This window comes from Pseudophryne corroboree, chromosome 4 (assembly GCF_028390025.1).
Source record: "Pseudophryne corroboree isolate aPseCor3 chromosome 4, aPseCor3.hap2, whole genome shotgun sequence".
NCBI lineage: Eukaryota > Metazoa > Chordata > Amphibia > Anura > Myobatrachidae > Pseudophryne > Pseudophryne corroboree.
Genome location: NC_086447.1, coordinates 723,936,165 through 724,080,343, shown reverse-complemented (window position 1 = coordinate 724,080,343; position 144,179 = coordinate 723,936,165). Strand labels below are relative to the sequence as shown.

At 45.9% G+C, this 144,179-nt stretch overlaps 1 long non-coding RNA gene across 1 annotated transcript; it reads left to right on the top strand.

Moving 5' to 3' along the window:
• The first annotated feature begins 45,626 nt into the window (after nt 1–45,626).
• Nucleotides 45,627–136,701, top strand: LOC134911719 (uncharacterized). The gene is made up of 4 exons (XR_010176792.1): nt 45,627–46,201; nt 46,597–46,658; nt 62,468–62,524; nt 135,047–136,701. It is a non-coding gene; the product is annotated as an uncharacterized LOC134911719 (long non-coding RNA).
• The last annotated feature ends 7,478 nt before the right edge of the window (nt 136,702–144,179 follow it).

The window sequence follows — 144,179 nt, the reverse complement described above, 5'->3', positions numbered from 1 at the left end:
TTTTCTTTCGCTTTTTTAAGAAGTTTCAAATTATACCCCCTCGCACGAAACTTACGTATCATGGTATCCATCTGGGAGCTTGCATCCATACTGTCACTGCAGATGCGGTAAATCCTAAGAAATTGAGAGTACGGTAGACCCCACTTCATTGCTGGGGGGTGATGACTGTTAGCGTGTAAGGTAGTATTCCTATCTGTATCTTTGACGTAGAGTGTCGTATGTAAACAGTGATTCCGGTCCTGTATAACTGTTACATCAAGGTAATGGATAGTGTCGTAACTTGAGGAAAAAGTGAATTTAATAGAAGTATCAAGCAAATTCACTTGGTGCATGGCACTACTGAATTCCTCTGCTGTACCAGACCACAGGATGAAAATATCATCGATGTAGCGATGTGTGTATATGTATATATATAATGGTGCTGGGGCGTTGGGTATGGAATCCCGGCTGCCAGAATGCCCGGCAGCGGGGCGAGCGCTAGAAAGCTGCGCTCGCCACGTGCGGGTTCGGTGGCTCGCTGTGCTCATCACAGATTCTTTTCCCACTTTATGGGTGTTGTAGACACCCATGATTGGGAATAGCCCTTGCGCAGCTGATGGCATTCTCGGCGGTCTGGATCCCGGTGTCAGTATTCTGACCGCTGGTATCCCAACTGCCAGGATATTAACTACATCTCATGCTGGGAGGGGCACCAAGATTGTTCTTGCCTTCGGGCTATTGGGATGAAGTTGCGCCACTGCGCACCAGGTATCTGTATAACATGTTCTACCTGGTGCAATGTGTATAACGTGCTCTGCCTGGTGCAATGTGTATAACGTGCTCTACCTGGTGCAATGTGTATAACGTGCTCTGCCTGGTGCAATGTGTATAACGTGCTCTGCTGCCTGGTGCAATGTGTATAACGTGCTCTACCTGGTGCAATGCGTATAACATGCTCTGCCTGGTGCAATGTGTATAACGTGCTCTGCATGGTGCAATGTGTATAACGTGCTCTGCCTGGTGCAATGTGTATAATGTGCTCTGCCTGGTGCAATGTGTATAGGGTGTTCCAACTGGCACAATGTGTGTGTGTAACATGCTCTACCTGGTGCAATGTGTATAGGGTGTTCTAACTGGCGCAATGTGTGTAACGTGCTCTACCTGGTGCAATGTGTGTCACGTGCTCTACCTGGCGCAATGTGTGTAACGTGCTCTGCCTGGTGCAATGTGTGTAACGTGCTCTACCTGGCGCTATGTGTGTAACGTGCTCTACCTGATGCAATGTGTGTAACGTGCTCTACCTGGTGCAATGTGTGTAACGTGCTCTACCTGTGTGGTGTAATGTGAATTGGTACTATTCTGTGGCCATGCTTGTTCCCCATGAAGCCAGGCCCCTAAATTTTTGGTGCGCGCCTACGGCGCGCACTGTCCTTGTACTCATATATGGGAGGGGGAGCACCAATATACTCTCTGCCAAAGGGCACCGAAATGTCTAGTTACAACTCTGGTGCAGTGTCCTGTATGCTACACAGCCCAGCACTGGCAGGTGAGTATAATTTTTTTCACAGGTACCCTCGGATCGTCGGAGACTGTGGCAGTCGGCGTGTCAACATAGGTAAGTATGTGTGTGTCGGCAGTGTGTAATAAAGTTGTACTTGTCACGGTGTGTGTCTCCTGTTTTTATTTGGGTATTTTTTTTCCAGTAGTACTACAGGTACCAGCGGGCCCGTTTTTCTCCCGCATGCTGGTACTTGTGGTTCTCCAAGTACCAGCTTGCGGGAGAAGCTTGCTTGGACTTGTAGTACTACTGGAAAAAACAATATTCTTTCAATTTTGACAAGGCTATCAGCCTCCCATCCGCAGCCAATGGATGGGGGGGACAGCCTCGGGCTTCACCCCTGGCCCTTGGGTGGCTGGGGGGGGGGACCCCTTGATTGAAGGGGTCCCCACTCCCCCAGGGTACCCCGGCCAGGGGTGACTAGTTGGATATTTAATGCCACGGCCGCAAGGCACTGTATAAAAGTGACCCCCGGCTGTGGCATTATCTGTCCAGCTAGTGGAGCCGATGCTGGTGTATAAAATACGGGGGACTCTTTTTGTCCCCCGTATTTTTTGCACCAGACGCAGAGCCCGGTGCTGGTTTAAAAAATACGGGGGATCCCCTGTCAATTCCCCCCCCCCCCCGCATTTTTAGAACCAGGACCAGCTCGAAGAGCCCGAGGCTGGTTATGCTTTGGAGGAGGGACCCCACGCCATTTTTTCCCATTTTTCCCCGTTTTTTTAAATCGCGGCAAAATCCGGCAAATCGGCCGTTTTTCGCCCGCAGGACTGTCGAATCCGTTTTTCATTGAATATGGTGAATTCCGGAAGCCACCTGCCGGAATTCACCTGTCGAATTGTGTCGAATTAAAAAACGGCGATAATTTGCCGCGATTCGCCGCTAATTGCATATACCCCATAACATTTGCAGAGAGAGTTAGATTAGGGTAGGTTATATTGTTTCTGTGCAGGGTAAATACTGGCTGCTTTATTTTTACACTACAATTTAGATTTCAGTTTGAACACACCCCACCTAAATCTAACTCTCTCTGCATATGTTATATCTGCCCCACCTGCAATGCACATGGTTTTGCCCAACTGCTAACAAATTTGCTGCTGCGATCAACTCTGAATTAAGGTGTGTACACACTATTAGATATATCTGCAGATCAATTGATCTGCAGATATATCTATGTACGGATCGGGCAGTGTGCTGTGCATACACACAGCCCGATCCGTCGGGGGACTGACGTCATGAACTGGGCGCGCCCGCCCAGTTCACCTGTCAATCACCGCCGGCCGCCGCAGCATGTGTACGGGCGGTCGGACGACCGCCCCGTACACACACAGCGACGCGCCAATATATCGTTAGATATATTGGCTGTCGGCTGTGCTGCGCGGCCGACGCGATACGTCTGTGAATGACGGAGTTCACAGACGTATCGCCCGTACACACTGGCCGACGGTCCCGCGATGTATCGGCCGTTCAAGAGAACGGCCAATACATCGACCAGTGTGTACGGGCCTTTAGGCCCATTGTTTCTATTTCCTTTGGAAGTTCTTAGTGTACTCCACACCAGAGTTCTCCCCAGAATTCGAGATGGACACAGTCATGACAGTTTGGATCAGGTGTTCGGTCAAACACCAACTGTCTGCCAGTCTGTGATCACATGACACTCCTAGCCAATCCGCAGTCACCCAGGGGTATAAAGATCCTGCAAAAACACTTCTTGATGTCAGTGCTTTGTTGTCATCTACAGATCTGCAGGGATTCTGTCTGTTAGCTACCGACCTATGGACTAGGGTCTTAACTAGGTATGTGTGGAGGGGGCACCGCGAATAGCGCTGCAGGGTAAATGCGCTGTTGGTGGCACTTGTCACTTATCTGTTTTAATTACTTTCACCTGCAGCTTCCCCCCTTTTTGAAGCCCAGCATCTCCTGACTGCCCCTGTCTCCTACCTGGATCGGACCCCACTTGTCGCTAATACCTATACAACATTTTATTAACTTAACTTGAGATTTATTTGTTATTCAGTCACACTGCCCTTTATTACATTTCAAGATGCTGACATACCTAGGATTCAAACCCATAGCCTGTGGCAATGCAGTCAGACAATCTACTCATTGAGCTATCTGCCCCTGCATAGAAAGGTATATAATTCTAAGCTAGAGAGTTCTATTTCAAGCTTGCCTTGTACTTTGTGAAAAAAATGATCAGGATTGAGGCTGAGCAGATCTATGTAGTGTGTGGCTGCAAGAGATTGGATGTGTGGCTGCACACTACTAGATCTGCTCAGTTGCAATGCTGATAATTTTTTTTTACAAAGTACCAGTAGCATCATATACAGATGGAGCCTCCGTTATCTTTGCTGGCTGAGGTGCAGGCGTGCACTCGTGGCGTGACTAAGCGATCCGTCCACCTAGTCACACCGGGAGTGCACAGAGCCGCTTCCCACTGTAAGCGTCTCTGGGCGCGCCCACCCGGACGGAGACGCTCTCCATTCCAGTGAATGGGGTGCGTCTCCGTCCGGGCACGCATTCACGCGTTCCTGTCCAGACAGAGACGCTCAGAGTGACTAGGTGCGCCTAGTGACAGACAGAGCAAAGATAATTAAGGCTCCATCTGTGGTGTTCATAGTTTTTATGCAGGATCAAAAAGCTCCCTGAGTAGGTGTTTGACTGGAATACAGCAAGTTATAGGTTTGAATTCTGGGTATGGCAGTATATTGAAATGTGTTATATAGGGTATTATATATATATATATACACACACACACACACACACACACACACACACACACACACACACACACACACACACGTGCATATACAAAACAATAGAGAAAATGGTGCCCTAGGGAACTGTTATAGGCTCCCTATTTTAGCTGCATTTGATAATATCATTTGACATAACCATCATAAAATGAACAATAAGTTCCAAGACATATATATTTTATTTAAAAAATTATGATAAAACAAATAGGCTATCAGCAGTGTTCATATGAATACAGGAAATTTTCAATATATCAGCCCTCTAATACAAATAATGGATGTCTGATTAGGACATAATATGCATCTATCGTAATGTCCTAGTTCCAATATTGCAGATTGGAGGTCACCTCAGAACAAAATAAAGTATCTGACGCGTTTTTTCTCATAGAGACTTCATCAGGGGTGTATCTCAATCAGTGTGTACATGCGGGATTTATACCCGTATATGAAATTCTTGAACACTTTTATCTGAACAGATCTCGCATTGTCAAAAAAATTAACTTTTGTGCTTGATAGTATCAAAAGAAAAGCATATGATACTAGGAAGTTCGAATTCACAGGTAAGTTTTTTTTTCTCCACAGAATAAATCAACCATCCAGTGAAGTGAGTGGTGTTTCCAAGTATCATCCATCTTTGCTGGCTGAGGTGCAGGCGTGCACTTGCGGCGTGAGTAGGTGATCCATCCGCCTAGTCATACCGGGAGTGCACAGAGCAGTTTCCCATTGCAAGCGCCTCTGGGCGCGCGTGCCCGCCCGGATGGAGATGCTCTCCATTCAAGTGAATGGGGAGCGTCTCCGTCCGGGCGTGCGTGCCTGTCCAGACAGAGAGGCTCAGAGTGACTAGGTGCGCCCAGGCAGGCACGCCTAGTGACAGACAGAGCAAAGATAACTAAGGCTCCATCTGTAGTGTTCATAGTTTTTATGCAGGATCAAATAGCTCCCTCAGTAGGTGTTTGACTGGAATACAGCAGGTTATAGGTTTGAGTCCTGGGTATGGCAGTATGTTGAAATGTGTTACTTAATAAAGGGTATTGTAACTAAATCACCTGCAGTGGTTTATAAATGTGTGTTATATATATATTGTGTGGCAGGAGCATCATAGTATCACCTTACTCTGGGATCAATCTTCTCATGCGCCTTATGTTCCGTTGGAAAAATGGGCGGGGGGCAATTATCTAGTTACGGCTAGTTACTAGTCTAGTTACGGCTCTGCTATGGACTCCTGTGCTGTGTCATCTTAGCACCCACTGACTCTATCCGGTAATCCTCAGCCACTGGCTGTACTCCAGCAATACTGCTCCACAGTTCAGTTCTCGAGTACAGCAGCCAGTGGCGTAACTAGAAATTTTTCTCCTCCAAGCCAAAAAATTCTTCGGCGCCCCCATCCCCCATAATTGGCACTAGTAAAGGGATAAACATGCGATCGCCGCAAAAAGGGGCATGGCTTCGTTGAAATGGGCGTGACTTTGCATAAAGGGGGGAAGGGTGGCATTGCAGGAAAAGACTACCTCATACCCCAGTTTTGCAACCTGCACGCCCAGACGTTAGCCACCACAGGAAAGAAAAATAATCCTGATTCATGCCCCTTACATTATTTGTCATTTCTCTGACGTCCTAGTGGATGCTGGGTACTCCGTAAGGACCATGGGGAATAGACGGGCTCCGCAGGAGACTGGGCACTCTTTAAAGAAAGATTAGGTACTATATCTGGTGTGCACTGGCTCCTCCCTCTATGCCCCTCCCCCAGACCTCAGTTAGAATCTGTGCCCGGCCAGAGCTGGATGCACTTAGTGGGCTCTCCTGAGCTCACTAAAAAAGAAAGTATTTGTTAGGTTTTTTATTTTCAGTGAGATCTGCTGGCAACAGACTCACTGCTACGAGGGACTTAGGGGAGAGAAGCAAACCTACCTGCTTGCAGCTAGCTTGTGCTTCTAAGGCTAATGGACACCATTAGCTCCAGAGGGATCGAACACAGGGCCCGACCTCGATCGTCCGTTCCCGGAGCCGCGCCGCCGTCCCCCTTGCAGAGCCAGAAGACGGAAGATTCCAGAGAAAATCGGCGGCTGAAGACTCCGGTCTTCAATAAGGTAGCGCACAGCACTGCAGCTGTGCGCCATTGCTCCCACAGCACACCACACGCTCCGGTCACTGGTGGGTGCAGGGCGCTGGGGGGGGCGCCCTGGGCTGCAATAAGTATACCTTACTTGGCAAAATGCACATAATACAGTTCTAAACTGTATATGTGCCTAATCCCCCGCCATAAATATTATTAAAAAAGTGGGAGAAGCCCGCCGCTGAAGGGGCGTGGCTATCTTCCTCAGCACAGCCAGCACCATTTTCTCTTCACAGCTCCGCTGGAAGGAAGCTCCCCAGGCTCTCCCCTGCAGTATACACTACGGAAAGGGTAAAAAAGAGAGGAGGGGCACATAAATTTAGGCGCAATTGTGATAAAAGCAGCTATTGGGGGGAAAATTCACTTTGTACTAGTGTAAATCCCTCTGTTATATAGCGCTCTGGTGTGTGCTGGCATACTCTCTCTCTGTCTCCCCAAAGGACTTTGTGGGGTCCTGTCCTCAGTCAGAGCATTCCCTGTGTGTGTGTGTGCGGTGTGTCGGTACGGCTGTGTCGACATGTTTGATGAGGACGCTTACGTGGAGGCGGAGCAGGTGCCGATAAGTGTGATGTCGCCCCCTGCGGGGCCGACACCAGAGTGGATGGATAGGTGGAAGGTATTAACCGACAGTGTCAACTCCTTGCATAAAAGGTTCGATGACGCAGCTTTGGGACAGCCGGCATCTCAGCCCGCGCCTGCCCAGGCATCTCAGAGGCCATCAGGGGCTCAAAAACGCCCGCTACCTCAGATGGCAGACACAGATGTCGACACGGAGTCTGACTCCAGTGTCGACGAGGATGAGACTAATGTACAATCCACAAGGGCCATCCGATGCATGATTACGGCAATGAAAAATGTGTTGCACATTTCTGACATTAACCCGGTTACCACAAAAAAGGGTATTATGTTTGGGGAGAAAAAGCAGCCAGTGACTTTTCCCCCATCTGATGAGTTAAATGAATTGTGTGAAGAAGCGTGGGGTTCCCCTGATAAGAAACTAGTGATTTCTAAGTGGTTACTAATGGCGTACCCTTTCCCGCCAACGGATAGGTTACGCTGGGAGACATCCCCTAGGGTGGACAAGGCACTCACACGCTTATCAAAAAAGGTGGCACTGCCGTCTCAGGATACGGCCGCCTTAAAGGAGCCTGCAGATAGAAAGCAGGAGGCTATCCTGAAGTCTGTGTATACACACTCAGGTACTATACTGAGACCTGCTATTGCTTCAGCATGGATGTGTAGTGCTGCAGCAGCATGGTCTGATTCCCTGTCAGATAACATTGATTCCCTTGACAAGGACACTATTTTGCTAACCATAGAGCATATCAAAGACGTAGTCTTGGATGCACAGAGGGACATTTGCCGGCTGGCATCTAGAATTAATGCAATGTCCATTTCTGCCAGGAGAGTATTATGGACTCGGCAGTGGACAGGTGATGCTGATTCTAAAAGGCACATGGAGGTTTTGCCTTATAAGGGTGAGGAATTGTTTGGGGACGGTCTCTCGGACCTCGTATCCACAGCAACAGCTAGGAAGTCGACTTTTTTACCTCAGGTTCCCTCACAGCCTAAGAAAGCACCGTATTATCAAGTACAGTCCTTTCGGCCTCAGAAAGGCAAGCGGGTCAGAGACGCGTCCTTTCTGCCCAGAGGCAGGGGTAGAGGGAAAAAGCTGCACCAGACAGCCAGTTCCCAGGAACAAAAATCCTCCCCTGCTTCCACTAAGTCCACCGCATGACGCTGGGGCTCCACAGGTGGAGCCAGGTGCGGCGGGGGCCCGTCTCTGGAACTTCAGCGACCAGTGGGTTCGCTCACAGGTGGATCTCTGGGTTCTACAAGTGGTATCTCAGGGATACAAGCTGGAGTTCGAGGCGTCTCCCCCTCGCCGTTACCTCAAATCAGCCTTGCCAGCTACTCCCCTGGAAAGGGAGGTAGTACTGGCGGCAATTCACAAGCTGTACCTCCAGCAGGTGATAATCAAAGTTCCCCTCCTTCAACAGGGACGGGGTTACTATTCCACAATGTTTGTGGTACCGAAACCAGACGGTTCGGTGAGACCCATTCTAAATTTGAAATCCTTGAACACTTATATAAGGAAGTTTAAGTTCAAAATGGAATCGCTCAGGGCGGTTATTGCAAGCCTGGAAGAGGGGGATTATATGGTATCACTGGACATCAAGGATGCTTACCTACATGTCCCCATTTACCCACCTCACCAGGAGTACCTCCGATTTGTGGTACAGGACTGCCATTACCAATTCCAGACGTTGCCGTTTGGTCTGTCCACGGCACCGAGGGTATTTACCAAGGTAATGGCCGAAATGATGATACTCCTTCGGAAGAAGGGAGTTATAATTATCCCGTACTTGGATGATCTCCTTATAAAGGCGAGGTCCATGGAGCAGTTGTTGGTCGGAGTAGCACTATCTCAGGAAGTGCTACAACCGCACGGCTGGATTCTGAATATCACAAAGTCGCAGCTGGTTCCTACGACGCGTCTGCTGTTCTTGGGTATGATTCTGGACACAGAACAGAAGAAGGTGTTTCTCCCGGAGGATAAGGCCAAGGAGTTGTCATCTCTGGTCAGAGACCTCCTGAAACCAAAAGAGGTGTCGGTGCATCACTGCACGCGAGTCCTGGGAAAGATGGTAGCTTCTTACGAAGCAATTCCCTTCGGCAGGTTCCATGCAAGGATCTTTCAGTGGGATCTGTTAGACAAGTGGTCCGGATCGCATCTTCAGATGCATCGGTTGATCACCCTGTCCCCGAGGGCCAGGGTGTCTCTGCTGTGGTGGCTGCAGAGTGCTCATCTTCTCGAGGGCCGCAGATTCGGCATTCAGGACTGGGTCCTGGTGACCACGGATGCAAGCCTCCGAGGTTGGGGGGCAGTCACTCAGGGAAGAAACTTCCAAGGACAGTGGTCGAGTCAGGAGACTTCCCTGCACATAAATATTCTGGAACTAAGGGTCATTTACAATGCCCTAAGCTAAGCAAAACCCCTGCTTCAAAACCAGCCGGTGCTGATACAGTCAGACAACATCACGGCGGTTGCCCATGTAAACCGACAGGGCGGCACAAGAAGCAGGATGGCAATGGCAGAAGCCACAAGGATTCTCCGATGGGCGGAGAATCACGTGATAGCACTGTCAGCAGTGTTCATTCCGGGAGTGGACAACTGGGAAGCAGACTTCCTCAGCAGGCACGACCTCCACCCGGGAGAGTGGGGACTTCATCCAGAAGTCTTCCAGCTGATTGTAAATCGTTGGGAAAGGCCACAGGTGGACATGATGGCGTCCCGCCTCAACAAAAAGCTAAAAATATATTGCGCCAGGTCAAGGGACCCTCAGGCGATAGCTGTGGACGCTCTAGTGACACCGTGGGTGTACCAATCGGTTTATGTGTTCCCTCCTCTGCCTCTCATACCAAAGGTACTGAGGATAATAAGAAAGAGAGGAGTAAGAACTATACTCATCGTTCCGGATTGGCCAAGAAGAACTTGGTACCCGGAACTACAAAAAATGATCTCAGAGGACCCTTGGCCTCTGCCGCTCCGACAGGACCTGCTGCAGCAGGGGCCCTGTCTGTTCCAAGACTTACCGAGGCTGCGTTTGACGGCATGGCGGTTGAACGCCGGATCCTGATGGAAAAGGGCATTCCGGTTGAAGTCATTCCTACGCTGATAAAAGCTAGGAAGGATGTGACAGCAAAACATTATCACCGCATATGGCGAAAATATGTTGCTTGGTGTGAGGCTATGAAGGCCCCAACAGAGGAATTTCAGCTGGGTCGATTTCTGCACTTCCTACAGTCAGGAGTGACTATGGGCCTAAAATTGGGGTCCATAAAAGTCCAGATTTCGGCCCTGTCTATTTTCTTTGAAAAAGAACTGGCTTCACTGCCTGAAGTTCAGACGTTTGTTAAGGGAGTGCTGCATATTCAGCCCCCTTTTATGCCTCCAGTGGCACCTTGGGATCTCAACGTTGTGTTGGATTTCCTAAAATCACATTGGTTTGAGCCACTTCAGACCGTGGAATTGAAGTATCTCACGTGGAAAGTGGTCATGCTTTTGGCCTTGGCTTCGGCTAGGCGTGTGTCAGAATTGGCGGCTTTGTCATGTAAAAGCCCCTATCTGATCTTCCATATGGACAGGGCAGAATTGAGGACTCGTCCCCAATTTCTCCCTAAGGTGGTATCAGCGTTTCAGTTGAACCAACCTATTGTGGTGCCTGCGGCTACTCGGGACTTGGAGGCTTCCAAGTTGCTGGACGTAGTCCGGGCCCTGAAAATCTATGTTTCCAGGACGGCTAGAGTCAGAAAAACTGACTCGCTGTTTATCCTGCATGCACCCAACAAGCTGGGTGCTCCTGCTTCTAAGCAGACTATTGCTCGCTGGATCTGTAGCACGATTCAACTTGCACATTCTGCGGCTGGACTGCCGCATCCTAAATCAGTAAAAGCCCATTCCACGAAGAATGTGGGCTCTTCTTGGGCGGCTGCCCGAGGGATCTCGGCCTTACAACTTTGCCGAGCTGCTACCTGGTCGGGATCAAACACGTTTGCAAAATTCTACAAGTTTGATACCCTGGCTGAGGAGGACCTTGAGTTTGCTCATTCGGTGCTGCAGAGTCATCCGCACTCTCCCGCCCGTTTGGGAGCTTTGGACGTCAGAGAAAATAAGAATTTACTCACCGGTAATTCTATTTCTCGTAGTCCGTAGTGGATGCTGGGAGCCCGTCCCAAGTGCGGACTTCTGCAATACTTGTATATAGTTATTGCTTAACTATAGGGTTATTGTTCTGAGCCATCTGTTGAATGAGGCTCAGCTGTTGTTCATACTGTTAACTGGGTATAGTTATCACAAGTTGTACGGTGTGATTGGTGTGGCTGGTATGAGTCTTACCCTGGATTCCAAATCCTTTCCTAGTAATGTCAGCTCTTCCGGGCACAGTTCTCTAACTGAGGTCTGGAGGAGGGGCATATAGGGAGGAGCCAGTGCACACCAGATATAGTACCTAATCTTTCTTTAAAGAGTGCCCAGTCTCCTGCGGAGCCCGTCTATTCCCCATGGTCCTTACGGAGTACCCAGCATCCACTACGGACTACGAGAAATAGAATTACCGGTGAGTAAATTCTTATTTTTTCCTCCTTATAGTAATGCCCAGTATACATTATGACACATACCGCAATGGCCCTTAGACATTATGCCACACACAATAATGCACACACCGTATTGCCCCCGACACATTATGACAGGAATCGCAATGCCCGTTATACATAAACCCCACACGTCAGATGCATCCACTCGCCACTCAAGCACACTTATTCTATAAAATAAAGACACCACAACTGTAATTGGCGTGAAAGGGGTCAGCTTTTATTTTCTGACTGAGAGGAAGGCCTATTAAATACTAAAACTAAAATGTAGACTTCCCTCTCTAACTAAGGTGGCGGGGAGAAGAACGGTTAGCATAATAAACATAACATGGGTGAAAAAACATTGTAATACAGAAAAAAGCAAGCAATAAAAAACATATGTGTGAGGGAGCCTTCTGCCCCCGATGTTCCGGGATCGGCCTCCTGCCTCCATCCCGGACATTGAAAAATCAAGAATCCAAGGACAGGGGTCGACCTTCTGCCACTACCCCTGCCCACCAACAGTTGTAGGGACGGAGGTACGCTCCGCCCCTACGAGGTAAAAAATCGGGCCACCGGCCCCGCCATCCACATATGTTTATACCAATTAATGGACTCCACTTGGTAAAGTGATGCCCGTAAACTAATTCAAACGACTAAGAAAAATGTTTCTAAAAGCACACCCAAACTTCTAACCTTGAACTCATAGTTAAAATTAAGTAACCGTTCGGAAACCGGCCACCCAAAGCCGACACAATGAACACAACTGCTGAACAGAAACCAAGTCCCCAGGGAGGGAGGGCGGGTCACGAAAAGAGCTGTAAGAGAGGCAGGAAGTATCCTGCCAGCTGCATATATGCATGACAGGCCAGCCCCCTCTCCATGATCCAGCCAATAGGCCCCCTGCCCTCTCTCTATGTTCCTCCCAGCAAAAAACATTAACCCCTCACAGGCCAAGGTGATGCCTCGAGCGGCGCTGCGGAGGCCCAGACGGTGCGTTTACGCCGCTGTGGTCACATTATGTTCCCTACGCGGTCTTAAACCCTACACGTCAGATGCATCCACTCGCCACTCAAGCACACTTATTCTATAAAATAAAGACACCACAACTGTAATTGGCGTGAAAGGAGTCAGCTTTTATTTTCTGACTGAGAGGAAGGCCTATTAAATACTAAAACTAAAATGTAGACTTCCCTCTCTAACTAAGGTGGCGGGGAGAAGAACGGTTAGCATAATAAACATAACATGGGTGAAAAAACATTGTAATACAGAAAAAAGCAAGCAATAAAAAACATATGTGTGAGGGAGCCTTCTGCCCCCGATGTTCCGGGATCAGCCTCCTGCCTCCATCCCGGACATTGAAAAATCAAGAATCCAAGGACAGGGGTCGACCTTCTGCCACTACCCCTGCCCACCAACAGTTGTAGGGACGGAGGTACGCTCCGCCCCTACGAGGTAAAAAATCAGGCCACCGGCCCCGCCATCCATTAATGGACTCCACTTGGTAAAGTGATGCCCGTAAACTAATTCAAACGACTAAGAAAAATGTTTCTAAAAGCACACCCAAACTTCTAACCTTGAACTCATAGTTAAAATTAAGTAACCGTTCGGAAACCGGCCAACTGCCAGGTTACCAACCTGCCACCGAACTAACAACTAACTAGAGGAGGGGCTAAAAGCCGACAAAACTAACTAAACACTTAACTAACAACTAACTAAAAACTACTAATGCAACGAAAATCCGAAACGACTACCTAAGGGGACCGAAGAACGTGAATAATGTCATCCAAGAAGATCACCATGCCAGCTGGCGACAAATGCACCCCGTCAGACCGGTATAGAGTCGGATACCGGAAGGAGATACCACTGTGCGGCACGACCGAGATGAAGGTGAATAAATGACATAAAAGATAACATTGTTAAATGGGCAACCTAACTGCGTCCCTAACGGGGATTGGAAGGGGGGGGGGGAGGGGTGTTGGGCCACCCAATTTGACTTGAGGCAAAAACAAAACTTCGTTAGCCGGCAAAAGCCGTAGTAAAACCAACGATAAAACAAAAATTCCTCAAGGCCCCCGCAATCGCAAAATGCAACTGCGACGAGCGGCTAGTCCTCAAATGGGCGCACTGGGAGGAAAAGGCCTGATATAGCGTCTGACTGCACCAGACCTCCACCTACCCAGTGCCCGGACTTCGACTTCGGACCAACCCGCCGCAGCGGCTGCTGAAGCAGCACCGATGCGGAAAGAGTGAGTCCCATAGTCCGCCGGAGAGAGACCCAGGTACAAAAGACAATGTCCCAAAACCGACCGGAATTGATATCTGGTAATATCTGGTGATATCTGGTAAACGGCAGGTGGGGGAACCGTCGCGCTAGAGGACAGAAGCGGGGCAAGAGCATGCGCAATGCTATCTGACAAAGAAGCAGCGGGCCGCCCAAGTCCCCCGGGTACGGAGGATAACAAGGGCGCCACTGCCGAAACAACAGCTGCACAAATGGCGGACAGAACGGTGGTGTCCACCAGGGGTGCCGCCGACGTGGCGGGCGTAGGAAAATGAGAGCCGCCACGCGAGTCGTGCTCTCCACGGGATGATCGGAAACCCCCCGTTGGGAGCAAGGAGCCGGACGATCCCTCACTGTCGGGCGTCACGGTATCGCCGTCCCGCTGCGAGAAATCCGGCGCCAATCGCCCACGCCGCAACCTCCTCCGATCCCGAGCATTGGCCACGGGATGAGAAACCGAAGAGTCGTCGCCACTGGAAGGAGGAGGCGCAACGTCGGAATGTGACCCGTCCGCAGCAACATCGGCGGGAGATGACCGGCCACGGGGAGGGGCGGAACGGACACCCCCTGACGGCGCACGCCGCCCCCTGATGGGGTGAGTAACCCCGGTCGGAGCCGCATGGCCACGGGCGGCGGCAGCAGCGCTATGCGCCAGGCGCGGTATCCTGGAAGGGGGGGGGTGCTCCCGGGCCAACCCCGGCAGGAGAGGCCCGGTGGGCCGCCCCACCGTGGGCGGACGCAGAACGCCCTCCCCCTGTCGGGGGAGGGCGCAGGCCGGACCAGACTGGGTGAAGCGGAGGGGCGAACAGAGGGGCCGGGCCTCATCTGGGCCCCCCGAGTGGCAGGAGTAACTGTGCCACGCGCGCGCTGCCTGGGCTGTGTAGGCCCGGCAGCCGCACGACCCCCCTCCCGCCCACCAACATCGGCCGGGTCCTGCAGGAGATGATCAGGCTGCTGATCCGCGGGCCGGGAGCTCCGTCCCGGCCCCACGTGATCAGAGCGGCCGCGGGTTGCGAGCGGCGGGCTCAGGGACGGCAGGACACCATCCCTGGCCGCGCGCCGCGTACGTCCCCGGCCGCCCAGCGCTCCGTTCCCCGCCGCGGCTAGCAGCGGGGACGGAGAGCGCAAACGCGGGGGAGCCCGGGCGGGTGGCCGAGCCCGGCCGCGCGCGCCCTGGGTCTCTCGTACGGCAGCCGCAGCAGTCCTTCCCCGTGCCGGCCGGACATCAGACGCGTCCAGGAGCCGGGCGGGGAGGCCAGCGGCGCGGCTGGGAAGAATTCTGGTGGCCATAAGGGCAGGACTAAATGGGCAAGAATCAGTTGAAGAGCAAGAGAAGCGAGGATAGAAAAAGGGGATATAAGAAAGGAGTAGAGGAGGATACAAAGGGTGAAGAACAGAGGAAAGGGAGATTAAAAAAAAAAAGTTATAAATGGATGTGAGCAGGATGAATAATTAGAAATGTAATGAAGTGAGATCAATACTTGCAGACTGCAGTCCTCACGAAAAGAGCTGTAAGAGAGGCAGGAAGTATCCTGCCAGCTGCATATATGCATGACAGGCCAGCCCCCTCTCCATGATCCAGACAATAGGCCCCCTGCCCTCTCTCTATGTTCCTCCCAGCAAAAAACATTAACCCCTCACAGGCCAAGGTGATGCCTCGAGCGGCGCTGCGGAGGCCCAGACGGTGCGTTTACGCCGCTGTGGTCACATTATGTTCCCTACGCGGTCTTTATGCTACACACTGCAATGCCCCTGATACATTATAGCACATACAATGTCTGTGACACATTATGACTAGAGATGTGCACCGGAAATTTTTCGGGTTTTGTGTTTTGGTTTTGGGTTCGGTTCCGTGGCCGTGTTTTGGGTTCGAACGCGTTTTGGCAAAACCTCACCGAATTTTTTTTGTCGGATTCGGGTGTGTTTTGGATTCGGGTGTTTTTTTTTCAAAAAAACCCTAAAAAACAGCTTAAATCATAGAATTTGGGGGTCATTTTATTCCCAAAGTATTATTAACCTCAATAACCATAATTTCCACTCATTTTCAGTCTATTCTGAACACCTCACACCTCACAATATGATTTTTAGTCCTAAAATTTGCACCGAGGTCGCTGGATGACTAAGCTCAGCGACCCAAGTGGCCGACACTAACACCTGGCCCATCTAGGAGTGGCACTGCAGTGTCACGCAGGATGGCCCTTCCGAAAAACACTCCCCAAACAGCACATGACGCAAAGAAAAATGAAAGAAAAAAGAGGTGCAAGATGGAATTGTCCTTGGGCCCTCCCACCCACCCTTATGTTGTATAAACAGGACATGCACACTTTAACCAACCCATCATTTCAGTGACAGGGTCTGCCACACGACTGTGACTGAAATGACGGGTTGGTTTGGACCCCCACCAAAAAAGAAGCAATTAATCTCTCCTTGCACAAACTGGCTCTACAGAGGCAAGATGTCCACCTCATCATCATCCTCCGATTCATCACCGTGTACATCCCCCTCCTCACAGATTATCAATTCGTCCCCACTGGAATCCACCATCACAGCTCCCTGTGTACTTTGTGGAGGCAATTGCTGCTGGTGAATGTCTCCATGGAGGAATTGATTATAATTCATTTTAATGAACATCATCTTCTCCACATTTTCTGGAAGTAACCTCGTACGCCGATTGCTGACAAGGTGAGCGGCGGCACTAAACACTCTTTCGGAGTACACACTTGTGGGAGGGCAACTTAGGTAGAATAAAGCCAGTTTGTGCAAGGGCCTCCAAATTGCCTCTTTTTCCTGCCAGTATACGTACGGACTGTCTGACGTGCCTACTTGGATGCGGTCACTCATATAATCCTCCACCATTCTTTCAATGGAGAGAGAATCATATGCAGTGCCAGTAGACGACATGTCCGTAATCGTTGGCAGGTCCTTCAGTCCGGACCAGATGTCAGCATCAGCAGTCGCTCCAGACTGCCCTGCATCACCGCCAGCGGGTGGGCTCGGAATTCTGAGCCTTTTCCTCGCAGCCCCAGTTGCGGGAGAATGTGAAGGAGGAGATGTTGACAGGTCGCGTTCCGCTTGACTTGACAATTTTCTCACCAGCAGTTCTTTGAACCCCTGCAGACTTGTGTCTGCCGGAAAGAGAGATCCAAGGTAGGTTTTAAATCTAGGATCGAGCACGGTGGCCAAAATATAGTGCTCTGATTTCAACAGATTGACCACCCGTGAATCCTTGTTAAGCGAATTAAGGGCTCCATCCACAAGTCCCACATGCCTAGCGGAATCGCTCAGTGTTAGCTCCTCCTTCAATGTCTCCAGCTTCTTCTGCAAAAGCCTGATGAGGGGAATGACCTGACTCAGGCTGGCAGTGTCTGAATTGACTTCACGTGTGGCAAGTTCAAAAGGTTGCAGAACCTTGCACAACGTTGAAATCATTCTCCACTGCGCTTGAGACAGGTGCATTCCACCTCCTATATCGTGGTCAGTTGTATAGGCTTGAATGGCCTTTTGCTGCTCCTCCAACCTCTGAAGCATATAGAGGGTTGAATTCCACCTCGTTACCACTTCTTGCTTCAGATGATGGCAGGGCAGGTTCAGGCGTTTTTGGTGTTGCTCCAGTCTTCTGTACGTGGTGCCTGTACGCCGAAAGTGTCCCGCAATTCTTCTGGCCACCGACAGCATCTCTTGCACGCCCCTGTCGTTTTTTAAATAATTCTGCACCACCAAATTCAAGGTATGTGCAAAACATGGGACGTGCTGGAATTTGCCCAGATTTAATGCACACACAATATTGCTGGCGTTGTCCGATGCCACAAATCCACAGGAGAGTCCAATTGGGGTAAGCCATTCTGCGATGATCTTCCTCAGTTGCCGTAAGAGGTTTTCAGCTGTGTGCGTATTCTGGAAAGCGGTGATACAAAGCGTAGCCTGCCTAGGAAAGAGTTGGCGTTTGCGAGATGCTGCTACTGGTGCCGCCGCTGCTGTTCTTGCGGCGGGAGTCAATACATCTACCCAGTGGGCTGTCACAGTCATATAGTCCTGAGTCTGCCCTGCTCCACTTGTCCACATGTCCGTGGTTAAGTGGACATTGGGTACAACTGCATTTTTTAGGACACTGGTGAGTCTTTTTCTGAGGTCTGTGTACATTTTCGGTATCGCCTACCTAGAGAAATGGAACCTAGATGGTATTTGGTACCGGGGACACAGTACCTCAAACAAGTCTATAGTTGGCTCTGCAGTAATGATGGATACCGGAACCACGTTTCTCACCGCCCAGGATGCCAAGGCCTCAGTTATCCGCTTTGCAGCAGGATGACTGCTGTGATATTTCATCTTCCTCGCAAAGGACTGTTGGACAGTCAATTGCTTGGTGGAAGTAGTAAAAGTCGTCTTACGACTTCCCCTCTGGGATGACCATCGATTCCCAGCAGCAACAACAGCAGCGCCAGCAGCAGTAGGCGTTACACGCAAGGATGCATCGGAGGAATCCCAGGCAGGAGAGGACTCATCAGAATTGCCAGTGACATGGCCTGCAGGACTATTGGCATTCCTGGGGAAGGAGGAAATTGACACTGAGGGAGTTGGTGGGGTGGTTTGCGTGAGCTTGGTTACAAGAGGAAGGGATTTACTGGTCAGTGGACTGCTTCCGCTGTCGCCCAAAGTTTTTGAACTTGTCACTGACTTATGATGAATGCGCTGCAGGTGACGTATAAGGGAGGATGTTCCGAGGTGGTTAACGTCCTTACCCCTACTTATTACAGCTTGACAAAGGCAACACACGGCTTGACACCTGTTGTCCGCATTTCTGTTGAAATACTTCCACACCGAAGAGCTGATTTTTTTGGTATTTTCACCAGGCATGTCAATGGCCATATTCCTCCCACGGACAACAGGTGTCTCCCCGGGTGCCTGACTTAAACAAACCACCTCACCATCAGAATCCTCCTTGTCAATTTCCTCCCCAGCGCCAGCAACACCCATATCCTCCTCATCCTGGTGTACTTCAACACTGACATCTTCAATCTGACTATCAGGAACTGGACTGCGGGTGCTCCTTCCAGCACTTGCAGGGGGCGTGCAAATGGTGGAAGGCGCATGCTCTTCCCGTCCAGTGTTGGGAAGGTCAGGCATCGCAACCGACACAATTGGACTCTCCTTGTGGATTTGTGATTTAGAAGAACGCACAGTTCTTTGCTGTGCTTTTGCCAGCTTAAGTCTTTTCATTTTTCTAGCGAGAGGCTGAGTGCTTCCATCCTCATGTGAAGCTGAACCACTAGCCATGAACATAGGCCAGGGCCTCAGCCGTTCCTTGCCACTCCGTGTGGTAAATGGCATATTGGCAAGTTTACGCTTCTCCTCCGACAATTTTATTTTAGATTTTTGAGTCCTTTTTTTACTGATATTTGGTGTTTTGGATTTTACATGCTCTGTACTATGACATTGGGCATCGGCCTTGGCAGACGACGTTGATGGAATTTCATCGTCTCGGCCATGACTAGTGGCAGCAGCTTCAGCACGAGGTGGAAGTGGATCTTGATCTTTCCCTATTTTTGGAACCTCAACATTTTTGTTCTCCATATTTTAATAGGCACAACTAAAAGGCACCTCAGGTAAACAATGGAGATGGATGGATACTAGTATACTTATGGATGACGAGTGACTGACGACACAGAGGTAGCTACAGCCGTGGACTACCGTACTGCGTCTGCTAGTATAGAGATGATAATGATATAAAAAATATATATATATCACTACTGCAGGTATATATAATATAATGACGGACCTGCTGGACACTGTCAGCAGACTCCTAAACTACTAGTATGAAGAAGATAGAAAAATAAACCCCACCACAGGTAGGTATACAATTATGGACGAGCACTGACGACACAGAGGTAGCTACAGCCGTGGACTACCGTACTGCGTCTGCTAGTATAGAGATGATAATGATATAAAAAATATATATATATCACTACTGCAGGTATATATAATATAATGACGGACCTGCTGGACACTGTCAGCAGACTCCTAAACTACTAGTATGAAGAAGATAGAAAAATAAACCCCACCACAGGTAGGTATACAATTATGGACGAGCACTGACGACACAGAGGTAGCTACAGCCGTGGACTACCGTACTGCGTCTGCTAGTATAGAGATGATAATGATATAAAAAATATATATATATCACTGCTGCAGGTATATATAATATAATGACGGACCTGCTGGACACTGTCAGCAGACTCCTAAACTACTAGTATGAAGAAGATAGAAAAATAAACCCCACCACAGGTAGGTATACAATTATGGACGAGCACTGACGACACAGAGGTAGCTACAGCCGTGGACTACCGTACTGCGTCTGCTAGTATAGAGATGATAATGATATAAAATATATATATATATCACTACTGCAGGTATATATAATATAATGACGGACCTGCTGGACACTGTCAGCAGACTCCTAAACTACTAGTATGAAGAAGATAGAAAAATAAACCCCACCACAGGTAGGTATACAATTATGGACGAGCACTGACGACACAGAGGTAGCCACAGCCGTGGACTACCGTACTGCGTCTGCTAATATAGAGATGATAAAGATGATAGAGATGAACAAAAAAAATATAACACTACTGCAGGTAAATATTTATATAATATAATGAATGACGGACCTGCTGGGCACTGTCAGCAGAATGCGTTTATAGAATAAAAAAAAAACACCACAGGAGTGTTTAACTTTTTCAGGCAGACAATATACTGGTGGTCACTGGTCAGTCACACTGGCAGCAAAAGTGTGCACTGTACTCCTGCTATAACTGCACCCCAGTCTCCCCCACAATTCAGCTGTGTGAGCAGTGAGCACTCAGCACAGTCAGATATACATAGATGATATTATCATGCAGCACACTGAGGCTGAGCACAGATATGTTATGTGACTGTGTATCGTTTTTTTTCAGGCAGAGAACGGATTATATTAAATAATAAATAAAACTGGTGGTGGTCACTAGTAACTATCAGCAAAACTCTGCACTCTGAGTACTCCTAATGCTCCCCAAAATTACTAAGTTAGTAGTAAATCAACTCAAGTGTTTCTATCTATTCTAACGGAGAGGACGCCAGCCACGTCCTCTCCCTATCAATCTCAATGCACGTGTGAAAATGGCGGCGACGCGCGGCTCCTTATATAGAATCCGAGTCTCGCGATAGAATACGAGCCTCGCGAGAATCCGACAGCGGGATGATGACGTTCGGGCGCGCTCGGGTTAACCGAGCAAGGCGGGAAGATCCGAGTCTGCCTCGGACCCGTGTAAAAAGGCTGAAGTTCGGGGGGGTTCGGATTCCGAGGAACCGAACCCGCTCATCTCTAATTATGACACACGCCGCAATGACCCTGAGACATTATACCACATACCACAATGCTCGTGATATAGTATACAACACACCGTAATGCCTGACACATTATGACACACACCGCAATGTCCGTCATACATTATGCCACACTGCAATGACCCTGAGACATTATACCACATATCACAATGCCCGTATACCATACACCGTAATGCCTGTGACACATACTGCAATGCCCGTTATACCCTATGCCACACTGCAATGCCCCTGAGACATTATACCACATACCACAATGCCCGTGATATAGTATGCCACACACCATAATGCCTGTGACACATGACACACACCGCAATGTCCGTGATACATTATGCCACACACCGTAATGCCCATTACACATTAAGTCCTACAGTAAGGCTTCTAATTACTTTTAAATTACCTGCTCGTTGCCAGGGGTTTCATGCTCTTGGTTCCATGCACGGTGCCAGGGGTTTTCATGCTCAGGGTGTCATACCCGTTGCCAGGGGTTTCATGCACTGGGTGTCATGCTCGTTGCCAGTGATTTCATGCACTGGGTGTCATGCTCATTGCCAGGGGGTAGTGCTTGTTGCTAGGGCTGTGCTCTCCCAGTGACACATATGCCCCCAGTGCCAGATATTCCCCCACACATGTGTCAGGTACACATTTACCCCCCCAGTGCCACATATGCCCCCAGTGCCAGATATTCCCTCACAGTGCCAGGTACTCACATACCCCCAGTGCCAAATACAGCCCCCTTCCCCCCCATGTGCCAGGTACACATATACCCCCCCAATGCCACATATGCCCCCAGTGCCACATAAGCCCCCCCCAGTGCCACATATGCCCCCAGTGCCACATAAGCCCCCCTCCCCCTGTGCCGCATATGCTCCCCCAGTGCCCCCCATGCTCCCCCGCGCTCCCCCGCTGTTTTGTGTTGGAGGGACACAGAGGGCACAGCGCGCACCTCTCCTGTGTCCCTCCTGGGTCTCCGGCGGGTCTGTTAAAGGAAGTGCCGGTTCGTGAGCCAATCAGAGCTCACGAACGACACTTCCTTTATTAGACCCAGCGGAGACCCAGGAGGGACACAGGAGAGGCGCGCGCTGTGCCCTCTGTGTCCCTCCTTACAGCAGCGGGGGGAAGGAGGAGACCGCAGATTGACATGCGGACGCTCGTCCGCATGTCAATCTGCGCTAAATCAGTGGCGCCCCCGCAGCCCCTCGCCCCCAAGCCACCGCAAGGGCTGCGGGGGCAGTAGTTACGCCACTGACAGCAGCCATGTCCCGGCTATATTGCACACCGGTCCTGCTCCACAGTCCGGTTCTCGAGTACTGCACCCTTGTCCCGGCAATCCTGCATACCAGTCCTGCTCACAGTTCGGTTCTCAAGTATTGTAGTTGGTGTTTCCAAGCCACATTATGCAGTATTCAGGCTTTCAGCAGTCTGTATTTTCAAGCCACAATTAATCATTATCCAGCCTACCTGCAGTCTATGTTTCCTAGTCACAGTTATTCAGTTCCTCGTCTACCGCAGTTTCTGTTTTCAAGCCTCAGCAATCCAGTCGCTACAAACATCACACTGTGTCCAGGCTATCCACACTCCTCGGAAAGTGTAGTGCCCATGAGAAGGAACTACAGTCGTCCTTCTCGCTACCTCCTTCCTGTGGTCTCTACTTCTCCTGCTCTGATCCGCTCGTCTGATCCCTCTCCTCAGCCTGACCTGACACCTCCCAGTGTCCCCTTCGGGGCGTACGTCATACGATGCATACGCAGAGGAACTCTAATACCATGAAGTCCCCACACCACAAAGGATAGCTCTCATCGGGAGAGCTGTCCTTGGCTTAAATCTTCATGCATATGGCGTTAATAACGCAGAAGTGCATGCGATCTTTGGCAGAATGCATCACATTCAAAATGCGAAAACTTGAAGCATCCCACCCGAAGAGTAAAACATATAACACATAAGAGTATTACAAGGAACCTCAGCTTTCCTTATACAGAATAAGGACACTTTCCCTTTGTTCGCATGCTAATTTGTTTTTACATACTGTACCACCTAAGTGGTAGAGTACAGTGGGGCAGATGTATTAAGCCTGGAGAAGGCATAAAGAAGTGATAAAGCGGTGATAAGTGCAAGGTGATAACGCACCAGCCAATCGGCTCATAACTGTCAATTTACATATTGGAGCTGATTGGCTAGTGAATTATCACCTTGCATTTATCACCGCTTTATCACTTCTTTATGCCTTCTCCAGGCTTAATACATCTGCCCCAATGTTCTTTTAGTGTACAATTCTCATAACAGTATTTGTACAGTATAATCAGGGGCGGATTGGGATCGAACACCAGCCCGGGAAATTTATGGAAGCAGTCCTAATGGGAGCAGAGTCTGTTGAGGGGGAAGGGTCTGTCAAGAGGGCGGGATCACTCCTTAGAGGTCCTGATTCTGAGATAGACACAGTTGGAGCCTCCTTTGCTTTATGTTATGTTAATGTTTACCTGCGACGTTATGCACATGCTACTAGAATGCCCTTCCCTGATGTACATCCGTACGTCTGAATATACAAGGACTGATATGCCCACTTTCAGTGTCTACTGACACTGCAGTCATGCCTTTAATCTACTTCTGATTTTATTGATCTTTCATTCTGCAAATCCGTTTTTTTTTTAACCTTATATGTTTCAAAGTACAAGGAGAGGGAGCACACACTACATACAGCACAGTACAGGGAGGGAGCACACACTACATACAGCACGGTACAGGAAGGGAGCACACACAAGTAGTGAAATATAGACATAGAGGACCAGCGCAGCAGAAATCTGTCCCAGTGGCCAATCCGCCCCCGATTACATACATAGCCACACATTACATACATAGCCACCACATTATTACAGGAATAGCACCACATCACACGTATATCACTGCATTGCATGTATAGCACCGCATTACACATCTAGCACCACATTACACAAATAGCACCACATTACATGTATAGCACCACACTACACGTATAGCACCGCATTATACAAATAGTACCACATTACACGTATAGCACCGCATTATACAAATAGTACCACATTACACGTATAGCACCGCATTATACAAATAGTACCACATTACACGTATAGCACCTCATTATACAAACAGCACCACATTACATACATAGCCATCACATTACATACGTAGTCACTGCATCACATACGTAGCCACCGCATTACATACGTAGCCACCGCATTACATACGTAGCCACCGCATTACATATGTAGCCACCGCATTACATATGTAGCCACCGCATTACATACGTACTGTAGCCACCGCATTATATAAATAGGCCCATCATCATGGACATTGGGCAGCTATAGAGCTGAAGGACTTTGAATAAGAGATTGTCCCAGGGCTGGCTGTGAGTGCTGCCTGATCAGCTGGCAGCCTGAGAACAAGGTACATCCTGCACCTGTCCAGTCCCCAAACCATACACTGTGACCGGGGACGCCCTAACCCTTACACCAACATGATAATGCAAATAATGTCATTAAAAATAACTTGTCTGCAGGTCCCTCGTTGGTAGAACAGCTTCACCACTTTTCACGGTTAGCGGCACCCGGAAGTCCTTTCTAGCCTAACTTCTGGATTGTATTCCAATGAACCGCACTGGAAGCAGTGTGAGCCAGCCCAGCCTGAGTGGGAATCGGCCTGGCTGAGGGGGATATGGGACCGGCCTATCGGAATCTGTCATGGTGTCCTGGTGGGCCAATCCGCCCCTGTATATAATGCATGAATTCTTCCATTGGTTAGACATACACAGTTACTCACGGCAGAAAACTGTATCTTGAAAATATTCTTGCTACATTTCAATCCTCATATTGTTTTACTAGGATTACTTTTGGAGGCAATTTGTTCCCGTTTCATCAACGTGGTTGGTGTTTAGATATTTATTCTCCATCTTAAGCCATCTTTCTTTAACCGCAATTTAAAAATAAACAGAAAATCATATTTTTGTTTCTAATCATTGAAAACACAGCTTTGCAATTTTATGCTTTTTCACTCATACATGAAAAGAATTTGTGGTGTAGCGATGTTCCTTGAATGGGGAGTTAACCCCTAAGAAACTGTTTTCTTTTTCTTTAGGATAGTGTTGTTGGCAGGTAAGAGTGTTTTGACTGGTAGATATGGCTTAGGTAAACGCCTTTTGTCTGAAACATCTGGGCTTCTGAAGGGGGCAGGTATGCCCTTAGGAGCAGCGAAAGCAGCTGCAAAATAGTTTTTTTATGGCACAACTTACTGAACTGAATCAGTCTGGCCTACATGTATAGTGTGCTGTTTACATGATCAGATATACTAGTCTGAGCTCTGCTTGAAAAATATTTGTGGCATGTGCTATAATCTATCCACTCATTCCTTTTTCTCTTGACCTGCTTCTTGTGGGAAACCAGGAATGTCAAACATTTTGACTGCATGCTTCTGCTCAGTATATTCTTTCCTCTAATTTGCACTTGCTCAATATTCACCAATCCAGTGACCAGCGGTTGCTAAATATTTCCAAAATAATCATCCTTTTCATCAAAACAATTGAGGTTACTCAAGGTGCAGCCTTCAAAACTCACATGCTTAGAAATGAGAGTTCATCCAAGGTGGAATGAAACTCTAGTATGGACAACCTAATGTCTTCTATAAATCATACTTTCTTCTAACACTCTGTCTCCTCATCTGATGCTACTCTTATTAATGAATGTCAAAATTGAGAACGAAACATAAGAAGCATTTAAAATACATGCTTAGAACCTAACAATCTTGAAGGTTTATTTAACCAACACAGGACACACTCTGTGCTCCATATCAGGCTAATATGACACGGATTTAATGGCAAGGATGGCCCTGGGCATAGATGGCCCAGAGTGGGGTACCCACTTTCCAAGACAACTGCATGCACGGTGGCGGCATAGCATGCATGTGTCCCATTGAGTGTGGCGCCCTGTGTGTCAGTGATGAGGGAAGGAAGATGCGGCCCAAATGGAGGGGAGACTCTCCTCTGTCCTCCAGTTACTCCTCTGCGCTGGTGAACATTCAGCCACACGGTTCGTGTTGCATCTGACGTCATGCGCAGAGCATCCATACTGCGCAACCGATGTGAAAAGCAGAAGAAAGTCACTCAGAGCCGCCGAGACAAGACAGCCCAGGTGGCTATTTTCGGCACTGCAGTGTAACCACTGGGGGAAGGGGTGAGGTGTGGAAGGGGAGCTCAATGTGGGATTAGGGAGAGGGAGCTGAATTTGGATGGGGATGGAGGAGCTCAATGTTGGATGGAGGTGGGGTAGCTCAATGTAGGAAGTGTAGTGGGAAGAGGTCCACAATGTGTGATATGAATGGAGGATGGGAACACAATGGGGAAAAGATAAAGTGGGGAGATATAGAGTACCAGCCAATCAGCTCCTTGCATTTTTCAAATGCAGCCTGTAATATGGTAGATAGGAGCTGATTGGTTGGTACTTTATCTCTCTCCAAGGCTTGATACATTTTGCCCAATGTGATACTGTACGTGGAAAGTAAAGGGGAGCACAATGTTGGATGTGGAGGGGAAAGTGGAGCACAGCGTGGGATGAGGATGGGAAGGGAAGCACAGCGTGGGATGAGGAGGGGAAGGGGAGCACAATGTTTGATGAGGAGGGGAAGGGGGCACAATGTGGGATGAGGAGGGGAAGGGGAGCACAGCGTGGGATGAGGAGGGGAGGGGGAGCACAGCGTGGGATGAGGAGGGGAAGAGGAGCACAGCGTGGGATGAGGAGGGGAAGAGGAGCACAATGTCGGATGAGGCGGGGAAGGGGAGCACAGCGTGGGATGAGGAGGGGAAGGGGGCACAATGTGGGATGAGGAGGGGAAGGGGGCACAATGTGGGATGAGGAGGGGAAGGGGAGCACAGCGTGGGATGAGGAGGGGAAGGGGTCACAATGTGGGATGAGGAGGGGAAGGGGGCACAATGTGGGATGAGGGGGGAAGGGGAGCACAGCGTGGGATGAGTGGGGGAAGGGGAGCACAATGTGGGATGAGAAGGGGAAGGGGAGCACATCGTGGGATGAGGAGGGGAAGGGGAGCACAGCGTGGGATGAGGAGGGGAAGGGGAGCACAGTGTGGGATGAGGAGGGGAAGGGGGCACAATGTGGGATGAGGAGGGGAAGGGGGCACAATGTGGGATGAGGGGGAAGGGGAGCACAGCGTGGGATGAGTGGGGGAAGGGGAGCACAATGTGGGATGAGGAGGGGAAGGGGGCACAATGTAGGATGAGGAGGGAAAGGGGATCACAGCGTGGGATGAGGAGGGGAAGGGGAGCACAGCGTGGGATGAGGAGGGGAAGGGGAGCACAATGTGGGATGAGGTGGGGAAGGGGAGCACAGCGTGGGATGAGGAGAGGAAGGGGGCACAATGTGGGATGAGGGGGGAAGGGGAGCACAGCGTGGGATGAGTGGGGGAAGGGGAGCACAATGTGGGATGAGGAGGGGAAGGGGAGCACAATGTGGGATGAGGTGGGGAAGGGGAGCACAGCGTGGGATGAGGAGGGGAAGGGGGCACAATGTGGGATGAGGGGGAAGGGGAGCACAGCGTGGGATGAGTGGGGGAAGGGGAGCACAATGTGGGATGAGGAGGGGAAGGGGGCACAATGTAGGATGAGGAGGGGAAGGGGAGCACAGCGTGGGATGAAGAGGGGAAGGGGAGCACAATGTGGGATGAGGAGGGGAAGGGGAGCACAATGTGGAATGTGGAGTTGGAAAGAGAAAAAAATGACATATAACAAATATACATGCGGGACACATTATAATAATTAAATAAGTGGGCACAGGGCAAATTAATATAAGTAATATAAAATAAGGGTGGTGGCACACAAAAAAAAAACAGGGTGGAAGATGTGTGGAGCATACATAGGGGGTATCTAATGAGAAAGAAGCACAGTAAAGTGTGTGTCTAGGCTGCGGGGAGAGGGTTAGGGTTAGGCTCTGGTGGTGGTGGTGGGGAGATTGGGGGTGATGTGTCCTCATTCACCAAGGCAGGACTGGTGAAATGTTTCTTGGCAAAAAAAATTGTCTACTGACCCCCATTCCCACCAATACCCACTTTCCAGCTCCTCAGGTGTGGAGGTGGCGTCTTACAAATTACACAGCTGCCACTGTCAAATATAGAAATATAATGAAATACTGTAGGCAGAATAAGAACAGATGCCCTAGATATATAATAATTCATTGTAAAGATTGGTGAGAGGTAGGGTGACGATGGAGGACAAAGGAATGGAGGAGAGAGGTGAGCCATGGTGTGTGAGGGAGTATATAAGGCAGCAGCAGTGCGCGGTGCAGGACACCAATAGTGACAGCAGTACTCGTACTAGGCACACACAGACACAGCATCCCAGGGTGACAGCACACACAGCCTCAGCAGTGCCCCCACCAGGCCAAGTTACCGCAGCCTGGGAGGAAGCACTCTGTGCAGCCAGCAATGTCACTCTCACCTGAGTCCATATGGCACTGCTCAGGGGTTCAGGATGATTTCCCGATGGACGGGATGCTGGCGGTCTGAATACCAACAGTGGCATCCCAATCAGCAGAATCCCAACAGCCCCCTGTAAAGTACCCTAACCCTCCCCTGCTCCCTATCCTAACCCTAACTCTCCCTTGTGGGTGCCTAAACCTATCCCTCCCAGGTCGTGCCTAACCCTAACCCTCCCTTCCATGCTGCCTAAACCTAACCCTCCCCGCTTGGTGCCTGACCCTAACCTCCTCTTCTAAGTGCCTAAACCAAACCCTCCGGTCCCTAACCTTCCCGTCCCTGCACCCTAAGCCCCCTTCTCATGCCTAAACGTAACCTACCGCCACCCCTGCTGGAAGGACGTTAGAGATTCCAGGCTGTCGGTATTTTGATGTCGGTATCCCAAGTGGCATCGGTATCTAGATGCTGGGCTTGTGGTGTCCTTTAGGATCCCTGCATAGGTTTTTCGACCGCCGGGATCCCTTCCGTCGGGAACTTAACTGCATCCCCTGCTCAGATGCTCGCTGCTGTTTGCGGGTCATCTGCTGGTGCAGCACTGTCTAGAGAGCTGCAGGGAGAAAGGAACCTGGTGACCACCTTGGAGTACTAGGTGAAGTTGAGCAGGAATGAGTTTATCCACATGGTCATCGTGCAGGGGGTCCCAGTGGAAGTGGTGGTCCCAGGAGTAGGATTGTAGGATCCCTGGATGTAGAGGGATATAGCAGGTCAAGGTGTGAAGCACATGACCTACGCATGCTGTCCCACGGAGGTCCTCTCCGGCCAATTGTAGGACAGAGGGGCAGGCACACTGATCATCTCAGAATGAGTGTATGTTGTAGTTAATGTAATGGATCTCAGAGATTCATTCCTGCCATATTGGGGTCACCCTGTGACACGCCTGCAATAAGTTGCTGACTCCTAGTCTAAAAGGAGGATGTCAGAGATCCTTCATTTTTCTCCCAAGCAGCCTCAGGTCCTAGCACCCTTAGGCAGCTGCCTAAAGCTACCTAATGGAAGCGCCAACGTGGAATCTAGCGTTTTTGCAGCATATGAAGTGAGATGGCACCACTTACGTGTCTCTTTTGCACCATAGCCATACACCAACAGACTTGTAGTATACTATTGAATATTTGCTCTTTTCTCACATTCATGGCAGTGTAAATTCGCAAAATGCCGCATGGCAGGATGCATGTAGCAACTCAGTCATATCGATCCTGGGGGCTAATTCAGACCTGATCGTAGATTGTGCTAAATTTACCACATCTACGATCAGCTTCCCTTACATGCGGGGGGACGCCCAGCGCGGGGCTAGTCCGCCCCGCATGTCAGGTCCTGCCCCGCCGCACAAGTACAAAAGCATTGCACATCACAAGAGTAACTCCCTGCCAGCGCAGCTCCTGCGTGCTGGCAGGAGCTACTCGTCACTGCCCTGGTCACAGCGGCTGCGTGTGACGTCACACAGCCGCCGCGGCCCACCTCCCCATACGGTCCATACGTTGCCCGGACTGCGTCCCCTAAATGGTGGCCAAACGCCGCCGGCCCGCCCCCTCCCGCCCAGGACCGCCTCTGCTTGTCACCATGTTTGGAAACAGGAAGAAGTCGCAGGGGGCCAAATCTGGAGAATATGGCGGATGCGGCAGCAATTCATAGCCCAAATCCACCAATTTCGCTGTGGCGACGTGGGACGAGTGTGCCGGCGCATTGTCATGGTGGAACAGCACTTTTTTCTTTGCCAAGTAGGGCTGTTTTCCCTTCAATGCGTCGAATCTGCCCAATAATTGAGCATAATACTGCCCTGTGATCGTTCTTCCCTTTTCCAAATAGTCGATGAAGATTATGCCTTTCGCATCCCAGAAAACGGTGGCCATGACCTTTCTGACCGATGGAACCGTCTTCGTCTTCTTTGGTGCACGTTTGCCTGGTGAAGTCCACTGTTTTGACTGTTCCTTCATTTTTGGCGTGTAGTAACGGATCCATGTTTCATCAAGTCACGAAACAGCGAAGAAACTCCTTCGGATTGCGCTTAAACAGGTCCAAGCACTGCTTTGAAGTGGTCATTCGATTCCGCTTGTTGTCCACAGTGAGCAAACGCAGCACCCATCTTCCTGATAGCTTTGTCATGCCCAAATGTTCATGTAGGATATTCTGCACACGTTCAAATGAGATGCCTATGATCTGAACAATCTCTTTGATCTTCACTCGTCATGGATTTTGTTGACCATTTCATATGTAGTCACCTCAATTGGGCGACCTGGACGCTCTTCATCAAGGATGGATGTACGCAGGGCCTGAGCTAGGGTGTTCGGCGCCCGTCTGCAAACTATACATTTGCGCTCTCCCATACTTTACAAAGGGACAGCGCACATAATGCCCCCTGTAGCAGTGACATGTATACACATAATGCTTCCTGTACCAGTGACGCTTACACACGTAACGCCCCCTGTACCAGTGATGCTTACACACGTAACACCCCCTGTAGCAGGGATGCTTACACATGTAACACCCCCTGTACCAGTGATGCGCACCCACGTAACGCCACTGTACCAGTGACGCGCACACACGTAACGCCACTGTACCAGTGACGCGCGCACACGTAACGCCCCTGTACCAGTGACGCAAACACACGTAATGCCCCTGTACCAGTGACGCATACACACGTAACGCCCCCCATCCCTGTACCAGTGACACTTACACATGTAACGCCCACCCTGTACCAGTGACGCTTACACACGTAACGCCCCCCTGTAGCAGTAATGCTTATACACGCAACGCCCCCTTTACACATATATTACACACACACTCACTCACTCTCTTTCCGTCCTCTTACTTTAGGAAGTCTGGCAGGCCGGAGATGGAGCAGATCATCCTCCTGTTCAACCTGGTCCCGTGTAGCTTCGCCACCTTTTAGGTCCGCGCACTGCACTGACACAGGGGAGGAAAGAGGAGGCTTCATGCTGCCGGCGCCGCTGCCTGTCATAAAGTGTGACAGGCGCAGCAGCAGCAAGGGGACATCAGCTCAGTACAGGGATGCAGTGCAGGAAGAGCGCCTCTCCAGCCCCTGGAGCCTCCTGCACTGCATCACTTTGCTGAGCAGCTTGTGCCAGCTCTGGATGTACGACCACGCTTGAATTCATTGAACCAATATCTGATGGTTGTCATCTAAGGTGAAATGTCCCTATAAACAGCTTCCAACATTTATTTGATTTCCTCACACATCTTCCCATCCAAAAACAAGAATCTAATCACTGATCGGTACTGCACTTTCTCCATAGTTAGAAAAAACTCAAACTTGTTCACTTCCAACAGCTACAAAAAAACAAAAGTACACGATTAATTTATCTGAAATTCTGACAGTAGTTTGACAGATGACACTAAATGATGATATACAGGTTTGATGGCAGTGGCGCCATCTGTCTTCAAACACGGGTACTTATCAATCACCCTCGTACACCTTCTCAAATTATCCATATAGAGGTTTGCAAAGTTCTGAGCAGCAAAACTGGTGCCCATGGCAATCCCCAGTGTCTGTATATAACCTGTAATTTAGTGTTAAATCAAAATAATAAGAGTTAAAATAAAAGTGATGGAATCAAGAAGGAAAATGTCTTTCTTACATCATCATGTCTCTACATAGCTACTCTTTTACTGCCTCTAATCCAGCAGTGTGCAGAGTGTATGGTTGTCTCACATGTAATGATAAGAAACTATGCATCTCCTTGCAACATATTTTTAATCACTCAAAAGTACATAATATACAGTAACTGACATACAGGACCTCAGAGAGAGATCTTGGCTCTGCATAAAGTCACCCACAGAAAAAGAGACTCAAATTTAGATACCCTATTCCTGAAATAATTGGATGAGCAAGAGATGAGTCAAAAATTAGAAGAATAAAAACCCCAATGAAATTCTACCCTGGAGTTCACAGCCTTGGAATACACCAGGGCCAATATTTACTAAAAAATCGAGTTTGTCCGATTTGTGGTTTTTTTTTCAAAGTCCCAAATCGGGAATTCACTAAGCACAAATCTCGGCAGTGTCTGGTCTATTCGTAATGGATTTAACGGCAAAGTTCTGAAATACGAATGAATAGACCATTGGTCAAACGCCGCTGTTATTTCATACAATACGGGTATTCACTATTCATTCGTATTTGGGTGTTAGTCTCTGAGTGCTCATGTGCGGGTCTATTTTTTTGCAAATCGTTAAAAAAAGCAGCAAAAAAACAAGAACTGCTTTTTCCAGTCGAGTTTGGATAACCATGCACGGATCAGTGAGATCTGTGCATGGTTATCTATGGGAAAGGGTGTGTTTAGTGTAAAAACAGAAAAAAAAAATGCGTGGGGTCCCCCCTCCTAAGCATAACCAGCCTCGGGCTCTTTGAGCCAGTCCTGGTTGAAAAAATATGGGGAAAAAAAATGACAGGGGTTCCCCCATATTTCATCAACCAACACCGGGCTCTGCGCCTGGTCCTGGTTCAAAAAATACGGGGGACAAAAAGCGTAGGGGTCCCCCATATTTCTTAAACCAGCACCGGGCTCCACTAGCCAGGTACATAATGCCACAGTCGGGGGACACTTTTATTGTGGTCCCAGCGGCCCTGGCATTACATACCCAACTAGTCACCCCTGGCTGGGGTACCCTGGAGGAGTGGGAACCCCTTAAATCAAGGGATCCCCCCCTCCAGCCTCCCAAGGGCCAGGGGTGAAGCCTGAGGCTGTCCCCCCCCATCCAAGGGCGGCGGATGGGGGGCTGATAGCCAAGTGTAAAAAATCAGAATATTGTTTTTAATAGCAGTACTACAAGTCCCAGCAAGCCTCCCCCGCAATCTGGTACTTGGAGAACCACAAGTACCAGCATGCGGTGGAAAACCGGGCCCGCTGGTACCTGTAGTACTACTACTAATAAATACCCAACAAAAAAAAGGACACACACCGTGACAGTATAAGTTTATTACATGCATGCACACCTCCAAACATACATACTTACCTATGTTCACACGAGGCTCGGTCCTCTTCTCCATGTAGAATCCTCGGGGTACCTGTGAAAAAAATGATACTCACATAATCCAGTGTTGCTTGTCTTCTTTGTATAATCCACGTACTTGGCAAAACAAAAAAACGGAAACCCGACCACGCACTGAAAGGGGTCCCATGTTTACACATGGGACCCCTTTCCCCGACTGCCAGGACCCCCCCCCTGACTCCTGTCAAAGAGGGTCCCTTCAGCCAATCAGGGAGCGCCACGTCGTGGCACTCTCCTGATTGGATGTGTGCTCCTGTAGTGTCTGTGAGGATGCACACGGCAGAGATACAATGTAGCGCCTATGCGCTCCATTGTATCCAATGGTGGGAACTTTGCGGTCAGCGGTGAGGTTACTTTTGGTCAACCGCTTGGCTATCAGCCCCCCATCCGCCGCCCTTGGATGGGGGGGACAGCCTCAGGCTTCACCCCTGGCCCTTGGGTGGCTGGAGGGGGGGGACCCCTTGATTTAAGGGGTTCCCACTCCTCCAGGGTACCCCGGCCAGGGGTGACTAGTTGGGTATGTAATGCCAGGGCCGCCGGGACCACAATAAAAGTGTCCCCCGGCTGTGGCATTATGTACACAGGCGTGCGCAGCCCATTTTATTAGGGGGTGCACCATCGAAATGGTGTGTCTAGCCCCGCCTTTTGGGTATGTCTAGCACCATCTATTGACGGTCAACACAATATAAATATCCACCCTTGTAGCAATCCTAATAAAGCAGATGCATTGTCAGATGTTGTGGTGTGCACAAAACAAACACCCCTGATGGCACTCACTGCAATTACACTGCTCATCCTCAGCCTGGTCTGGCTCCCCCTCTCTTTCCCCTGCAAGCTGCAGCCGCTTACTTACAAGTCAGCCACTCACTGACACTGACAGTCGCAGACTAGTACTGCTGCTGCTGGAAAAACGAGTGACGTGTCAATGCTGCTGCCGACCGCCTGCCAGTATTGAATTTGTCTTCCTAAGAGGAACGCTGGATGCATGCTGCTCCTCATCAGTGACTGGCATTGGCATAGAAGAGGGGTGGGCGTGTGACGGGTGGGCGTGCAGGCAGCATGACATCATCTCGTCACATCACGCTGTTTTTGTACATGGAAGTGGAGTCGGGAGTTTGAAAGCCGGTGGCAGTGGCACCCTTGATTAATCCATGCGTCCGGCCAGTAATGCAGTCATGACAGGGTGCAACGCAGAGCGGACAGTAATCAGCCTGCTCAGCGATCTCTGCACAGGCATGTGAGATCAAGGTGCCAGACATAAGGGGGTGCCTGTGCGCACCAGGCACCCCCCCTGCGCACGCCTATGATTATGTACCTGGCTAGTGGAGCCCGGTGCTGGTTTAAGAAATACGGGGGACCCCTATGCTTTTTGTCCCTCGTATTTTTTGAACCAGGACCAGGCGCAGAGCCCGGTGCTGGTTGATGAAATATGGGGGAACCCCTGTCATTTTTTATCCCATATTTTGTCAACCAGGACCGGCTCAAAGAGCCCGAGGCTGGTTGTGCTTAGGAGGGGGGACCCCACGCAATTCTTTTCTGAATTTTTAACACTTTAAACACCTTCTTAAGGTACACAATGAAGCCCTGCACGGATCTCACAGATCCGGCCGGGATTCCTTGTGTTTTGTCAGGCAGTGTTTTACTCATCACTCCCGTAAAACACTGCCTGACATTACGAATCACATCGACATCGGAAAATCCGAATTTGGAAAAATCGGCAGCTTAGTGAATGATCGTATCAGGATTCAAAAAGTTGCAGTAAAATGCACCCGATACCATTCGAGTTCAAACACCCTTAAAAACGGCAAAAACATGAATCTTTGTAAATATACCCCCATGTAGACTATCCTAATATTGTTGGCATACCTTGGTAGGGTCATTAGGCAATACTTAAATTCATTTTTTTTTCCATCCCAACTGCCTCAAGGCTTCCTGAATATAATCTTCCCAGTTTTGTACTTAAAACCGTCATCATTCATATTATAATAATTGAGGTATCCTCTTTAAAACTGTCAAAGCTATCTTGTTTTAATCAAGTTAAATGAGTAGTTTCATAATTATTTAATGTATTCATACTACAAATCTTAAAATCTTCCATAATCTAAAAAAAAAAAAATGATTGAAGTGTTCCTATAACTCACAGGAAATAAATCATATTTGCATTCAAATTTGGTTATCTTGTTAGCTCCTTTCGAAAAATGTCTTGCTCAAATAATTTTGTTCTGTAATGATTTAAGCTCTGCAGTACTTGTTAAGGTATATAATATTAAACTATCAGTGACCAATCTAGATAGTTTTTCTTAAGAATTGGCAGCCATGGCACTGTGTGATATTGAATTATTGTTGTCACTTATTGTATAATAAAAGAAACATTACCTCATTGTATAATGAAGTTTTTGGGGAGGCAGAGGATTGTGTGCTTTCAGATATATTAACTGTTATGTGACTGCTAGATGGGAGAAGTATATAGTTTCATCACTTGATACCAATACACAAGCACAACCTAAAAATTGGTTGTCCGGTGTTATTCATTTTGTGAGCCTTTACAGTGGCAAACGCAGGATTTAGAGGGGAGGGGGGGGGGGGGATTCAAAATGAAGTCCACAATCTTCCCACTCACGGAACATTAGAGCAAGTGTGGGAGTCTGGGGGAACGGTAGAAGAACCTAGTAATGACCCTGGACATTAAGTATAGACTGTATTAAACATTTAAATAATATAAATAAGTGGTCAGGAAAAAGTTAAACTTTCCATAATAAATAAAAAAAATAAACAAACTTAATAGAACTAGTGCTGCACTTTCTGAGCACACATTCTCTCACCTCATGGTGGGGCTCCTGTCTCTTCTTCCTGGTACCTACTCTTTGGTCCAGTGCACTGATTGAGGACTCCAATCCACACACACAGCAAACTTGGCAGAAGAAGCTGCTACTACTGGACATGTGCAGCAGTTCTGCTCTGTCCCATAAACTGCATGATGTGGTGGCAGCTCTAGTAATTATGTTATATACCATTGCTATTGTTATAATTTGAGCCACTTGCCAAGAGGAGGGGGCCGGAAAACCCCCCTGCATTTGCCTATGCTTTATGACCAGTCAATCAGATTGCTTTGTGTTGTGTACAACTGACACTCATTTACTGCCCAATATATTTGAATTTATACTAGAGATGTGTGCAGACTCCCGTGTTTTGGTTTTGGTTCTAATCCATCATTGTGTTTTGATAAAACCAACCTCAAGTGTTTTGTTTTGGAATCTGCTTTTGGTTCAGTTTAAAAAAAAAAATCAATAGTCATCAGTAATTTTTGGAATCCAAAACCTGAAGTTCGACATGCATTAGATCGACATGGTCAATAGGTCAACATGGTCATTAGTTTGACATGTACTAGGTCGACAGGTCAAAAGGTCGACATGCGTTTTTCAATTTTTTCCATTTTTTTTATTTTTTCATACTTAACGATCCACGTGGACTACGATTGGAATGGTAACCTTGCTCAAAGTTCGCAAGCCATGCGAGGGGACATGGTGCACTAATTGGGGTTCCCCGTCACTTTACAAAGAAAACAACGCCAAAAAAGTTTACAAAAGACATGTCGACCTTTTGACCTGTCGACATAGTACATGTCGACCTAATGACCATGTCAACTTATTGTCCCTGTCGGCCTAATGCATGTCAACCTTCCATGTCGTCCTAAATTGTGTCTACCCAACGACCCATACCCATTTGGTTCAGATCGGATCTCCTCAACCAAACCGCACATCCCTGATTTATACTTTGCTTTACTACCACTGACAATAGTTATGATGCAGGGTTGTCTGAGCACAATGGCCCACTCAGTGGGTAAAGGAGGCAAAACTTTTTTTTAGGTATATAAGCGAAAGGAGAAAAACAAAAGGCGGAATTATAAAACTAAAGACAGAGACTGGGAGTCTTGTTGAGAGAGACAAGGTAATAGCAGATCATCTTAATAATTATTTTTGCTCAGTATTTACTACTGAAAAAGAGGGGAAGGGGCCACAGTTAAGTTGCAGGGATATTCAGGAAAATGAAACAAAGTACATTTACAGAGGAGAAGATCCTAACAGAACTCTCAAAGCTGAAAGTGGACAAATCTATGGGGCCAGATGGGATACATCCAAGGATACTAAAAGAACTTAAAGAGGTGCTGTTAGCACCACTGACAGAATTATTCAACCAGTCATTAGCTACAGGAGTAATTCCAGAGGACTATAAAAAAGGAGCGAACGTAGTCCCACTGCACAAAGGTTGAAGCAAGGAAGAGGCAAACAATTACAGACCAGTGAGTCTTACATCAGTAGTAGGGAAATTGATGGAAACACTCTTAAAAGAAAGAGTTGTAGATTATCTCAAATCCAGCAATTTACAGGATACCAAACAGCATGGATTCACTGGGGGGAGATCATGTCAAACAAATCTTACTGACTTTTTTGACTGTGTGACTAATGTGATGGATAAAGGTGGAGCCGTGTATATAGCTTATCTAGACTTTAGTAAGGCTTTTGACACTGTTCCACATCGCAGACTGCTAAATAAACTTGGAAGTTTGGGATTGGATACTAGGATTATTGAATGGATAAGATCTTGGTTGCAGGATAGAAAACAGAGAGTTGTGGTACATGGAGTGCATTCACAGGAGGGAAATGTTACCAGTGGAGTACCCCAGGGATCTGTACTTCTTGGACCAGTGCTTTTTAATATCTTTATTGGTGACATTGCAAATGGCATTAAAGGGAAAGTATGCCTTTTTGCCGATGACACAAAGGTATGCAACAGGGTAGACACCCCAGGTGGGGTAAAACAAATGACTGAGGATCTAGGTAGACTAGAGGAATGGTCAAGAGTGTGGCAATTACAGTTTAATGCCCAAAAATGCAAAATCATGCACTTGGGCCTCAAAATCCAAAGGCTAAATATAGTATTAATGGCACTATACTGGAAACTACTGAGGAGGAAAGGGATCTAGGAGTCACTATTTCAGGTGACTTAAAGGCAGGTAAGCAATGTAACAAAGCAGTGAGGATGGCTAGTCAGATGCTTGGCTGCATTGGGAGAGGAATCAGCAGCAGAAAGAAAGAAGTAATAATGCCACTGTATAGGTCATTGGTACGGCCTCATCTAGAATACTGTGTTCAATTCTGGAGGCCATATCTTCAAAAGGATATTAATAAATTGGAGACTGTACAAAGAAGGGCAACTAAAATGGTGCATGGCCTACATCACAAAACATACCCAGAAAGACTAAAAAATCTCAATATGTATAGTTTGGAGCAGAGAAGGGAAAGGGGGGACATGATGGAAACTTTCAAATACATCAATGGTTTTAAACAAAGTCCAGGAGGGAAACATTCTCCATATGAAGAGAAGCAATAGGACACGAGGACATGCACTGAGACTGGAGGGTGGGAAGTTCAGGGGAAACATGAGGAAAAATTACTTCACAGAAAGGGTAGTGGACAAGTGGAATAGCCTCCCATCAGAGGTGGTAGAGGCTAAGACAGTAGAGCAATTTAAACATGCATGGGATAGATATAAGGATATCCTTACAAATAAATAAGGATCAAATAAGTTTTGAGATAAAAATATGGTTAAAATAAAAAAGGGCAGACTAGATGGGCCAACTGGTTCTTATCTGCCGTCAAATTCTATGTTCCTATGTTTCCTTCATACCAGATTTTGGTTTCTCACGTAAATGGTCATCCTTATCATCCGCATTGTCTCTCTGTGGAAGATATTACTACTTAACAGTTATTATTACTTAACAGTGTGTGTGTGTTCATTTAGTAAGGAATTTTAGGCCCGATTCAGACCTAATCGCTGTTGTGCATTTTCGCACAGCAGCCGTTCAGCAGTAGACTGCGCATGCACTGCAATGCGCACATGCATCGGCAAGCAAAAACAGGCATCGCCGGTCAGCGACAGACTGGTGCAATCGCACAGCCATTCGCATGCTGATTGACAGGAAGAGGCCATTTGTGGGTGGTAACTGACAGGTTTCTGGGAGTGTCATGGAAAACTCAGGCATTCCCATGTGTTTTCAGGGAGGGTGTGTGACAACAGCTCCGGCGTCGGCCCCAATCATCACATTCTCATCGCACTGGAGGAGTAAGTCCTGGGCTGCGCAGAGACTGCACACAGTAGAAAAATTGTTACGTCTGAGGGTTGAGGCTGACCTGGGGAAGCCTCAGGCGTAGGGGCTGATGTGTATGTGAACCTGGGTGGCATTATGGGATTCCTGGACATACAGGGTACCCTTAGCACAGTCGCCCAAAGGCGTGAACAAGACGACAAAGTCAAGTTCTTTTATTGTGCACACAGTTCAATAATCACAACGGCAGTTAGGTGAAAGAATCAATGCTCAGCAATTTGTATTCACAGTGTAATTAATACTAATTATAGCAGCACAGTTCCTCAGACACGGTAGTAACAAGTACAGTATGTTGTTTGGAGTAGTACGACATCAATATGGCACAGTCTTGGAAAACACTGAGATGGTATTGTCCACTGTACTGACGAGATGAACTAATACTGACCGGAGGATAACACACTGAAGCTGGAGTTGATGGCAGAGCACCGAGGTAGGCTGAGAGCTGGAGGACTGCAGAGAATGCTGGGTGAACTGGCACAGATGGTGATTACAGTGGAACTCACCGATGGTGGCAGAGTTCGATGTTGAGACACCGATGATGACCTGAAGGCGATGTAGGAACACCGCTGGTGACTGGAAACGATGTGGAAACACCGCAGAGAACTGGAGACGGTGAAGGAATACTGCTGATAACAGGAGGCAATGTGGAAACACCGCTGAGAACTGGAGACGGTGAAGGAACACTGTTGCTAACTGGAGGCAATGTGGAAACACCACTGGAGTCAGGCAGCACTGCAGTATGGAAACTAGTGCAGGTCTCTTTAAGTGGAGCAAGGTCACAGGAGCTTGAATACCTGGAGACAGCAAGCAGGAACAACCATAGAATGAAGAGACATCCAACACTGGGTTAGACAACCATAGCACTAACAACAGGAAGCCTTGGTTCAGGATATTTATACCTGCTGGGAAGCAGGGATTGGCTGAGCAATCAGAGAGGATTCTGTGTACAGCGGATTGGCTGTAGAGAGTCGTGTGATTAACCCAAACATGGCTGCTCACATATTTGGCTCTGGAGGGAAAAGTCTGTTTGTAAACAGCATGTGGAGGCTTGTAGTAAAGGGGGCGGCGGTGGCAGAGGCCGCGGAGAGCAGGAGATGCCATCTGCTAGGACAGGAGGGCCATGCTGGATAGCTGTCCTGTCAGCATCGCCGGGATCACTGAGGAGCGACCGTGGAGATGCCGTGCAGCACCCTGCGTGCAGACAGCGCAGATGGAATCCAGGCTTGGAGTGCAGGGACAGTCTCAGAAGGCATTGGATGGTAAGTAAGTGTGTTTAGTTACCCAGATCGTGACAAAAATCATTCAATGGTGAGTGAGGTGCGAAAAGATTTGCAGCTGTCCGCTGACTGAGGGATTTTTAGCAGCTCGGCGTACACATGCGATCGCACACTTCCACAGCGAATATACACTCCCCTTGGGCGGCGACTATCTGAACGCAGCACAACAATTTTAGCAGCCCAGCGATCAGGTCTGAATCACCCCCCTTGCAAGCTTCATTGGGCAAGTAATGATGTTCATGATTAACTATACTCTATAAAGATCTGTGTCCTTTTCAATAAAGGTTAATAATAACAGGATTAATATCCCACTATGTGAATATAGATAGAACTATACTCAATTAATCTCAACTCTATTTCCAGATCACAAGTACAGGCTCCTTTGTCCAGACAGTTCTTATCTGCCTTTTAGAAGAGAAAGGTCAAATGAAAGCTAAGCTGCTGGGAGGTCTATGATAAATATGGCACTATCCAACTATTCAAGCTTCAAAGGCACTAAAGCAAAACCTTGTCAGCAATGACGTAACCATTTCAGTATGTATACAGTACCATACATTTAATATCTATACACAGTGGTTCCAAGAGAGGGGGGGGGTACAATTTACCCGGGCCCGGGTCTGATGAAGCTGCCCAGTGAGGGTCCAGTAGGGGCCCTGGCCCCCTCCCCCGTACCTAGCAGCTGCAGCTCCTCTCCTCAGCCCAGCACACGCTGCAGTGTGGCCATGGTGGTGCTTAGTTAAAATACAATTTTTTTCAGTATGTTTTCTAAGGGTACATGACGACACCTCCTGTAATTAGGCCACGACCCTTTAAAAGTACCTGGGCCCAGCCCGGCTCTCGACTGCCCTGTCTATACATATACAGCCTCATACGGTAATGTCAATATGATCACTGCTTTTGAAATAATTATTACGATGATATTTCTAATGTTACTAGTGCTGCTCTATTTAATGGTAGATCTTTTTGACTCTTAAAGCTGACCACACCCGAGGCTAAGTGCTGAGAGACTTTCTATTTTAAAGTTAGGCACAAATATAGATGGTCAGATTGTACAATATGTATTGTGCTTGGGTCAAGTGTCTGGATCAAATAGTTTCTGTCTGTGCACTTGGCAGATGATTACACACACATATTCAGGCACGTACTTTGGGGAGACGCAGGCAGAAACTGCCTCCTAATTCTATCACTGTATCTCCTAAGGCAGTGGTCTCCAAACTTAATTGGGGTGTGAGCTACTTTTGGAAAATAAAACCTCTGAAGGAGCTACCCACTCCCCCCAATGCGCGTGCGTTCCTGCGAAAGTGGGTGTGTCCTCACAACTACAAGTACTGCCCCCCGCGTAGTGCCAGGTACACAAGTAATGCCCCTCAGCAGTGCCAGATACACAAATAATGCCCCTCAGCAGTGCCAGATATACAAATAATGCCCCTCAGCAGTGCCAGATATACAAATAATGCCTCCCAGCAGTGCCAGATACACAAATAATACACCCAGCAGTGCCAGATACACAAATAATGCCTCCCAGCAGTGCCAGATACACAAATAATGCCCCCCAGCAGTGCCAGATACAATGCCCCTACCAGTGCCTGATACAATTCCCCCCGCAGTGTCTGATACAGTGCCCAAGACAGTGCTAACCCTTGCTGGCTTCTTCTACTGCCACCTGTGCTGCTCCTCCTGTATGAGGGACAGAAGGGGAGGAGAGTGCAGCGTGTGCCTCTCCTGTGAAGTCTGGAGAGCGCACTGCGGTGAGGGTGATAGAGTCTCCAGTGGCGGCGGGCATTTAAAATATGGTGCCGGTAAGTGAGCCAATCAAAACTCGCGGTCCGGCAGCCAATCAGGTTCCGCCACTGCCGGTCCACGAGCTTTGATTGGCTGACGGGCGGCACCATATTAAAAATGAAGGGAGGAGGCGTACCAGTGACTGCCCAAGCCTGTGCACTCTGTGAGCTACCGAAAATACTACGGCAAGCTACAGGTAGCTCGCGAGCTACGGGTTGGAGATCACTTTCCTAAGGTATGCTGTCAAAAAGTAAATTTATCTTGCCAACATGGTTAAAATGTTGATATCTGGAAATTGCATACTGTACCTCCCAACATGAGCCTCTCCAGGAGGGACACAATGCTCTGCTACGATTAAGTGAGGTGTGTGTAGGCACGAAACTATATAAGAGTCTTTGGTTTTTTGATTGGTTTAAAAATAGATCTGTTGCTAGGTAGATTAGGTCCCTAGAGAGGTGAGGTGTTAGTTTAGTTAGTTTAGTTTGGTTGTGGTGTTAGTTTAGTCTATCAGGGTAGTTTGGGGAGGTAACGTGAGAGGGGTATTTATAGGCAGTTTGAACATCAGCACTTCCTTTTGAGTGCCTGGAAAGCGGATAAGTGGTCACCTCTTGTCTGTCCCCTTTTCTCTCATCCTTACCAGGGCCGGTTCTAAGAGTTGTGGCGCCCCGGGCAAAATATGGGGGCGTGGCTTCAAATGGGGGCGTGGTCACGACGCTGCAAGAAAATAAATAAATAAATAAAAAGAATACTTACCATCCCCGTTCCTGATCCAGACCCCCTCCGCCGGCGGCACCGCTCTTCTCCCCTCTCTCTTCTCTTCGATCTATGGGAGAGACGTTATTACGTCTCTCCCATAGAACAGCATAGACACTAGAGGTCAATTATGACCCCTAGTGTCTGTGCCACTATGCTGTGCGGTGCGCGATGACGTCATCGCGCATCGCACAGCAAAGGTCCTCTACACGAAGGGAAACTAGACCGTAGCGCTTACCCGTGGCAAGAACCGCCACTGATCCTTACCCTCAGTACCTTTGGCTATCCCTGTTTTCTTTTAGGTTCCCTTATCAGTTTTCCTGTACCTCAATTTGTGCTAATTGTGATATGCGGCCGAGCGCTCTGCTCCACCCCCCTGCTGGTTGGCTGAAGTGGTCCGCCCTCTGACAAGCGCCAGCGTCCGGGGGTCTGGATTGCGGTCCCCTCCTGCGGTTTGCCTGTTGCCGGCCGGTCCGCCACCTGCTGCTTCAGCCACTTCCACTGCTGCGGGTGTCTGCTCTCCCGCCGGGTCCCCGCGTGCCTCCTCGCCGCGTCCTGCTTCCGGCGGGGCGCTTCTTGTGGACATCAGCGCGACTACTGCGCTCTACGGTGGGACTCGTGGTGGATGACCGGGCGGGCTGATACTGGCTGTAGCTGCGCCCTCGGCGCTGGTGGGGGTCCCGGCGGCCACACTTGTTAAGGCTAGCGGTGGTTTTGCGGTGCGGCATCCATTGCTTTAGACTGAGATACCTTGGTAATATAGGCTGGACGGTGTACATCTGCCTGAGTCTGGTTTAGAGGTTTTTCTGATGGCTATTTTTGCCAGTTTGGGCTAGTTCAGGTTTGAAGTTTTTATTGGTGCAGGATGGTGGGCTGAGCTTCTGTTAGGCCATTAGTGAGAATGGTGTTAGAACCTGGCAGTGGCGGGAAAGCGCTTTTGACCAGCGGCCACATGGGGCATAAGTGATTGTTGAGGGGCACCTACCCTTTCCAAGGACGGCTAGTGAGTTCTGCCCGTATGGGGGGACGATGGACATTTTCTGTAGGAAATGGTCACGCTATGCCATAGTGAGGGGTCGTGTAGCCTTCTCAATGCAGGTTATGCCCTTGGCTGGATGAGGCATTTCAGTCGCCTCATTTTGCAGATTTGGGGCGTTTATAGTCACCCCCATTTAAGTTGGGGCATTTAAGTCACCGCCATTATTATATCCTTAATTGGCTAGAGCTGGTCATCAAGCGTTTTCCTTGCCATCCCTTACCAGAAGGGTCATTCCACTTAATAAACATTTAATGACCTTTTTAAAACTTATGCAGTGGTTGACCGTGTCTTATTTTTGTCCGTGTCTTTATTTTAGTGATAAGATAGCTTAATGGTTATGCAAAGGTTGATCACAATAAATCAATAGACACCTTAGATTAAATGAGGGCTGTCTAGGCACAAAACTATATAAGAGTCTTTGGTTTTGTGATTGTTTTAAATCTGTTACCCTGGAGGGGTTTGGTTGTGGTGTTAGTTTAGCCTATCAGGGTAGTTTGAGGTAGTACTTATTAGTGATGAGCGGGTTCGGTTCCTCGGAAACAGAACCCCCCCGAACTTCACCCTTTTTACACGGGTCCGAGGCAGACTCGGATTCTCCCGTATGCAGTGCTTAAAGTGGGCCGGAACGGGGCGGAACTGCGTTCCGTCACTTCAAATTGAAGGCGGAACCAGTTCCGCCTCCGTCCGACCACTAGCGTCTGATCAGTGCACTTGGTAGCTTGCAGCACCCGCCAGCCAATCCTGGCTCATGGGCGGACCGGCTGCCAATAAAAAGAAAGCAAGGCTTTTTTTTTTCCAACTGGATGAGCCTGTGAGCCAATCATGGCTCGCGCACCGCTAGCCAATGAGAAGCTGCCTAGTGGCACCTTCTCATTGGCTGGCGGTCCGCCAGCCGTGATTGGTGCACAGTCGGCGCCATAATCAGATTCAAAGAGCGGCCTCTTCTTTTGATCAGCAGCTGGTCCGCAGGAATGGCTGACGGCTGCTGACAACGTCAAACCTCACTACAGCTGGGACCCACTGACGCACCCTGCTACTCCTCCGTCCCACTGACAGAGGTGTGCTCCCTCCTCTCTCCCGCGTCTAGCAGTGTGCAGGCCCCGGATAGCCGCCTCCCTCCAGTGCAGTGCCTCCGGCTGTCCCAATCCCTATGATGCCGGTGGACAGCACATTTCACAGTTCAAGCTTGAGGCTTCTCTCACAAACAAGCAAATAAATAAACAATAATCATTGCACTGCAATGCAGGAGGACTGCCAGGCAGACCCATCGCAGTGCACTGATTATTGTTTATTTATTTGTGAGAGAAGCCTCAAGCTTGAACTGTGATCTGTGCTGCCGCGGCACAGCTCCGTGCAGCCCTTTCATGTTCCAAGCAGTGCAGGGGACCAGACACTCACTGCACTACTCATCGGCAGGAACTCCGTCTTCCTCAGCTCCAGTCCACAGCTGCCAGTGCCTCCCATCATTACACAGGTCAGATGTGTGTGAGCTGCTGCTGTCCCTGGGGAAGGAGGGAGAGGGGGAGTGTGTGTGTACTATCTGCAGTCCCAGCATATGTGTGTGTGTGTAATTTGCAGTCCCATTGTGTATATGTGTGTGTGTGTGTGGGGGGGTGAGCATGTGTGTAATGTATTCTGCAGTTTAAGTATCTGTGTGTGTGTGTGTGTGTGGGGGGGGGGGTGGGGGCAGTCTGCGGTCCCAGTGTGTGTTTGTAATTTGCAGCCATGGTGTGGTGGGGCAGACTGCAGTCCCAGTGTGTGTGTGTATGTACAGTCTGCAGTCCCAGTGTGTGTGCGGGGGCATTTTATTTATATATCACACACACACACACGCCCCCATCCTACCAAATCCTGTGTTTGCCCCTGCAGTGGACGATGAGGGTGCTGCTACAGGAGCTCGGAGTTGTTGCGCTGCTGTTCGGGATCTTTCTGTGAGTACCGGGGCTAAGACCCCTCGCTGTGTATATATAGAGATACTGCTCTGTATGTATCCAGCTGGGGTCCCCTACCCCCATCTTGGCTGTGCATTGGATTACATGCTTCCCAGGTTGCAGGTGTAGTTTTAGGCTGGCTCAATTTTTCATTAACGTTAAAGTAACAGTGATGTAATTAGGTGTAATGGAGCGGATTTTTAATTGGGGGTACTATTGTGTGACCACGCCCCTTCTTGGTGAGGCCACACCCCCTTCTGCGGCGCGCGCCTACGGCGCGCAGGTGATAAAGGGGATGAGTTCCCCCACCTCTCCAGGACCACTTTAAGCCCTGCCCGTATGGCTCGGTTAACCCGAGCACGCCCGAACGTCATCATCCCGCTGTCGGTCTCGTGAGATTCGGATTCTATATAAGGAGCCGCGCGTCGCCGCCATTTTCACTCGTGCATTGGAAATGTTAGGGAGAGGACGTGGCTGGCGTCCTCTCCGTTTATTAATGTTGCGGCAAATATTTGTGCTTATTGCTTAATTGTGGGGACTGGGGAGCAGCTGTATTATATAGGAGGAGTACAGTGCAGAGTTTTGCTGACCAGTGACCACCAGTATATGTTGTCTGCCTGAAAAACGCTCCATATCTGTGCTCAGTGTGCTGCATATATCTGTGCTCACACTGCTTTATTGTGGGGACTGGGGACCAGCAGTATTATATAGGAGGAGTACAGTGCAGAGTTTTGATGACAGTGACCACCAGTATATATAGCAGTACGGTACGGAAGGCCACTGCTCTACCTACCTCTGTGTCGTCAAGTATACTATCCATCTAGATTCTATACCTGTGGTGCATTTTAGTTTTGCAGTTTGCAGACAGTGACCACCAGTATATATAGCAGTACGGTACGGAAGGCCACTGCTCTACCTACCTCTGTGTCGTCAAGTATACTATCCATCTAGATTCTATACCTGTGGTGCATTTTAGTTTTGCAGTTTGCTGACAGTGACCACCAGTATATATAGCAGTACGGTACGGAAGGCCACTGCTCTACCTACCTCTGTGTTGTCAAGTATACTATCCATCTAGATTCTATACCTCTGGTGCATTTTAGTTTTGCAGTTTGCTGACAGTGACCACCAGTATATATAGCAGTACGGTACGGAAGGCCACTGCTCTACCTACCTCTGTGTAGTCAAGTATACTATCCATCTAGATTCTATACCTGTGGTGCATTTTAGTTTTGCAGTTTGCTGACAGTGACCACCAGTATATATAGCAGTACGGTACGGAAGGCCACTGCTCTTCCTACCTCTGTGTCGTCAAGTATACTATCCATCTAGATTCTATACCTGTGGTGCATTTTAGTTTTGCAGTTTGCTGACAGTGACCACCAGTATATATAGCAGTACGGTACGGAAGGCCACTGCTCTACCTACCTCTGTGTCATCAAGTATACTATCCATCTAGATTCTATACCTGTGGTGCATTTTAGTTTTGCAGTTTGCTGACAGTGACCACCAGTATATATAGCAGTACGGTACGGAAGGCCACTGCTCTACCTACCTCTTTTTTCTTTCATTTTTCTTTGCATCATGTGCTGTTTGGGGACTATTTTTTTAAGTGCCATCCTGTCTGACACTGCAGTGCCACTCCTAGATGGGCCAAGTGTTTGTGTCGGCCACTTGTGTCGCTTAGCTTAGTCACACAGCGACCTTAGTGCACCTCTTTTTTTCTTTGCATCATGTGCTGTTTGGGGACAATTTTTTTGAAGTGCCATCCTGTCTGACACTGCAGTGCCACTCCTAGATGGGCCAGGTGTTTGTGTCGGCCACTTGTGTCGCTTAGCTTAGTCACACAGCGACCTTGGTGCGCCTCTTTTTTTCTTTGCATCATGTGCTGTTTTGGGACTATTTTTTTGAAGTGCCATCCTGTCTGACACTGCAGTGCCACTCCTAGATGGGCCAGGTGTTTGTGTCGGCCACTTGTGTCGCTAAGCTCATACCCCTTTTACACCTACGAGCACGGGTCGCAGCCGGGAGCCTGACACGGGAGCTGCCCCCTGCTGCGACCCGTGCTCGGTCCCTTTCCCATTAGCAGTCACAACCCGGCATATGCCGGGTTGGTGACGCTTCTAGCTACACGGCAGGGGCGGCGCAGGGAGATCACATGATCTCCCAGCGCCGCCCATCCATACAGTGTAAACGGGAGCCGTGTCGCATCGACACGGCTCCCGTTTACACTAGAGATGAGCGCCTGAAATTTTTCGGGTTTTGTGTTTTGGTTTTGGGTTCGGTTCCGCGGCCGTGTTTTGGGTTCGAACGCGTTTTGGCAAAACCTCACCGAATTATTTTTGTCGGATTCGGGTGTGTTTTGGATTCGGGTGTTTTTTTCCAAAAACACTAAAAAACAGCTTAAATCATAGAATTTGGGGGTCATTTTGATCCCAAAGTATTATTAACCTCAAAAACCATAATTTACACTCATTTTCAGTCTATTCTGAATACCTCACACCTCACAATATTATTTTTAGTCCTAAAATTTGCACCGAGGTCGCTGTGTGAGTAAGATAAGCGACCCTAGTGGCCGACACAAACACCGGGCCCATCTAGGAGTGGCACTGCAGTGTCACGCAGGATGTCCCTTCCAAAAAACCCTCCCCAAACAGCACATGACGCAAAGAAAAAAAGAGGCGCAATGAGGTAGCTGTGTGAGTAAGATTAGCGACCCTAGTGGCCGACACAAACACCGGGCCCATCTAGGAGTGGCACTGCAGTGTCACGCAGGATGGCCCTTCCAAAAAACCCTCCCCAAACAGCACATGACGCAAAGAAAAAAAGAGGCGCAATGAGGTAGCTGACTGTGTGAGTAAGATTAGCGACCCTAGTGGCCGACACAAACACCGGGCCCATCTAGGAATGGCACTGCAGTGTTACGCAGGATGTCCCTTCCAAAAAACCCTCCCCAAACAGCACATGACGCAAAGAAAAAAAGAGGCGCAATGAGGTAGCTGTGTGAGTAAGATTAGCGACCCTAGTGGCCGACACAAACACCGGGCACATCTAGGAGTGGCACTGCAGTGTCACGCAGGATGTCCCTTCCAAAAAACCCTCCCCAAACAGCACATGACGCAAAGAAAAAAAGAGGCGCAATGAGGTAGCTGTGTGAGTAAGATTAGCGACCCTAGTGGCCGACACAAACACCGGGCCCATCTAGGAGTGGCACTGCAGTGTCACGCAGGATGTCCCTTCCAAAAAACCCTCCCCAATCAGCACATGATGCAAAGAAAAAGAAAAGAAAAAAGAGGTGCAAGATGGAATTATCCTTGGGCCCTCCCACCCACCCTTATGTTGTATAAACAAAACAGGACATGCACACTTTAACCAACCCATCATTTCAGTGACAGGGTCTGCCACACGACTGTGACTGATATGACGGGTTGGTTTGGACCCCCCCCAAAAAAGAAGCAATTAATCTCTCCTTGCACAAACTGGCTCTACAGAGGCAAGATGTCCACCTCATCTTCACCCTCCGATATATCACCGTGTACATCCCCCTCCTCACAGATTATCAATTCGTCCCCACTGGAATCCACCATCTCAGCTCCCTGTGTACTTTGTGGAGGCAATTGCTGCTGGTCAATGTCTCCGCGGAGGAATTGATTATAATTCATTTTAATGAACATCATCTTCTCCACATTTTCTGGATGTAACCTCGTACGCCGATTGCTGACAAGGTGAGCGGCGGCACTAAACACTCTTTCGGAGTACACACTTGTGGGAGGGCAACTTAGGTAGAATAAAGCCAGTTTGTGCAAGGGCCTCCAAATTGCCTCTTTTTCCTGCCAGTATAAGTACGGACTGTGTGACGTGCCTACTTGGATGCGGTCACTCATATAATCCTCCACCATTCTATCAATGTTGAGAGAATCATATGCAGTGACAGTAGACGACATGTCCGTAATCGTTGGCAGGTCCTTCAGTCCGGACCAGATGTCAGCATCAGCAGTCGCTCCAGACTGCCCTGCATCACCGCCAGCGGGTGGGCTCGGAATTCTGAGCCTTTTCCTCGCACCCCCAGTTGCGGGAGAATGTGAAGGAGGAGATGTTGACAGGTCGCGTTCCGCTTGACTTGACAATTTTGTCACCAGCAGGTCTTTCAACCCCAGCAGACCTGTGTCTGCCGGAAAGAGAGATCCAAGGTAGGCTTTAAATCTAGGATCGAGCACGGTGGCCAAAATGTAGTGCTCTGATTTCAACAGATTGACCACCCGTGAATCCTTGTTAAGCGAATTAAGGGCTGCATCCACAAGTCCCACATGCCTAGCGGAATCGCTCCCTTTTAGCTCCTTCTTCAATGCCTCCAGCTTCTTCTGCAAAAGCCTGATGAGGGGAATGACCTGACTCAGGCTGGCAGTGTCTGAACTGACTTCACGTGTGGCAAGTTCAAAGGGCATCAGAACCTTGCACAACGTTGAAATCATTCTCCACTGCACTTGAGACAGGTGCATTCCATCTCCTATATCGTGCTCAATTGTATAGGCTTGAATGGCCTTTTGCTGCTCCTCCAACCTCTGAAGCATATAGAGGGTTGAATTCCACCTCGTTACCACTTCTTGCTTCAGATGATGGCAGGGCAGGTTCAGTAGTTTTTGGTGGTGCTCCAGTCTTCTGTACGTGGTGCCTGTACGCCGAAAGTGTCCCGCAATTTTTCTGGCCACCGACAGCATCTCTTGCACGCCCCTGTCGTTTTTAAAAAAATTCTGCACCACCAAATTCAAGGTATGTGCAAAACATGGGACGTGCTGGAATTTGCCCATATTTAATGCACACACAATATTGCTGGCGTTGTCCGATGCCACAAATCCACAGGAGAGTCCAATTGGGGTAAGCCATTCCGCGATGATCTTCCTCAGTTGCCGTAAGAGGTTTTCAGCTGTGTGCGTATTCTGGAAAGCGGTGATACAAAGCGTAGCCTGCCTAGGAAAGAGTTGGCGTTTGCGAGATGCTGCTACTGGTGCCGCCGCTGCTGTTCTTGCGGCGGGAGTCCATACATCTACCCAGTGGGCTGTCACAGTCATATAGTCCTGACCCTGCCCTGCTCCACTTGTCCACATGTCCGTGGTTAAGTGGACATTGGGTACAACTGCATTTTTTAGGAGACTGGTGAGTCTTTTTCTGACGTCCGTGTACATTCTCGGTATCGCCTGCCTAGAGAAGTGGAACCTAGATGGTATTTGGTAACGGGGGCACACTGCCTCAATAAATTGTCTAGTTCCCTGTGAACTAACGGCGGATACCGGACGCACGTCTAACACCAACATAGTTGTCAAGGACTCAGTTATCCGCTTTGCAGTAGGATGACTGCTGTGATATTTCATCTTCCTCGCAAAGGACTGTTGAACAGTCAATTGCTTACTGGAAGTAGTACAAGTGGGCTTACGACTTCCCCTCTGGGATGACCATCGACTCCCAGCGGCAACAACAGCAGCGCCAGCAGCAGTAGGCGTTACACGCAAGGATGCATCGGAGGAATCCCAGGCAGGAGAGGACTCGTCAGACTTGCCAGTGACATGGCCTGCAGGACTATTGGCATTCCTGGGGAAGGAGGAAATTGACACTGAGGGAGTTGGTGGGGTGGTTTGCGTGAGCTTGGTTACAAGAGGAAGGGATTTACTGGTCAGTGGACTGCTTCCGCTGTCACCCAAAGTTTTTGAACTTGTCACTGACTTATTATGAATGCGCTGCAGGTGACGTATAAGGGAGGATGTTCCGAGGTGGTTAACGTCCTTACCCCTACTTATTACAGCTTGACAAAGGGAACACACGGCTTGACACCTGTTGTCCGCATTTCTGGTGAAATACCTCCTCACCGAAGAGCTGATTTTTTTGGTATTTTCACCTGGCATGTCAACGGCCATATTCCTCCCACGGACAACAGGTGTCTCCCCGGGTGCCTGACTTAAACAAACCACCTCACCATCAGAATCCTCCTGGTCAATTTCCTCCCCAGCGCCAGCAACACCCATATCCTCCTCATCCTGGTGTACTTCAACACTGACATCTTCAATCTGACTATCAGGAACTGGACTGCGGGTGCTCCTTCCAGCACTTGCAGGGGGCGTGCAAATGGTGGAAGGCGCATGCTCTTCACGTCCAGTGTTGGGAAGGTCAGGCATCGCAACCGACACAATTGGACTCTCCTTGTGGATTTGGGATTTCAAAGAACGCACAGTTCTTTGCGGTGCTTTTGCCAGCTTGAGTCTTTTCAGTTTTCTAGCGAGAGGCTGAGTGCTTCCATCCTCATGTGAAGCTGAACCACTAGCCATGAACATAGGCCAGGGCCTCAGCCGTTCCTTGCCACTCCGTGTGGTAAATGGCATATTGGCAAGTTTACGCTTCTCCTCCGACAATTTTATTTTAGGTTTTGGAGTCCTTTTTTTTCTGATATTTGGTGTTTTGGATTTGACATGCTCTGTACTATGACATTGGGCATCGGCCTTGGCAGACGACGTTGCTGGTATTTCATCGTCTCGGCCATGACTAGTGGCAGCAGCTTCAGCACGAGGTGGAAGTGGATCTTGATCTTTCCCTAATTTTGGAACCTCAACTTTTTTGTTCTCCATATTTTATAGGCAGAACTAAAAGGCACCTCAGGTAAACAATGGAGATGGATGGATTGGATACTAGTATACAATTATGGACGGACTGCCACGGTTAGGTGGTATAAAAAAACCACGGTTAGGTGGTATATAATACAATTATGGATGGACGGACTGCCTGCCGAGTGCCGACACAGAGGTAGCCACAGCCGTGAACTACCGCACTGTACACTGGTTGATAAAGAGATAGTAGTATACTCGTAACAACTAGTATGACGACGGTATAAAGAATGAAAAAAAAACCACGGTTAGGTGGTATATATTATAATACAATTATGGTTGGACGGACTGCCTGCCGAGTGCCGACACAGAGGTAGCCACAGCCGTGAACTACCGCACTGTACACTGGTTGATAAAGAGATAGTAGTATACTCGTAACAACTAGTATGACGACGGTATAAAGAATGAAAAAAAAACCACGGTTAGGTGGTATATAATACAATTATGGTTGGACGGACTGCCTGCCGAGTGCCGACACAGAGGTAGCCACAGCCGTGAACTACCGCACTGTACACTGGTTGATAAAGAGATAGTAGTATACTCGTAACAACTAGTATGACGACGGTATAAAGAATGAAAAAAAAACCACGGTTAGGTGGTATATAATACAATTATGGTTGCACGGACTGCCTGCCGAGTGCCGACACAGAGGTAGCCACAGCCGTGAACTACCGCACTGTACACTGGTTGATAAAGAAATAGTAGTATACTCGTAACAACTAGTATGACGACGGTATAAAGAATGAAAAAAAAACCACGGTTAGGTGGTATATATTATAATACAATTATGGATGGACGGACTGCCTGCCGAGTGCCGACACAGAGGTAGCCACAGCCGTGAACTACCGCACTGTACACTGGTTGATAAAGAGATAGTAGTATACTCGTAACAACTAGTATGACGACGGTATAAAGAATGAAAAAAAAACCACGGTTAGGTGGTATATAATACAATTATGGTTGGACGGACTGCCTGCCGAGTGCCGACACAGAGGTAGCCACAGCCGTGAACTACCGCACTGTACACTGGTTGATAAAGAGATAGTAGTATACTCGTAACAACTAGTATGACGACGGTATAAAGAATGAAAAAAAAACCACGGTTAGGTGGTATATATTATAATACAATTATGGATGGACGGACTGCCTGCCGAGTGCCGACACAGAGGTAGCCACAGCCGTGAACTACCGCACTGTACTGTGTCTGCTGCTAATATAGACTGGTTGATAAAGAGATAGTATACAATACTACTAATATACTGGTGGTCAGGCACTGGTCACCACTAGTCACACTGGCAGTGGCACTCCTGCAGCAAAAGTGTGCACTGTTTAATTTTAATATAATATTATTTATCATGTACTCCTGGCTCCTGCTATAACAACCTGCAGTGCTCCCCAGTCTCCCCCACAATTATAAGCTTTATATACAATACATTGATGTGCAGCACACTGGGCTGAGCAGTGCACACAGACTGAGTCACTGTGTGACTGTGTATCGTTTTTTTCAGGCAGAGAACGGATATATTAAATAAAACAAACAACTGCACTGTCTCTGGTGGTCACTGGTCACTGTGGTCGTCAGTCACTAAACTCTGTCTGCACTCTCTTCTAATCTACAGTATCACAGCAATCTCTCTCTCTCTCTCTCTTCTAAATCTAATCTAAATGGAGAGGACGCCAGCCACGTCCTCTCCCTATCAATCTCAATGCACGTGTGAAAATGGCGGCGACGCGCGGCTCCTTATATAGAATCCGAGTCTCGCGAGAATCCGACAGCGTCATGATGACGTTCGGGCGCGCTCGGGTTAACCGAGCAAGGCGGGAAGATCCGAGTCGCTCGGACCCGTGAAAAAAAAAGTGAAGTTCGTGCGGGTTCGGATTCAAAGAAACCGAACCCGCTCATCTCTAGTTTACACTACACCCTACCCGGATCATTCCCGTGTCCTACCCAGGTAAATAGCCGGGTAGGATTCACGGGTCACTTGATCCGGGTTTACCCTTTTCCACTTGCCAAAAACACGGGTAAATGCGCGCCCCCGTGCATTTACCCGTGTTTTTTGAGCTAGTGGAAAAGGGGTATTAGTCATACAGCGACCTTGGTGCGCCTCTTTTTTTCTTTGCATCGTGTGCTGTTTGGGGACAATTTTTTTGAAGTGCAATCCTGTCTGACACTGCAGTGCCACTCCTAGATGGGCCAGGTGTTTGTGTCGGCCACTTGTGTCGCTTAGCTTAGTCACACAGCGACCTTGGTGCGCCTCTTTTTTTCTTTGCATCATGTGCTGTTTGGGGACTATTTTTTTGAAGTGCCATCCTGTCTGACACTGCAGTGCCACTCCTAGATGGGCCAGGTGTTTGTGTCGGCCACTTGTGTCGCTTAGCTTAGTCACACAGCGACCTTGGTGCGCCTCTTTTTTTCTTTGCATCATGTGCTGTTTGGGGACTATTTTTTTGAAGTGCCATCCTGCCTGACACTGCAGTGCCACTCCTAGATGGGCCAGGTGTTTGTGTCGGCCACTTGTGTCGCTTAGCTTAGCCATCCAGCGACCTCGGTGCAAATTTTAGGACTAAACATAATATTGTGAGGTGTGAGGTGTTCAGAATAGACTGAAAATGAGTGTAAATTATGGTTATTGAGGTTAATAATACTATAGGATCAAAATGACCCCCAAATTCTATGATTTAAGCTGTTTTTGAGGGTTTTTTGTAAAAAAACACCCGAATCCAAAACACACCCGAATCCGACAAATAATTTTAATAGAGATGAGCGCCGGAAATTTTTCGGGTTTTGTGTTTTGGTTTTGGGTTCGGCTCCGCGGCCGTGTTTTGGGTTCGACCGTGTTTTGGCAAAACCTCACCGAATTTTTTTTGTCGGATTCGGGTGTGTTTTGGATTCGGGTGTTTTTTTCCAAAAAACCTAAAAAACAGCTTAAATCATAGAATTTGGCGGTCATTTTGATCCCAAAGTATTATTAACCTCAAAAACCATAATTTTCACTCATTTTCAGTCTATTCTGAATACCTCACACCTCACAATATTATTTTTAGTCCTAAAATTTGCACCGAGGTCGCTGTGTGAGTAAGATAAGCGACCCTAGTGGCCGACACAAACACCGGGCCCATCTAGGAGTGGCACTGCAGTGTCACGCAGGATGGCCCTTCCAAAAAACCCTCCCCAAACAGCACATGACGCAAAGAAAAAAAGAGGCGCAATGAGGTAGCTGTGTGAGTAAGATTAGCGACCCTAGTGGCCGACACAAACACCGGGCCCATCTAGGAGTGTCACTGCAGTGTCACGCAGGATGTCCCTTCCAAAAAACCCTCCCCAAACAGCACATGACGCAAAGAAAAAAAGAGGCGCAATGAGGTAGCTGTGTGAGTAAGATAAGCGACCCTAGTGGCCGACACAAACACCGGGCCCATCTAGGACTATTGGCATTCCTGGGGAAGGAGGAAATTGACACTGAGGGAGTTGGTGGGGTGGTTTGCGTGAGCTTGGTTACAAGAGGAAGGGATTTACTGGTCAGTGGACTGCTTCCGCTGTCACCCAAAGTTTTTGAACTTGTCACTGACTTATTATGAATGCGCTGCAGGTGACGTATAAGGGAGGATGTTCCGAGGTGGTTAACGTCCTTACCCCTACTTATTACAGCTTGACAAAGGGAACACACGGCTTGACACCGTGACTTCTTGAAAAAGGGGAGTGGACTCCCGGAAACGCGTCGAAGCCGTCCTGTGTCTGCATACAGAAGGTCCTGGAGATCGGTGATTCAGATTCCGTGCGGTACGCTTACCTGTCTGCAGCCGGTGCGTCTCTTCACGGGGTTTTACATCAACTGCCGACACCCAGTTCCAATGCATGTATGCGGACTTACCTATTATTATTTTTTATGACTTTTTTGCATTTTAAATAAAAATCCTTTTTTGGAAAACAAGTGTGTTCTGCTGGGAATCCCTATTGGACACCAACATACAGAGAGGATAAAGATACCTTTATGGGAACGCGGGACAGAATTTTAATGTAAGTTACATACTGTCAAGCTAAATATTGAAAGAATACTGTGATACCAGTGGGTGAAATCGTTAAGCCGTTTAAAGATACCTTTATGGACACACGTGAAAGAAACCACCTGTAAGTGTTTTTCCAGAAGAGAGAATACACAGGGGATTTCTGCGTGTCAATATTAAAGATCCTTTATTTGTGTAGAGAGAGCGCTAGTTTTAAGCTATTTTTTTCTTTGTGATAATCTGTGGTAAATAGGAGGTATTGGGTGTTTCCTCCACTGCATTAGAACTAGCAGCAATTAACAAGCGCAAGGCTGCTATCAATTCCCTTTTTGAAGGCTTGACACCTGTTGTCCGCATTTCTGGTGAAATACTTCCACACCGAAGAGCTGATTTTTTTGGTATTTTCACCAGGCATGTCAACGGCCATATTCCTACCACGGACAACAGGTGTCTCCCCGGGTGCCTGACTTAAACAAACCACCTCACCATCAGAATCCTCCTGGTCAATTTCCTCCCCAGCGCCAGCAACACCCATATCCTCCTCATCCTGGTGTACTTCAACACTGACATCTTCAATCTGACTATCAGGAACTGGACTGCGGGTGCTCCTTCCATCACTTGCAGGGGGCGTGCAAATGGTGGAAGGCGCATGCTCTTCACGTCCAGTGTTGGGAAGGTCAGGCATCGCAACCGACACAATTGGAGTCGGACTCTCCTTGTGGATTTGGGATTTCGAAGAACGCACAGTTCTTTGCGGTGCTACTGCTTTTGCCAGCTTTAGTCTTTTCATTTTTCTAGCGAGAGGCTGAGTGCTTCCATCCTCATGTGAAGCTGAACCACTAGCCATGAACATAGGCCAGGGCCTCAGCCGTTCCTTGCCACTCCGTGTGGTAAATGGCATATTGGCAAGTTTACGCTTCTCCTCCGACAATTTTATTTTAGGTTTTGGAGTCCTTTTTTTACTGATATTTGGTGTTTTGGATTTGACATGCTCTCTACTATGACATTGGGCATCGGCCTTGGCAGACGACGTTGCTGGCATTTCATCGTCTCGGCCATGACTAGTGGCAGCAGCTTCAGCACGAGGTGGAAGTGGATCTTGATCTTTCCCTAATTTTGGAACCTCAACATTTTTGTTCTCCATATTTTAATAGGCACAACTAAAAGGCACCTCAGGTAAACAATGGAGATGGATGGATTGGATACTAGTATACAATTATGGACGGGCTGCCGAGTGCCGACACAGAGGTAGCCACAGCCGTGAACTACCGCACTGTACTGTGTCTGCTGCTAATATATAGACTGGTTGATAAAGAGATAGTATACTCGTAACTAGTATGTATGTATAAAGAAAGAAAAAAAAACCACGGTTAGGTGGTATATACAATTATGGACGGGCTGCCGAGTGCCGACACAGAGGTAGCCACAGCCGTGAACTACCGCACTGTACTGTGTCTGCTGCTAATATAGACTGGTTGATAAAGAGATAGTATACTCGTAACTAGTATGACTATAAAGAAAGAAAAAAAAACCACGGTTAGGTGGTATATACAATTATGGACGGGCTGCCGAGTGCCGACACAGAGGTAGCCACAGCCGTGAACTACCGCACTGTACTGTGTCTGCTGCTAATATATAGACTGGTTGATAAAGAGATAGTATACTCGTAACTAGTATGTATGTATAAAGAAAGAAAAAAAAACCACGGTTAGGTGGTATATACAATTATGGACGGGCTGCCGAGTGCCGACACAGAGGTAGCCACAGCCGTGAACTACCGCACTGTACTGTGTCTGCTGCTAATATAGACTGGTTGATAAAGAGATAGTATACTCGTAACTAGTATGTATGTATAAAGAAAGAAAAAAAAACCACAGTTAGGTGGTATATACAATTATGGACGGGCTGCCGAGTGCCGACACAGAGGTAGCCACAGCCGTGAACTACCGCACTGTACTGTGTCTGCTGCTAATATATAGACTGGTTGATAAAGAGATAGTATACTCGTAACTAGTATGTATGTATAAAGAAAGAAAAAAAAACCACGGTTAGGTGGTATATACAATTATGGACGGGCTGCCGAGTGCCGACACAGAGGTAGCCACAGCCGTGAACTACCGCACTGTACTGTGTCTGCTGCTAATATATAGACTGGTTGATAAAGAGATAGTATACTCGTAACTAGTATGTATGTATAAAGAAAGAAAAAAAAACCACGGTTAGGTGGTACATACAATTATGGACGGGCTGCCGAGTGCCGACACAGAGGTAGCCACAGCCGTGAACTACCGCACTGTACTGTGTCTGCTGCTAATATAGACTGGTTGATAAAGAGATAGTATACTCGTAACTAGTATGTATGTATAAAGAAAGAAAAAAAAAACCACGGTTAGGTGGTATATACAATTATGGACGGGCTGCCGAGTGCCGACACAGAGGTAGCCACAGCCGTGAACTACCGCACTGTACTGTGTCTGCTGCTAATATAGACTGGTTGATAAAGAGATAGTATACTCGTAACTAGTATGACTATAAAGAAAGAAAAAAAAACCACGGTTAGGTGGTATATACAATTATGGACGGGCTGCCGAGTGCCGACACAGAGGTAGCCACAGCCGTGAACTACCGCACTGTACTGTGTCTGCTGCTAATATAGACTGGTTGATAAAGAGATAGTATACTACTAATATTATATATACTGGTGGTCAGGTCACTGGTCACTAGTCACACTGGCAGTGGCACTCCTGCAGCAAAAGTGTGCACTGTTTAATTTTAATATAATATTATGTACTCCTGGCTCCTGCTATAACCTATAACTGGCACTGCAGTGCTCCCCAGTCTCCCCCACAATTATAAGCTGTGTGAGCTGAGCACAGTCAGATATATATATACATTGATGCAGCACACTGGGCTGAGCAGTGCACACAGATATGGTATGTGACTGAGTCACTGTGTGTATCGTTTTTTTCAGGCAGAGAACGGATATATTAAATAAAACAAACAACTGCACTGTCTGGTGGTCACTGTGGTCGTCAGTCACTAAACTCTGCACTCTCTTCTACAGTATCACAGCCTCAGGTCAATCTCTCTCTCTCTCTCTCAACCCTAATCTAAATGGAGAGGACGCCAGCCACGTCCTCTCCCTATCAATCTCAATGCACGTGTGAAAATGGCGGCGACGCGCGGCTCCTTATCTAGAATCCGAGTCTCGCGAGAATCCGACAGCGTCATGATGACGTTCGGGCGCGCTCGGGTTAACCGAGCAAGGCGGGAGGATCCGAGTCTGCTCGGACCCGTGAAAAAAACATGAAGTTCGTGCGGGTTCGGATTCAGAGAAACCGAACCCGCTCATCTCTAAATTTTAAGGGAGGTTTTGCCAAAACGCGTCTGAATCCAAAACACGGCCGCGGAACCGAATCCAAAACAAAACACAAAACCCGAAAAATTTCCGGTGCACATCTCTAGTACTTATACAGCACTTCCTTTTGAGTACCTGGAAAGCTCACCCATCCAACTTTTTTTTATCTCTCTCTGATTCGGCTAATTATTTGACCTTCAATTTCAATTCCTTCTTTAGGTGGGAAGGCGCTTTTGACCAGTGGCCACATGGGGCATAAGTGGTCGTTGAGGGGCACCTACCCTTTCCAAGTATGGCTAGTGAGTTCTGCCCGTACGGGGGGTGGGACGATGGGCATTTCTGTAGGAAATGGTCACACTATGCCATAGTGAGGGGTTGCGTTGCCTTCTCAACGTAGGTTATGCCCTTGGCCGGATGAGGCATTTCAGTTGCTTCATTTTGCAGAGCTGGTGCGTTTATAGTCGCCACCAGTGACGGACTGGGCCTCCATTTTGGCGCCGGCACTTGTGAACGCGCGTGCTCGTCACGGGGGCCCACGCATGTCACGTGGGTGCGCCGTCATGTATTATGGGGGCGTGCTATGAGTCATGGGGGCGTGGACTCGTGGCACGCCCCCATTACCATGGCGACGCTTGCTGGGGGCATGCCACGAGCCCCGAGGCATGGATGCGCGGCATGCCCCCCTTTCCATGGAGACCGGTGACTCCATGGCACACTTTTGTCGCTTAGCTTAGTCATACAGCTACCTCAGTGCAACTTTTAGGCCTAAAAACAATGGGGGTCATTCTGACCTGTTCGCTCGCTGCTTTTTGTCGCAGCTGAGCGAACGGGTCCCTACTGCGCATGCGCCGTAGTGCGCCGGCGCATGACAGATGGCCGAAGGCCGTAGCAGGGCTGTGATCAGGCAGAGGTGATCGCTGGGTGGGGGAGGGGGGGGCGGAATGGCGTCGTTTGGCCGCCATTTCGTGAGAGTGGTCCGGCCAACGCAGGCGTGGCCGAACCGAACGGGGGGTGGGCCGCAGCGGCTGCGTGATGTCACACGCAGCCGCTGCGGGCCGGGGAGCGACGAGTACTGGGGAGCGACGAGCCGCTGCGGGCCGGGGAGCAACGAGTACCCCTGTGGGCCAGGTTGATCTGGCCCACAGCGGTACAGGGGAAACCACCGGTGGGCCCTACTGCCTGGGGCCCACCCCCTCCTCTAAGGATCAACTGTGCTGTTACTAATCTAGTACATTATCATGCATGCACTACAGTATTTACTGTATATATTTATCTAGGGGACCAACCCATGCAAAATGGTTAGGCAAACCAAAGTGGTGGCTGGGCACACCCACTCGAGAGACTGGCCACACCCCTAAACATGGGCCTCTACCACTGTATTCCCCCGGAGGGTCCTACATGCCCCAGTCTGACCCTGCCGGACATCATAGAAACTTTCCTAACATCTGCTATACAGTATATAGGTGATAACACTCTAAGGCTCCTCCTCCTCTCTGCAGCCGGAAGGACAGTTGGCTGTGTTGATGGGGGAGGAGGAGTTTGGGATCCAGGACCGAGACGGGAGGCTGCCTGCACTCAGGTATGAGGGGTCGGCGTGAGTGGTGCTGGGTGGGGGGATGTGGTAAGAAGCCCATAGTCTTCTATAGGGTTTTGTCATAAAAACTGCCGATACGCTCCGCATCAATAAATGGGCGGCCAGGGGTTAGTACATTTGAAAATGCTGTAAAAACCCTGAAAACTGAGGTTTTACTGCATTTTTCCTGCACTAATTATCATTGTTTTCTGTATTCTCTAAGGTGTCCACCTGGCAAAGACATTCTCAAAGACTCCATTGCTGGCATATCCTAATACAGGTTGGTAGTTATTGTTAAATTGCATTCCTACATTTATTACTGCATATTTGTCTATGCTATTGCCCATTTTATTATCAGTTGTATTCATTTAGATATTGTTGTAAAATTGTATTATCCAACTTGTATACTATTCCAAGTATTTGCTTCTGACCACTAATAGCTGGATTAAGTTAGGCGTGGTTAATTAATTACCATGGGGCTAATTGATATGATGGGGCCATTCATTCATAGCCTGCGATCAGCCCGTAGGCTGCAGTTAACGCAGATGTCTGTTTGAGCCAAAAATACCACATCTGAGTGAATATGGATCAATGGCCCCGTACACACTAGGCAATACATGATATGAACGATAACGATTTTTTAAAATTGTTCAAATCGTCTAGTGTGTATGCCTGAACGATGAACGATGTGCGCACCCACGGGTCATTATCCTTCAGGCATTATCTACCGAACATGCAGCTCAACTTTAACTATATCTTTCTCTTATGTCCTAGAGGATGCTGGGGTCCACATTAGTACCATGGGGTATAGACGGGTCCACCAGGAGCCATTGGCACTTTAAGAGTTTGAGAGTGTGGGCTGGCTCTTCCCTCTATGCCCCTCCTACCAGACTCAGTTTAGAAAATGTGCCATGGAGGAGCCGGTCACAGCTAGGGGAGCTCTCCTGAGCTTTTCTAGTAAAAGTTAAATTTAGAGTTTGTTTTATTACAGGAGGCTGTTGGCAACAGCCTGCCTGCAGCGTGGGACTAAGGGGGGTAGTAGTGTCCGCCCTGTGGGGTCTGAGCCACTGACTCCGCTGACTGGACACTGAGCTCCAGAGGGGTCAGATTGTTCTCCGCCACAGGAGACCGCTCGCCCCAGCAGCATGCCGCCAACTCCTTACAGAAGCTGAAGAGTGGTGAGTGAGACACCGACCCCCCTAGCAAGCGGGGGGCTGGTGTGAAGATGGCGGCAACTGGGAGGGAGCGCAGTATTAACTGCGCTACTGGGAAGGTTCAGAAGCACATAGTGCTGCGCTGTGAGCGGCGCCCTGGTCTAGCGCTTACCCCCACATTGGTCAGCAAGTCTGTCGGGGTCCGCGGATCTCAGCCAGCAAGTTTCTCCTCAAGCCAGTTTAATCTATGAAGAGCAGGAAGACAGCGCCATAAAGGGGGCGGAGCTTCTCCTCAGAGCGGATCCAGCAGCATTCCAGTGCCATTTTCCTGCCTGCACAGTGCTGGATGAAAGAACAGGTCCCTCCACAGCAGCTCCAACTGTCAGTACACGGTACCAGGGGGTTGTAGAAGGGGGGGAGGCTGTAATACGACTGTGTGTCCTATTAAGGTGCACAGTCAGCGCTGACAAGGGGTCTCCCGTTGCTGAAGGCGCTGTGTGTGGGTTGGCTCTGATCTCTGTGTCTCTCTTGCCTTTCTTGGGGGGGAAGCTCTTTCAAGTCAGGCTTACCAACTCTGTTGGAGGACAGCACAGTATTACAAGACGCTGTCCAGAAGCTGGTGAAGGCATAGGTCATTGTGCCAGTGCCACCTCACATGCTGACCAAAGGTTACTATTCGAACCTTTTCATGGTACCGAAAACGGATTGGTTCGGTCAGGCCCCTTCTGAACCTGAAATCATTGAACCCCTTTCTAAAGGAGTTCAAGTTCAAGATGGAGTCTCTCAGGGCGGTGATATCAGGTGTGGAAGAGGGAGAATTCCTGGTATCACTGGATATCAAGGATACGTACCTTCACATTCCGATCTGGCTGCCACATCAGGCTTATCTCCGCTTCACATTGCTGGACTGTCATTTCCAGTTCCAGGCCCTGCCAGTCGGCCTCTGCACAGCACCGAAGGTGTTTACCAAGGTGATTGCGGAAATTATGATTCTCCTCCGCAAGCAAGGGATGAACATTATTCCATATCTGGCCGATCTGCTGATAAAGACATCGTCCAAGGAGAAGCTACTGCAGTCCACTGTTCTCACAACACGACTGCTCCAGAGTAAAGGTTGTGTTCTGAACTTTCCAAAGTCACATTTGGAACCAACCCAGAGGTTGTCATTTCTGGGAATGATACTGGATATGGAAGTGCAGCGGGTGTTTCTTCCGCAGGAAAAGACGTTGGTGAAACAAGCTATGGTCCGGGATGTCCTGAATCCGCCCCGGATGTCGGTTCATCAATGCATTTGCCTGTCGGAAAAGATGGTGACCTCTTACAAGGCTCTCCAGTATGGGAGGTTCCACGTTTGGATCTTCCAACTGGATCTCCTGGACAAGTGGTCGGGATCTCACCTCCACAGGCACCAGAGAATTCGTCAGTTGCCAAAGGCAAGGATTTCCCTCCTCTGGTGGCTCCAATTGCCTCACCTTCTGGAGGGCCGCAGGTTCGGGATTCAGGACTGGGTCCTTCTAACCACGGATGTGAGCCTCCGGGGCTGGGGAGCACTCAAGGAGTAACCTTCCAAGGATGGTGGTCAAGCCTGGAAGCCGGCCTGCCCATCAACATCCTGGAACTAAGAGCCATCTACAATGGTCTTCTTCAGGCGGCCCCTCTTCTAAGAAATCAGGCCATTCAAGTGCAGTCGGACAACGTAACAACAGTGGCTTACATAAACCGACAAGGCGGAACGTAGAGCAGAGCGGCAATGTTGGAGGTGACTTCAACTAAGCAAATGACTGTCCAACAGTCCTTTGCGAGGAAGATGAAATATGACCGCAGTCATCCTGTTGCAAAGCGGATAACTGAGGCCTTGACAGCCATGTTGGTGTTAGACGTGCGTCCGGTATCCGCCATTAGTGCAGTGGGACTGCAGTGCCACTCCTAGATGTGCCAGGTGTTTCTGCCGCACACTTGAGTCGCTTAGCTTAGTCATACAGCTACCTCATTGCACCTCTTTTACATCTTTGCATGATGTGCTGTTTGCGGCCTAGTTTTTTTAAGTGCCATCCTATCTGCCACTGCAGTGCCACTCCTAGATGGACCAGGTGTTTGTGCCACACACTTGTGTCGCTTAGCTTAGTCATACAGCTACTTCATTGCACCTCTTTTACATCTTTGCATGATGTGCAGTTTTGGGCCTAGGTTTTTTCAAATGCCATCCTGTCTGCCACTGCAGTGCCACTCCTAGATGGGCCAGGTGTTCGTGCCACACACTTGTGTTGCTTAGCTTAGTCATACAGCTACCTCATTGCACCTCTTTTACTTCTGTACGTTATGTGCTATTTGGGGACTTTTTTTAAGTGCCATTCTGTCTGCCACTGCATTGCCACTCCTAGATGGGCCAGGTGTTTGTGCCGCACACTTGTGTCGCTTAGCTTAGTCATACAGCTACCTCATTGCAGCTCTTTTACTTCTTTGCATGATGTGCTGTTTAGGGACTAGTTTTTTTAAGTGCAATCCTGTCTGCCACTGCAGTGCTACTCCTACCTAGATGGGCCAGGTGTTTGTGCCGCACACTTGTGTCGCTTAGCTTAGTCATACAGCTACCTCAGTGCAACTTTTAGGCCTAAAAACAATGGGGATCATTCTGACCCGTTCGCTCGCTGCTTTTTGTTGCAGCTGAGCGAACGGGTCCCTATTGCACATGTGCCGTAGTGCGCCGGCGCATGACAGATGGCCGATGGCCGTAGCAGGGCTGCGATCAGGCAGAGGTGATCACTGGGTGATGGGGGGGGCAGAATGGCGTCATTTGGCCGCCATTTCGTGGGAATGGTCCGGCCAACGCAGACGTGGCCGAACCGAACGGGGGGTGGGCCACATATAATTCCAGTGATAATGCCGTATATGTCCAGTGGTACTGCTGTATAAATCCAGTGGTACTGACGTATAACTCCAGTCCAGTGATACTGCCGTATATGTCCAGTGGTACTACCATATAAATCCAGTAGTACTGCCATATAAATCCAGTCCAGTGGTACTGCCGTATAAGTCCAGTGGTACTCCCATATAATTCCAGTGATACTGTTGTATATGTCCAGTGGTACTGGCGCATAAATCTAGTGGTACTGCTGTATAAATCCAGTCCAGTGATACTGAATTATATGTCCAGTGATTCTGCCATATAAATACAGTCCAGTGATACTGCCGTATATGTCCAGTGGTACCACCATATAAATCCAGTGGTACTGCCGTATATATCCAGTTCAGTGGTACTGCCGTATATGTCCAGTGGTATTGCCATATAAATCCAGTGGTACTGCCATATAAATCCAGTCCAGTGATACTACCGTATATGTCCAGTGCTACTACCATATAAATCCAGTGATACTGCCGTATATGTCCAGTGGTACTGCTGTATAAAATCCAGTCCAGTGATACTGCCATATATGTCCAGTGGTATTGCCATATAAGTCCAGTGGTCTTGCAGTATAAATCCAGTCCAGTGGTACTCCCATTTAGTTCCAGTGATACTGCCGTATATGTCCAGTAGTACTGCAGTATAAGTTCAGTGGTACTGCCATATAAGTCCAGTCCAGTGGTACTGCCGTATAAATCCAATGGTACTGCTGTATAAATCCAGTCCAGTGATACTGCTGTATATGTACAGTGGTACTGTCGAATAAATCCAGTGATACTGCTGTATAAATCCAGTGATACTGTCGTATATGTCCAGTGGTACTGCAGTATAAGTCCAGTGGTACTGCCGTATAAGTCCAGTCCAGTGGTCCTGCCATATAAATCCAGTGGTACTGCTGTATAAATCCAGTCCAGTGATACTGCCATAAATGTACAGTGGTACTGTCGAATAAATCCAGTGATACCGCTGTATAAATCCAGTGATACTGTCGTATATGTCCAGTGGTACTGCAGTATAAGTCCAGTGGTACTGCCGTATAAGTCCAGTCCAGTGGTACTGCCATATAAATCCAGTGGTACTGCTGTATAAATCCAGTCCAGTGATACTGCCATAAATGTACAGTGGTACTGTTGAATAAATCCAGTGATACTGCTGTATAAATCCAGTGATACTGTCGTATATGTCCAGTGGTACTGCAGTATAAGTCCAGTGGTACTGCTGTATAAGTCCAGTGGTACTGCTGTATAAGTCCAGTCCAGTGGTACTGCCATATAAATCCAGTGGTACTGCTGTATAAATCCAGTCCAGTGATCCTGCCATATATGTCCAGTGGTACTGCCATATAAATCCAGTCCAGTAATACTGCCGTATATGTTCAGTGGTACTGCCATATAAGTCCAGTGGTACTGCTGTATAAATCCAGTCCAGTGGTACTGCCGTATAAGTCCAGTGGTACTGCCATATAATTCCAGTGCTACTGCCGTATATGTCCAGTGGTACTGCCGTATAAAATTTCTACTGCCATATAAATTTGTATAAAATTTATACTGCCATATAAATCCAGTACAGTGATACTGCCGTAAAAATCCACTGATACTGCCGTATATTTCCAGTGGTACTGCCATATAAATCCAGTGGTACTGCCATATATGTTCAATGGTATTGCCATATAAGTCAGTGGTACTGCCGTATAAATCCAGTCCAGTGATACTGCCGTATAAATCCAGTGGTACTGCCATATATGTCCAATGGTATTGCCGTATAAGTCCAGTGGTATTGCCGTATAAGTCCAGTAGTACTGCCATATAATTCCAGTGATACTGCCGTATATGTCCAGGGGTATTGCCGAATAGGTCCAGTGGTACTGCCGTATAAATCCAGTCAGAGGTACTGTCGTATAAGTCCAGTAGTACTGCCATATAATTCCAGTGATACTGCCGTATATGTCCAGTGGTACTGCCATATAAATCCAGTCCAGTGCCGACTTATACGGCAGTATCACTGGACTGGAGTTATACGGCAGTACCACTGGATTTATACGGCAGTACCACTGGACATATACCGCAATATCACTGGAATTATATGGCAGTACCACTGGACTGGATTTATATGGCAGTACCACTGGACTGGATTTATATGGAGGTACCACTGGACATATATACGGCAGTATCACTGGACATATACAGCAGCACAGGGACACCACCACTGGACTGATGCAGGACAACACAGCACCACTGGATATATGGCAGCAGTGGCACCACCACTGTGACTGGACAGATGCAGCACAAGACACCACCACTGGACTGATGCAGCACAACACAGCACCACTGGACTGGACTTATCCAGCAACGCTGGACATATGGCAGCAGAGGACACCACTTCTGTGACTGGACTGATGCAGCACAAGACACTACCACTGTACTGATGCAGCACAACACAGCACCACTGCACTGGACTTATACAGCTACACTGGACATATGGCAGCAGAGGACACCACCACTGTGACTGGACTGATGCAGCATAAGATACTACACAGGACTGAGCAGCACAAGACAGCACTGGAATAGCCCCCCACTTTCCCGTACAGGCACTGAAGATGGAGACACGTCCTCTCCAATTCCGGAGTGAAAATGGCAGCGACGCGCGGCTCCTTATATGGAATCCAAAACTCGCGAGAATCCAGCAGCAGGATGATGACGTTTTGCCTCGTTTGGTTTCCGAGTCTGGCGGGAAGTCCCGAGCCGGACTCGGATCTGGGCTCGGGATGTGATGTTTGGTAGGGTTCGGTTCTCAGAGAACCGAACCCGCTTATCTCTAAAGAGTAGCACACTGTTTCTCTACGGACATCTTGGTCCTGGGGTAGATTTGAATTAAACTTAAGGGCCCTACACACTTAAGCCCCATACACATTACCCGATCCCTGTCGACACCGATATTGGCAGTGGCGGGGACTTGGCGGGGGGGCGGGGGGGGGCTGGCATCGGCAAGTGCATACACACTTGCCAATGCGGCCGGGACAGGCAGCGACGGCGGAGGGGTGGCGGCGGTGGGAATGACAGCTGCTGTCGTTAATGTGGACCTCCCCAGTTTGTACATGTTCAGACGAGGTAGGGGGTCGTTAACGATGCGCTTGAGCGCGCATCGTTAATGACATTTAGTGTACACACTAGACGAGATTGTGAAAGATCTCGTTCAGATCGGCCCTTCTGAGCAAGATCTTCATTTTCTCGCCTAGTGTGTATGGGCCTTCAATGATTATCTGTCCAATCTGGCTGATTGGAAAGAAAATCTGGCAATGTCTGAGAGCAAACGACAATCAACCATTTGCTCCCAAAATCCAGAAAATGGACAAAAACAGTTGTTCAGATAAATTGGTTTAACAAAACAAACTTAACCAATTTGTCTGAAAGTCCATTTTTGTCTGTTTTCCAGTGTTTGAGAGTAAATGGTGAATTGTCATTTGCTCCCTTACATTACCAGATTTTGGTTCCAACCAGAAAGACTGGACAGATAATCTTTAAGTGTGTAGGGCCCTTAAATCATGGATACTTCCGAATTACCTGCATGGAAATAAATGAATGGATGTGCCTGTTTGGAGAGTTGATAGTTGTCATCATCATCATCATCATCATCATCATTACATCAGGGTGCACTGGCACCTGCCTATATTTGATGAAAAAGATCCATCTGAAGACAGGCCCATTTTCTTTTCTGTCCAGCTGTAGATGACCAGCAGTTGTGTCGACCTATCCTCACTGTACTTAGCCTACATGAGGCAATGTTACAGCCCAATCCCAGATGGTCAAGCAGAAAAAAAACATATGATTCTGTTGATCAAATTTGCATAAACTTGGTTCTGGGGAATGTGCACTACGAAGGCACCAAGATGCACTTCACATACAGGGGCATACTCATCTCAGCATCAGGCCCTTTATCTCCCTGTACAGATTATGGCCAAACACAGGGGTCTATTTCCTAAACCTTGGAGAGTGATAAAGTGTAGAGAGATAAAGTACCAGCCAATCAGCTTCTAACTGTCATGTTATAGGTTGTGTTTGAAAAATGACAGTTGGGAGCTGTATCCACTTTATCTCTCTCCAAGGCTTAGTACATAGACCCTTTATCTATTTCCACTTTATCTCTCTCCAAGGCTTAGTAAATAGACCCCATAATACCTATTGCTTGCTTTTACAACAGACTGGTGTCTATTTACTAAGTTTTGGAGAGAGATAAAGTGGGGAGAGATAAAGTGATAGGCAACCAGCTCCTAACTCATTTACTAAACACAGCCCGTAACATGGCAGCTAGGAGCTTATTGGCTGGTACTTTGGCTCTCTCCAGGGCGTAATAAAATAGACCCCTAAGTCTTGGAGAGAGATAAAGTACCAACCAGTTCCTGTACTTTTTTAAACAAAGTCTGTAACATAGTAGTTAGGAGCTGATTGGCTTGTACTTTAACTCTCTCCACTTTATCTCTCTCCAGGGCTTAGTAAATAGACCCCTTTGAATTACCTTAAATCCCATTCCTGGTCAATAGACAAAACAACAGAGTTATGAAACTTATGGAAGTGATATAGCTCATGAGACAGAGGGCTTTATTCAGGTTTGTTAGCAAACCAAAAAAATTAGCAATTGGGCAAAACCATGATGCACTGCAGGTGGGGTAGATGTAACATGTACAGAGAGAGTTAGATTTGGGTGGGGTGTGTTCAAACTGAAATCTCAATTGCAGTGTAAAAATAAAGCAGCCAGTATTTACCACGCACAGAAACAATATAACCCACCCCAAAAAAAATTCACGGCACTCCTAGGCCAAAAGTTTCTTACTGAAAATTTGAGAAATAAATATTAAGTAAATTGTGTTTATATGTCATCCTTAGGTTCAGTTATGTGGTGAGGGACAAGATTTGCTTCTGTTTGTCAACATATTTATGATTAGCAGCCACCAGAACTGGTTTTGCCTATTTCATTGACCATATCAAATTTGGATTGGTCCTGGACCGCTAATCCAAGTCACCCCTGCAAGTGTCCTGTGGCACCTCAGGGTGCCATGGCACACCGTTTGAGAATCACTGCTTTAATGCAATCCACATATTTGTTTACTTTCCACATTAAAGTGATCTTTTTTGAACACCAGCATATTGCCTTCTCATAACATCAATATTAAGTGTTCATATTTGCTTGTGAAAATCTACGAGGGAAGCACTTCAGTTTACAACAGTGCAAAGCATTGATTTGAACGCTGGCAACAGAAATGCCAGAATTTGCAGTTTTGAAATTCTAAATAATGAATTCTTTGATTCTGTCTGCAGACATCATACGTACCAATGAGTACATCTACCCAGCCCTGACTCATTTCTTAGGAAACAAGAATGTAGACCATTGAATATCCTCAGATAACTTCCAAAGTCTGTATAGTGCACTGAATCTTAAACTCAGTCTACATTGAACCTTAACAGTGCGTGTTTTCCAGGTATCCTCAGGAATAAGTACCACCTATAGATCTATTATGACAGTCAATTAACACACCTGTACTCCAGCTAGATGATCTGGAAAACATGCACTGTTAGGGGTCCATGAGGACTGGGTTTAAGAAACACTGTATAGTGAATTTATTTGGACCAGATTTCAACAGTAACGGGCAGATTAAATTACCCATGGTGTTTACTATGCAGGTAAAGCTCCTGGTTTAACGGCTGGAGCTATTCAATCAGTTTGCATTTTTCCCACATGGTAAAACCGTGAGTAACACACTATAGGGCAGATGTATTAACCTGGAGAAGGCATAAGGAAGTGATAAACCAGTAATAAATGCAAGGTGATAAATGCACCAGCCAGTCAGCTCCTGTTAATTTACATATTGGAGCTGATTGGCTTGTGCATTTATCACCTTGCATTTATCACTGGTTTATCATTTCCTTATGCCTTCTCCAGGTTAATACATCTGCCCCTTTAACCCATATATTGCAGCACGTAACTAGATTGTTCAGGGCAGAGCAATTAGTGAAGGCTAACTGAATATGTCCCTTAGTCAGGCCGGCCTTAGGCATAGGCAAACTAGGCAAATGCCTAGGGCATTTGGTATGCCTAGGGGCACCAGCAGCTTCTGCTGATTAAAAGGATATGCGGCATGCCTATATTCTGTGTGTGACTGCGGCTGTATCTGCATACGAAATGCTACGTTGCGTGTATTCCTGGAAATCACTGTAGCATTACGTATATGCAGATACAGCCGCAGTCACACACAGAATATAGGCATGCCGCATATCATTTTAATCAGCAGACGCTGCTTGTGCATCCTAGCCACATAGTAATGCAAATAAGATGCATTTTCATAAACAAAATGCACCTGACGTTAGCAGAGCTGCCAGCCATCTCTTGCAGAATTAGCGGCGGTGCTAGGGGGCACCAGCCAAAATCTTGCCTAGGACATCATATTGCTTAGGGCCGGCTCTGCCCTTAGTGGGAGATTTACCTAATCTCTTATTTTTTAGTTATTTACGTGGTAATTTTCAGTTAATTAGTATACCAAATGCAAATTGCCATGTATTTATAAAGCTCCACTTTTTCAAACCTTCCAGAAATTCACATACACTTCACAATCACAAAAATCAATTCTTTCTGCATTGTGTGAAGTACTGTAGAGAGCAGGTATTATCTATTAAAAAATTATTTGCATTATCCCCATGGAAATTTCCAAAAATAATACAAACCGTTTCAGACAGTTGAGATGAGTTAAGAAAGTGAGTAATATTTAAGCGGCAAAAAGTCCATAAAAAATGCATTTTGGCACTAAAGTGGATCTATAGGTCCCTATTACAAACTCTGGCAACCATAGGCTGTTTGAACAGGGTGGTGATTGTTAAACTACAAGTATCTGTTATTGCTGGTGGAACCTGTGAAGCTACAATCACCAGCGTGCCCCTGGCATCCAGAACAGTTCACCAATAATTAGTGATGAGCGGGTTCGGATCCTCACGATCCGAACCCGCCCGAACTTCACCTTTTTTTTTTACGGGTCCGAGCAACTCGGATTCTCCCGCCTTGCTCGGTTAACCCGAGCGCGCCCGAACGTCATCATCCCGTGGTCGGATTCTCGCGAGATTCGTATTCTATATAAGGAGCCGCGCGTCGCCGCCATTTTTCACTTGTGCATTGGAGATGATCGTGAGAGGACGTGGCTGGCGTCCTCTCAGTTTCTATGTTCAGTGGGCTGCAAATTGTGCTGCAAATATCTGTGCTCAGTGTGCTGCAAATATCTGTGCTCAGTGTGCTGCAAGTGCAAATATCTACGTTCTCTGCCTGAAAATAGCTACATATCTGACTGTGCTCAGTGTGCTGCAAATATCTGTGCTCAGTGTGCTAATTGCTTTATTGTGGGGACTGGGGACCAGCAGTATTATATAGTAGGAGGACAGTGCAGAGTTTTGCTGACCAGTGACCAGTGACCACCAGTATTATACGTTCTCTGCCTGAAAAACGCTCCATATCTGTGCTGCATTGTAGTATATAGTAGGAGGACAGTGCAGAATTTTGCTGACCACCGGTATAACTATATATATAGCAGTACGGTACAGTAGTCCACTGCTCTACCTACATCTGTGTCGTCAAGTATACTATCCATCCATACCTGTGGTGCATTTCAGTTTTGCACAGTTTGCTGACCACCAGTATATACTATATAGCAGTACGGTACAGAAGGCCACTGCTCTACCTACCTCTGTGTCGTCAAGTATACTATCCATCCATACCTGTGGTGCATTTCAGTTTTGCACAGTTTGCTGACCACCAGTATATAATATATAGCAGTACGGTACAGTAGGTCACTGCTCTACCTACCTCTGTGTCGTCAAGTATACTATCCATCCATACCTGTGGTGCATTTCAGTTTTGCACAGTTTGCTGACCACCAGTATATACTATATAGCAGTACGGTACAGTAGGCCACTGCTCTACCTACCTCTGTGTCGTCAAGTATACTATCCATCCATACCTGTGGTGCATTTCAGTTTTGCACAGTTTGCTGACCACCAGTATATAATATATAGCAGTACGGTACAGTAGGTCACTGCTCTACCTACCTCTGTGTCGTCAAGTATACTATCCATCCATACCTGTGGTGCATTTCAGTTTTGCACAGTTTGCTGTCCACCAGTATATAATATATAGCAGTACGGTACAGTAGGCCACTGCTCTACCTACCTCTGTGTCGTCAAGTTTACTATCCATCCATACCTGTGGTGCATTTCAGTTTTGCACAGTTTGCTGACCACCAGTATATACTATATAGCAGTACGGTACAGAAGGACACTGCTCTACCTACCTCTGTGTCGTCAAGTATACTATCCATCCATACCTGTGGTGCATTTCAGTTTTGCACAGTTTGCTGTCCACCAGTATATAATATATAGCAGTACGGTACAGTAGGCCACTGCTCTACCTACCTCTGTGTCGTCAAGTATACTATCCATCCATACCTGTGGTGCATTTCAGTTTTGCACAGTTTGCTGTCCACCAGTATATAATATATAGCAGTACGGTACAGTAGGCCACTGCTCTACCTACCTCTGTGTCGTCAAGTTTATTATCCATCCATACCTGTGGTGCATTTCAGTTTTGCACAGTTTGCTGACCACCAGTATATAATATATAGCAGTACGGTACAGAAGGACACTGCTCTACCTACCTCTGTGTCGTCAAGTATACTATCCATCCATACCTGTGGTGCATTTCAGTTTTGCACAGTTTGCTGACCACCAGTATATAATATATAGCAGTACGGTACAGTAGGCCACTTCTCTACCTACCTCTGTGTCGTCAAGTATACTATCCATCCATACCTGTGGTGCATTTCAGTTTTGCACAGTTTGCTGACCACCAGTATATACTATATAGCAGTACGGTACAGTAGGCCACTGCTCTACCTACCTCTGTGTCGTCAAGTTTACTATCCATCCATACCTGTGGTGCATTTCAGTTGAGGAGAAGCGTAAACTTGCCAATGTGCCATTTATGACACGGAGTTGCAAGGAATGGCTGAGGCCCTGGCCTATGTTCAAGGCTAGTGGTTCAGCTTCACCTGAGGATGGAAGCACTCATTCTCCTGCTAGAAAACTTAAAAGAGTTAAGATGGCAAAAGCACAGCAAAGAACTGTGCGTTCTTCAAAATCACAAATCCCCAAGGAGAGTCCAATTGTGTCGGTTGCGATGCCTGACCTTCCCAACACTGGATGGGAAGAGGTTGCGCCTTCCACCATTTGCACGCCCCCTGCAAGTGCTGGAAGGAGCACCCACAGTCCAGTTCCTGATAGTCAAATTGAAGATGTCACTGTTGAAGTACACCAGGATGAGGATATGGGTGTTGCTGGCGCTGGGGAGGAAATTAACAAGGAGGATTCTGATGGTGAGGTAGTTTGTTTAAGTCAGGCACCCGGGGAGACACCTGTTGTCCGTGGGATGAATAGGGCCATTGACATGCCTGGTCAAAATACAAAAAAAATCACCTCTTCGGTGTGGAATTATATCAACAGAAATGCGGACAACTGGTGTCAAGCCGTGTGTTGCCTTTGTCAAGCTGTAATAAGTAGGGGTAAGGACGTTAACCACCTAGGAACATCCTCCCTTATACGTCACCTGGACCGCATTCATCAGAAGTCAGTGACAAGTTCAAAAACTTTGGATGACAGCAGAAGCAGTCCACTGACCACTAAATACCTTCCTCTTGTAACCAAGCTCCTGCAAACCACACCACCAACTCCCTCAGTGTCAATTTCCTCCTTACACAGGAAAGCCAATAGTCCTGCAGGCCATGTCACTGGCAAGTCTGACGAGTCCTCTCCTGCCTGGGATTCCTCCGATGCATCCTTGAGTGTAACGCCTACTGCTGCTGGCGCTGCTGTTGTTGCTGCTGGGAGTCGATCGTCATCCCAGAGGGAAGTCGGAAGACCACTTGTACTACTTCCAGTAAGTAATTGACTGTCCAACAGTCCTTTGCGAGGAAGATGAAATATCACAGCAGTCATCCTGCTGCAAAGCGGATAACTCAGGCCTTGGCAGTCTGGGTGGTGAGAAAGGTGTTTCCGGTATCCACCGTTAATTCACAGGGAACTAGAGACTTGATTGAGGTACTGTGTCCCCGGTACCAAATACCATCTAGGTTCCATTTCTCTAGGCAGGCGATACCGAAAATGTACACAGACCTCAGAAAAAGACTCACCAGTGTCCTATAAAATGCAGTTGTACCCAATGTCCACTTAACCACGGACATGTGGACAAGTGGAGCAGGGCAGACTCAGGACTATATGACTGTGAAGCCCACTGGGTAGATGTATTGCCTCCCGCAGCAAGAACAGCAGCGGCGGCACCAGTAGCAGCATCTCGCAAACGCCAACTCGTTCCTAGGCAGGCTACGCTTTGTATCACCACTTTCCATATAAGGCACACAGCTGACAACCTCTTACGGAAACTGAGGAACATCATCGCAGAATGGCTTACCCCAATTGGACTCTCCTGGGGATTTGTGACATCGGACAACGCCACCAATATTGTGCGTGCATTACATCTGGGCAAATTCCAGCACGTCCCATGTTTTGCACATACATTGAATTTGGTGGTGCAGAATTATTTAAAAAACGACAGGGGCGTGCAAGAGATGCTGTCGGTGGCCCGAAGAATTGCGGGCCATTTTCGGCATTCAGCCACCGCGTGCTGAAGACTGGAGCACCAGCAAGCAGTCCTAAACCTGCCCTGCCATCATCTGAAGCAAGAGGTGGTAACAAGGTGGAATTCAACCCTCTATATGCATCAGAGGATGGAGGAGCAGCAAAAGGCCATTCAAGCCTATACATCTGCCTACGATATAGGCAAAGGAGGGGGAATGCACCTGACTCAAGTGCAGTGGAGAATGATTTCAATGTTGTGCAAGGTTCTGCAACCCTTTGAACTTGCCACACGTGAAGTCAGTTCAGACATTGCCAGCCTGAGTCAGGTCATTCTCCTCATCAGGCTTTTGCAGAAGAAGCTGGAGACATTGAAGGAGGAGCTAAAACAGAGCGATTCCGCTAGGCATGTGGGACTTGTGGATGGAGCCCTTAATTCGCTTAACCAGGATTCATGGGTGGTCAATCTGTTGAAATCAGAGCACTACATTTTGGCCACCGTGCTCTATCCTAGATTTAAAACCTACGTTGTATCTCTCTTTCCGGCAGACACAAGTCTGCAGAGGTTCAAAGACCTGCTGGTGAGAAAATTGTCAAGTCAAGCGGAACGTGACCCGTCAACAGCTCCTCCTTCACATTCTCCCGCAACTGGGGCTGCGAGGAAAATGCTAAGAATTCCGAGCCCACCAGCTGGCGGTGATGCAGGGCAGTCTGGAGCGAGTGCTGACATCTGGTCCGGACTGAAGGACCTGCCAACGATTACTGACATGTCGTCTACTGTCACTGCATATGATTCTGTCACCATTGAAAGAATGGTGGAGGATTATATGAGTGACCGCATCCAAGTAGGCACGTATGTATACTGGCAGGAAAAAGAGGCAATCTGGAGGCCCTTGCACAAACTGGCTTTATTTTACCTAAGTTGCCCCCCCTCCAGTGTGTACTCCGAAAGAGTGTTTAGTGCAGCCGCTCACCTTGTCAGCAATCGGCGTACGAGGTTACTTCCAGAAAATGTGGAGAAGATGATGTTCATCAAAATGAATTATAATCAATTACTCCGTGGAGACATTCACCAGCAATTGCCTCCAGAAAGTACACATGGACCTGAGATGGTGGATTCCAGTGGGGACGAATTAATAATCTGTGAGAAGGGGGATGTACACAGTGAAAGGGGTGAGGAATCGGATGATGAGGAGGAGGTGGACATCTTGCCTCTGTAGAGCCAGTTTGTGCAAGGAGAGATTGATTGCTTCTTTTTTGGTGGGGGCCCAAACCAACCAGTCATTTCAGTCACAGTCGTGTGGCAGACCCTGTCGCTGAAATGATGGGCTTGTTAAAGTGTGCATGTCCTGTTTATACAACATAAGGGTGGGAGGGAGGGCCCAAGGACAATTCCATCTTGCACCTCTTTTTTCTTTCATTTTTCTTTGCATCATGTGCTGTTTGGGGACTATTTTTTTGAAGTGCCATCCTGCCTGACACTGCAGTGCCATTCCTAGATGGGCCAGGTGTTTGTGTCGGCCACTTGTGTCGCTTAGCTTAGCCATCCAGCGACCTTGGTGCACCTCTTTTTTTCTTTGCATCATGTGCTGTTTGGGGACTATTTTTTAAATCTGCCATCCTGTCTGACACTGCAGTGCCACTCCTAGATGGGCCAGGTGTTTGTGTCGGCCACTTGGGTCGCTTAGCTTAGTCACACAGCTACCTCATTGCGCCTCTTTTTTTCTTTGCATCATGTGCTGTTTGGGGACTATTTTTTTGAAGTGCCATCCTGTCTGACACTGCAGTGCCACTCCTAGATGGGCCAGGTGTTTGTGTCGGCCACTTGGGTCGCTTAGCTTAGTCATCCAGCGACCTCGGTGCAAATTTTAGGACTAAAAATAATATTGTGAGGTGTTCAGAATAGACTGAAAATGAGTGGAAATTATGGTTATTGAGGTTAATAATACTATGGGATCAAAATGACCCCCAAATTCTATGATTTAAGCTGTTTTTGAGGTTTTTTTGTAAAAAAAAAACACCCGAATCCAAAACACACCCGAATCCGACAAAAAATTTTCAGGGAGGTTTTGCCAAAACGCGTCCGAATCCAAAACACGGCCGCGGAACCGAATCCAAAACCAAAACACAAAACCCGAAAAATTTCCAGTGCACATCACTACCAATAATATATATAATTACTTTGCAGATAATGCCAAAGTGCAAGAGGTCAGTTACTGATCAGCTAACCTCAGGATCGATAATCATGTAAACACTGGCTTATTTATAATGGGTGCAGTGTGTGCGGTGCACACAGGCCCCCAGGGATCCAGGGGGGCCCACACCACACACCCTGTACCCATTAATAGAAATACTTATCCTCCAGAGTCCCGCGGCGCAGCAGCAGCGCTGCCAAAATCACTGGGAAAATGGCGCAATGCCATTTTCCCGGTGTTTCGCACATGCGCAGTAGGTAAATCACTGGGGAAATGGCCGCCGCAGCATTTTTCCGGAGATCTGAGCAGATATTCTCTGAGAACATAGGTTTGCTGGGCAATATGGTTACTTTTGTGGTGGACCACAAGCTTGCACAGAATAAAGGGAGAGTTGAACAGAGCTGCATGTAGTACAGGTGCTCCTCTGGATGTATTGAGGAGACACAGGAGAGTTTTTTTTAGACCTGGTGATGTTGCTCGTATCAACCAATCAGATTCTACTTAACATTTATCTAACTGCTTCTAGAAGATAATAGATAGAATCTGATTGGTTGCTATGGGCAACATCATAAGTTCTAAAAAAAAAAGTCCATCTTACTAAATCTAACTCACAGTGGCTATGCCATTCTGAGGAGCAAGGCGGAGAGGAGTGAAAGTTAGTACTTATGTAAAAGAGTATAGTGGAGTATTTTCATGAGAGTTCCTTAACACCACCTCTCGGAAAAAAGACTTGAATTTTCCAGCACTGCAGAATTAGTGGAGACAGATCCTATACAAACTAATTTCTACACATAGCCATTGTTTATTAAAAATAAATAAATGTCTAGCAAAGCAGTGCCTACCCCAAATCCTCAACCATCCCTCAAATAAAAGTCTGGCGGGAAAAAGTAAAATGCGTGAAACAGGTTCTGTACCGGCACCGTGTGTGGAGGTAGGACCATCAGGGAGTCAGAGGCAATACCACCAGGGAGGAGGAGACAGGGTCATGAACTATAGCAATAGACTGCACACCAACTGCACTGTACAAATTAGGAGCAATATTCTTTCAACACAACCACAACCGCCCACTTGCTTATGAATCCACCCCTCCTCTTCTGCCTCTGTTCTATCCCATACCAGTATATTGACTGGTGCTCCGTTTTAGGATGTACAAGCTACCCCCTTGACCCTCCACCCTTCGCTATACCAACTCCCCTGGGACATACCTCCCAACTGTCCCGTTTTTTTGTGACTGTCCCGCTGTTCCACCCGCGGGCCGCAGTGTCCCGCGGTAGGGGGGGCAGCTGGGAGGCTCATGCACTCGCTGCTCTGCAGAGCAGCGGTGAATAGACGCTGTGCGCATGCGCACAGCGTCTATTCAGTGGAGACAGGAGGAGAGGGGGCATGCCAGCAGCTCATGGAGCACTGGGCATGCCCCCCTCAGAGATGAAAATGGGGGCGTGGCTTGCGATAGTGGGCCCTTCCGCAAAGCCACACACCCTTTTCATAGGCCACACCCCTTTTCGGGAACGCGCACCGCGCGTGTGTCCCTCTTTGACAAACAAGAAAGTTGGGAGGTATGCCCTGGGGGTCTTGTACAGTTGGGGTCCAAAAATGTCTAGTTACACCTCTAGCATTAGGCGTGGGTCTAAACTTAACACCAAGTGTGACTACCAGGGGCGGATCCATAAGAAAATGAAAGGGGGGGCACCATGATAGGGGAACGGTAATAGATATATTTACATGCACCTAAGGCATGCGTGCTCCCAGATAAGGGGTGTGGTATCACAAGGGGCGTGGCCTCACAGAATATGCCATCAGGTAATGATTGACTGCAGGAGCGCATCCTGGTTTACTGCCAATGTTTCACCCTGATGAAAAGGCTGATTGGGCCTTGAAATGTTGGTCACCTGTTCCATTAGTTATGGGAGCCTGGAAGGCACCCCAGCACAATATAATTATCAAAGTTTTTAGTTGGTAGTGGCAGGTGCAGCATACCTTGTTTTGGGCACTGCACTGAGACTCAGACTGCAGGACACAAACTGCCCATATTTAATTAGCAGAAGCAGCCAGCTGGATCTCCAACAAGCAGCATAAGACATCTGCAGGACAGCCCTGTCACAATTACACGGGCCGCCTTCTCAAAGCTGAGCTGAGTGTGACTGCACCTAGCATGGTGGTAAAGGAAGTGGAGGAGGAAGCGCTGGGAAACTGTGCGGTGCAGTGAAGGCTAATGAAGCCTTCTGCGCCGTCATAAGTAAAGGTCTAACTCGATGCTGGCATTTGAACCCCGCACTTGGGCTGGACTCTGGCTGGCTGGCAGTGGGGGAGGTAGGTTGCAGTGTGAGCAGGGGGAGGCTGGAGCTGCAGATCCAGCATCCCCATTGGTAACCACACGGACTTGCTGTTAGAGCAGCGGCGGGTCCTAGTGCCTGTCGTCTCTTTTATCAAATCTGACTGACGGAAATAGCGGTAGTGCTGCTGCTGTTCTCCTTTTGAAAAAAAGAAGATGTTAGAAACGACAGGGGGGGGGGAGCACGGGCCCGAGTGCCCCCCTTCATCGATCCGCCTATGGTGACCACTGTAGCTCTGGAGCAGTATGAGCGAAACACCAAATGTGGAGCTTTCTAACCTTTAATAGGTCCTCAAATTACCCGTTATCTCTGTTGAAACAATACATTCAATCAAAGATAGAGACACCAGTCTTAAATAACGTATCTGGAAGCATTTTAATGTTAGACAAGTGCTTCAAGCACAAATAAATCTAAAAACTTGTGCTGTTTCTGGCCACCAGTTTTTGAAAGTTAAGGGCCCTATACATTGAGCGATACACCGCCGAGCTGCTTGACGGCGGATACGGCTGACGGGCGACTCTGCGGCGGGGGGCAGTGATGGGGGGAGTGAAGTTTCTTCACCCCCCCGTCATCCGGATCCATAGCAGTGCAGGCAGATATGGACGAGATTGTCCATATTGGCCTGCATGCACAGGCAACGGGGCACCAGCGATGAACGAGTGCGGGGCCGCGCATCGTTCATCGTTGGTGCCTCCACACTCAAAGATATGAACGGGATCTCGTTCATTAATGAACGAGATCGTTCATATCTTTGAGTGTTATCTAGAGATGAGCGGGTTCGGTTTCTCTGAATCCGAACCCGCACGAACTTCATGTTTTTTTTCACGGGTCCGAGCGACTCGGATCTTCCCGCCTTGCTCGGTTAACCCGAGCGCGCCCGAACGTCATCATGACGCTGTCGGATTCTCGCGAGACTCGGATTCTATATAAGGAGCCGCGCGTCGCCGCCATTTTCACACGTGCATTGAGATTGATAGGGAGAGGACGTGGCTGGCGTCCTCTCCATTTAGATTAGGAGAGAGAGAGAGAGATTGACCTGAGGCTGATACTGTAGAAGAGAGTGCAGAGTTTAGTGACTGACCACAGTGACCACCAGCAGTGCAGTTGTTTTATTTAATATATCCGTTCTCTGCCTGAAAAAAACGGTACACACAGTGACTCAGTCACATACCATATCTGTGTGCACTGCTCAGCCCAGTGTGCTGCATGCCTGCATCATCTATGTATATATTATATATCTGACTGTGCTCAGCTCACACAGCTTATAATTGTGGGGGAGACTGGGGAGCACTGCAGTGCCAGTTATAGGTTATAGCAGGAGCCAGGAGTACAAGACAGTCACATACCATATCTGTGTGCACTGCTCAGCCCAGTGTGCTGCATCATCTATGTATATATTATATATCTGACTGTGCTCAGCTCACACAGCTTATAATTGTGGGGGAGACTGGGGAGCACTGCAGTGCCAGTTATAGGTTATAGCAGGAGCCAGGAGTACATATTATATTAAAATTAAACAGTGCACACTTTTGCTGCAGGAGTGCCACTGCCAGTGTGACTGACCAGTGACCTGACCACACTGACCACCAGTATAGTTAGTAGTATACTATATTGTGATTGCCTGAAAAAGTTAAACACTCGTCGTGTGACTTCACTTGTGTGGTGTTTTTTTTTTTTATTCTATAAAAAACTCATTCTGCTGACAGACAGTGTCCAGCAGGTCCGTCATTATATAATATATATACCTGTCCGGCTGCAGTAGTGATATATATATATTTTTTATATCATTATTTATCATCCAGTCGCAGCAGACACAGTACGGTAGTTCACGGCTGTAGCTACCTCTGTGTCGGCACTCGGCAGTCCATCCATAATTGTATACCACCTACCCGTGGTTTTTTTTTCTTTCTTCTTTATACATACATACTACTACATCTCTTTATCAACCAGTCTATATTAGCAGCAGACACAGTACAGTACGGTAGTTCACGGCTGTGGCTACCTCTGTGTCGGCACTCGGCAGTCCGTCCATAATTGTATACCACCTAACCGTGGTTTTTTTTTCTTTCTTCTTTATACATACATACTACGACATCTCTTTATCAACCAGTCTATATTAGCAGCAGACACAGTACAGTACGGTAGTTCACGGCTGTGGCTACCTCTGTGTCGGCACTCGGCAGTCCGTCCATAATTGTATACCACCTAACCGTGGTTTTTTTTTCTTTCTTCTTCATACATACATACTACGACATCTCTTTATCAACAGTCTATATTAGCAGCAGACACAGTACAGTACGGTAGTTCACGGCTGTGGCTACCTCTGTGTCGGCACTCGGCAGTCCGTCCATAATTGTATACCACCTAACCGTGGTTTTTTTTTCTTTCTTCTTTATACATACATACTACGACATCTCTTTATCAATCAGTCTATATTAGCAGCAGACACAGTACAGTACGGTAGTTCACGGCTGTGGCTACCTCTGTGTCGGCACTCGGCAGTCCGTCCATAATTGTATACCACCTAACCGTGTTTTTTTTTTCTTCTTCATACATACATACTACGACATCTCTTTATCAACCAGTCTATATTAGCAGCAGACACAGTACAGTACGGTAGTTCACGGCTGTGGCTACCTCTGTGTCGGCACTCGGCAGTCCGTCCATAATTGTATACCACCTACCCGTGGTTTTTTTTTCTTTCTTCTTTATACATACATACTACTACATCTCTTTATCAACCAGTCTATATTAGCAGCAGACACAGTACAGTACGGTAGTTCACGGCTGTGGCTACCTCTGTGTCGGCACTCGGCAGTCCGTCCATAATTGTATACCACCTACCCGTGGTTTTTTTTTCTTTCTTCTTCATACATACATACTACGACATCTTTTTATCAACCAGTCTATATTAGCAGCAGACACAGTACAGTACGGTAGTTCACGGCTGTGGCTACCTCTGTGTCGGCACTCGGCAGTCCGTCCATAATTGTATACCACCTAACCGTGGTTTTTTTTTCTTTCTTCTTCATACATACATACTACGACATCTCTTTATCAACCAGTCTATATTAGCAGCAGACACAGTACGGTAGTTCACGGCTGTAGCTACCTCTGTGTCGGCACTCGGCAGTCCGTCCATAATTGTATACTAGTATCCATCCATCTCCATTGTTTACCTGAGGTGCCTTTTAGTTGTGCCTATTAAAATATGGAGAACAAAAATGTTGAGGTTCCAAAATTAGGGAAAGATCAAGATCCACTTCCACCTCGTGCTGAAGCTGCTGCCACTAGTCATGGCCGAGACGATGAAATGCCAGCAACGTCGTCTGCCAAGGCCGATGCCCAATGTCATAGTACAGAGCATGTCAAATCCAAAACACCAAATATCAGTAAAAAAAGGACTCCAAAACCTAAAATAAAATTGTCGGAGGAGAAGCGTAAACTTGCCAATGTGCCATTTACCACACGGAGTGGCAAGGAACGGCTGAGGCCCTGGCCTATGTTCATGGCTAGTGGTTCAGCTTCACATGAGGATGGAGGCACTCAGCCTCTCACTAGAAAAATGAAAAGACTCAAGCTGGCAAAAGCAGTAGCACCGCAAAGAACTGTGCGTTCTTCGAAATCCCAAATCCACAAGGAGAGTCCAATTGTGTCGGTTGCGATGCCTGACCTTCCCAACACTGGACGTGAAGAGCATGCGCCTTCCACCATTTGCACGCCCCCTGCAAGTGCTGGAAGGAGCACCCGCAGTCCAGTTCCTGATAGTCAGATTGAAGATGTCAGTGTTGAAGTACACCAGGATGAGGAGGATATGGGTGTTGCTGGCGCTGGGGAGGAAATTGACCAGGAGGATTCTGATGGTGAGGTGGTTTGTTTAAGTCAGGCACCCGGGGAGACACCTGTTGTCCGTGGGAGGAATATGGCCGTTGACATGCCTGGTGAAAATACCAAAAAAATCAGCTCTTCGGTGTGGAACTATTTCAACAGAAATGCGGACAACAGGTGTCAAGCCGTGTGTTCCCTTTGTCAAGCTGTAATAAGTAGGGGTAAGGACGTTAACCACCTCGGAACATCCTCCCTTATACGTCACCTGCAGCGCATTCATAATAAGTCAGTGACAAGTTCAAAAACTTTGGGTGACAGCGGAAGCAGTCCACTGACCAGTAAATCCCTTCCTCTTGTAACCAAGCTCACGCAAACCACCCCACCAACTCCCTCAGTGTCAATTTCCTCCTTCCCCAGGAATGCCAATAGTCCTGCAGGCAATGTCACTGGCAATTCTGACGAGTCCTCTCCTGCCTGGCATTCCTCCGATGCATCCTTGCGTGTAACGCCTACTGCTGCTGGCGCTGCTGTTGTTGCTGCTGGGAGTCGATGGTCATCCCAGAGGAGAAGTCGTAAGCCCACTTGTACTACTTCCAGTAAGCAATTGACTGTTCAACAGTCCTTTGCGAGGAAGATGAAATATCACAGCAGTCATCCTGCTGCAAAGCGGATAACTGAGGCCTTGACAACTATGTTGGTGTTAGACGTGCGTCCGGTATCCGCCGTTAGTTCACAGGGAACTAAACAATTTATTGAGGCAGTGTGCCCCCGTTACCAAATACCATCTAGGTTCCACTTCTCTAGGCAGGCGATACCGAGAATGTACACGGACGTCAGAAAAAGACTCACCAGTGTCCTAAAAAATGCAGTTGTACCCAATGTCCACTTAACCACGGACATGTGGACAAGTGGAGCAGGGCAGGGTCAGGACTATATGACTGTGACAGCCCACTGGGTAGATGTATGGACTCCCGCCGCAAGAACAGCAGCGGCGGCACCAGTAGCAGCATCTCGCAAACGCCAACTCTTTCCTAGGCAGGCTACGCTTTGTATCACCGGTTTCCAGAATACGCACACAGCTGAAAACCTCTTACGGCAACTGAGGAAGATCATCGCGGAATGGCTTACCCCAATTGGACTCTCCTGTGGATTTGTGGCATCGGACAACGCCAGCAATATTGTGTGTGCATTAAATATGGGCAAATTCCAGCACGTCCCATGTTTTGCACATACCTTGAATTTGGTGGTGCAGAATTATTTAAAAAACGACAGGGGCGTGCAAGAGATGCTGTCGGTGGCCAGAAAAATTGCGGGACACTTTCGGCGTACAGGCACCACGTACAGAAGACTGGAGCACCACCAAAAACTACTGAACCTGCCCTGCCATCATCTGAAGCAAGAAGTGGTAACGAGGTGGAATTCAACCCTCTATATGCTTCAGAGGTTGGAGGAGCAGCAAAAGGCCATTCAAGCCTATACAATTGAGCACGATATAGGAGGTGGTATGCACCTGTCTCAAGCGCAGTGGAGAATGATTTTAACGTTGTGCAAGGTTCTGATGCCCTTTGAACTTGCCACACGTGAAGTCAGTTCAGACACTGCCAGCCTGAGTCAGGTCATTCCCCTCATCAGGCTTTTGCAGAAGAAGCTGGAGACATTGAAGGAGGAGCTAACACGGAGCGATTCCGCTAGGCATGTGGGACTTGTGGATGGAGCCCTTAATTCGCTTAACAAGGATTCACGGGTGGTCAATCTGTTGAAATCAGAGCACTACATTTTGGCCACCGTGCTCGATCCTAGATTTAAAGCCTACCTTGGATCTCTCTTTCCGGCAGACACAAGTCTGCTGGGGTTGAAAGACCTGCTGGTGAGAAAATTGTCAAGTCAAGCGGAACGCGACCTGTCAACATCTCCTCCTTCACATTCTCCCGCAACTGGGGGTGCGAGGAAAAGGCTCAGAATTCCGAGCCCACCCGCTGGCGGTGATGCAGGGCAGTCTGGAGCGACTGCTGATGCTGACATCTGGTCCGGACTGAAGGACCTGACAACGATTACGGACATGTCGTCTACTGTCACTGCATATGATTCTCTCACCATTGAAAGAATGGTGGAGGATTATATGAGTGACCGCATCCAAGTAGGCACGTCACACAGTCCATACTTATACTGGCAGGAAAAAGAGGCAATTTGGAGGCCATTGCACAAACTGGCTTTATTCTACCTAAGTTGCCCTCCCACAAGTGTGTACTCCGAAAGAGTGTTTAGTGCCGCCGCTCACCTTGTCAGCAATCAGCGTACGAGGTTACATCCAGAAAATGTGGAGAAGATGATGTTCATTAAAATGAATTATAATCAATTCCTCCGCGGAGACATTGACCAGCAGCAATTGCCTCCACAAAGTACACAGGGAGCTGAGATGGTGGATTCCAGTGGGGACGAATTGATAATCTGTGAGGAGGGGGATGTACACGGTGATATATTGGAGGGTGATGATGAGGTGGACATCTTGCCTCTGTAGAGCCAGTTTGTGCAAGGAGAGATTAATTGCTTCTTTTTTGGGGGGGGTCCAAACCAACCCGTCATATCAGTCACAGTCGTGTGGCAGACCCTGTCACTGAAATGATGGGTTGGTTAAAGTGTGCATGTCCTGTTTTGTTTATACAACATAAGGGTGGGTGGGAGGGCCCAAGGACAATTCCATCTTGCACCTCTTTTTTCTTTTATTTTTCTTTGCGTCATGTGCTGTTTGGGGAGGGTTTTTTGGAAGGGACATCCTGCGTGACACTGCAGTGCCACTCCTAAATGGGCCCGGTGTTTGTGTCGGCCACTAGGGTCGCTAATCTTACTCACACAGTCAGCTACCTCATTGCGCCTCTTTTTTTCTTTGCGTCATGTGCTGATTGGGGAGGGTTTTTTGGAAGGGACATCCTGCGTGACACTGCAGTGCCACTCCTAAATGGGCCCGGTGTTTGTGTCGGCCACTAGGGTCGCTAATCTTACTCACACAGTCAGCTACCTCATTGCGCCTCTTTTTTTTTTTGCGTCATGTGCTGATTGGGGAGGGTTTTTTGGAAGGGACATCCTGCGTGACACTGCAGTGCCACTGCTAAATGGGCCCGGTGTTTGTGTCGGCCACTAGGGTCGCTTATCTTACTCACACAGTCAGCTACCTCATTGCGCCTCTTTTTTTCTTTGCGTCATGTGCTGATTGGGGAGGGTTTTTTGGAAGGGACATCCTGCGTGACACTGCAGTGCCACTCCTAGATGGGCCAGGTGTTTGTGTCGGCCACTAGTGTCGCTTAGCTTAGTCATCCAGCGACCTTGGTGCAAATTTTAGGACTAAAAATAATATTGTGAGGTGTGAGGTATTCAGAATAGACTGAAAATGAGTGGAAATTATGGTTTTTGAGGTTGATAATAATATGGGATCAAAATGACCCCCAAATTCTATGATTTAAGCTGTTTTTTAGTGTTTTTTTTAAAAAACACCCGAATCCAAAACACACCCGAATCCGACAAAAAAAATTCGGTGAGGTTTTGCCAAAACGCGGTCGAACCCAAAACACGGCCGCGGAACCGAACCCAAAACCAAAACACAAAACCCGAAAAATTTCAGCCGCTCATCTCTAGTGTTATCGCCCAGTGTGTAGGGCCTAATAGACATAAGGCTGAAACTGGCACAGTGCAATTCTTCTATCTGTCAACTTGTTTATTCAAGCTATTATCTTCTAGCAGATGCTAGATACATGATAAGTAGAATCTGATTGGTTGCTACGGGCAACATCTCTGCACTTTAGTAAACACACCCAAAGAATTTTGAAAGCCCAGCACAGCTGTGGAAAAAGGGGTTAAATACAAGTACAGTATGTTGCAAAGAAAAACAAAATAATTGCTTTTTCCTTCTTTAGCTTTTTGAGGGAGCTGGTCAGTAGGGTGTAGTAGGGTGTAGGGTATTTCTTCTTAACTATATCTAAAAAGATTAATGTTCTGTTTAGCGGAACACTTTTCATAACCTGGTGAACATGCAGACATCAGCAGTTTAAAAGATTTTCAGAACCTTTGAAACATGATACACAGGCCCTCATTCATTAAGCCGTTGATTAATTACATAGTACACAGCTAAAATGTTTGTGTTTTTTCTACCAGTGCCTCACAAATTTATTGTAAAAGTATAATGTATTGGAATATATGCACTTACTGAGGAACGCTAACAGACAATTGGTCACAGAATGATCCGATTTAGTTTTCTATAAATGATTGATGGTACCTCCGAAGAAGATGTTTTGTATGTGTCACTATCACTTTCTTAATTTCTCTTCTGCCCTCCTCCTCTGAACCTGCGCCAACAGTCAGCCAACATCATTCACTGACAAAAGCAATCACAGATCATGAAAGGCACATAATGATATTCATATTAAAACAATAAAGCCATCAGCAAGGCAGTGAAGGAGTTAATGAAATGGCATGCTGGTTTTATCAGAAGGTCAGACGGTCAATGTCAGCAGTCTATGTGGATTTTTTGCCTCTATGTATCATGAAGTAGTTTAAACTCAGAATCTTAATGTAATTTTTAATGATAGACAGTGGGAAGACAGAAAACAGAGTTGCAGATGTTTATATTTTTGTGAACAGAAGAAATGTCAGTATGAGGTTTTGGGATTAAACAGAGTTAGCTGTTGATGTGGTGGGTAAAAGTCTGGATACTAAAACAGATCACTAAAAAGGGACATTTTCATCATGGAAAATTGTGCTATGACAATTTTTAGTTTTCAACTCTCATGGTATTGTCTCACAATTTTCCTCATTTGTGATCAGTGGTAGTCCTTCCAAAAAATTGTTTTGTGGCGACCCAAACAAAGCAAGCACTTCAGCCACAAAAGTGTCAGTTCCTGTCACTGAATTGCTTGGTTTGTTAAATTGTGCATGTCCTTTTTAATATCCCACATAAGGGTGGGTGAAAGATCACAAGGACAATTCCATCTTGCACGACTCTTTATTTCTGCACTGCTGTGTGGCAATGTTTCAAATATGTGCTATAAACTGCCATGTGTTTGTGCCGCTGCTCTGGCTCCCTGCAGCCTTTGGCCTAAATGGATGAAAACATTGTGAGCTGTGAGGTGGTCACAATTGACTGGAAGTGAGTGGAAATAAATGTTATTGAGGTTAGTAATGCTGTAGGAACAAAACATGCCAACATTCTGTGATTTTAGCTGTTTTTATGATTTATTTATTTTTTCTAAATAAATGTAGATCGAAAACCAAACCCCAAAACCTGAGATTTGGGCCGGCGCACATCTCTAATATATATACAGTATATATATATATATATATATATAAAATCAGAGGAGAACAAAAGTGATGGGCAAAACCAGTGCTAGTGGCTGCCAATCATAAAATATATGGACAATCAAAAACACAACTTTACACCACCACATAACTAATACTAAGGATGACAAGTAGGTGCAATATACTTAATTTAATATTTTTCCCCAAATTTATCAATAAAAAACTTTTATCCTATGGGTTCTCTATAGTTTATTATATGCTGTGCAAACTGAATAAATACTAAATTTATATAAATTTGGTAAATTTTTACTACATTAACATAATTAAATACTTTTATTGGACAAATAGAAAATAAAGCAGAAGTATTGTAGGTATGATAGAGTGCCATGCAGGCAGGGCTGGCGCTTCCACTAGGCAGCTTTAGGCAGCTGCCAATGAGCACAGGGAACTGAGGGGGCGGCACGCTGAGGCTGCCAGGACTCAGGAGCCCTGGTCATTTTGGTGGTTAGCCCCCCTCCCTGTAGCCCCCGTGCAATAGCAGCAGCAGGGCACCCGGCGGCATAGACACACTAGTAGCAGCGATGCGGGTAGTCCTGCAAGGCTGCTAAACCGAGTGACAGGCAACTGATGCTTTTTGGCCATTCCAGGACACTATGCCCTACCCAGTGTCCTGGGATCCACCACTGATTTTCTTTAATTCACCACCTCTCTGCAGAAGCTATACAGTGGGAGCAGAGAGGTGGTTTCCCCCTCGGCCGGTCCCATGTCCCCTCTCTACCGGCCAGAGCCGGCTCCATAGACTGCTGCTTTGTTTTTAAAAGGGGCGTGACCACACATCCATGATTAGGCCACGCCCCCCGACTTTGCCAGTTCTCCCCGCGGTCTGTCTGTGGCTCTGTCTGCTCTTTGGGAGTCTGGCTCCTGTGATCAGTGCTGGACGTAACTACTGTGATAGTGGGTGTGTGCCTCCAATATGAGTGTGTGTGTGCATCTGTCCCAGTATGAGAGTCAGTGTGTATCTCAGTATCAATGTGTGTGTCTCAGTATGAGTGTCAGTGTATGTGTTTGTGTGTGTTTCAGTATCAGTGTGTGTGTCTCAGTATGAGTGTGAGTGTGTGAGTGTGTGTGTGTGTGTGTGTGTGTGTGTGTCTCAGGATCAGTGTGTGTGTGCCTCTGCCTCAGTATGAGTGTCAGTGTGTGTGTGTGTGTGTGTGCGTGTGTGTGTGTTTGTGTGTGTCTCAGTATCAGTGTGTGTGTGCCTCTGCCTCAGTATGCGTGTCTGTGTGTGTGTTTGTGTGTGTCTCAGTATCAGTGTGTGTATCTCATTATGAGTGTCAGTGTGTGTGTCTGTGTCTCAGTATGAGTGTGTGTGTGCGTCTGCCTCAGTATGAGTGTCAGTGTGTGTGTGTGTGTGTGTGTGTGTGTACCTAAGTATGTGTGTGTGTGTGTGTGTGTGTGTGTGTGTGTGCCTCAGTATGAGTGTGTGTGCATCTGCCTCAGTATGAGTGTCAGTGTGTATGTCTCAGTATGAGTGTGTGTGTGTGCCTCAGTATGAGTATGAGTGTGTGTGCCTGTGCCTCAGTATAAGTGTGTGTGTGTGTGCCTCAGTATGAGTGTGTGTGCGCCTCAGTGTGTGTGTGTGTGTGTGTGTGTGTGTGTGTGTGTGTGTGTGTGTGTGTGTGTGTGTGTGTGTGTGTGTGTGTGCCTCAATGTATGGTTTCTTTTCCCTGTGGAGGCCAAAGTGTTTTTTTTCCCTTTTTCCTGAAAGGGGCGAATGTGTTTATCATCATTTATTCCTGTGGTGGCCAATGGGGGGTGTGTTAGTTTTTTTGTTGGTTTGGTTTTTGGGGGAGGGGGGGGGGGGGGGGGGCTGACGTTATGCCTAGGCTGCCAAGAAACCTTGCACCGGCCCTGCGTGCTGGAAGGTTATTCAATAGAAATCCCATATAGGAAAGTTCTGCATTACTCAGGTAACCAGAGGATGGTGCAAAAAAATCCCAAACTTTTACTTTATGTCATGAAGCATGCAATGGAGACAAAACAAAAGCATGTGTCACATCCACTCAGACAATTAATCAGACACTCACAAATGTATCATAAGAGTGAAGGAATATTGGGGAGTTCATAAATGTCATTATTTTATCTCTATCCACAGTAAAAAATTCAAGAGTTAAAAAGTTGGTTCCTGATATTAGTTTTTAGTTAGGATTTTGCAATCTTTCCAAGGCGGTTCCGTCTTGCCTTCTAATCCCACTGTTTTAGGTATCTGAGTACCAGTCAAAGGGGGTCATTCAGATCTGATCGCGGCTGTGCATTTTCGCACAGCGGGCGATCAGATCATAACTAAGCATGCGTATGTACCGCAATGCGCACGCGCGTCGGACAGCAACAATGGGCATTGCTGGTCAGCGACGGGATGGTTTGAAAATCCAATCGCACAGGTGTTTGCAAGGTGATTGACAGGAAGAGGCCATTTGTGGGTGGCAACTGAGCGTTTACTGGAAGTGTTCGGGAAAATGCAGGCGTGCCCAAGCGTTTTCAGGGAGGGTATCTGACGTCAGATCCAGCCCTGATCAGCCCGTTCTCATCGCACTGGAAGAGTAAGTCCTGGTCTGTGCAGAGATTGCACAAAGTGGATTTTTGCTGCTCAGCTACACATGCGATCGCATACTTACACGGCGGATTTACACTCCCCCTGTAGGCGGCGACTATCTGATCACAGGACAGCAAAATTAGCAGCCCAGCCATTGGTGTTTCTATAATGGGTGCAATGTGTGCGGTGCAAACGGGCCAATGGGTCCAGGGGGGGGGGGGGGGGGGGGGCACACTGTACACATTGCACCCATACTTTAGTACTCACCTCTTCGGAGTCCAGTGTCGGATGCTGCAGCCGCCTCCGTCGAGCACAAAATCCACTCCAAAATGGCCGCAGAGCATGCGCACTTTAAATTTTGTCTCCGGAACATGGCAGGCGCCATGTTTCCAGAGACCTGCGCATGCGCAGTAGGCTCCGGCGCAGTGTCGGAGCCTACAGCGCCATGGAGAGGAGGGGGCCCACCCGGAGTCTGCACACGGACCCCCTCCTCGCTTAGGACGTCCCTGAGCCCAGCGATAAGATCTGAATTAGGCCCAATATTAGAGCTCCAACAGACACACTGGGCTGAACCTAGCTGCTCAAGTATCAAATACGAGGTGTACAATGGGGGTAATTCCAAGTTGATTGCAGCAGGATTTTTTTTAGCAATTGGGCAAAACCATGTGCACTGCAGGGGAGGCAGATATAACATGTGAAGAAAGAGTTAGATTTGGGTGGGTTATTTTGTTTCTGTGCAGGGTAAATACTGGCTGCTTTATTTTTACACTGCAAATTAGAATGCAGATTGAACACACCCCACCCATATCTAACTCTCTCTGCACATGTTATATCTGCCTCCCCTGCAGTGCACATGGTTTTGCCCAATTGCTAACAAAAATCCTGCTGCGATCAACTTGGAATTACCCCCAATGTGTACAGCAACTGTTTAGATTGGTTAGTAAGACCCAGTATGGATAAAGGGAGGAAAACAAGCGTAGCCTGTATGGACACTATCAGGATCACACTGACTGCTGAGCTGAAAAAGCCAAAATTCAAACTGCTCCCTAAGTATATATAATGACTTCACCACATACATTTCTAATAGTAGCAAGAAAGATGTACAGTAAGAAATGTGCTGGAAACAAACCTAGAAATATGAAGCTGGATTGTTTTTATCCAAGAAAGCTTAGGTGAATTTAATGTCAATTTAAAATGCAAGTAATCTTAATATGGAAATAAGAAAATACAAATACTAAGTAAGCATGGAACGGATGTGTTTAGGATGTTGGCGGTTGGGATGCTAGCAATCGGGATACATCCCGACCGTAAGTATGCCAGGGACTGTTAGAGGTAGGCCGTGGGAGGAGGGGGGGGGGGCAGGCGGGGTTTGGTTTGGGCACCACTGGGGAGGGTTAGGCTACTGGGGAGTGTGGGGGTGGGCGGTGTTATGGTTAGGATGCAGGGAGGGGGGGGAGAGGTGTAGGCTGGGGTGGGGGATGGGTTAGGGTTTGGCTGTGAGAAGGGAGGGTTCTTATGAAACCCCTGTTGGGATTCTCATCATCAGGATGCTGCTGTTAGTCTTCGACCGCCTTCATCCCGACTGCTGGTCACACGTACGTATTCCGCATGGGCATCCATAAAATACATAAGGTTTGATGTATCAAGCAGTGACATCAGTGGAGAAGTGGGTTAGTGTAGAAGTTGCTCATAGCAACCAACCAGCTTCTACCTATCATTTTATAGAATTAACTTAATAAATGCTACATCAATGCTGATTGGTGGCTATGGGCAACTTCTCCACTTGTCCACTTCTCCACTCTTTCACTGGTTGATTCATCAATCCCTAAAAGATAATATACAGGATCTATGGGGTCCTTGGGGTTTAAGTTACACTTATATATAAGCATTCTAATTACTGCACATCTACAAATGTTAATGTACAGTAAAGCACAATGGAGAGTAAAACTGCATCTTTTCAGCTCTGTATACAAGGCCATATGCTGGCTGAGAACCTTCTGATCCATCAATTGACAAGCAGAATATCTGAAACGCTACTGTCTTTGCACACAAAAATACAATAGTAGATGCATGTATTGGTGAAAAGGCAGTCACATGACATCACAAATAAATAAGCAGTCTAGACATTTATACTGTGCTGCGCTGTACTATCATGAATGACCACCATTGTTACATGCACTTATCTTGGGCATAATTAATTTTAGAATAATTGAAATTTTATACAACCAACTGTAAGGAAGTATCTGCTTTCAAACAAGAGTAATCAATGTAGGCACGTCATACATGTATAATTAATTGTCTAACCCGGGATATTCAACTTTCATGAATGTGACCTTCCTTGGTCTTATAAATAAAATAAGCTCTGGTGAAGTTCACATTTATTTTAAACTGACAATTTTAGGTTTTGTAAATGTAATGGACGGTTTCATTGCTGTTGCTGTGGAATGTCACAGTAATGTCCATGTTTACAGACTCTTCTGTGATAAACGATTTCTTATCGTGTCCTCCTTTGCCAAAGACCAATTAGCCTCTGACATTTTTCCAGAAACATTAGAAGCAGTTTAATAAGACTCAGTTCCTTGAAAACATCTGGTATTATGCCCTCATTTTTGGGATGAATATATTCTTTTTCTAGTGCTTAAAAGAACTAAAATTATTGGCTTGCAGTTTAACATACTGTATATGGGTATATTCATGAAACAATGAAAAGTGTAGACAAGTGAATCAGTGGAGAAGTTGCCCATGGCACCCACTCAGCATTGAAGTAACATTTATAATTTGCATGCTATAAAATTATACAGAGAAGCTGATTGGTTGCCAAGGGCCACTTCTCCACTAGCTCACTTCTCCACTTTTTTCACTGCTTCATGAATAGACCCCATAGAAATGTTTAGTTCCTGAGCAGATTGATCTATGTATGGGTGTAGTACTGGTGACCAGCGGTCTCCTGACCGCCGGTCACCTTACCGACGCCGGGATCCCGGCAGCATACCGACGCCGGGATCCCGGCGGGGAGGAGCGAGTGCAGAAAGCCCCTTGCGGGCTCGCTGCGCTCGCCACGCTGCGGGCTCGGTGGCGACCTGCGGTCGCCACGGGTTCTATTCCCACTCTATGGGTGTCGTGGACACCCACGAGTGGAAATAGTCCCTGTTGGTCGGCATGCCGACCATCGGGATAGTGAGCCGTCGGGCTCACGGAGGAGGTCATGTGACTGTCGGTCAGCTGACCGGCGGTCACATGAATACCACCCCTATGTATATCTTGTTTGTTATACATATAGCATCAATGGTGCATCTATGGGCCTAATTCAGACCTGATCGCAGCAGCAAAATCTTTCTCTAATGGGCAAAATCATGTGCACGGCAACTATAACATGCAGAGAGAGTTAACTCTCTCTGCACATATCTGCCTTGCCTGCACTGCACATGGGGGGTAATTCCAAGTTGATCGCAGCAGGATTTTTGTTAGCAATTGGGCAAAACCATGTGCACTGCAGGGGAGGCAGATATAACATGTGCAGAAAGAGTTAGATTTGGGTGGGTTATTTTATTTCTGTGCAGGGTAAATACTGGCTGCTTTATTTTTACACTGCAAATTAGATTGCAGATTGAACACACCCCACCCAAATCTAACTCTCTCTGCACATGTTAAATCTGCCTCCCCTGCAGTGCACATGATTTTGCCCAACTGCTAACAAAAATCCTGCTGCGATCAACTTGGAATTACCCCCATGGTTTTGCCCACTAGAGAAAAAGGGGGTCATTCAGATCACACAGCGGGCGATCAGATCAGAACTGCGCATGCGAATGCACCGCAATGCGCAGGCGCGTTGGACAGCTACAATGGACATAGACGGTCAGCGATGGGATGGTGCGAAGTATCCATTCGCACGAGCGTTCGCAAGGTGATTGACAGGAAGAGGCCATTTGTGGGTGGCAACTGACCATTTTCAGGGAGTGTCCGAAAAAACACAGACGGGCTCAAGCGTTTTCAGGGAGGGTGTCTGACGTCAGCTCTGGCCCCGATCAGCAGGATTCAATCGCACTGGAAGAGTAAGTCCTGGGCTGGGCCGAGACTGCACAAGCAGCTCAGCTACACATGCGATCGCACACTTGCACAGCTAAAATACACTCCCCCTGTAGACGGCGACTATCTGTTCGCAGGGCAGCAAAAAACGCAGCCCAGAGATCAGATCTGAATTAGGCCCAAAGTTTGCTGCTGCGATGAGGTCTGAATTAGGCCCTATATTGGATACAGGGTGTGTGGTGCACACAGGCTCCTTGGCGTGCGTGCATGCGCACATGTGCTGAAATTGCCAAATAGCATTTTCAGTACAATTGCTGAATCGCCCCCATAGTTCTTTAATGAACCTCAGAGAGAAAGTTGCAAAAGAAGAAAAAATGCTGCTCTAGTGAAGTAAGATTGTATTTAATAATCCAAATCTAACCACAATGGGCATGTCTATCAAAGCTTGGAGAGAGATAAAGTGGAGAGAGATAAAGTACTAACCAGTTATTACCTGTCCTTTTTCAAACACAGGGCGGGATGTACTAATGAGAAAATGCGGCATAAAGCCAGGTTTCACTCTTTGCCGCATTTCCGATATGTACTAAGCCCCGTACGTCGGGGGTTCAGTGCGGAGGGTAACACCAACAAAAGTTTGCATTACCCTATAGAAGCGTATGGGTTTCTTTCTGTATCCATGCTGTAGAAGGAACTCCCAGGGCCGAAACTCGGAAGTGCGGCCATCGCAAAAGACAGCTCTTATCGGGGACAGCTGTCCTTTGCCGTACTAATCACATACAGTATGTAGGCACATATGTGATTAGTACTATCAATGCGGTAAGTGGCGGGATGTACTGCAAAGGCTTGGTACATCCCGCCGACAGCCTGTAACAAGACAGTTAGGAGCTGATTTGCTGCTACTTTATCTCCGTCCACATTATCACTTTCCTAAGTTTAGTACATCTCCCCTTTATTACACTCACATTTCTCAAAAGGCCAATCCTGATGAAGTGATCCAACACACAAAAGAATGTTGTCGGTTATCACCCCTCTATGCCAATAGTTCCTAGTTTTCTTTTACTCACTTGCCTTTTAGAAATGGCAGCCATCCACGGCATACAGTGATTTTCTTGTTTGTAGAAGATTGTGCAAATGCTAATATCTCAGGACTGGGAGGTGGTAAAGATTTGGACAGAAATTGTTCTCTGCCAAGTTTGGGCTGCATTTTTGGTTGCACATTGATCTCCTTATCCCCAGGAAAGTTAGTCTAATTTTTTCGATTAAAAAAATCTCAATCCTGGGATTCCCGGGATTAAATTAATCAATGAAAATATGTCTCAGCAGCCCCACCGCAAAAAAAATGAAAACTTTCATGCCCCCTCCCCCCAGGAATAAAATAACTTTCTTTCATGGCCCCTCCAGCCAGCTCAGACCCACAGTGAGAAAAATCAGGCTGTGTTACAGACAGTGACACTGTCACACATTCAAGTTGACTCACCCTCCTCCAAATTCCAGACAGGGCCAGCAGGAGCACAGCACATATACCCACTACTAGCGCACTGCTGTTCTGTCACTCCCAACTAGTCCCGACTCCCAGCAGTGATGAGCTCTTGACCTCTCCTCTGGCCGAACGGCATGCGCCACTAAGTGTGACACACTGTCACCAGTCCACTATTAGACCATCAGCACTGGTAGTCCTCCTCCGCTTAAGCGGGCCGGTGACTGGGCGCAGTTGCAAAAGCAGGCCAGTGTGGGGCTACGCAGCGTGACCTCTCTGACATCACGCAGCGCACACCCGCACATCCAGGCAACATCTGAGCCGAGTGCTACTAATGCTCAGAGCTGCCCGGCATAAAAAACAAAAAGAGGGCATGCGCAACCTAATATCGCAAATTCTGGGATTGGAGGCTCCAATCCTAGGATTCAGATCCTGGCATTTTTTTTGGCCAAAATCCCAGGAATCCACCTATCCTAGGGTTGGCCTCCCTACTTATCTCACTTTTTAAAGACTGAAAGATGTGGCTCAGCTAGGACAAAATATTTCTGCAATTATGTCTTTTTCATGGTGCAACTACTGTATCTCAGCTGGAAAAGAAATCTCAGGTTTCAGTTTTATTTTCTTTAGGGCAGTAATTTGTTGCAAAAAAAGCCAGTTTGAGATTTATGGGCAACTATTTAATGAGACTTTGAAAATGAAGTTTTTTCAACATTTTACCTATTTTAGGCCTAAATATCTCTGCCCAGCAACATAGAAATTTATGTCTGAATTTAAGGTCAATATACAGGCAGTTCCCATGCTCTGACCAATCAGCGTGGCCCCATTCATTCCTATGGATAGCGACCTTGAGTTTACTCTCATTTGCGTGGTTGAGTGTCTCTGTACACAACCGCAGATTTACCCCCCCCCCCCCCACCCCCCTTCCAACCCGGTTACCAGCAAGGAGTGCCCCAATTACTGCCTATACAGTTCTGTAAAAAATGTGAGAGCACTAATAGATGCAATAATAAATATAATTTAGTCAAGGCTGCTGATTTGATAAAAATGTATATACCTTTCTTAAACTGTTAAGAAACAAAAACAAAAAATAACCCATAAAACCATCATGGTACCAAGACAATCAAGACTGAAAGGCAATTAATGGATATTCATACGAGCTCTCGCCAATTGGACTTTGGTCGCAATATATAGCATATATACCGGTATATTAATACTTTTAGCACAGTATTTTTTTATAAGAGTCCTGCTGGTTAATAACTGTTATCCCTCTCCAGAGGATTTGTTAAAAGCTTATTGTCGTTGCTAAATAAGCATAAATAAAGCCGTAATAGAGAATGCACAGTCCCACATTGGTTATGTATTAAAAGTGTATGTTTGGCTTTATATAGTTCTATTCCAACAATATACTGAGCAGCAGTTATAATTACGTGATGCAGTGCTGGTAATTGGTGTTTCCGCGGCACAATACTCCCGTACGTGATGCTCACCCCCGCTCTACGGCGGTTCAGAGTGTCCGTTGCCTGGCTGTAGCAGCTGTCTCCAACTGCACGTGAGACGCTGGAAGCATGTGGTGTGGCAGGGAGCGCTTGGTCGCGGACCGCGACTTCCGGGTTGGACGGAGCTTTCTGCTTCCGGTGCGTTCCACCTGCGTTCCACCTGACGTATCACAATCACTTGACGCATTTCTCCGCCCTTGATGGATGGCGGTTTCCTCAGAAGTGTGAAATACCATTAATGCAGTCTCTATTTAACCCCCTTGGGGACTTCTCATTGGTCAGAAGATTTTGATTCTGGGAATATTGATAACAGCTGATCGATCCCTAATTATGATGTCCAATTAGACCCGTTTTAGAGAGTTTGGTTGTGCCTTTCTATATGGCTTGAGTTTATATAATGCATCTTTATATATAAACACACATATAATCGGTATGTTTAAAATAATAAAATTTCCCACAATATAAAATATAAAGTGTATATTGTAATGACCACACTGAGGTGTCCTGCAACAGATAACTTATCTATACATCTATATCACAATTAACCCTTAAATGGTTCGAAGCACTAGTGATATTGAGCAACACCCTCTTCTATAAGGTTTTATGCTCTAACCCTACTGCGAAATTTCAGACTGAATTGAAAATTATGTTAGATGAAGCGCTGGACGGGGGAGCAATATCCAGGGACACATGGCATTTTTGGTTTACTCCACATCCCATCACTCCGGTTTATTATCATTTGCCCAAATTGCACAAGTCACTTATTTCACCCTCTGGGAGACCTATTATTTCGGGTATAGGGTCAATCACGTCGAATTTGTCGCACTTTGTAGATGTTCACGTCCAGGGATATGTTATCCAACTTAAATCATATATCAAAGATACCACTTATTTTTTGAATATGCTAAAGACAATTAAGTGGAAGAATTCATATCACTTTTTAACATGTGACATGGAGTCTTTATATTCCAATATACCACACGACAAAGGACTACAGGTTGTAACCAATGTCCTGGGAAAAGATGAATTAATTGATATTGGTTTGAAATCCCTGGTGGTGACATCTATCAAATTTATCCTTGAGCACAATTATTTTATGTTTAATCACAAATTTTATTTACAATCACGGGGGACTGCCATGGGGACCAGGTTCGCCCCGAGTTGCGCCAACCTTTATATGGGCGCACTTGAGGAGGAGCTCATTTGGGGGGCTGGCTTTGGGGCGAACCTGGTCCTCTATGGCAGATATATAGATGATTTGTTTTTTATTTGGGATGGGGACCTTGATTCAATCACATTCTTTGTTTCACATTTGAACAATAACACATATGGATTAAAGTTTACCCATACTTGTGATCCCCACCATATCACTTTCCTGGATGTTGCTCTCCTGTCTGATGGTGAAAATATACATACAGAAACGTATTTCAAACCGGTCGATACGAACAATTTCCTGAAATTCCTGAAATGCTTCGAACCATTTAAGGGTTAATTGTGATATAGATGTATAGATAAGTTATTTGTTGCAGGACACCTCAGTGTGGTCATTACAATATACACTTTATATTTTATATTGTGGGAAATTTTATTATTTTAAACATACCGATTATATGTGTGTTTATATATAAAGATGCATTATATAAACTCAAGCCATATAGAAAGGCACAACCAAACTCTCTAAAACGGGATTAATTGGACATCATAATTAGGAATCGATCAGCTGTTATCAATATTCCCAGAATCAAAATCTTCTGACCAATGAGAAGTCCCCAAGGGGGTTAAATAGAGACTGCATTAATGGTATTTCACACTTCTGAGGAAACCGCCATCCATCAAGGGCGGAGAAACGCGTCAAGTGATTGTGATACGTCAGGTGGAACGCAGGTGGAACGCACCGGAAGCAGGAAGCTCCGTCCAACCCAGAAGTCGCGGTCCGCGACCAAGCGCTCCCTGCCACACCACATGCTTCCAGCATCTCACGTGCAGTTGGAGACAGCTGCTACAGTCAGGCAACGGACACTCTGAACCGCCGTAGAGCGGGGGGTGAGCATCGCCCACGGGAGTATCGTGCCGCGGAAACACCAATTACCAGCACTGCATCACGTAATTATAACTGCTGCTCAGTATATTGTTGGAACAGAACTATATAAAGCCAAACATACACTTTTAATACATAACCAATGTGGGACTGTGCATTCTCTATTACGGCTTTATTTATGCTTATTTAGCAACGACAATACAGCTTTTAACAAATCCTCTGGAGAGGGATAACAGTTATTAACCAGCAGGACTCTTATAAAAATACTGTGCTAAAAGTATTAATATACCGGTATATATGCTATATATTGCGACCAAAGTCCAATTGGTGAGAGCTCGTATTAATATCCATTAATTGCCTTTCAGTCTTGATTGTCTTGGTACCATGATGGTTTTATGGGTTATTTTTTGTTTTTGTTTCTTAACAGTTTAATAAAGGTATATACATTTTTATCAAATCAGCAGCCTTGACTAAATTATATTTATTATTGCATCTATTAGTGCGCTCACATTTTTTTTATATAATTTTTTGGACCTTGTGTCCTGTATTTGAGGGTATCTAGAACCTCTTTGTGTGAGCTGCTGTCCAAGATTATACTTATTTTTCAATTGACATATATTAAATTTCAGCGCCCACTTTTTACTTTTTGTTCTATACAGTTCTGGCAGCATGCGTCTGGGCCACATGCACGGTGGCACTCAGATGCGCAGCACACTCCACTTCATCCGACTTCACTGCTGCGTCCCACTTACAAACCAATAAAATTAAAGCTTAAATCACGCCAATAAGAAACAATTTAATAATAATAATAGTAATATTTATTAGGGCAATGGGGGTAATTCTGAGTTGATCGCAGCAGCAAGTTTGTTAGCAATTGGGCAAAACCATGTGCACTGCAGGGGGGGGGGGGGGGGGGCAGATATAACATTTGCAGAGAGAGTTAGATTTGGGTGGGTTATTTTGTTTCTGTGCAGGGTAAATACTGGCTGCTTTATTTTTATACTGCAATTTAGATTTCAGTTTGAAAACACCACACCCAAATCTAACTCTCTCTGCACATGTTATATCTGCCTCCCCTGCAGTGCAACATGGTTTTGCCCAACTGCTAACTAATTTCCTGCTGCGATCAACTCAATTATTATTAATGGATCCCTCTCTGAAATTGAGTGCAAATTTTGTAGCTTATAGGCTACAGTGACTAAAGCCATCAAAAAATGGTGATACCTGTTAGAGCCCAAGCTTTTAGAGCTTGATATATTTGACTATATCACAGTACATAAAGAAACATATGGAGATATCCTACTAATATACACTTCCCAACCTTGGTGATAGTGAAAAGCAAGAGGAGCCTCATTGCACCCCCTTGTGTCATCACACTCTGGAGATGCTGGCCAGTCGCCAGGCTCTCCCTACACTGTGTGAATAGATGTCTTGTGCATCGCACAGCATCTGTTCACTTGCTGCTCCCAGAAACAGAAACAGAAGTTTTCTGAGGATTTTCCGTAAAATAACTGTGATAAATAATGCCCTTGGTCACTAAAGGAAAAAATGCCACATATACTACCTCAGATTTTCACACAAGTCCTAAACATAGATAAAGAGAACCAAATCAAACAAATGAGACAAAAAAATTCGACGTGGTAATTTTTTTTTTATTGAGGAAAATTATCCGATATCACACGTCTGTGAGTGTCAAAAGTATGTGAACCTTTAGGCTTAGCAGATATTTTGAAGGTGAAATTAGAGTCAGGTATTTTCAGTCTATGGGATGACAATCAGATGTGAGTGTACAACCTGTCTAAAATAACGGGGATCTATCAAAGTCTGATATTAATAACACGTTTGTGGAAGTATCTCATGCCACGAACAAAGTAGATTTCTGAGGACCTTAGAAGAAGAGTTGTTGATGCGCATCAGGCTGGAAAAGGTTACAAAATCATCTCTAAAGAGTTTGGACTCCAGCAATCAACAGTCAGAGAGACTGTGTACAAATGGAGGAAATTCCAAACCATTATTACCCTCCCCAGGAGTGGTTGACCAACAAAGATCCCGCCAAGAGTAAGACATCTAATAGTTTGCAAGGTCACAAAGGAACCCAAGGTAACCTCTAAGCAACTGAACTCCTTTCTCACATTAGCCAATGTTAATGTTCATCATTCCACCATCAGGAGGACACTGAACAACAATGGTGTGCATGGCAGGATTGCAAGGAGAAAGCCGCTGCTCTCCAAAAAGAACATTGCTCCCTTTCTGCAGTTTGCTAAAGATCACCTGAACAAGCCAGAAGGCTATTGGACCAATGTTTTGTGGACAGATGAGTCCAAAATAGTGCTTTTTGGCGTAAATGCAAAGCATTATGTTTGGAGAAAGGAGAACTTTGCAGTCCAGCATAAAAACCTCATACCATCTGTGAAATACGGTGGTGGTGGTGGTGGTAGGATCATGATTTGGGCCTGTTTTGGTGCATCTGGCCCAGGACACCTTGCCATCATTGATGGGACAATGAATTCTATACCAGAATATTGTAAAGGAAATGTCAAGACATCTGTTCATGAGCTACATCTCAAGAGAACGTGGGTTATGCATCAAGACAACAACCCAAAGCACACAACTCATTTGACCAAAGAATGATTAAAGAAGAACACATTTAAAGTTTTGTAATGGCCAAGTCAAAGTCCTGACCTTAATCCAATCAAAATGTTGTGGAAGGACCTAAAGTAAGCAGTTCATTGGACGAAACCAACCAACATAAGAGTTGAAGCTGTTTTGTACGAAGGAATGGGGTAAAATTCCTTGAAAACCAATGTTCAGGTCTAATCAAAAATTACTGGAAATGTTTACATGCAGTTATTGCTGCACAATGAGGTTATACCAGATAATGAAAGCAAATGATCACATATTTCTGCTACTCACAGATATGTGGTATTGGATCATTTTCCTCAATAAAAAAAATAGCACATCTTAATTTTTTTGTCTCATTTGTTTGATTTGGTTCTCTTTATCTACTTTTAGGGTTCACAAGCTTTCAAGCACCACTGTATGTTGTTGAAGATAATAATAAAGACTTAGAAACAACCGACATTATACATCCCTACTAATTATGGTGCTTAAAAGCCGATCAAATAATAAAAGTAGAAGGATAAACACATCGGTATACTGTAGCTATAGTTTGGTTAAAAAAAAGAAAGAACATTTTTAGACTAGCGACTATCTGTTCAAAGCTGTATTGTTGTGGCATGTCCTGAGCTATGATACTAAATCCTTTCAGTCATGCTATACAGAAACTGATGGTAAGGTTTTTTATGTTCTTTAAAATTAATATAACAAATATAGAAAAATAAACTCTAATAAATGTTAGCTATAAAGTTGAAAAATACTCTTTATTTTATTACCTGAACATGTTATAAAGTCTACAAATCACTGAGCTTGTTCTAAGCGATCTTATGATTTATATTGAACTTGCATCACTTCTCCTAAAAACACCATTTTGAACACAGAATGAATAGGTGTATTATTTCTCACCATTTGGTTGTAATCCCAGTAATTCCATGAGCTCGGAAAAAGAAATATCTCATGAGCATTTAAAAACTGAAAATAACATATGAGATTACAAAACCAATATTACATTTAATATGTACTGAAAACAGCCTTAAAAAATGAACACTCATTACACAGCTTAGAAACAAAATGTGTGTGTGTGTGTTTAGGTGAAACTCAGAAAATTAGAATATCGGGCAAAAGTTAATTTATTTTAGTAATTCAACTTAAAAGGTGAAACTAATATATTATATAGACTCATTACATGCAAAGTGCGATATTTCAAGCCTTTATTTGTTATAATTTTGATGATTGTGGTTTACAGCTTAAGAAAACCCCAAATCCAAAATCTCAGAAAATTAGAATATTAGATAAAATCAATAAAAAAAGGATTTTAAATACAGAAATGTCGGCCATCTGAAAAGTATAATCATGCATATGTACTCAGTACCTGTTTTGGGCCCCTTTTGCATGAATTACTGCCTCAATGCGGCGTGGCATGGATTCTATCAGCCTGTGGCACTGCTGAGGTGATATGGAAGACCAGGATGCTTCAATAGCGGCCTTCAGCTCTTCTGCATTGTTTGTTCTCATGTCTCTCATCTTTCTCTTGGCATTGACCCATAGATTCTCTATGGGGTTCAGGTGAGGCGAGTTTGCTGGCCAAACCAGCACAGTAATCTCATGGTCATTGAACCAGGTTTTGGTACTTTTGGCAGTGTGGGAAGGTGCTAAGTCCTGCTGTAAAATGAAGTCAGCATTTCCATAAAGCTTGTCTGCTGAAGGAAGCATGAAGTGATCTAAAATGTCCTGGTAGATGGCTGCGTTGACTCTGGACTTAATAAAGCACAGTGGACCAACACCAGCAGATGACATGGCTCCCCAAATCAATGCAGACTGTGGAAATTTCACACTGGACTTCAAGCATCTTGGCTTGTGTGCCTCTCCATTCTTCTTCCATACTCTGGGACCTTGGTTTCTAAATGAGATGCAAAATTTGCTCTCATCAGAAAAGAGGACTTTGGACCACTGAGCAACAGATCAGTTCTTTTTTTCTCGTCTCAGGTAAGAAGCTTCTGATGTTGTTTGTTGTTCAGGAGCGGCTTGAGAAGAGAAATACGACATTTGAAGCTCATGTCCAGCATCCGTCTGTGTGTGGTGGCTCTTGATGCACTAACTCCAGCCTCAGTCCACTCCTTGTGAAGCTCCCCCACACTTTTGAATGGCCTTTTCCTGGCAATCCTCTCCAGGCTCTCTATGGGGCATTGCCAAGAGAAAGATGAGAGACATGAGACCGAACAATGCAGAAGATTTGAAGGCCGCTATTGAAGCATCCTGGTCTTCCATAACACCTCAGCAGTGCCACAGGCTGATAGAATCCATGCCACGCCGCATTGAAGCAGTAATTCATGCAAAAGGAGCCCAAACCAAGTAATAAATACACATACATGATTATACTTTTCAGAGGGCCGACATTTCTGTATATAAAATTCTTTTTTTATTGATTTTATGTAATATTCTAATTTTCTGAGATTTTGGATTTGGGGTTATCTTAAACTGTAAGCCACAATCATCAAAATTCTAACAAATAAAGGCTTGAAATATCTCACTTTGCATGTAATGAGTCTATATAATATATTAGTTTCACCTTTTAAGTTGAATTACTAAAATAAATTACCTTTTGCATGACATTCTAATTTTCTGAGTTACACATGTATACACACACACATATGTGTATATATATACAGGTTGAGTATCCCATATCCAAATATTCCGAAATACGGAATATTCCGAAATACGGACTTTTTTGAGTGAGAGTGAGATAGTGAAACCTTTGTTTTTTGATGGCTCAATGTACATAAACTTTGTTAAATACACAAAGTTATTAAAAATATTGTATTAAATGACCTTCAGGCTGTGTGTAAGGTGTATATGAAACATAAATGAATTGTGTGGATGTAGACACACTTTGTTTAATGCACAAAGTTATAAAAAATATTGGCTAAAATTACCTTCAGGCTGTGTGTATAAGGTGTATATGTAACATAAATGCATTCTGTGCTTAGATTTAGGTCCCGTCACCATAATATCTCATTATGGTATGCAATTATTCCAAAATACGGAAAAATCCGGTATCCAAAATACCTCTGGTCCCAAGCATTTTGGATAAGGGATACTCAACCTGTATATATATATATATATATATATATAAAATGTACATATGTATGTGTGTGTGTGTATATATATATATATATATATATATATATATATAATGTGTATATATGTATAGTATAATTTATATATATATGTATATATATATATATATATATATATATATATAATGTTTACAGTATTCATCTTTTACTTGTAGAAAAGTGCTCTGATCATCGCCTTAAAACTCTTGTAATGTCAATGATTAATTTCCTGTGCATATATAACATTATATCTCATTATTACACAGTTAGCAATGTTAATATTTGCTTTTCTATTTCAGAATAAATTAAATATACACTTTAGGGAAAGCAAGTATTAAGATATGAACAATAAGAGTTGCACTTTATAGGTAATAATATTACGTTGGAAAAACAAAACTCTTAAGAATCTTCTAATAGAGGCTTTGAACTCCTTAAAAAATATTGTGCTATGTAAGAATATACCTTAACCCAGTGGTTCCCAAACTTCTTTGAATCACGGCGCCCTAGAGTATCAGAATATTTGTCCACGGCACCCCTAGGCCAAAAGTTTCTTATTAAGAAATTTAGAAAGAAATATTAAATTAAGTCAATTGTGTTTATATATCATCCTTAGGTTCAATTATGGGGTGAGGGACAGGATTTGCTTTGGCTTGTCCACGTATTTTCTTATTGACATCCACCAGCACTGTTTTTGCCTATTACATTGACCATAAATAATTTGAATTGGTCCTGGACCACCAATCCAAGGATCCCCTCCAAAATCCCTGAGACACCCCAGGGTGCCACAGCACACAGTTTGAGAACCGCTGCCTTATCCTTAAGCATGTAATCAGAAGTGTAGCTTCATTTAGTAAAATCAACACAATGAATTACAGTATATCATCTGGCACATTGCACTGTTAGTAAGCAGGAATATTGATTAGTCTATTACATAAATTCCGTCAAATTTCAATGATTTGCCATTTGTGAAATATTTAGCAAAATGATGTAGGCGTGTCTACTGTTGGAAAATGCTTGTGACTGGCTGACAGGTGAAGGGGGCTGACGTGTACTCCGAGCTTTAATCCCTCAAGGGCAAACACAGGGAGGGCGCCTCTAGGTGCCTGAACCCCAGCCAGTGGCTTAATCTTAGACCACAATAGCAATACTAGTATATAATACAATACAATATTACTAAAGCTATGGCCATAACATGCAGTATGGGGGACAGAACAGAGCTACTATGCATGTATGATGATGTATTTGGACATATGGGGAGGGTGCTGGAGATAGCAAAGAGTCTAGCCTTTGATAACTTCGGCATATTCGTCTTCTTCCTGAAGACATCACTGGAGAAAATGTGCTGCCTGCAGAAGGTGGATGATTAAGACACCTCTGACACTCCGTCATTAGGCCTACCTTTCTATCTGCTGTCCTTGGCTTCTGCACTAGCAATATAAACAGACATGAGCCCTAAAGGCAGATACAATCCCATATACTTTGCTCTTAGGCACCTCCACCTACCCCCAGGAGCCTACAGGTAATGTCCCTCTAACTGTCACTGAACATGACTAGCTGGGTGATACGATAGAATGGTAATGCAGTGAGGTACAGAATAGGAATTCAGAGATTGGTAAGGCATAGCAAAAGGTCAGAGACACAGGTACTGGTTCAATATCACTAAACAAGAAAAAGGTCTGGGTCACAGACACAAGGTCATGTACAGTATACATGCAGGGGGCCAAGATCACAGGTACAGGGTCTCCAATGGTTAACAGGTGGAGGCATGGTACACAGAGAATTAAGCACAGTTATAGGACTTCTGTAGCAAGGTAAGATACCTAACACTCTAGCAGGAAATGGTGCACACAGTATTTATAGGCACTTACTGATTGAATTACAGTTATTACTGTATGCATGCCTCCCAACAATACGGAGTCAAGGCGTGTATGAAAACTGGGGGCATCCTCTCAATATTGTGGCATGGAGCATGGCCAACGCATCAAGCACCCATTTTTTGTCTCACTGGTGTCATGCCCACAGTAATGATTAGATACTGTGTCTATTCACTTGCTGCTCTGCATCTGGTGAGTGAGAGACCTCCCAATCCTGCAGCCTCTCCACCCCCATGTGACACAGTGGCCCACGGAACAGGGTGCAGCTGTCACTGTATGTGCAGCCGTCACTGTGTGTGCAGCTGTGACTGTGTGTACATCTCTCACTGTTTGTGCAGCCATCACTTTGTGTGCATCTATCACTGTGTGTGCACCCGTCACTGTATGTGCAGCTGTCACTTTGTGTGCAGCCGCCACTGTGTGTGCAGCTGTCACTGTTTGTGCAGCCATCATGGGTGTGCAGCCATAACTGTGTATAGAGCTGTCATTGTGTGTAGAACCGTCACTGCATATGTAGCTGTCACTGTATGTCCAGCCGTCATTGTGCATGCAGCCGTCATTGCGTGTGTAGCCATCACTGTGTGTGTAGCCGTCATTGTGTTTGTAGCTATCACTGTGTGTGTAGCCGTCACTGTGCGTGTAGCCGTCATTGTGCATGTAGCCATCATTGCGTGTGTAACCATCACTGTGTGTGCAGCCATCATTGTGTTTGTAGCCGTCATTGTGTTTGTAGCCGTCATTGTGCGTGTAGCCGTCATTGTGTGTGTAGCCGTCACTGTGCGTGTAGCCGTCATTGTGCATGTAGCCATCATTGCGTGTGTAGCCATCACTGTGTGTGTAGCTATCACTGTGTTTGTAGTCGTCACTGTGTGTAGCCGTCATTGTGCGTGTAGCCGTCATTGTGTGTGTAGCCATTCCTGTGTGTGTAGCCATCACTGTGTTTGTAGTCGTCACTGTGTGTAGCTGTCATTGTGCGTGTAGCCGTCATTGTGTGTGTAGCCATCCCTGTGTGTGTAGCCATCATTGTGTGTGTGGCCGCCATTGTTTGTGTAGCCAACACTGTGTGTGTAGCCGTCACTGTGTGTGTGCAGCCATCACTGTGCGCGCACTAAGGGGAACTGTGCAAGCCAAAAGTGATCCAGATATTCAGGTCAAATGTTGAGTCAGTGCCCAGATCTTGTCCGATTTTGCTACCCATGAGTGTGACCAAGCTTGGACACTGAGACTACAGCTTGGTTATTAGACCATATTGCCAGCATTAGTTACAATTTGTTTTAGTTAAAGTCTTGTTTGGGACAAAGTTTCAGTCACCTAAAGTTGTGTGTCCTTAGGTTTACCTGGCCCTGGACAAATGCATAAGCTTAGTGCTCCATATCTAAGGGAGACTGAGTTGTGGAAGAACTTGAATTGCTGTGAGGGTCTACAACCAAAAAACATTTGCTAATCAGTGTTATGTACATTAATGAGCCACAGGAAACAGCCTATGGTGTCGTATACATAAAGTATTTGTGCTTTGAGGTTTTTCAATAGTAGTTGTACTATTATTGTATTTCTATGGCTGTTTTCTTTTGCATCTTAGTGAAAAACGCAAAGTGAAATAAACTAAAAAACTACAAAATGCATGTACCTAAAGGTGGGTAGTGGTACATATCTTTACAATCCTCTGCCTGTTCTTACAATGGGCCGTCCATTGTATATGTGTGTACACTGGGCCTAATTCAGACCTGATCGCTCGCTAGCGTTTTTTGCACCGCTGCGATCAGGTCAGAACTGCGCATGCGTATGCACCGCAATGTGCAGGCGCGTAGCATGGGTACAAAGCGGATCACCGATCAGCGATGGGTTTGTGCGAAGAATCCATTCACATGGCCGTTCGCAAGGAGATTGACAGAAAGAGGTCATTTGTGGGTGGCAAATGACTGTTTCTGGGAGTGGTTGGAAAAATGCAGGCGCGTACAAGCGTTTGCAGGGAAGGTTCCTGACGTCAATTCCGGGCCCGGGCAAGCTGAAGTGATCGCAGTGGCTAAGTAAGTCCTGGGCTACTCAGACACTGCACAAACTGAGAGAGGTCACGTCTCATGTGCTCTACATGCAACCTCCCAATTCCCATAGAGGAGGAGGTCACAGGGAGTCACGGCTCGCACATACACATACTGCCCGGCTGGTTGGGAGCATTAACCCGATCAGACGAGAATTGTATAGATCGTTACCTACCTTTAGTCAAATACAGACAATTATCAGATGAGCTGCAGATTATCCACAGGGTGTTCATATTGAAATGCAGAGACTTTTACAGTACTCTGCGAGAAATGAATGATTTATTCAGACTACTGCTAGAGGAAGTTGTGGGGTTTTCACCTTAAACAAAAGAAGAATAAAAAATACTATATTGGTCAAATATTTGGCTCACATATTTTCTAATGAATTAACAGCACCATGTAGAGTGTATAATTTAGCATAAGGCTTTGCTGTAGGTCCCGTCAGAAGGTGCTGTATGGAGGAAAGCCATGTGTGGTCTGGAAAGTGCATATAGAACAACATCCCAGATTTATTCAGAGGATGTTCCAAAGGTAACATGACCTACAAAAATAAAGTGTGCTCAGGTATAGAATAGGGGTAATGCCAGTCACTGGAAAATATATCATAATGATATTGAATTCAGTACAGAGCCATGGCTAAAAACACATTCATCATTTCAACATCTTTTGTACAATTATTTTTCTCTTTATGCTGAAAATGATCATGTAACTAATAGAGCTCATTAGTAAGATGGCACATTCCTTCTTTGTATTTCTTGGCTATCTCAGGACTATTCATGGAAAAATTCTCCTATTCATCCCACATGCATGTGGGAGACACATGTCGCCACTCCTGTTTGCAGACCAGAACCAACAGTTTTTTTAAGTGACAGCAATATTTCCCTCAGTCAACAACCTGAAATATTCCAAAGCAGAGCTCCAAATGGAAATATACTTCAGAAACCCTGCCATGCCCTAAACCTAGGAAAATCACTGAGCCCTGCTCACGCAGCAACATTTTCTATTAATGAACTTGACTTTTAATTAATTCCCTTGAGCCTGTTCAGCTGTAATTGTTACAACTATTTGCACAAGTGTTGTCACCATCTGCCTCACATATCCAATTTTATACAATAGGATGCAAGTCTAAGAATTTTAATAAAAGAAAAAAATTAGTTAGTTTTTTTTTTTAAATACATATTTTAACTTCTAAGTCAATGCATTTTTAAACATACTTTTGGTGGTTTTAGATATAAGAAAGTTCAACTAAAGAATTATTTTTTAATGTATTGTTTTCTCATTTTATCCAAACAGGTACTGTAGGTGTTCAAGTTCATTGCACTATCGGTGGCCAATTTGACGATTAATAGATTTAATTTGCTATAAAATAAATTATTTAAGTACAGAGGCATTCAAATTCAGAGGTGTAACATTTCTTCACTACAAACGAAAATCACAAGATGCATACAATAACAACTGAACAGAGCTTTTGACTTCCATGCATCATGTACACTTACACTCAGTATTGTATACCAGTGGTTCCTAAACTTTTTTGAATCACGGCTCGCTAGAGTAGCAAAAAAAATTTCATGGCACCCCTAGGCCAAAGGTTTCTTATTGAGAAATTTAGAAGAAAATATTAAGTAAATTGTGTTAGTATGTCATCCTTAGGTTTGATTGTGTGGTGAGGAACGAGATTTGTTTCTGCTTGTCCACATATTTTATGATTGACAGCCACCAGCACTGGTTTTGCCTATTACATTGACCATAAATCATTTGAATTGATCCTGGACCACCAGTCCAAGGCACCCCTGCAATTGTCCCGATGCACCCTAGGGTGTCTAGGCAGTAGGCACACAGTTTGAGCACCACTGTATACATTTATTTTGGTGGCAAATATGCTATTAGGCTTGAATAAAAAAAAATATATATATATCCTCTGAAATAGAGCAGAAGTAACAAATCCTCATGAGAAGAAAACAGACTTGCTCAACTACTTTCACAAATGTAATATATGCACAACCAATGAAGAAGTAGCTTCAGTAATCAGCCAATCAGAAGCATCTATCATATTTTACTCTATGCAAATTGATGTTAATCCAAGTCAGAATCCGCCCCACAATGCATATGTTACCAACGTTAAGACAGCTATTGCACCCAAATTAACAGGATACTGTAATATGTGTTTTATTTTTTATTTGGCACTCACAAAGAACTATGGGATGACGTCTCTTTGTGTAATAAGCATACCATAGTTAACATACAGTAAGTGCCCCTGGTTTTAATTTCAAAATCAACCCATAGAAACAATGATCTTATATTGATGAACATAATTAATTTCTGTGACAGTGGGTTTCTTCATGCGTAACAATATTACAAGTAGAAGATTTTCATTCTAGATCTTGGAATTGTTCTCTTAAAATACTGTGTGTGTGTGTGTGTGTGTGTGTGTGTGTGTGTGTGTGTGTGTGTGTGTGTGTGTGTGTGTGTGTGTGTGTGTGTGTGTGTGTGTGGTGGGGGTGGGGGGGTGGGGGTGGGGTTGGGGTTGGTAGTTTGATCTGTAATGTTATAGGGAGAAATGTTAAAAAAAATCATCATTTTGTTCAAACTTTATCATAATACTCCTCATTAATTTTAATCCATTTATACCTTAATTCAGCTTACATGTCATGTTTGACCATGTACTAATTTTGGAGACCAAAGGACCTAGTTTTTCTGTGATGTCATGTGATATATTATAGGTCTCTCCTTTTAAGCAGCCTGAATTGGAGGGACAGGTAAAAAAGTCGTAGGGAGTGCTAACTATTGCAGCCATTGAGCCTGTGGATCAGATCCAGAAGTGTGGAGGTGAGTACGCTCTGAGTCATGGCATAAAGGAAGGGAGGGGAGTGTGAATGGTGTCTACGTTATATCAATTAGTCTCATATTGTTTTAGAAAAAGCAGGACTGTTTTCAGGAATGTGAATATTAAGAGTAAATAATTAGTGATGAACGGGTTCGGTTCCTCGGAAACCGAACCCCCCCGAACTTCACCCATTTTACACAGGTCCGAGGCATACTCAGATTCTCCCGTATGGCTCGGTTAATCCGAGCGCGCCCGAACGTCATCATCCCGCTGTCGGATTCTCGCGAGATTCGGATTCTATATAAGCAGCCGCGCGTCGCCGCCATTTTCACTCGTGCATTGGAAATGTTAGGGAGAGGACGTGGCTGGCGTCCTCTCCGTTTATTAATAATATTTGTGCTGCTTATTGCTTAATTGTGGGGACTGGGGAGCAGCTGTATTATATAGGAGTAGTACAGTGCAGAGTTTTGCTGACCAGTGACCACCAGTATACGTTGTCTGCCTGAAAAACACTCCATATCTGTGCTCAGTGTGCTGCATATATCTGTGCTCACACTGCTTAATTGTGGGGACTGGGGAGCAGCTGTATTATATAGGAGGAGTACAGTGCAGAGTTTTGCTGACCAGTGACCACCAGTATACGTTGTCTGCCTGAAAAACACTCCATATCTGTGCTCAGTGTGCTGCATATATCTGTGCTCACCAGTGGCGTAAGTTTGTCCCAGTTGCCCGGAGGCAAGAAAAATATTGGTGCCCCCACCTATCTATCTATCTATCTATCTATCTATCTATCTATCTATCTATCTATCTATCTATCTATCTATACATAATTTGCTCCTGCATATAGCAAGCCTGCAGATTTTAACTATATGAAGCTACTACAAAACCATTGCAACTAGGCAGATCTATGTAGGGGTCCAGCCACACACTACATAGATCTGCTCAGTCACTCACAATGCTGATTATTTCTCTGACAATTAATTTGCAAGTGTCATATCCAGGATTAGAACCCACAACCTGTTACACTGGAAACATGCACCTCACTGATGGAGATATCTGCTGTTGCATAGTAAGTGTGAGAATTCTAACTACATGAAGTTACTTGTAATTATCAGAGAAATAACGTCATATAGTTAGAATTCTCATGCTTCCTTTATAGGAGCAAACAGCTTCATCAGTAAGGTGTCTGCTTCCAATATATCTGTAAAAAAAGAGGGTGTGATTTGTAAGGTGTAGTGGTTAGTGTGGAAGTCGTTTACGGAAGAGTTACCGGCTGCTGTCTATTAACTTAATTGAGTAATGTCGCTGAACACACAGAACAGGAGGAGAGGTGCCCCCCTTCAATGCAGGAGCCCGGCGGCAGCTGACTCCGTTGCCTCCCAGAGTTCTGCCTCTGGTGCTCACTAGAGATGTGCACCGGAAATTTTTCGGGTTTTGTGTTTTGGTTTTGGGTTCGGTTCCGCAGCCGTGTTTTGGGTTCGAACGTGTTTTGGCAAAACCTCACCGAATTATTTTTGTCGGATTCGGGTGTGTTTTGGATTCGGGTGTTTTTTTTCAAAAAACCCTAAAAAACAGCTTAAATCATAGAATTTGGGGGTCATTTTGATCCCAAAGTATTATTAACCTCAATAACCATAATTTCCACTCATTTTCAGTCTATTCTGAACACCTCACACCTCACAATATTATTTTTAGTCCTAAAATTTGCACCGAGGTCGCTGGATGACTAAGCTCAGCGACCCAAGTGGCCGACACAAACACCTGGCCCATCTAGGAGTGGCACTGCAGTGTCACGCAGGATGGCCCTTTAAAAAAACACTCCCCAAACAGCACATGACGCAAAGAAAAAAAGAGGCGCAATGAGGTAGCTGTGTGAGTAAGCTAAGCGACCCTAGTGGCCGACACAAACACCTGGCCCATCTAGGAGTGGCACTGCAGTGTCATGCAGGCTGGCCCTTCCAAAAAACACTCCCCAAACAGCACATGACGCAAAGAAAAATGAAAGAAAAAAGAGGTGCAAGATGGAATTGTCCTTGGGCCCTCCCACCCACCCTTATGTTGTATAAACAGGACATGCACACTTTAACCAACCCATCATTTCAGTGACAGGGTCTGCCACACGACTGTGACTGAAATGACGGGTTGGTTTGGACCCCCACCAAAAAAGAAGCAGTTAATCTCTCCTTGCACAAACTGGCTCTACAGAGGCAAGATGTCCACCTCATCATCATCCTCCGATTCATCACCGTGTACATCCCCCTCCTCACAGGTTATCAATTCGTCCCCACTGGAATCCACCATCACAGCTCCCTGTGTACTTTGTGGAGGCAATTGCTGCTGGTGAATGTCTCCATGGAGGAATTGATTATAATTCATTTTAATGAACATTATCTTCTCCACATTTTCTGGAAGTAACCTCGTACGCCGATTGCTGACAAGGTGAGCGGCGGCACTAAACACTCTTTCGGAGTACACACTTGTGGGAGGGCAACTTAGGTAGAATAAAGCCAGTTTGTGCAAGGGCCTCCAAATTGCCTCTTTTTCCTGCCAGTATACGTACGGACTGTCTGACGTGCCTACTTGGATGCGGTCACTCATATAATCCTCCACCATTCTTTCAATGGGGAGAGAATCATATGCAGTGACAGTAGACGACATGTCAGTAATCGTTGGCAGGTCCTTCAGTCCGGACCAGATGTCAGCATCAGCAGTCGCTCCAGACTGCCCTGCATCACCGCCAGCGGGTGGGCTCGGAATTCTGAGCCTTTTCCTCGCACCCCCAGTTGCGGGAGAATGTGAAGGAGGGGATGTTGACAGGTCGTGTTCCGCTTGACTTGACAATTTTCTCACCAGCAGTTCTTTGAACCCCTGCAGACTTGTGTCTGCCGGAAAGAGAGATCCAAGGTAGGTTTTAAATCTAGGATCGAGCACGGTGGCCAAAATGTAGTGCTCTGATTTCAACAGATTGACCACCCGTGAATCCTTGTTAAGCGAATTAAGGGCTCCATCCACAAGTCCCACATGCCTAGCGGAATCGCTCTGTGTTAGCTCCTCCTTCAATGTCTCCAGCTTCTTCTGCAAAAGCCTGATGAGGGGAATGACCTGACTCAGGCTGGCAGTGTCTGAACTGACTTCACGTGTGGCAAGTTCAAAAGGTTGCATAACCTTGCACAACGTTGAAATCATTCTCCACTGCGCTTGAGACAGGTGCATTCCACCTCCTATATCGTGCTCAGTTGTATAGGCTTGAATGGCCTTTTGCTGCTCCTCCAACCTCTGAAGCATATAGAGGGTTGAATTCCACCTCGTTACCACTTCTTGCTTCAGATGATGGCAGGGCAGGTTCAGGCGTTTTTGGTGGTGCTCCAGTCTTCTGTACGTGGTGCCTGTACGCCGAAAGTGTCCCGCAATTCTTCTGGCCACCGACAGCATCTCTTGCACGCCCCTCTCGTTTTTTAAATAATTCTGCACCACCAAATTCAAGGTATGTGCAAAACATGGGACGTGCTGGAATTTGCCCAGATTTAATGCACACACAATATTGCTGGCGTTGTCCGATGCCACAAATCCACAGGAGAGTCCAATTGGGGTAAGCCATTCTGCGATGATCTTCCTCAGTTGCCGTAAGAGGTTTTTAGCTGTGTGCATATTCTGGAAAGCGGTGATACAAAGCGTAGCCTGCCTAGGAAAGAGTTGGCGTTTGCGAGATGCTGCTACTGGTGCCGCCGCTGCTGTTCTTGCGGCGGGAGTCCATACATCTACCCAGTGGGCTGTCACAGTCATATAGTCCTGAGTCTGCCCTGCTCCACTTGTCCACATGTCCGTGGTTAAGTGGACATTGGATACAACTGCATTTTTTAGGACACTGGTGAGTCTTTTTCTGAGGTCTGTGTTCATTTTCGGTATCGCCTGCCTAGAGAAATGGAACCTAGATGGTATTTGGTACCGGGGACACAGTACCTCAAACAAGTCTATAGTTGGCTCTGCAGTAATGATGGATACCGGAACCACGGTTCTCACCGCCCAGGATGCCAAGGCCTCAGTTATCCGCTTTGCAGCAGGATGACTGCTGTGATATTTCATCTTCCTCGCAAAGGACTGTTGGACAGTCAATTGCTTGATGGAAGTAGTAAAAGTGGTCTTACGACTTCCCCTCTGGGATGACCATCGACTCCCAGCAGCAACAACAGCAGCGCCAGCAGCAGTAGGCGTTACACGCAAGGATGCATCGGAGGAATCCCAGGCAGGAGAGGACTCGTCAGAATTGCCAGTGACATGGCCTGCAGGACTATTGGCATTCCTGTGGAAGGAGGAAATTGACACTGAGGGAGTTGGTGGGGTGGTTTGCGTGAGCTTGGTTACAAGAGGAAGGGATTTACTGTTTCAGTGGACTGCTTCCGCTGTCGCCCAAAGTTTTTGAACTTGTCACTGACTTATGATGAATGCGCTGCAGGTGACGTATAAGGGAGGATGTTCCGAGGTGGTTAACGTCCTTAGCCCTACTTATTACAGCTTGACAAAGGCAACACACGGCTTGACAAATGTTGTCCGCATTTCTGTTGAAATACTTCCACACCGAAGAGCTGATTTTTTTGGTATTTTCACCAGGCATGTCAATGGCCATATTCCTCCCACGGACAACAGGTGTCTCCCCGGGTGCCTGACTTAAACAAACCACCTCACCATCAGAATCCTCCTGGTCAATTTCCTCCCCAGCGCCAGCAACACCCATATCCTCCTCATCCTGGTGTACTTCAACACTGACATCTTCAATCTGACTATCAGGAACTGGACTGCGGGTGCTCCTTCCAGCACTTGCAGGGGGCGTGCAAATGGTGGAAGGCGCATGCTCTTCACGTCCAGTGTTGGGAAGGTCAGGCATCGCAACCGACACAATTGGACTCTCCTTGTGGATTTGTGATTTCGAAGAACGCACAGTTCTTTGCTGTGCTTTTGCCAGCTTAAGTCTTTTCATTTTTCTAGCGAGAGGCTGAGTGCTTCCATCCTCATGTGAAGCTGAACCACTAGCCATGAACATAGGCCAGGGCCTCAGCCGTTCCTTGCCACTCCGTGTGGTAAATGGCATATTGGCAAGTTTACGCTTCTCCTCCGACGATTTTATTTTAGATTTTTGAGTCCTTTTTTTACTGATATTTGGTGTTTTGGATTTTACATGCTCTGTACTATGACATTGGGCATCGGCCTTGGCAGACGACGTTGATGGCATTTCATCGTCTCGGCCATGACTAGTGGCAGCAGCTTCAGCACGAGGTGGAAGTCGATCTTGATCTTTCCCTATTTTTGGAACCTCAACATTTTTGTTCTCCATATTTTAATAGGCACAACTAAAAGGCACCTCAGGTAAACAATGGAGATGGATCGATACTAGTATACTTATGGATGACGAGTGACTGCTGACACAGAGGTAGCTACAGCCGTGGACTACCGTACTGCGTCTGCTAGTATAGACTGGATGATAATTATATAAAAAATATATATATATCACTACTGCAGGACAGGTATATATTATATAATGACGGACCTGCTGGACACTGTCAGCAGCAGACTCCTAAACTACTAGTATGAAGAAGATAGAAAAAAAAAACCCACCACAGGTAGGTATACAATTATGGATGAGCACTGCCGACACAGAGGTAGCTACAGCCGTGGACTACCGTACTGCATCTGCTAGTATAGACTGGATGATAATGATATAAAATATATATATATATATCACTACTGCAGGACAGGTATATATTATATAATGACGGACCTGCTGGACACTGTCAGCAGCAGACTCCTAAACTACTAGTATGAAGAAGATAGAAAAAAAAACCACCACAGGTAGGTATACAATTATGGACGAGCACTGCCGACACAGAGGTAGCTACAGCCGTGGACTACCGTACTGCGTCTGCTAGTATAGACTGGATGATAATGATATAAAAAATATATATATATCACTACTGCAGGACAGGTATATATTATATAATGACGGACCTGCTGGACACTGTCAGCAGCAGACTCCTAAACTACTAGTATGAAGAAGATAGAAAAAAAAACCACCACAGGTAGGTATACAATTATGGACGAGCACTGCCGACACAGAGGTAGCTACAGCCGTGGACTACCGTACTGCATCTGCTAGTATAGACTGGATGATAATGATATAAAAAATATATATATATCACTACTGCAGGACAGGTATATATTATATAATGACGGACCTGCTGGACACTGTCAGCAGCAGACTCCTAAACTACTAGTATGAAGAAGATAGAAAAAAAAACCCCACCACAGGTAGGTATACAATTATGGACGAGCACTGCCGACACAGAGGTAGCTACAGCCGTGGACTACCGTACTGCGTCTGCTAGTATAGACTGGATGATAATGATATAAAAAATATATATATATCACTTCACTACTGCAGGACAGGTATATATTATATAATGACGGACCTGCTGGACACTGTCAGCAGCAGACTCCTAAACTACTAGTATGAAGAAGATAGAAAAAAAAAAAACCACCACAGGTAGGTATACAATTATGGACGAGCACTGCCGACACAGAGGTAGCTACAGCCGTGGACTACCGTACTGCATCTGCTAGTATAGACTGGATGATAATGATATAAAAAATATATATATATCACTACTGCAGGTATATATTATAATATAATGAATGACGGACCTGCTGGACACTGTCTGTCAGCAGAATGCGTTTATAGAATTAAAAAAAAAAAAACACCACACGAGTGTTTAACTTTTTCAGGCAGACAATATACTGGTGGTCACTGGTCAGTCACACTGGCAGCAAAAGTGTGCACTGTTATGTACTCCTGCTATAACTGCTCCCCAGTCTCCCCCACAATTAAGCTGTGTGAGCAGTGAGCACTCAGCACAGTCAGATATACATAGATAATATTATCATGCAGCACACTGAGGCTGAGCACAGATATGGTATGTGACTGTGTATCATTTTTTTTCAGGCAGAGAACGGATTTTAAATAATAAATAAAACTGGTGGTCACTAGTATAACTATCAGCAAAACTCTGCACTCTCTGAGTACTCCTAATGCTCCCCAAAATTACTAAAATTAAATTACTAGTAAATCAAGTGTCTCACTCTCTATCTAAACGGAGAGGACGCCAGCAACGTCCTCTCCCTATCAATCTCAATGCACGTGTGAAAATGGCGGCGACGCGCGGCTCCTTATATAGAATCCGAGTCTCGCGATAGAATACGAGCCTCGCGAGAATCCGACAGCGGGATGATGACGTTCGGGCGCGCTCGGGTTAGCCGAGCAAGGCGGGAAGATCCGAGTCTGCCTCGGACCCGTGTAAAAAGGCTGAAGTTCGGGGGGGTTCGGATTCCGAGGAACCGAACCCGCTCATCTCTAGTGCTCACACTGCTTAATTGTTGGGACTGGGGAGCAGCTGTATTATATAGGAGGAGTACAGTGCAGAGTTTTGCTGACCAGTGACCACCAGTATACGTTGTCTGCCTGAAAAACACTCCATATCTGTGCTCAGTGTGCTGCATATATCTGTGCTCACACTGCTTAATTGTGGGGACTGGGGAGCAGCTGTGTTATATAGGAGGAGTACAGTGCAGAGTTTTGCTGACCAGTGACCACCAGTATACGTTGTCTGCCTGAAAAACACTCCATATCTGTGCTCAGTGTGCTGCATATATCTGTGCTCACACTGCTTAATTGTGGGGACTGGGGAGCAGCTGTATTATATAGGAGGAGTACAGTGCAGAGTTTTGCTGACCAGTGACCACCAGTATACGTTGTCTGCCTGAAAAACACTCCATATCTGTGCTCAGTGTGCTGCATATATCTGTGCTCACACTGCTTTATTGTGGGCACTGGGGACCACCAGTATATTATATAGGAGGAGTACAGTGCAGAGTTTTGCTGACAGTAACCACCAGTATATATAGCAGTACGGTACGGAAGGCCACTGCTCTACCTACCTCTGTGTCATCAAGTATACTATCCATCCATACCTGTGGTGCATTTCAGTTGTGCGCAGTATATATAGTAGTAGGCCATTGCTATTGATACTGGCATATAATTCCACACATTAAAAAATGGAGAACAAATATGTGGAGGTTAAAATAGGGAAAGATCAAGATCCACTTCCACCTCGTGCTGAAGCTGCTGCCACTAGTCATGGCCGAGACGATGAAATGCCATCAACGTCGTCTGCCAAGGCCGATGCCCAATGTCATAGTAGAGAGCATGTAAAATCCAAAAAACAAAAGTTCAGTAAAATGACCCAAAAATCAAAATTGAAAGCGTCTGATGAGAAGCGTAAACTTGCCAATATGCCATTTATGACACGGAGTGGCAAGGAACGGCTGAGGCCCTGGCCTATGTTCATGGCTAGTGGTTCAGATTCACATGAGGATGGAAGCACTCATCCTCTTGCTAGAAAAATGAAAAGACTTAAGCTGGCAAAAGCACAGCAAAGAACTGTGCGTTCTTCTAAATCACAAATCCCCAAGGAGAGTCCAATTGTGTCGGTTGCGATGCCTGACCTTCCCAACACTGGACGGGAAGAGTTTGCACCTTCCACCATTTGCACGCCCCCTGCAAGTGCTGGAAGGAGCACCCGCAGTCCTGTTTCTGATAGTCAAATTGAAGATGTCACTGTTGAAGTACACCAGGATGAGGATATGGGTGTTGCTGGCGCTGGGGAGGAAATTGACAAGGAGGATTCTGATGGTGAGGTGGTTTGTTTAAGTCAGGCACCCGGGAGACACCTGTTGTCCGTGGGACGAATATGGCCATTGACATGCCTGGTCAAAAAAAAAAAAAAAATCACCTCTTCGCTGTGGAATTATTTCAACACAAATGCGGACAACAGGTGTCAAGCCGTGTGTTGCCTTTGTCAAGCTGTAATAAGTAGGGGTAAGGACGTTAACCATCTAGGAACATCCTCCCTTATACGTCACCTGGACCGCATTCATCAGAAGTCAGTGACAAGTTCAAAAACTTTGGATAACAGCGGAAGCAGTCCACTGACCACTAAATCCCTTCCTCTTGTAACCAAGCTCCTGCAAACCACACCACTAACTCCCTCAGTGTCAATTTCCACCTTACACAGGAACGCCAATAGTCCTGCAGGCCATGTCACTGGCAAGTCTGACGAGTCCTCTCCTGCCTGGGATTCCTCCGATGCATCCTTGAGTGTAACGCCTACTGCTGCTGCTGTTGTTGCTGCTGGGAGTCGATCGGCATCCCAGAGGGGAAGTCGGCAGACCACTTGTACTACTTCCAGTAAGCAATTGACTGTCCAACAGTCCTTTGTGAGGTAGATGAAATATCACAGCAGTCATCCTGCTGCAAAGCGGATAACTCAGGTCTTGTCAGCCTGGGTGGTGAGAAACGTGGTTCCGGTATCCACCGTTAATTCAGAGGCAACTAGAGACTTGATTGAGGTACTGTGTCCCCGGTACCAAATACCATCTAGGTTCCATTTCTCTAGGCAGGCGATACCGAAAATGTACACAGACCTCAGAAAAAGACTCACCAGTGTCCTAAAAAATGCAGTTGTACCCAATGTCCACTTAACCACGGACATGTGGACAAGTGGAGCAGGGCAGACTCAGGACTATATGACTGTGACAGCCCACTGGGTAGATGTATTGCCTCCCGCAGCAAGAACAGTAGCGACGGCACCAGTAGCAGCATCTTGCAAACGCCAACTTGTTCCTAGGCAGGCTACGCTTTGTATCACCGCTTTCCATAAGAGGCATACAGCTGACAACCTCTTACGGAAACTGAGGAACATCATCGCAGAATGGCTTACCCCAATTGGACTCTCCTGGGGATTTGTGACATCGGACAACGCCACCAATATTGTGCGTGCATTACATCTGGGCAAATTCCAGCACGTCCCATGTTTTGCACATACATTGAATTTGGTGGTGCAGAATTATTTAAAAAACGACAGGGGCGTGCAAGAGATGCTGTCGGTGGCCCGAAGAATTGCGGGCCACTTTCGGCATTCAGCCACCGCGTGCCGAAGACTGGAGCACCACCAAACACTCCTGAACCTGCCCTGCCATCATCTGAAGCAAGAGGTGGTAACGAGGTGGAATTCAACCCTCTATATGCTTCAGAGGATGGAGGAGCAGCAAAAGGCCATTCAAGCCTATACATCTGCCCACGATATAGGCAAAGGAGGGGGAATGCACCTGACTCAAGCGCAGTGGAGAATGATTTCAACGTTGTGCAAGGTTCTGCAACCCTTTGAACTTGCCACACGTGAAGTCAGTTCAGACACTGCCAGCCTGAGTCAGGTCATTCCCCTCATCAGGCTTTTGCAGAAGAAGCTGGAGACATTGAAGGAGGAGCTAAAACAGAGCGATTCCGCTAGGCATGTGGGACTTGTGGATGGAGCCCTTAATTCGCTTAACCAGGATTCACGGGTGGTCAATCTGTTGAAATCAGAGCACTACATTTTGGCCACGTGCTCGATCCTAGATTTAAAACCTACGTTGTATCTCTCTTTCCGGCAGACACAAGTCTGCAGAGGTTCAAAGACCTGCTGGTGAGAAAATTGTCAAGTCAAGCGGAACGTGACCCGTCAACAGCTCCTCCTTCACATTCTCCCGCAACTGGGGGTGCGAGGAAAAGGCTAAGAATTCCGAGCCCACCCGCTGGCGGTGATGCAGGGCAGTCTGGAGCGAGTGCTGACATCTGGTCCGGACTGAAGGACCTGCCAACGATTACTGACATGTCGTCTACTGTCAATGCATATGATTCTCTCACCATTGAAAGAATGGTGGAGGATTATATGAGTGACCGCATCCAAGTAGGCACGTCAGACAGTCCGTACGTATACTGGCAGGAAAAAGAGGCAATTTGGAGGCCCTTGCAGAAACTAGCTTTATTTTACCTAAGTTGCCCACCCTCCAGTGTGTACTCCGAAAGAGTGTGTAGTGCAGCCGCTCACCTTGTCAGCAATCGGCGTACGAGGTTACTTCCAGAAAATGTGGAGAAGATGATGTTCATCAAAATGAATTATAATCAATTCCTCCGTGGAGACATTCACCAGCAATTGCCTCCAGAAAGTACACAGGGATCTTAGAAGGTGGATTCCAGTGGGGACGAATTAATAATCTGTGAGGAGGGGGATGTACACAGTGAAAGGGGTGAGGAATCGGAGGATGATGATGAGGTGGACATCTTGCCTCTGTAGAGCCAGTTTGTGTAAGGAGAGATTGACTGCTTCTTTTTTGGTGGGGGCCCAAACCAACCAGTCATTTCAGTCACAGTCGTGTGGCAGACCCTGTCGCTGAAATGATGGGTTGGTTAAAGTGTGCATGTCCTGTTTATACAACATAAGGGTGGGTGGGAGGGCCCAAGGACAATTCCATCTTGCACCTCTTTTTTCTTTCATTTTTCTTTGCATCATGTGCTGTTTGGGGACAATTTTTTTGAAGTGCCATCCTGCCTGACACTGCAGTGCCACTCCTAGATGGGCCAGGTGTTTGTGTCGGCCACTTGTGTCGCTTAGCTTAGTCACACAGCGACCTTGGTGCGCCTCTTTTTTTCTTTGCATCTTGTGCTGTTTGGGGACAATTTTTTTGAAGTGCCATCCTGCCTGACACTGCAGTGCCACTCCTAGATGGGCCAGGTGTTTGTGTCGGCCACTTGTGTCGCTTAGCTTAGTCACACAGCGACCTTGGTGCGCCTCTTTTTTTCTTTGCATCATGTGCTGTTTGGGGACAATTTTTTTGAAGTGCCATCCTGCCTGACACTGCAGTGCCACTCCTAGATGGGCCAGGTGTTTGTGTCGGCCACTTGTGTCGCTTAGCTTAGTCACACAGCGACCTTGGTGCGCCTCTTTTTTTCTTTGCATCATGTGCTGTTTGGGGACAATTTTTTTGAAGTGCCATCCTGCCTGACACTGCAGTGCCACTCCTAGATGGGCCAGGTGTTTGTGTCGGCCACTTGTGTCGCTTAGCTTAGCCATCCAGCGACCTCGGTGCAAATTTTAGGACTAAAAATAATATTGTGAGGTGTTCAGAATAGACTGAAAATGAGTGGAAATTATGGTTATTGAGGTTAATAATACTATGGGATCAAAATGACCCCCAAATTCTATGATTTAAGCTGTTTTTGAGGGTTTTTTGTAAAAAAAACACCCGAATCCAAAACACACCCGAATCCGACAAAAAATTTTCCTGGAGGTTTTGCCAAAACGCGTCCGAATCCAAAACACGGCCGCGGACCCGAATCCAAAACCAAAACACAAAACCCGAAAAATTTCCGGTGCACATCACTATAAATAATGCCCTAATTTAGTAATTCATGGCATTATTTACTGAGTTGGTTACTAAAGTCCAGGCAACAATAAATAATAATAATAATAATAATAATAATAATAATAATAATAATAGAATTTTTTTTTTTATTGCTCTATTCTAGTACTCATAGCGCTGTACAGGTACCAAGAAAATACAGCAGTTTAGATTTTCTTGAAATTCAGAATTCAACATAGATGATTAGTATAAAATGCAGAGATCTTGAATACAATAAAATTTGAGGCAATCATGTTGTGTCATCAGTTAAAGTAACATAGATTGAGCGCAAAACCTTTTTTATGCAGCACTGGCCATCTGACAAATGCCAGAAATGCTGATTACCTGATGTGTCGGTTTGGTCACCTGAAGGCCTGTCTGAGCATTGCTCTGCTCAGTAGGCATGCTGAGACTCACAGCACGCCCCAGGGATATGTGGAAACACCCCTGTGATTTGTGGCCACGCCCATTTCCCCATGCACATGGAGCCCCCGTCTGTCCCTGCCTGGGACAGTGCCGTCCTAGAGACATGTCTAGCTTGTCTATATCGGTAACACAGCACTTAAAAACAGACCTAGTAACGACATCCAGTGAATTACAGCAGAAATAGGGGTCTATTCATGAAGCAGTGAAAAGAGTGGAGAAAAAGACCAGTGGAGAAGTTGCCCATAGCAACCAATTAGCTTTAAAGCCTTTATCAAGTACATTCTATAAAATGTAAGGGAGATGGTGATTGGTTCCCATGGACAACTTCTCCACTGGTCTGTTTCTCTTCTCTTTTCACTGCTTCATGAATAGATCCCGTAGTCTCAAAAGTTTACTTTGTAGTTGATATTTCCCTGTCTGTGGAAGATGTAAAGAAAAAGTATTTAACCAACTGTAATTATGTGTTAAACGAAACACCCACAAAGAAGTAACATATGGTCTAAAATAAACTGTCAATACAGGGTCATCTCTAGGGCTGGGCGAGCCGTGCAACTGCAAGGGGCGGAATACTGCTGAAAATGTCCCTCCCAAAATGGCCGCCACCTCAGAGGAAACAGTTCTGAAGTATGCTAGAAGAGTGTAGCAGCCATTTTGGGAGGGACATTTGCTATAATGTCATATGAGAATGGACTTGGAGGCAGCAGGCCCAAAACACAGAAGTGCCGAGACCAGAGGGGAGGGAGTGTGCTGGTTGTGCAAATCACGATGCTGCAGCCTGCGTCTAGAGGAAGGCAGCGGCAAGAAACCCCTAACAACGATCAGGTAGTGGGGCATTACTATTATTATTATTACCAGTTATTTATATAGCGCGCACATAATCCGCAGCGCTTTACAGAGAATACTTGTCCATTCACATCAGTCCCTGCCCCAGTGGAGCTTACAATCTATATTCCCTACCACATGTACACACACACATACACACACACACACACACACACACACACACACACACACACACACACACATTCACGCTAGGGTTAATTTTGTAGGGAGCCAATTAACCTACCAGTATATTTTTGGATTGTGGGAGGAAACCGGAGTACCCGGAGGAAACTCACGCAAGTATGGGGAGAATATACAAACTCCACACAGTTAGAGCCATGGTGGGAATCGAACCCATGACCTCAGTGCTGTGAGGCAGTAATGCTAACTATGTGAGACAGCTGCCTCACTGGGGCATCATGTAATATTGTGACAGGAGCATAACTGTGGGGCATAATATGGTGCAAGGGCATTTCTGTGTGGGGGCATAATATGGTGCAAGGGACATTGCTGTGTGGGGCACGATATGGGGGATTTATTTTTCTTCTTGTGGTGGCCAAGGTCTGAGGATTCAGGGTCAAAAACTGGGATCTAAGTCTACATTTCAGAAAGTCTATGGGGGGGGGGGGCTTTTATACATTGCTAGGACTAACAAAACATCAAAAATGTAAATTGACTTGAACTCTTTACTATCTGTAGAGAAAGTTCACAATGTATAAGAGATATCTTTCTCTTTACCATTACTATACTAATATGCCTAATGTCTCCCTCTTCTCTTCTGCATATGAAAGAGGAATACTGTGGACACAGGAGCTTATTTAGTCAGCACCAATCATTATGTTGTACTGCTGCAAAGTATAATGTAAGGGTTTTCTCCTGTTCACAGATAGCCTGACCGGTTAAGGGTTAAAGCAATATGCCATACATGTGTGGCTAACTTCCTTGCATAAGCATAGTGATTTCTTCTGGACAAGATCCAGGGAAGCCTCTCCATCTTCTCTGGTCCCAATGCTTGGTACAGCTAATGCTATCCAGAGATAGTGTTACTGTAGCTGACAGCGTAAAGCTATTATTTTAGCCACATGTTAAATTGAAATACGGTAGAGGTCAATGAGGACAGCAGTAAGTGGCAAAAAAGAGAAGCTGAGATAAGCCCTTTCTCTGGCAAAATGCAGGAGAAAAGGCTTATTACAGCTTCATAAACAGACCCCAAAGAATGATAGCAAGAGGTTGTTAGCAAAAGAGAAAAATGAATCATTTCCATAACAAATTGAATAATATACAGAAGAAAAATGTAAAACATGGCTTGCTACTTTTTCTTCCATCTTTTGAAAATGAGTTTTATAAAAAAATAAATTTTTACTACGGCAAGGAATTTACACAATAAAACATACAGATGTCTAAAAAAAAATGAAAATACCTAATGGAACAATTTTAAATTCACACTTCAGTCATTCTATTCCCAAGGTACATATCTGCTTTCATGTTTATTTTGAAATGTATCTCTTGAGTAAAAATTCAGTACCTTGACCAGATTGTTTTTATTTTAATATATTCTGTGAATTTTCACCAGGTGCAGCATAAACCATTTATATATTACTGTAGTATTATTCCCTGCTGATCTTTCCTCTGAAAATTACTCATCACTGCTTAAAGGTCATTATCAAAATATGGGAGTGTCCTCCCTCTGTACCTGTACAAATAACAGTCTGATGATGGACCTGTCCCCATAAATATCCTCCAGCATCCTGATAGTAGCCACCACGGTACTCTGCTCACTGTTAGATCTCACCAGGACAGCTCAGCATGCATCTCTCTCCAGTGCATTCAAGGTATATTCCACCTTAATTTCTGTGGTACTTTGTAAAGTTGAACAGCCCCTTCCAGCCATTCCTTCCAGTTGTCCAGCATAATATCCCTGCCATCAAACCACATGATGTGGCCAAAGGTGGGGCCCATGATGAAGGTGATGCAAGCTGGTTCAGTGCTGGAGCTGCTGGCATTTTCTTGGGTTTTCATAAGCCTGCCAACTATGCCAAATGTAAAAGAGGTGAAGAGCTATACTTACAATCTGAAGGCCCACAGATGGCAATGACTTCCAGATGGATCCCAGCTCCAACCTCCAGGTAAGTTTCTTTTCTTTGGAGCTCTCCTACTTCCTCCCTCCTGCTTCTGCTTTAAAGTTTTTATAGTTGTATCAATTGGAAATTCATGAATGAAACAACCCTGTGCTTTTGATAAAATACTGCCCTACAAGAGATTAGTGCAGTGCCGGAGTAATGAAGCCAGTTGGATCATGGAGACACATCACTGGACTTAATAAGATCTTATATGCTATATTTTGTCTTATTACACTGTAAACAACATTTGTACTTGGGATTTATGCTTTCAATTGGTAATATATACCTACAAAAAAACCCAGACCACTTCATGTGAGCAAAGTTAAAAAATAAACTAATAGGATGTACTAACGTTCTATTAACATTCATTTTTTGTTTTATATAGAAGAGTATTTGATACCACAATCTTCCTGCATCCGTTTTCTGGAACCCGCTATTACTACAGGTTGAGTCTCCCATATCCAAAATTCCAAAATACGGACTATTAAGAAATATGACATTTTGTCAACCAGACTGAGATAGTGACACTTTTGCTTTCTGATAGTTCAGTGTACATAAAGTTTGTTTAATGTCCAATTTTATTAAATATATTGTATAAAATGATGTTCAGGTTATGTGTATAAGGTGTATAGGAAGCATAAATGCATTCTGTATTTACCCTTGGGTCTCATCCCCAAGATATCTCATTATGGTATGCAGATATTCAAAAATACGGAAAAATCTGATATCCAATACCTCGGGTCCCAAGCATTTTGGATATGGGAAACTCAACCTGTAGTTATCTGTGCTGTTGTTATGAATCCGGTTTATAGATCTGCACTAAAAAGGTCTGCAGTCAATAGGTCGACCACTAATGGTACTGTAGACATGCATTAGGTCGACAGGGTCAAAAGGTCGACATGTAAAAGGTAAACAGTTCAACAGGTTGACAGGGTGAAAAGGTCGACATTACAATGGTCGACACACTTTTCCCCAAAACTTTTTCATACTTTACCATCCACGTGGTGAACCTGGCCTGAAGCATGACGAGCAAATTGAGGTATGCGAGGGGACGTGGTACACTAATGGGGCTTGTTTGTGGCAGAAAAGTGACAAAACACCCCCAAAAAAAAAAATTGTGTCTACCTTTTTTGTGTTGATCATTTCCATGTCAATTTTTTGACCCTGTCATCCTTTTCTACTGTCTACCTAATCTATGTCGACCTTTTGACCCTGTCAACCTAATTACTGTAGACCTTTTTAGTGTAGCTCTAATAATCCACAACCCTGTATTGTACCATGTTAATTTGACTATGTATATCTAAGCATTTAATTTATTATTTGTCTTTGTTCTCATCCTCACATCATTACACTGACCATGTAACATTTGGCCCTGTCCTCAGTGACACAATCACACAAGTCAACAGGACACTGCCTGGAAAGCAGTCATCACACTTATCTACACACATAATATTATATGCTGTTAACATTCCAATGACTTGATTCTCTACAGGTTCCTCTATGCCTGTTCACTTTAAACTGGGTACTGTGCATACCTCCCAACTGTCCCGATTTTCGTGGGACAGTCCTGCTTTTTTTGGGACTGTACAGCTGCCCCACCCGCGGGCAGCAGGGTCCCGCAGTGTGGGGGGGCAGTTGGGAGGCTCCTGTCACTGCCGCCCTGCTTAGCAGAGCAGCGGTGAATAGACACTGTGCGCATCTATTCACAGCAGACAGAGGGGAGAGAGAGTATGCCAGCAGCTCTCAGTGATGAAAACAGGGGCGTGGCTCGTGATCGTGGGTACTCCCGCAAAGCCACACCCTCTGTTCCGTAGGCCATGCCCCCTTTCCGGACGGGCACGCTGAGCGCGCACAAAGATGTTCCTCTTTCCAATGATCAAATGTTGGGAGGTATGATAACAAACAATCAGTGATGTACACTCAGGGCCGGTTCAAGGGCGCTCTGCGCCCCGGGCAGGAAATTGGGCGTGGCCTAATACAGGGGGCGTGGTCAATTACGCCCCCTGTACATTAAAAGCGCCGCTTGAATGCTGAGCGGTGCGCGATGACGTCATTGCGCACCGCACAGCAAAAGGTCCTCTCCACGAAGGGAAACTAGACGCTATGCGTCTAGTTCCCTTCCTGGAGAGGACCTTTGCTGTGCGGTGCGCGATGACGTCATCGCGCACCGCTCAGCAAAGTTACTCTCCAGGAAGGGAAACTAGACGCATAGCGTCTAGTTCCCTTCAGGAGGCGGACGGGGATGGGGACGGGGACGGCAGCGGGCAGCGGAGGCGGACGGGGACACAGCGGGCAGCAGTGGCGGATCTTGCCACGGTGCGGCGCCCTCCGGATGGCGCCAGCGCCCTCCGGAAGGCGGCGCCCCGGGCAAAAGTACTGCTTGCCCGTGGCAAGATCCGCCACTGTGTACACTGCATATGAAGAGTTCTGCCCATGCTCAAATGCTCTTTAAAAATACAGACATCAGTAAAAAATCTAGGTAGCATTATGTGAATAATCATATTTAAAGTAACAGTATGTGGCACACCAACAAGTGGTTCTTATCTGCCATCAAATTCTATGCTTCTATAGAACAATGGTATTTATGGATTAATGACATAAAAAAAAATGTCATATTCAAACATAATCTATTGACTCTAAATGAAGCTGGAAGCAAAGAAATATACAAGTACATAACTTTGCCCCTGGACAAACCATGTTGCAATGAAAGGGTGCAAATACATTTGTTTTGTTTGTAGGGTATATACTGGGATGAATCCATAGCGGACACATTCACAATGTTGACAGTTCTGATACAGATATTGTTGAAATGTTGGCAGGCAACATGTCGGAATCCTCATAATGTCAACATGGTCACAATGTCAACATCTGAAATGTTGACATTTTAAATCCTGACATTCTCATAATGTCAATATTACAGACAGGCTGCGTGACCTAAGGGTTTATGTTAGGCACTAGGGTACGTTAGGGCTAGGGCATGGGGTGGAGGGTAGGATTATAGGCACTAAAGGAAAGATTGGGGGTAGGGATTAGGTATAAAGGGAAAATACTCACCGCAATCGCCGTTCCATCAGATTTCTGTACAGGAACTGCTACACACGTGACCACAGGGACCTGGATGCCGTTGCTGGATATGCCTCTGCTTCTGGGAGCAGTACAATCACCACTAGAGTACTAGGGATTTGTCAACATTCTATCATCTTGACATTTCTGCACGTTACATGTGCCCCATCTGCAGCACAGTATGGTCTTTCCAAGGTACACAGTATTTTTTTTTCTTTGTTCGCTTTACTCCCAACTCACAATCAGCCCCTTAAACGACTGATCTATAATGAATACGGAACCTGTGCTGGCATAAAAAAATCCTGTCTATCATTATAACCTGTTTTCTTCAATGTTTTTGTGAAAGACATATATTATAATGAACACTCTACAGAAAAAAATTATCCATTGTAAATTTACATAACGTGCTGAATCAAACCATCTTTAGGGGTACGGTCATAAAAATCCCCATTGACTTCTATTTTTTTTTTTTTTACTTATACTTTAACAGGCTCATTATAATACAGGTTGAGTCTCCCTTATCCAAAATGCTTGGGACCAGAGGTATTTTGGATATGGGATTTTTCCGTATTTTGGAATAATTGCATACCATAATGAGATATCATGGTGATGGGACCTAAATCTAAGCACAGAATGCATTTATGTTACATATACACCTTATACACACAGCCTGAAGGTCATTTTAGCCAATATTTTTTATAACTTTGTGCATTAAACAAAGTGTGTGTACATTCACACAATTCATTTATGTGTCATATACACCTTATACACACAGCCTGAAGGTAATTTTAGCCAATATTTTTTATAACTTTGTGCATTAAACAAAGTGTGTCTACATTCACACAATTCATTTATGTTTCATATATACCTTATATACACAGCCTGAAGGTCATTTAATACAATATTATTAATAACTTTGTGTATTAAACAAAGTTTGTTTACATTGAGTCATCAAAAAACAAAGGTTTCACTATCTCACTCTGACTAAAAAAAGTCCGTATTTCGGAATATTCCGTATTTCGGAATATTTGGATATGGGATACTCAACCTGTATATGTGTGTCTTTTACATAAACATAATGTAATGCGAAATAAAGACTATGGAGGGTATTCAATTCATGTTGGATCCTTTCTGACAGAAAGACAGAAAGGATCCGACATGTGAGTATTCAATGGTCGGCAAAACTCAACAGGTTTGGCCCGTTCCCAATAATGCCATCCGACTTTTTATAAAGTCGCATTGACATTGTCGGAAACGGGGCTAAAATCTGTTGGGTTTGGCTGCGCTTTCATCAATACACATGGATTGGCGTGGAGTCCAACAGATTTCCGACTTGTCGGGAAAAAGAGGGCAGTATCCCCCATCTTTCCGACAAAACAGCAGTTTACGCCAAGAATTGAATATCCCCCTATAACAATAAACTACTGTACTTTTTGATGACCAGAAATTGCTCCTTTTCGGATATAGTAGTCCTCATGTGGAGGATGGGGGGGGTGGCGGGGGTGTTAAAAAATTTTGATTGGATAATATCAGGAAATTTGTAAATGGTGATTATAGGTGTATAACGCTGGACTTTTATGTCACATCCGCAGATTGATGAGCAAGAGTATCAGAGAGAGGTGCCATTAATGATGTGCTGCAGCAGTAATGTGTGAATCCTGTGCTCCTGACGTCTCCTCATCTCTCATAAACTTCATTTTAACAGGCTTTGTAATGATTGTGCATAGGAGACTTAACATGAAAATAAGTTCTGAACAGGAAACAGTTTATTTTTATGATATATGTAGTATTATGCACATCAGTTACATTTGATATGCAGTTCTCATAATGACATCATTTTGGCTGCTTCTTGGAGTCATGAATTATGCTCCACAAAGAAAAAAAATACTGCTGTTATATATTGGAATAAAGGTTGCCTTGTTCTATCGTTTTTCTTGCACTTATAAAGTGCCAGATGATGGAGTTAAACAGTGGAGTTTTGTTGTGCAAGTTACTGTGTGTACATTTCATTTTATTTCAGGCGTTGCCAATTAATTTATGTACACTGAACATCAAAGAGCTGCAAAGTTGAGATTGATCCCTGGTTGTAACATACTCCCACATTGCTAATTATAAAAACAATTGTTGGCTTTTAATCTATGATGAGCTTTGCAAGTACAAACAATATTATATGTGGAAGTTAGTCAAAAGAACGGATATTGGTCAGTGAAGCTGTGGCTAGCATAGCTAGGTGGATCAGAAGTGATCTGATAAGCTTGCTTTTGATCTTTGAACAGTAGCTATTAACGTATGCTGTACCTATTGCTGGGTCACATGAAATGTCAATCGGTTGTGTGCGCACAAGGAATACACAGCTCATGGAATGTTTAAATGTAATTTAAAGCAAACACCACAACTAAATAGGAGTATCACTTAACACAGGTGGCCTTTTCTCCTATGTGAATTTCCATTATTTCAAATAAACCTTAAAATACTAGCGTCAATATATATTGCGGATGCAAGGTGCATCTTATTACCAAATACGTTAATAGTGCGCTAAATGTTGCAGCACTATGTCCCTTAAGAGAAAGTAAGTACTCACACATGGTATACTGAGGTCCAACGCTCAGAGATATATATATTTGATATTAAAAGTTATGCATACACAATAACATATGTACAGTATATCATTCAGTATAATACATATATATATATATATATATATATATATATATGCCTAGGTAAGTGGTACAGAATTACAGTTACAAAAGAAACAGATACAGCCAGTATATATCACCCTATCCCATAGGACCTTCTTCCATTTCTTCCTCTCAGCTACTAACTAACTATGCCTTAGAAAACTGCATATATCAAACAGTGGGAGTTAACAGGTTGTTGGTTTCGGTCTCCTTCCATTTGCCCAGGAGAGGGAGGTTTCTCATTCATTGTGTGTTATTGGTCAGTTCATATATAAGCAATGTCCAGCTTGAAGATGCAGATACAGGTGTTAACCACTGGGATTCTGCCCACATGTTTTCTCAGGAATTCCTTTGTTCTCATAGAATGTAACTTTAGATTTATACATTTGTTCATAGCTAATCGATAGCTAATGGTTGTAATGTGCTACAATTTACCCATAGCTATCAAATTAATCCACACATCCTCCTGACCATTTTGACACTAAGAATGATATACTTAACTTGTTCCATCCCAATAATACATATATATTTGGTTTTACACTCTATTATATAAATACAATATAATACAAGTCTGGTGTTGGACATGTTTTGTCTATGTGTAATTTATGTGTTGTATGAATATGTGTTTGTGTGCCTCTTTATGGCGTTTCTCAGTGATTGCGCCTTTTACCGTATATACACCCACCATGCTGCAACACGCATACCGTGTGACTCTATGCATGATGTACGATAAAGAAAGCATGGTGCATCCATATACATTAATTGTGTCCTTACGCCACCACCGAGAAGTGCCATTCTGTGTGTGGTTTGTATTGTCTTCTTTTTCTGACTTGGACAGTCCACCCTTTGATAGTCAACAAAACTATCATAACTGTCACACTAAACATAATTAAAATATTTCAAACAATAATTGGTGACCCAGACACACGTATGTATTAATTTCGCAAATCAGAGATTGACTATAGTTGGGGAAGCCAGGGAAGAGGACGGGACATTCTCTGTATGCACTCGGCGGTCGTGAGACCATAGGTTGGATGTGGGACGACATTCAACCTATAGAGTATGCTGGGACAGTACTATAGCCCATGTTTGATCCGAACGATCGTTGCATACACACATGTACCTACGTCTTTGTACACTGATGTTTGGATTCGATAGAAATTTTGCTAGAGGGAGAAAACACAAACAAGTCGTAAAAGAGACATATAAAATTTTCATGGTATATATTCCTATCACTCCCTGAACATTGTTTAAATTTCTGGATCGTATACCAAATCGGTTTCATCATTGAACAAGGGATATTATTTCAGGTAGTATCCTTCCCAGATAACATACTCTGGTTTTAAACAAAAGACATCATTCCTTTCTCCAGAACCAGTTCCAGTCCCACACTCGACACCTCAGGAACCCTCACAAAAATAGAATGTCCTGAAAAAAATATTTGTCAACAGAAAAAAAAAATAGAATGAAACAAATCTTGCTTATAGCAAATCCATCTTACAATGACTGGTCTTTTTGTAATCCTTTAGTACGCTCAGGTAGTGTTCAACAGTGCTGCCTCTCAGTCTTCACGGAACAGATTCTCGAGTGATATTTCTGCAATTTCACTCCCTTTATGAGTTCCTTCCGGACTAACAACTTTCTTGCAATGGGAATCACGGACTCAAGTCTCTCTCTCGGCTACTTTCACTGGGATCGTGCTGTCAACAAAACTTAGTACGGTCCTTCCCATCTGTCTATTAGGCAACCTGGGCATAAGAATAATCACACAGTCTCTTGGTTCACAATCAAGTCAGTTAGTAGTTGGCATACCAGGAATCAACAGTTTCACGTTCTTTTGCTAAGTTCTCAAATGCTGGCTCATCTTGATAAGGTACTGTACTGTCACCTCATTGGTGTATTTCAGATCATGGTGCGGATCCTTAAAAAAAAAAAATTCAAAGAGGGTGATTAGTTAAGTGGGGATCTGGGAGTGGTTTCGATGCTACATAACACTAGTGGCAGTGTCTATGACCACAATAGTCCAGTTTCAGCTATCACTGCTCCAAATCCTAGGGATATCATATCTACACACAAATTCCTGCACAATTTTCTTTGCGGTATTCACAGCAGGATTTGTACCAGTTTAAGAATACATCAGTGCACACCAATACATATTTCAAATTCCTACAGGGTGGTAACTGTATAAAGTCAATTTGTATTACCTGAAAAGGTCCGTCTGCAGGAGGAGTATGGGATGGCTCTGTTGGTACTACCTTACCAAATGTTCTTCCTCATGCAAGTAAGACAGGACATTGCCTTCCTGCTCACCTGAGGAGAGAACCCTGGTACACGCCAGTAAGCTCTTACAATTTGCACATACCTTCCTTACCCATGTGCCGCCTCAGCTAGGCTTGGGCGATACGCCCTGGGGGCTACTGGCTTACCTTCATCTCTCCAGAGTCCTGAGGACTCCTGACCATACCCCTTCACCTTCCAGACCTCCTTTTCCTGTAGGGAACACAAATTTGCATCTCAATTTAATTGTTGTGTGTTTGCAATGTAGAGTACCATGAGCATCACTCCAAAAACGTCTCTAGAGTCGGTAATTATATTGGCTGACGTAACTTCTGCCAACTCGCATGCCCTGGTCAGTGATACCAGCTCAGCGACCAGTGCTGTATGCGGTCTGCCAAAGGTTTCAGCTTCTATAATACCTTGGTCATCTACAACAGCATATCCTGTGCATAAGTCTTTCTGTTTGTGGTAACTACCGTCAGTCTAGAAAAAATCAGGTCTGCGTTCACTAATGGGCTGTCACTTATGTCTGGTCTCATAGTAAAAGTCTGATTCAGATATTTCATACAATCATGCGCATCAGTGTCCATACAAAATTTTCCTTCACCAGTATTCTCATCCTCCACCCTTTGTGAATTACAAGGCACATGCAGTAATATACTGGTGTCATCAGTGACAACTCCCTTTTGTGCTGATGAGACATACTGGGTTCGGGCAGAATTTTGAAGGACCGATACGGCATGTGGTGCATGAACTGTCAAATTATGTACCAGTACAACGTCTTAAGTATTTGACCCTTGTCCTACACAACTGCAGTTTATTCTTTGAGACCTTGTGTCCTATCTGGAAGAGATGATTTTAGTATCCGCCAGTGAAGACACAAATGTATCAGCGCACAGTAATAAATTCATATTCAATACCGATCTCCTAGCGGGCTGAAAGGATAGTAAGCAGCTATGCAAGGCCTGGGAGAAAATACTCAGGCTGTCAATGAAACCTTGGGAGAGTCGGGTCCATGTATTGTACCCACTTTGTGAACGAAAAGATGAAGAGGAAACAGTGAAGAAAATAGAATAGAGATTGGTGACAGTAAAGTTTGTAGAGGTGGAGAGGATTTTATTAAAATGACAGCTGGATTGGGCACTAGCGGGAGTTGATTCTTAACTACTTGGTTTACCCTTCTTAAAGCTTGTGCTTACTGTGTCACTACTGGGACTACCTCAGGATTCAATCCAGTGTCCTGTCCATCCTAAGTTCATAGGGAACCTGGTATCTGTGAGATAATTTCCTCTACCTGTGATGGACATGAATCTAGAACAGTGGAATGCAACAATAGTCTTTGAGGAGTATCTAACATACCTTGTACTTCCTGAGCGGGAGTACAATATATGTATTTCACATTTCAATTTACACAACAAAATCTCTGTCGAGTAAGTTAGTCAGGGCCACTGCTGCTAGGAGAAAAGGAAAGGGTTTAGCATCATAGAGGCCTAATCGTAACTTCAGCAGGTTTTGTCAAAGGGTAATGTTGCACTTCTCTCGTTACTCCCATTTGCTGAATTAGTGTTTACCAGTGATCTTCAATCCTAACAGAGAATTTTCTAGTACTAAAAAAAAAAAAAAGCTTCTTGGTCATGCGAAGTATTCATTTAATCCTTCTCATCCCGTATTAAGGGTCTGTACATGGTCCAACAAACATTTACCAACCTTTTCTAGACAGGGGCATTCCTAGCTGCCCTCATCTTGATGACCTATTTCCTAGACATTAATACTTCTTAAGTGATAGTTACAAAGAAGTACCCTGGGATTTACCCCTTCTCTGTCCGCTTTCCTACCGGGAAATACTAATGTGCGGACAGGATATTCTCCATTTGTGTTATTACTTTCCTGATTTTTATTTTTGTGTCTTACTATCTATGTACTTGAATGGCACCATACTTACCAGTTCCACTGGTCTCAGCCACTTCCCCTGCAGGCTATAGCTCCTCTTTGACCTGTTGGATATTACTCCTCTGAGTGCCTGAGAAATGGCTGAAACCAGAGTCGGGTCACCATCTCCTCCTGAATAAAACTTTTGATATTCATTAGTACATAATATAGGTTACATTTCTTTTTCATATTTTTATTTTCTATAGTTTGTATACTGGCTGTGTACTTGCTTTCTCTTTTTTCTTACTTCTCCCCATTATTGCTACGAGTTCAAACAGTTATTATGTTTTCGTTCTTATCTTATATGACTTTGGTTAAACATATTTGTTTTCATACTACCTGCAATACCTTAGGATCAAAACCACCATTCACTGGAAATTGACATTCACTCATTCATTGTCATTTTTACCCAATCATTACAAAAAGCCTCCGTGTAAGCAACCATACTTCTTACACATAATATAACCAGCGGACCCTTTCGGTCCCTGAACTTCAGCCTGAACCCTGGCTCCCGGAAGCCTCTCGCGTGCACACTTAGATCCTATTGTGGACTTTTCAAACACAAGAACTAAGTGGCCAACGCAAGACGACGGTGAAAAGTCCTCTAATCGCTTTTCTCCGTCTTCTCTGGTCAGTACCACGGTCCACTCCTGTACTGATTTCCCCGCGTACCCAGTGAGGACCCTAATAGACCCCTCAGCACTGGAAGTATGAAGTATTAACAGCAATAAATTAATACCCCGTCTTTTTCAGTGGAGGTTAAAAGCCTGATCTTTTTGGTTTCTTTTCACAGGAATTCCGCTTGGAAAACGTCACTAAGCCTTCCTATGGAGTTCCACCAGGAATATTTCCTGAGAGAGTCAGCGAAAATTCCTTCTCTTTATACAAATCATGTCTGCATATGCTAACACAGCACGTATGATGTTGCAATTGCGTGAAATTACGCAAATGGTATCATGTTGCGCTGCGTATCACATACACACACGTGCGGTCCAATCGCACAGCTTATAGATACTTGTTATCTATACCCTTTACTATCACGGGAGTCGAATTCACTAGCTGCACTCCACAGCCGGAGCGTAACACCAAAAATCATGCTCCTCCGCACGTTTTACCTTTAAAAACACACACACTACGTGCCTCAATACCAATAAATACGTGAGGTTGCTAACCTCCACGTTACTTGTGACAAAGGTTACAGATTGTTTAACAATGGCTTTCTGGAACAGCTGAAAGTCAGCTGTTAGCTAGGTGGGTGGTGAGTGACTTTAAGTTATGTGGGTTTTAAGACCAATGCAGATTGTGCAGCTGTAACTACATTAGACCTAAAATGGTCACTGCTCCTCCCCCCTCCAAGCCATGTACTTGGACACGAAATGGAGTCCAAGCCATGCGGCCAGTTTCACAGACACTGGCCCTCATTCCGAGTTGATCGCTCGCAAGCTGCTTTTAGCAGCAGTGCAAACGCTAAGCCGCCGCCCTCTGGGAGTGTATCTTAGCTTAGCAGAAGTGCGAACGAAAGGTTAGCAGTTCTGCTACTAAAAAATTTCAAGCAGTTTCAGAGTGGCTCGATACTTACTCCTACCTTGCGATGACTGCAGAATGTTTAGTTCCTGGTTTGACGTCACAAACACGCCCTGCGTTCGGCCAGCCACTCCCCCGTTTCCCCAGCCACTCCTGCGTTTTTATCAGGCACGCCTGCGTTTTTCAGCACACTCCCTGAAAACACTGAGTTGCCTCCCAGAAACACACACTCGAGCGACTGAAAAGCGTAGCTCGAGCTTGTGTAAAACTGCATACATGAAAGTACTTAGCGCGTGCGCACTGCGTACCATACGCATGCGCAGAACAGACGATTTTTAGCCTGATCGCTACGCTGCGAAAAACATCAGCGAGCGATCAACTCGGAATGAGGGCCACTAGCTCTATCCTTTGTCACAAATAAATCCCAAACTATACAAGCACCGGAAGTCGCCCTGATGGACAATCCCCACTGCATGGTAACAAAGTTTCCACACGCGTCTTTTTCAGCGCGAATGAAGCTTTGTTACTTCAGGCCTGTGTTAGCACTATGCGAATAGGACGCAGCGTGCTAACCAAGCTATATCCGTACTATGCGAATTAGACGCATGCACCAACTTTTAAACACTCTTTAAATTTACTTAACAGATAAACAATCCAATCTGAATCAAACACAATATGACTTACTGAACCTCGTTAGCAACAATAAAGAGTACACTGTAACATTTCTAGTATTGCGCGTTTTTGTCATACTCACAGGCAACAAAGAAATCTATTGTCCCTTGATTCATATCAGCGCCTTACTGATAGTGCCAAAAATGGATGTGGTTCATCGGCATCAGATGCATCCATCCTTAGCCGGTAGACCACAGTGCGTCTGTACTGCGCATCATTAAGTACGTATATCCTGGCTGCGAGCCCCCAACTGTGAATTTCCATTATTTCAAATAACCCTTTAAATACCAGCGTCAATATATACTGCGGACGCAAGGTGCATCTTATTACCAAATACGTTAATAGTGCGCTAAATGTTGCAGCACTATGTCCCTTAAGAGAAAGCAAGTACTCACACACGGTATACTGAGGTCCAACGCTCAGATATATATATATATATATATATATGTATTTGATATTAAAAGTTATGCATACAATATAACATATGTACAGTATATCATTCAGTATAATATATATATAAGCCTAGGTAAGTGGTACAGAATTACAGTTACAAAAGAAACAGATAAATCCAGTATACATCACCCTATCCCATAGGACCTTCTTCCATTTCTTCCTCTCAGCTACTAACTAACTATGCCTTAGAAAACTGCATATATCAAACAGTGGGAGTTAACAGGTGTTGGTTTCGGTCTCCTTCCATTTGCCCAGGAGAGGGAGATTTCTCATTCATTGTGTGTTATTGGTCAGTTCATATTTAAGCAATGTCCAGTTTGAAGATGCAGATACAGGGGTTAACCACTGGGATTCTGCTCACATGTTTTCTCAGGACTTCCTTTGTTCTCATAGAATGTGACTTTATATTTATACATTTGTTCATAACTAATCGTTGCAATGTGCTACAATTTACCCATAGCTATCAAATTAATCCACACATCTTCCTGACCATTTTGACACTAAGCATGATATACTTAACTTGTTCCGTCCCAATAATACATATATATCTGGTTTTACACTCTATTATATAAATACAATATAATACAAGTCTGGTGTTGGACATGTTTTGTCTATGTGTAATTTATGTATTGTATGAATATGCGTTTGTGTGCTTCTTTATGGTGTTTCTCAGTGATTGCGCCTTTTACTGTATATACACCCACAACGCTACAACACGCACGGCGTGCAACTCTATGCATGATATACGGTAAAGAAAGCATGGTGCATCCATATACGTCAATTGCGTCCTTACGCCACCACCGAGAAGCGCCACTCTGTGTGTGGTTTGTATTGTCTTCTTTTTCCGACTTCGATACCTACATGCTAAAAAGCACTATATCCTTTTATCATTATTATTATTAACTGTATATAGCACCATTTATTTACGCAGAGCTGTACAGAAAATATATCATTCATATCACCAAACCATTGGAGCTTACAGTCTAAATTTCCTAACATACAAGTGCACACACACACATGCAGACTAGGTTTTTTTTATCATAATCTAATAAACCTACCAATGTTTTTGGAGTGTGGGTTAAACCAGAGCTCCTGGAGGAATCTCACGCAAACATTAAAGAACATATAAACTCCACACAAATAGGCCAAGACTCGGAAGTGACCACATAACCTCAGTGCTGTGAGGTAGTAA